Genomic DNA, 143,438 nt, shown 5'->3' with positions numbered 1-143,438 from the left:
AGCTATCGACTGAGCATTATAATTAATAGTAAGTCTCAATGTGGTTATTTAGGAACTGGCTGGTGGAATAGGAAAGTCCACCTACATTTGTTATTATGGAAACGATACAGAAGTTCCTGGAAAAAATTTAAAACTGAGTTACTTTGTGATGCAAAAAATTCCACTACTGAGTATGTAACAAAGAAAATGAAATCAGTGTCAAGAGACATCTGTGTTCCCATATTGATTGCAGCACTATTCATAATAATCAGGAAGAAGAAACAATCTATTGGCTGAAGAACAAATAAGAAAGGGTAGTCCATTTATGACAGAACACTATTTGGTCATAAAACAATGATGCCCTCTCGTGTGCAGCGACACGCATGATCCTGGAGACTGTTTTCCTACGTGAGATGAGTCAGGCACAAAAAGACAAATGTCACATGATCTCACTCTTGGGCGCTACCCAAAACCATCTCATAGATATTGAAAGCAGAATGATAGTGGCCAGAAGACTGGGGTTACAAGGAGACAGGCAGCTGAAGAAAGATGCTATGGGAGCACAAAGTCCTGAGGTGCTGTTGGGAAGAGGGCAAATGAAGATGGCAGCCAAGAACTTCACGTTTCAAAAAGATGGACAGCTTTGGAGGGTTTTTACCATAATGAAGTGAGTGTTTGAGGAGATGGATGCTTCCAATTATTATTATTGTTACTATTATTATTAATTATCCAGCATTTCTCAATGTTTAGGAACATGGCATGGTACCCTGTTATAACAGACAACTTTATACTTTTATGTGTTAAAATTAAATTTAAAAATAGTTATGATATAAAAACTAATTTCAGAAATAATATGTATAATTTCTTCTCATTTATAAAAAGTTTACATTTCAATTAAGCCTGGAAAACTACATATACAAACTGTTTCTGCTTCTTTTTGAGACACCATCTCTCAATGAAGCCCTTAGGGCTGACTTTGGACTTCTATGTGGTCCAGGATGGTTTCAAAGTCATAAACCCCCTGCCTCTTCCTTCCAATTATTGGATCAGATTAACACACCAGGCAAATATACTGAATTTTGTTGTTGTTTTTTTTTTGTTGCTTTTTTGTTTGGGGGATTTGTTTGTTTGTTTGTTTGTTTGTTTGGTTGGTTGGTTGGTTGGTTGGTTGGTTGGTTTCTCGAGACAGGGTTTCTCTGCATAACAGCCCTGGCTGTTGTGAACTTGTTTTGTAGACCATGCTGGTCTTGAACTCACAGAGATCTGCCTCCTGCCTTGTGAGTTCTGGGATTAAAGGTGTGCACTACCACTGCCCAGCTATCTTTAAACATTTTTTATATTTATTTTATGTGTGGGTGTTTTGCCTCCATGTATGTCTGTGCACCACACGTGTACTTGGTATCTGAGGAGGTCAGAAGAGGGTGTCACATCCATGAAACTAGACATATGGATGGCTGTAAGCCATATGTTCATGCTGGGAACTGAGCTTAGGTCTTCCACAAGAGCATCCAGTGCTCTTAACCTCTGAGACATCTCTTTAGCCCCAACAGCTGTTATCTTTGTGGGAGGATGGAACAAGTATGATTTTTTTTTTTACTAAAATATAAGCATTCCTAAACTGCTTGAAATATACATATTACTTTGATAATAATAAAACATAGTAAAGCTGTTTCCATTTTAGAAAAAGCAACGCCTCTCCTCTGTGATGCTCGGGCCCTGGTAGCTGTGTTTGGACACCGCCAAGAATGCTGCGGTGGCTTTAAAAGGAAGGGGATATTGCCATCTGCCTCCAATGCAGCCCCCAAGCTCCATGGCTAATAAAAAGTTGACAAATTAGAATTAAATCAATCAGTTTTTTGAGCCCCTTTTCTATGTCCAACAGTACATTTTAATCTATAAAATGTACATGACTGTCAAGGTTCTAACATAAAGCAAAAATAGTTCAAGAGATTGGCTTTAAAGAAGCCTAGTGTCATAAGTACTTAAAGTGAGTGAGAAGGTGAATGAGGGAATGAATGAATGAATGAATGAATGGACGGATAAATGAATCAATGAATACAATCTCTCCTATAGTCAGACCAGATTCTTTTGGTGGGAAATAGCTGTTCTTTTAAAACTTTCGTTATCCAATGTAAAGATTTTTTCTTACAAGTGAGATAAAGGGTAACAACTGGATTAAACATATTAGTGACTATGAGAACCATAGAACTATATTTTCTGTAACAGTTTCTGTGCTCACCACCATAACACATGTTAAGCCATCATATCTAGTTTCAGCAAACTGACAGACACAGTCACGGCCGCTGAAACATGGCCACCGTCAATCCGCATAGCCAGAGGTCAGGAGTCCATGAGAACTTCAAGAGCACACTGAAAGACCAGTTCATGAAGGCGTAGACTCTGGGGCATGCAAGAATGCACGCACTTGCAAGTTTAATGCAGCCAGGAAGCTGGGACACACCCATGTAGAAGCGCTTGGAAAATAAAAATCCTGGGTGTCCAAGGGACATGGAGATTGGAGGGGCATGTGGGGAGGGGTTGAAGGGAGCCGCAGGAAAGGGCATTCTCTGAATGTTCTATTTGTGTTTTCCAGAGCTACAGAACCTACACCATCAGTGCAGAGGAAAGAGACAGCTGCCATTTGAACATTGGCTGGAAAATGGCATAGGCCATGTTTAAACAAATACCCCAAATGCCAGCCCTACACAGTCATGTTCTAATAGTACACGTGCAGAGCTGCATCCTCTCTCAAGGGACACTTTAGCCACAGGGGGTTTCAAGGTGCACCGCCCACGTTCTCACCACTGCTTCAGCATTCTGCTGTCTCTAAGAAGCCTCGGAATCTGGTCCATTCAGGTCACAGGGGCACGTGTGTTTCCAGCAGCACATGTTGAGCAGATTTACACGCACACAAACATACTTGATACATAGATTGCAAACCCCAATCCAATTCCACAAGGCTTTTCCTTGCCTCTCTCTTCTCACTTCTGCATATTCCTCTCCCCCAGGGAAACCTTGGTTCTGAGATGCCAGCACATCTACTCATTCTCACCCTGAAATACACAGGGAATAGCTTCAGGATCCTGGCATCAGTAATACTCCACAAAACAAACCTACCAAAGATGTTCAAGTTAGACTCTCTTGGTTCCCTCAAACCAGGGCGGTGGGAAGAGTAGGATAGTGGTTTTGGGGTTTTGTTGTTGTCGTTTTGAAGTTATACTCAAAATCTATTTGAGGAAACTTCTGGAGACACAGAGTAGACATACTCATTCCCTGCTTTCTAAGCAGAAGCTCTGCTATCTCAGGTACCTGGGTGATAGAAATTTCCTTTTACAACTTTAGCTTAATTAAAAACACCGACCTGGAAATATGCGACAAACACAGAGATACTGAAAAAGAGAAGGTAGAACAGTCAGGACCTCAAGACCTGAGAAGAGTTCACTCCTGAATTCCCATTCCTTGTTTGTTGTTACTGCTGTTGGGTTTTGTGCCTCAGATGTCCCAGGGTTAACAACTGACCAATCCAGCCATGGCAACACAACGGACACAACGATGACAGCCATCATGCTTTCTAACCCAACAGGGCAGGAGAGAAGCATATGGACAATAACCACTTTCTCTCAGTCAGACACCGCAGGGATAGATGAGCTCCAACAGACGTATGTCTGCAAAAGCCAAGGAAGGAGCCAAGGTTTTTACCTCTGCCAGACTATAAGAAGCCATCCCAACCCCTTCTCAACCATAGCTTCATGGGAAATCTCAATTAGCTCAAAGTAAAAATGATAACTTAAAAGCAAAAACAGGGCTGGAGAGATAGCTTAGTGGGTAAACTTGCTGTACAAGGGTGAGAACTGGAGTTTGGGTGCCCAGCTCCCATGTAAAAGGGAAGGAGAGAACGGTGGCCCACTCATAACCTCAACATTCAGGAGACGGAGACGGGATACCCCTAGGGCAAACTGGGCAGCTATACTGGTTGAATTGGCAACCACTGGGTTCAGCCTGGGTGCGTAAAGTGGAAGGCTGTCAGGAAAGACAGACAGCGTCTGCCAATCCCTTAGCTATGCACATGTGTGTCCACGTACATGCAAACATGTGCACATGTGTGAGAGTGCATGTACACACACACACACACACACACACACACACACACACACACACACACACACACACCATAACTCCAGTACTAGGAAAGGCAATATAGCAGTCTTGCTGTGAACTTGTAACTGTGGTCACACCCCCTAGGACATGGCCTCAGGCAGATGGAAGCAGAAATAGGAAGCTTGAGACTTGACTTTCCTTTGCTCCTTCTTTTCTGGTGGGTCAGCCGATCCGGTAGGAAGGGTAGAGAAGCGCTCTCGCTGTTCCTTGTATTTTTCTGTGTAATTGTTCCCCAAATGAACACCCATTTATCATTTATCTTGGGTCTAGCAAAATAATTACAACCTCGCCTTCAAGGCAGGGCAGGAGGAACAAGTTTCAGGCCAGCCTAACCTGCATATCGAGACCCTGACTCAAAACATTAAAACCAAAACAATGGTATTACCTGTATTTTTTTGTCTTCCTTACTTGGAAATTTAATTGCGGTTCATTTGTTTATGTTTATGTTTAGTATTAGTTTTTATCGGCCCATACTAGAGGATTTGGTTTTGAGGTTTGAATGTGTGCAGCATTAATCTGCTCTCGAAGCGGAAACATGACACTGACAGACACTCAGTGACCCAGCTGCCTTTCCCTGCTCCTTCCTCCTGATCACACCCTGAGTACCCATCCCTAGACACACAGTGTTCCTTGTCACTAACCTGTTTTTCCGCTTTCTGTTTTACCTTGCCATGATTCCTTTTAGGAGGGCATGCCCCTACCCAGAAACCTGCACTCTTAAGGATAACTACAGTGGGGACAGAAACTTCCCTTTGCAGTTTCTTTTCATTCAGCGATGCAGCCTAAAATCTCGACATCTCACTTTAAGAGCAGCTTCTTTCAGCTTTAGAGTAGCAGAGGGTTCCATGGTGTTAATGGTCCAAGTTGTTTTTTTCAACTAATTTTCAATACTGGAAATGTAGGTAACATTATTTATACAATGACAAATAATAGTGGAAAGAATTAATTCCAAGTATCTTTTTTTTTTTTCTGAGGAATACTTTCAGGATAAATTTCTAGAAATTTGACTGCTCATGTCCTCCTGAGGGAGCAGAAAGGTTGAGTCAGGGGAAGAATAGAAAAAAACAAGAAAGGAGATACCATAATAGAGGGAGGCATTTTAGGTTTAAAGAGAAACCAGGCACTAGGGAAATGTCTGGAGATCTACAAAGATGACACCAACTAACAATCTAAGCAACAGAGGAGAGGCTACCTTAAATGCCCTCCCCTGACAATGAGATTGATGACTGACTTATATGCCATCCTATAGCCTTCATCCAGCAGCTGGTGGAAGTAAAAGCAGACACCCACAGCCAATCACTGAACTGAACTGGAATCCAGTTGCAGAGGAGGAGGAGTGATGAGCAAAGGTGTCCAGACCAGGCTGGTGAAACCCACAGAAACAGCTGACCTGGGAGCTCTTGGTCCCCAGACTGACAGCTGGGAAACCAGCCTGGGACTAATCCAGACCACAGGAACTCGGGTGTCAGTGGGGAGACCTCAGAAATTTATGGGGCCTCTTGTAGTAGATCAGTACTTATCCCTAGCATAGGTGTGGACTTTGGGAGCCCATTCCACATAGAGGAATACTCCCTGAGCCAAGACACATGGGGGAGGGCCTAGGTCCTATCCCAAAGGATATGACAGACTCTGATGACTCCCCCCCCCATGGAAGGCCTCACCCTCCCTGGGGAGCAGAATAGGTAGGGTTTTAGTTGGAGGGGGATGGTAGGGGAAGAGGGGAGGGAGAGGGAACTGGGATTGACATGTAAAACAATCTTGTTTCTAATTCAAATAAGAAAAAGGAAAAAAATAAAAAAGAGAAAAATTGAAAACAAATTAATTAGAAAAATAAACATTTAAAAGTATATATATAAATATATATAAACATATATATAAACATATATATATATATATATATTATATAAAGAAATTTGATTGCTACCTACATATGAAATCCTGTTAGACACTGCCAGGTTCTCTACCATAGTGTTACACTTTGCATTCTTCCCAGCAGCCAATAAGAGAATGTATCCATTTCTCAACAACATAAGATTGTGAGTTTTTGCTAAGTATATGGAAGGGAAATATTACAGTGCATTTCTCTTAATATAATTTAAACTCAAAATATGTTAATTCATTTGAACACATTTGTGAATGGTCTGTATTTTCTCCCATCTTACCAACTAAAATATCTTTCTCTTTCATTTTAAAGATTTAAATATATATATATTGTTTGTGGCAGTTTTCTCCCAATTCAACCTTGATATTTTTGCAATGCAAAAGTTGTTTCACTTTTATGTACAAATATAATCAATATTTTTATTGCATTTACATTTTTAATCATAGTCATAAAGTCTCCTTCTAAATCACGTGCTAGAGAAAGTCCTTGGCATCTATTATATGTGAAGTTTTAGTTTTTATGGTTAGAACTCTGATACATATTCATTTTATTCTTGCAGTGAGAGAACTTGATCTAATGCTACCCTTTCTGGGCACTGTCTGTGTGGTGAGTTCAGATGTTGTCCTTACTGTGTACTAAATCTCCAGCTTTGCTGAGGCTATTTCTAGTCTTTCCTGGTACCCTATTTTTATATTTGTCTACGAGCTCAAGATAAAAATCTTTCATCATAAAACCAGGGTTTACTCTCTGGTAGAGATAATCCTATACCCTGCTTTCTCCTTTGAACTTGGTAATGTCTTATCTAGTCTTTAATTTTATTGTGGGAGTTCAACAATGCAACTAGAAAGACTATCGAGAGGCTCTGAGGTCACCCAGAGACAGAAAGCGGTCCAGCTCAACCCAGCCTCTCTTTGTGGCCGCAAGGCCACGGGACATGTGAGGGAAGCGGTCATCCTGAAAGGGTGTCCTCTTCTGTAGCCACCCCTGTTGATTTTCGTGTAAATAGTGTGGGTAAGCATTGGACAGCTCAACGGAGCTAATTCCAAAGTCCTCGCCCGTAAAATTGTGTGTAAGTTATAAGCAACAGAGGAGCTGTAAGTTATAAGCTGCATTGAAACCTCTCAGGAAGAGGGAAATCTCTGTTCTCTGCAACTCTGTAAAGGACAGCTTTCTAGAAAATCTGGGCTTGAAGAATGCATGGTCGGGCAGTTTACAGGCCCAGGGTGAACTTACTATCACTTTGCTAAATGGACAGAGTGTAAAATTGTGTGTAAGTTATAAGCAACAGAGCAGCTGTAAGTTATAAGCTGCATTGAAACCTCTCAGGAAGAGGGAAATCTCTGTTCTCTGCAACTCTGTAAAGGACAGCTTTCTAGAAAATCTGGGCTTGAAGAATGCATGGTCGGGCAGTTTACAGGCCCAGGGTGAACTTACTATCACTTTGCTAAATGGACAGAGTGTAAAATCAATACCTCTCTCCCCAGATTAGTGGAGCTCTCTGACTTCATCAGAGAGCAGTGGTTGGTTAGCACAGAAAATCAAAATCGGTCCAAGTGCAGAAACGACTATCAGTGGAGTGCCCACCCACAAATGGGACATCTGTATCACCCCCTCTCCTCAAGGCTCAGGGACCAGCACACAAAAGGGGATGGAGCCAGAGGGCAGGGAGGACTAGACAACACAATTCACTGGTGAACTCACAGCAGCTATGGCGGCCTGAACATGACCCACACAAGATCACGCCAGTCAAGATGCTAGTAGATGGGGAAAGGGTTCATGGGCCCCGCCCCTAACTGAGGAGCTATGGACAGTTGATGACTTCTAGGGGAGGCAGAGTCAACTTTCTTTAAGGGAGGCAGGTCTACCAGAGCTTAGGGTAACTTGACATCCAGAAGGACGGGGACAGCCCATCTGGGAGCTGACAAGATCCGGGAGAAGCTAAAGGGGAGAATGGGAGTGATGGATATGATCAAAATACCTCATATGGAGTTCTCAGTCTTGACTTGGGCACAGTAGGTCATATATGTACAGAAAAATGTCTCCATGAGACATGTCATTCTGTCAGGTTAATATAGGTAAATTTATTTATTTATTTATAAGCTCTTTTTAAATTTGTACATACTTTTGCATGCATGAGTTTACATGCACTGCATGTGCAAGTGCCCACAAAGACCAGAAGAGGGTGTTGGGTTGCCTGGTACTGGAATTTCAAATGGCTTTGAGCTGCCTGATGTGGGCGCTGGGAACTGAATCCAGTCCCCTGCAAGAGCAGTAATTGCTCTTAACTTCTGAGCCATGTGTCCAGCCTCTGTAAGGTGAAAAGGAAAATCTGACCTTACATTTCCTTTCCCCAATTTACTTGCAAACGAAGCTCCATTCCTTTGGTTGTCATTGTCATTTTAAAGAATTCTGATAGAAGCCAAAATTTTAAACTTTATAACTAATCTTTCTTCCTGGTGGCCCTGAAAAAACTTTGTCCTTAAAGATTAACAGTTTCCATTTTTATATTTGCTGTTTTTCTTTCTTAATTTTTTTCATCTGGATATTGGGAAGGTATCTGTTTTGCTCTTGTTGTTTGAAAGTGCCTTAATTTTTTTCTTTCAATTTTACATTTTACTCTCTGGTCCATAGTTTATGAATTACATCCTTTGGCTCACACAGTTTCTTGAACAACTAACAGTTATCTTTTTACTCTCCTTCTCCAATATTTAATTTACTCCTGATACCCCATAAGTCTATATAACCTTCTCATGCTCTTCTTTTAGTCCAGGACCATAATTAAATTTCTTAAGTGTTCCATGTCAGTATTTTACTTGAATTATCTCCCTTCTGTGTTCTTCCTCCTACTATCATACTTTTGGAGGGCACCATGCCTTGTCAAGCATTCTCTCTCCCAGAAGTGGGCTCTAACTCTGGTCTCACTAGCTTCAAGCCCTTCCTCAAGAACATGCTATGAAGCACCAACTCTCAGACCTTTGTCTGATACATTAGCTCTTGCTCGATTGCAGTTCCTGGATATGATGTCATCTGTGCTCAGCATTTGCTGTCTTAGCCTCTCTCATCCATCTTGCAGCCTCAGACGCCTTCTTCCTCTTACGCTCCACAAGCTCCAAACTGTGGCAGGGTACCAGGTCAAATCTGGGGCTGCTTTATGTTAAGAGCAATTGGAATCCATGGTCTGTTCCCTCTGCTAGCAATCCACAAAACATAGGATGTAATATGATGATATTTTTATTTTATAAGGTTTGTTGCTGTTGTTTGGGAAGGATGCATGGAGATACCACAATCTACAGTGTCTGTTTCCATATAGACCTGTCATCTTGCTTTTTTTGAGGTCATTTCTCATCCCAGAGAATATAAATAGCTTATTGCCATCCATAAAATGACTTTAGGAATATAAGTCTTTACTACTGCCATAATGTTAAATATTTGGGAAATTAGGTAAAACAGAACAATTAACATTTAATAAAGGGAGTGTTAAAATAATGGTAACAATAGGAAAATTGCTTTTCTCTAAAGATTTAACTGTGTTAGTAAATTACACTAAATCAGTGCATAAACACAGTGTGTTCTGTCCTGAGTAAAGTCGTAAGTGTTGTACCCTATGCCAAAGACAGGAAAGGCACCTCTTTCTCGTTTTGTTTGTTTTCATTTTACTTAACCACAGAAAGTCTGGCCCTACTACTCCCCCAGTGTTTTCCTGAGAGGAGGAAAACACTGTTTTCTGGACAGAATCTCAGGATGCTAGAGGAACTAGATGTATGGTATGCCTCTGGTGGTCTTTACCTACTGCCCAAATCATGGACCCAGGCACAGCCCATCTGTGGGGTGCTGTCCAGCTTGGGTGATAGGGAGGGGTGGGGCAGTTTAAGTCTGACTGCCCTCTCATTTTCAATGAGCTTTGAATTTATTCTGAGGTCCAAGCTAGTGTCTCAGGCTCATTGGGCAGCTTTGGGGTTTTTAGAATTCTCATAGGCGAGGAGCTGCTAGCTGATTCTTCCATTGGAGGGAAATGGACTAGAGCTCCTGACCCAGCATCTTCTTTACCCTACACTTTCTTAGTCTGTCTACTGGAAAAGCCTATAATTCTACCTTTTCTTTTGATTTCTCCATTCTCAGTTCACCTGTGGTCTTTCTGATAATTTGACAGCAGCTTGCTACATTCCTGCACTAATATCTGTTACTTCCTTCTGTCCTGTACACATGTCATTTAACAGTGGAGATGGCGAAACAATCCCCAAATAGTCCTGAGCTTTTGCCTAGAGTCTTTCGATTACTTCACAATAATTTGCCTAGAAGTTTTTGAGTTTAAAAAAATTCTTTTGTTGGCTGTAGCAGTATTTCTTGTAATCCTGGTACTCAGAAGGCTGCTGCCGATGCAGGAGGATTGTGAGTTCAAGGTCACCCTGGCATATAAAAGGAAAATTTGTCTCAAAAGAAAAATAACAATCATAAAATATTACTTTATTTACTCAGTTACTTATTCAGAAAGACACTTGATGATACACTTGATTTTTGGAATTGTGAATCGATTCATAATTCATAGTGTATCCTTTATCCATAAGAAATTAGCTATTACCATTTAGATGTATCTAAATCTCAATTTTACAATCTATTATGAATAAACACGTCAGTAAAATTGATTGGCTTTGTTTCTTTAAATTTTTTCTTTGCATTATTCATTCTCTTTGTTTCTGTGGTGTGTGCATGTGTGTGTCTGTGCAGGCGTGCATCTCTACTTGTGTACAGTGTGTGTGTGTGTGTGTATGTGTGTGCATGTCTGGGGCATGATGTTCCAGGCCTCCTGTCTTGACAAATTACCTTTGCCTAATGTGGGCACCTCTCCATATCTACTGGTGGGCTCAGAAATCTGTAACGTTCTCCCACAGTAACAGAATTGCTAATGCAGTGTGAATAATTTAGTATTTATCTGAACCTTCTAAAAATCATGATGACATAATTGAACGACACCTACATCATAGTAAATAAATAAAATTTTATTAAACTTTTAATTTAAAATAAGTTAATCTAACAGGTTTAAGTTAGACAAAATTATTTATAAAAATTATTTTTAAAGTCCTGACAATGAATACCAAACCAAAAACTTTAGATCGTTAGACAATGCACTCAGTGGTGAGAGCACCAAGAATACATAGGATGGGAAGGAAGGGAAGAGAAGGGAAGAGAAAGGGGGAGGGGAGTGGAGAAGAGGGAAGGGAAAATACAGAACAGGGAGGGGAAAGGCAAAGAGAAAGATAAAGGCCAAGAGGAGGGAAAGAAAATGAGGAAATTATAAGTGTAGGAAAGTATTGGAGTCTAGACAAAAATTCTTTTTTCTTTTTAACAGGGAGATGCTTAGAATTAATAACAATTCTCCAGCTACTTATAATTTCTAGGATGTAGTACATTAAAAGCCAACATGTGTCTTATACAAAATATATTTTATCGGAACTTGCTTCTCAAAGTATTTCAGGACTCCTGACACAACTTTAGAAATCTATCCTATGCCTCAAAATTTTCACCATACAGGGAATAGAGTTTGGTGTAATGGCTTCATCTACAATGGCCCTCACTGTGCACCTGTGAGTTGGAAGATTGGCAGGATTTCTAGCCATACTAAGGGATGTCAAGGGAACCCAATGGACGGGTGAGATTGTAAATAGGCATGAAAGACAGTAACCGAGACAGTAACAGCCATGCTTCTCCAGGGCAGTCAGATGAGAAGTACCCAACTAGCCAAGCCAGGTACCAAGCAGGACAATATGGCAGTGGCAGTTGCTTTCTTGACTGTGGCTAGACTGTGATGGGCGACGCCTGTGTCCTGCCTGTGTCGTGGTGACTGAGCAAACTTGAGATGATTAGTTCAAAACCCTGAGTCTACTTGGCAGAAGGGCTTGAGCATGTTGCTCATGGACTGCTGCCATCTAACCCAGGTGTCACAGGGCTTGACATATCCTTAAGAGGTCATGCTGTGTCACTTAGATGGTACCCAGAAGGGTGGAGGACTGCAGTCACATCCTTTTCATTCATGATACTGTGACTCTGCTAGTGGGATTAAGCCTGGAGTCTGGAGAGTTCCTCCATTGGTGGACAACTGTCAAGTTCCCCAAAGAGCAGCCGCGCCGTAGCCTCCTTTTGCTTCCTGGCATCATGGTGCCAACGAACTTCTAAGTGAGACACTCCTCTACACATTGGAACTGGAGACGTATCATGTGGCACTCAATGCTTCCAGACCTTTGTCCTCATCAGAGCTTGTCCACTTCCTGAGAGGAGGGACAAACTCAAGAATAATTTTGGCAGATTTTGCCCAATGGCTGCCTCCACAGCAGAAGCACACAAAAGTGCATGCAGAAGGCAGTGAGTATATAATGAAGAACAAAACCCTCCAGGTCCACTGTGGAGCAGTCTGTGGGGCAGCACCAAGGTTCCTGACCACAGCTGACTACCAGTCACTCTCGTTCATTAAAGTCCCAAATTCCATTTTCTCACTGGTTTCCAGGTCTAATCATTGGCCAGCTTGCCAAAGGCCAACTTCTCTCCTTTGGACCAATAATCAAAGATCACTCTTCATTAGCGATTCATTCTGGAAGTGCTGTATAAGATGGCTAGGGACCGCATGCTGGTGGCATGGCCACATTCCTAAGCTGACACAGGCTAGGAAATCTCAGTCCACAGAACATTCTTGGAGTTTGATGGATAATTCTCTTCCTCGCGTCTATATTCAGTCATACCCCTTACCAGGTGTTTCTCTCATAAGCCAAATAGAACTTCTTGTACAGTTTAGCTCTTTCCCACAGTTCATAACTATGCCTGTGCTGCGGTAGCCCTGTCTCCTGGATGTCCCCAGGCCAGGTTGCAACAGACTGCTAAGGGACAGTGTCAGTCCTCCAAAATGCTTGGCTACATACTATGCCCTTCATTAATCTTTTTAGCCATACTGCACACCACTCTTATGTGTACAATACTTGTGAAAAGGTTATTTTTTTAAAAAAACTAAACAGCATTTATGAAGTCTTTATCCCATGTGTTCATGGACCTACTCTAATTTCCCTGATTTCTTAACCAAAAAAAAAAAAAAAATTCTTTTGATCAAATGAATCCACTGACCCTTCTCTTTCAAAACCTTAAAATGCCCTTTTAGGACACTGTCTTTCCATCCATTTATGTGGTTCATTACTGTGCTGGCTAGTTTTCTGTCAACTTGACACCAGCTAGCATCATCAGAGAGAAAGGAGCCTGGATTCAGAAAATGCCTCTGTAAGACTGAACTGTAGGCCAGACTGCAGGACATTTTCTTAGTTAGTGATTGTGTGGAATGCTTATGCACCATCCCTGGGCTGGTGTCCCTGGGTTCTGTAAGAAAGCAGGCTAAACAAACCATGGGGAGCAAGCCAATAAGCAGCACCCCTCCACGGCCTCTGTGTCAGCTCCTGCCTCCAGGTTCCTGCCCTATTTGAGTTCCTGTCCCGACTTCCTTCAATGATGAACTGTGATGTGGAAGCATAAGTCAAATAAATCCCTTTCTCCCCAAGTTGCCTTGCTGATGGTGTTCCATTACAGCAATGGAAACCCTGACTAAGACAGCTACATTTATTGACTTGCGTCTGTTGAACTACCCCTGCATCTCTAGGATAAAGCCAACTCAGTCATGGCGGATAGTCTTTTTGATGAATGTCTGATTTCACTGAGTATTTTTGAGTCTATGCTCACAGGGCTACTGGCCTCCTTTTCTTTATCGCTCACTTGATTTCTTGCTAGCTTTCTTACCTCCAAGCTTCTTTCTTTTGTTGTCTTTACCGGCTTTGGTGTTAGCATGAAACTGGCCGTATAAAAGGAGTTTGAGAGTGCTCCTCCTGATTGCTTATTTTTTGTTTATTTCTTGACTTCTTTTTTGACCCATTCATCATGAAGTAATAAATGAGCTGTTTAATCTCTGGCCCATGTGAACCCGATGCCCACTTCTGTCCTCTGAGGGCAATGGGCACACATGAGGTCTCCAGACATACGTCCAGGGAAAATACCAACCCTCATAAAAATGAAAAAAAAATAAATAAAGGAGCAAACCACTGTGCCTGAACAACAACAAAGAAACATCAAAGGCCTCCCCTCTAGCCAGAGAATAAAAATACAAGGAGGCAGAGACAGCTGAGCTCAGAGTCCTTTGGCGGCTGTGCCTCTCTGTGCCTTCAAAGAGAGGTTTTAGAAGATGAAGAATGGAAAGCTAAGGAAGACAGTGAAAAGAAACGAAGGAGATTGTTCTTAAATTAACACATCATGAGACCCATACAGTCTATCAACTGTGTTAAAAACACAACCACTATTCTACAGAAATATTGTGTTTGTTCTGATCCTCTTTTTGTACTTAGTTTGACGAATGTCTGACTTCAAAGGATGAGAAAGAAAAAACTAACTGTGAACACAAAATCCATTAGGATCTCACATTCACTCACCAGGCAGCAGCGGCAAATGCCCACAGCAAACCTTCTGAAGCACTTGGAACATCCAGGGCTGCCAGCCTTAGCTGGTTATACTAGTATTTCTTCACTGCTCAAAATGCACTTTTTTAAATGCCAAGTTTACCTAGTGTAAGTATTTTCCTGTTGACGTATTCTACGAACTAAATTGCCCTAAAATCATTATAAGCTTATTAAATAGCACTCAAAAATATTTGTATAGATGTCTTTTCGTGTAATAAAAATCAAGGTCATTTGTTGTTCTAGCTGAGATGTTTCTCACTAAATTAAAAAAATACTGCAAAAAATCATTTGTGATTCTCACACACTATATGAAGGTCTGTCCAAAAGTCATCCAACAGAGGGTCTTCTACAGCCTTAGATCCCTCTCTTTTTCGCTTACATTCATCTCACCTGCAAAACCTCAGCAATAATATTCTGGTCTACAGCCATCGCTTTTAAAATTCCCCTCAGAGTCCACGCTTGCCCGAGGGCACAACCACAGTTTCTCTGCGTCTTCTTTGTGCCTCCGCGTCCACAGCTCTCCTATACTTTGTGATCTGGGCGACAGGGTCTCAAACTGGATATAGGTCTCTTTTGCCAAATCATCTTCCCACAAAGGGTCTGATGTACATTGCAGTTTGCAGACTTTATATAATAAAAAACAAATTAAGGGCACGACTATAACACAGACCGTGCTGGTCACCACGATAAGGAATGACCACTGTGAGTCACGTTCTTCCTCTCTGTTGGTAGCAAAGATGATACACTGGTCCTTGCGGGGAGCCACTCCTTTTGGACAGACGCATGCCACATACTGAGTGCCGGGCTCCAGGCCATCTATGGTTGCCTGGTTCTTGCCGTGGTCTGCGTTCAGTAGCCGCAGGTCCTTCTCTCCGTACTTAGAATACAACACAGTCACAGCAGACCCCTGTGTGGTGCTGCTGATGTTCCACGTCAAAGTCACACTCGCTCCAGTTTCACTGGCCACCCTGAGATTGTGTATAGTGACATTTGTTTCCATCGGCAGCGCCTGATCCAACAGTGCCAAGTCCTCTTTCTTACTCGCGCTGACGGGAGGAAACTTACTTCCGCTCTTCTCCAGCTCTGCATGGCTTTTTCCACCGAAGTGGAGCACGAGTGGCCCGTGGCTCGACCTGACGGTGCTTTCTGAGCCTCTGGATTTTACAGTTGTGGTTGCAGAAGCAACAGAGAAGGCAGGAGGCAAAGAGAAGGAAGCAGGAGGCGATGGTGGGGATGGTGGGGATGTAGTTGAGGGCGTGGAATAGGAAGACGAGGAAGAGAGGCCTGGTGACAGCCCTGACTTAGGTAGAGGCGTTGATCCTCCTGCTGCTGCAGGCGGGGACTCCTGCTCAGGGTGCTTTCCAGCGCTTTTTTCTGAAGTGTCTGGTAATAGGGTGGTCGTAACGGCGCCAACAACGGTCAAAGAAACCACAGCTTCTGACGTCCCAGCTAGATTTTTGGCTTTACATCTGTAATCTCCAGCATCCTTGTAGGAGATGCCTGTCAAGCTTATGATGGACCATCTGGCTCCTTCTCCTGGAGACTCCTGAATTACTAGAAGAAAACAAATGAGCACTCTATGAGGAAAAAAGGACACCTTGGAACAATCACAGTAACTAGGAAGGAAAGAGATTCTGTATGCATCCTTGTCAGGAGATGGGGGAGCGGTGGGAGGGGCGAGGACTTTGTATGCTCTTACTGGCCAATGATAATGTCAAAAATTGTTCACATGAAGTCTAGGACCTGCTAAGTGCTGTAGGGTCTGTCTGTTTGGGAAATGATCACTTAAAAATGGTGGTGGTGGTGTGGGGCGGCAGGGGTGTGGGGTGTGGGGGGTGTGGGGGGGAATTAGGAGATTCAGGTCATAGTAGATTTTTGTCTCCTAAGCAATACACAGTTATATACAAGGAAACAGGTATGTACAGACCAGTGTCTCTGCGTTTTGTGAAACAACATGATTAGAAAAACTAGTCTTAAAAGCTCCCTCCCAATTTTGATTGTGAATCTATAAAAATGATTATCATGAAATTTTACTTGGGGCTACACAGAAAAAGAAACAAAACCAAACCCAAAACAACAACAAGAAGACATAACTATTGCTCAAGACTTTTCTCTCATTGTACTATAATGCATCTATGCGCATTCCTAGTAGGCACCAAAGGTCATTTTTATTCTAAACATTCATCCCTTTTTTGCTTGTTTTGTTTTTTCAGATAGGGTTTTCTCCATGTAGCCCTGGATGTCCTGGAACTCACTCTGTAGACCAGGCTGGCCTCAAACTCAGACATCTGCCTCCCAAGTATTGGATTTAAAGGCACATGTTACCACTGCCCAGATGTCATTCATACCATATTAAACTCAAATAAACTAGAGAATTATAAGTTCACTTGTTTGCAGAGTAATATATAGAAATATGCAGCCAATTGCAGTATTTGTTAGTTAAACACTAAAATTTTATCTGAAACCAGGACAGAAGCTTCCTGAAGGATAGTATTACATAAAGCAGGGTACCAATAGCCGGGATGTGAACTCAGTTTAAACTGTGGGCCGTCTGCCAGCAATCTATAGGAATGCCAGACCTTAATTTCTTTATGCCATCAAGTTTTATTTTTTTTAATTTCAATGTAATTGTATTTTGAAGAGTCCCAAGACTAATCCTATCTTTGCTTAAGTAGGCTGAAGCCTGGACCTGATCATCACATGGTTTGAAAAAGTCTATATAATTAATATTTCTAAAAGTTATATTTCTGCCCCATAGTGGGCTCTCTGTGTAATTTAGAATTTAAATAGAGTTGTTCAAAATTTGTATGAAAGTCTTTTTAAAAATGTTTCCAAGGTTTTGCACTTTAAAGTGTGTGTATCCAAGGTAACAGAAAAGACAAAAGTCTTTGTAGCAATCAATTATTTACTTTTACATGCAAATTCTACACAAGGCAAGAAAATAACTCTATGGTCTAATTATTTTCTAAGTATTTACATGAAGTGAGAAAATATTGATCAGTAAAATGTACTCTTGAAATCCCTTGTGTCCAGAGAACTAAGAATTATAGTACAGAAAGCCCTGGGTTTGATTCTAAGCATTGAAACAAAATTTCTAGGCTAAAGGTATAACTTTGCTGGCAGAGCACTTGCCTAGAATGCCTTGGGCTCAGTTCCCATCACTGAAAACAAAACAACATTATAAGTCTTGATGTCATAAGAATTAACCAGCAATTTGAAAAAAAGCTGGGTTTGGAGGCGCATGCCTTTAATCCCAGCACTCCAAGGCAGGGGCAGGCCAAGGCAGGGGCAGGCGGATCTCTGAGTTCAAGGCCAGCCTGGTCTACAGAGCTAGTAGCCAGAGCTACACAGAGAAACCCTGCCTTGAAAAATAATAACAAAATAAAATTTGCACAAAACACATGAGATGAAATTCATACTAATCATACCTGTATAGTTAACTGGTGAGCCGTCGGATCTGGTCCACATGAGCTGCGGGGTGGGGTAGCCAGTGGCATCACACCTCAGGAGAACATTACTGCCTAGAGCGGATGTGATTTTGGTAGCTGAGGTCATCACTGATGGCTTCAGACACTGTTCCAACTCTGCCCTCTGGAACAAGATTCCTTCCAAGCGCTCAGGTTCACTGCAGACCATCAGAGGGTCAACAAGTACAACAGCATGGTCAGCAACTTTTGACAACTCAATCACTTTGGAAATGTGACAGTCACAGAACCAAGGGTTGTCCTGTAAACCTAAAATGCAGAGAGAAAAGGAACAGGAAGGGTTATCCTGATGGACTACATTTTCAGCACAGCTTGTCTTGTGACAGATGTTGCCACACTATCTCCCTAACAAATGAAGATCTAGGAGGGACAAAGTACAGTCACCTGCACGTCAACTTTGCCCTGGAAGCCAGCAACCTCAGTGAGATTATCCTCTTCTACTTGTATTTCCCAACCTCCACTCCAAACACTAACCTTTACTCTCTCATTTAATCCCAACAATCCTGTGAGGAAGTCAGTATTATTATTGTTATTACTATTATTATTTCCATCTTAGAAGTGAAGAAACTGAGACACAGAGGAGCTAAAATCTTGACTAACATCACATAGCTAATCAGGATTGGAGCCAAGATTTGAACCCAGGTACCACAGATAGAGACATAGTTGTGGAGAGCTCAGAGAGTACCCTCTAGTGCATCACATGGTGCTAAGAGTTGCTAGCTCAGCCTGGAATGTGCCGTGGGTCTGTGTAACTTGAAGATATATTGGGGTAAAATGAGGCCAGTGGAGCAGAACCAGCAGGAGGAGAAGACCAGAAAGTGACATTGCATAGATGTCACACATGGTGGCCACCAAGGTGAGGTGCCCAAAGTCTTAGTGCAAGACCAGCTGCAAGGGACATAAATGCTGAAGGTTTCCAGCCGTGAGCTCATTCCTGTCTACCTCAGCCTTAGGAACTGTGAGCTGACATCAGCTGGCCCTCAAGGAGCCTGCCATTGAGAGCTTAAAAGAAGGCTGGTCTACAGTTATCAGAAAGGAGAAGAAAGATCCTTGTTTCAGAATGGCAGAAAGGTCAGTGGCATGGTCAGGAGTAAGTGTGAAGAGGAGAAAGCATGTTTATGTAGCAGCATGTTCTCTACTTAAGGAAATGCCCAGGCAGAACATTGAAGGTGACACTGGAGAGGGAGCTCCTTGCTCGTAGGAAAGGAGGCCATTCAATATAAAAGAATCAAAGTCATTGGGCTAATTCCCAGCCTCTCCAAAATTACCACATTAAGAAAGGCATTCAAAACAAAGCAATCCATAGTGCTTTGGAAAGTCTATGCAGACTTTCCAAAGCACTATGGATTTGGAAAGTCCATGGAAAGTCTCATGGAGACCCAAGGTGGTTCTTTAGAACACACCCTTGGGCAAATGTCTCTAAAGATGCTCTTCTGCAGCCAGTGCAGTGGCCTTGCCACCAGCTTGAGAAGCAGGCTGGCCTTGGAGACTTGTATTTGTGGCTTTTACTGCTAGCATGGCATCTGAGCAGAGAAGCAAACAGAACTGTGATTTAAGGAAGTTCAGCAGTGCTGCACACTGAACTGCCTGTTTGTAGGGCTACGTTTTCACTTCAGCTTAGTGGTACTGTGACAGCAGGCCATGAGGGCTCCATCTTCTGCCAGGACTGGTTACTTTTTAATCTCCTGTTTGAGAAGTTTGTTTTTCTCCTATGGGTGAATAACCTTGAGTTCTTCCCTCTCACATTAAATCCTGTGAATCTGTGACTAGTCTGCTAATTAATATTAATTTGCCCTCTTTTTCTTTTTATATTGGCTCTTTCACCTGGTTGGATGCCGGAAGCAGACTTCTTAGTTTCTTTTTTATACTGAATAACTGAGAGTGGCTTTGAAACCTAATATCTCGCTGAAATTGTAATTCTAGAAAGCTCTACAACATTATGCACTATGCAATAACTTCTCCCCAAATGTATACAATGGCAGCTATTCTGCCACAGATTTTCACAGGAGAGAATACACTGAATTAGAAGAAAGGAGATTTAGGAAAAATTAAACATTATGATTTGTTAGATCATAAAGCCTCTAAAATGATCTTTCTGCATCAGCTTGTACAAAATCCATTCCAAAACAGACCAAAGACCTTCAATATAAGGCCTGAAACTAAGAAGCTATTAGAGGAAACATGTCAAGATATAGGCAGAAACAATGAATTTCTGAATAGGATTCCAATACCCAAGGAAGTAATAGCAAGAACCAACAGATGGCATTGTATCAAATTAACAGGTTCTGCACAGTACAGGAAATAATTAACAGCAAAGAGACAGCAACTGATAGAATGAGAGAAAATTCTAAACAGTCAGTCACTCATCCAACATGGGAGTAGTAACCAGAATTCATGAAGAACTCAAAGAACTAAGAGCATAAGCTCAAATAATCTGATAAAGAAATTGGCAAATGACCTGAACACTTTCCAAGCAAAGAAGTATAAATGTGAAAAATATTTACTATCCTTAGTCATCATGGGAATGAGAAATTGAAACTGAGAGTCCGTCTCACACCAACCAGTCAGGACGACTGACATTAAGAAGGCAAAGGATGTAAGATATAGCCTGGCGATGGAAGCCTTGCCTAGCTTGCCTGCCATGCTTGCCACACTAAGTTCAACTCCCAATATGAGGGAGATTAGAAGGGAAGAAGGGAGGGAGAGAAAAAGGGAGGGAGAGGAAAAGGAGGAGAGGAGAGGGAGACAAGACAATATCAATTCTGGGAGAATGCAGGAGAAGAAAGCCCCTTATATTCTGTTAGTGGGAATATAAACTAGCCCAGTTACTATAAAAATCAGTATGTAGTTTCCTCAAAAAAATAGTATGGGGGTTGGAGAGATGGCTCAGAGGTTAAGAGCACTGGCTGTTCTTCCAGAGGTCCTGAGTTCAATTCCCAGCAACCACATTGGAGGCTCACAACCATCTGTAATGAGATCTGATGCCCTCTTCTGGTCTGTAGGATTACATGCAGGCAGAACACTGTATACATAATAAATAAATAAATAAATCTTAAAAAAAAAGAAAGAAATGGCTGCAACCATTCCAAATTGTGAGTAATCCTAAATGTATATAAAACAAACAAACAAAAACAGTATGGTAGCACACATCTGTCGTGCCAGCACTAAGGCACATGAATTATAAGTTCCAGGACAGCTGAAGTTACGTAGAGACTCTGCCTCAGAAGAAAATGGAAAACTGAACAAACATATACTACCTCTGAATATATATACCCAGAAAAATCAAAGCCAGCTTGCTATAGATATCTGCATCTCCTATTTGTCATGCTACCATTCACACAGAGACAAGTTAAGAAATCAGCTGAGGTGCCAAGAGATGAATGGATACGGAAGCTGTGGTATATACATACAATGGGGTTTTATTCAGCATGCTATCTAGTTCTACGTCAACTTGGCACAAGTTTGAGTTGCCTAGAAAGATGGGACCCTGAGAAAATTCCTCCTTAGAAAATGCCTGTAGGCAAGTCTGTAGGATATTTTCTTGATCGATGATGGATGTGGGAGGGTACAGCCCACTGTGGGCAGTGCCATCCCTGGGCTGGTGGTGTACTTATACTAGATGGTATAAGGGACCAGGCTGAACATGCAAGCCAGGAGAAGCAAGCCAGTAAGCAGCATTCTTTCATGGCCTCTGCTTCGATTCCTGCCTCCAGGTTCCTACCCTTCTTGAACAAACAAGCCAGGAGGAGCAAGCCAATAAGCAGCATTCTTCCTCTGCATCAGTTCCTGCCTCCAGGTTCTTGCTTTTCTTGAGTTCCTCCCAAGGACTTACCTGGAAGTGTAAAACCTCCCCAGGTTGCTTTTGGTTATGCTGTTTTATCACACTTCTGAAATTTGCCAATTTCAGAAGAATGGATGAAAGTGGAGCTCATCCATTCATCCAAAAAGCCAGATTCAGAAAAACAAACATCATGCTGTCTTGTAGAAGGAAGGAAAAAGACATGAAAGTAAAAGGAAGACTGCTGAGGATATGGAAGGAGATATAAGGGGGTGGTACATAAGAGATGGTCATAAGGGGGATGAATTTGATTCAAATGCATTGTATGTATGTTTGAAAATGTCACAACTAATATATGATCACTGAAAAAAGAACTAGCCTGGAGATGTGGCTTGGTGGTAGAACTCTTGCTTAGGTTCAAGGCCCTGGGTTCAATCCCCAGTACCCCTCCCATTATTTTTATTTTATTTTATTTGTTAAAAATAATATTTGGGTCTTTTCCACTCTGACCTACACAAATGAACAAATTGATTGGATTCATTGGTATACGCAGTGCCAGAAACTTGTACAAATCACAAAAGGTTAGAAGTCAACTGAAATTCCAGAAGCATGGGCTGTAATTAGTAATAAACCAGTGAAACAAAAGTATGACTCTCCCCTCTCAACTGGTCAGCTCTCACAGAGAACATCCAGTCATGGACTTGCTCACCAATCTAAGAGCTGGGACACTAGTGAGAAGAAGGACAAGAGGAAGGCAGGATGCAACAGGTAAAGTGCTTCCCATTGCATATATGTTGTCACCGTGTCAAAGACTGTGAGAAGGAACATGTGAAATCCAGAGATTCAGAATGGCACGTGGACACACCCACCTTAGTGTAGTGAAAAGATGAAGATGTACTATAAAAGCTATTCACATGGAAATAAGATATGAAGAGCTTTATGTTTTAGATCTATTAATTTTGATGAACATTCAATGTTTAAAACTCTATGCTCATCACAGTCAGTATATAAATATATATGCATATATACATACATATATATATATATATATATATTTAACCTATGAATGTGTGCCTTGTGAGTTCATGTGCATCATATGTGTGCAGGTGTGCATAGAGGCCAGAGGGCATCAGATCACCTGGAACTGGAGTTACCAGTGGTTGTGAGCTGCCCAATACGGGATCTGGGAAATGGATTCGGATCCTCTGCAAGCGCTTTTAACTGCTGAGCTATCTCTCTAGCCCCCGCTATGCCATTATTTGACTTTGAAACGGATGTTTAACTCGCCCAACAGTTCAAAGTCACCATTTCCTGTAACAGCTAAGGTGTGAAAAGTACTTTTGTTTAAAAACGCCTTGGCTGGCGATGCTGGCCAGTTTCCTTCACTAATATTCTCCCACATGTCAAATATTGCACTTGGCAAGCAATCACGGTAAAGGCACCAAGATTTTACTCCAACTCAGTATGAGTGCCCATCCCAGTTTTCCCAGGATTTTACTGATTTTCACACTGAGAACCACACCCTGAGAAACCCCTTAGTCCTGGAAAGCCAGCCTGTGTTATGGAACTTTGACCAGAGTCTAAAGTCTGATAATCCCAGCTGTGGAAGGATAATTACCTTTGTTTCACTGGCCATGAGCATGCCTGCCTTTTGCTCTGGGAGGATTCTTATCTCTACCTTGCAACAATTTTTCTTCACACAGAGAGCACAGACTAGAAGGGAGCACAGGTTCTTTTACCTGTGCTCACAGACATGCGGGAAGCAGCATACAACAAACTGTCCAATGAGGTCACTAACCAGCCTTAGTTCTCATGCAGCACGGCCCTCCTAATGAAAAGCAAACGAACGAGGCCTCAGGAAGGAGAGGAAGCCTGTCTAAGGTTACTCGACTGGACAGGAAGGATTTGAACTCATGTCCAGATCTTAAAGTGCCTAGAATGCTAGTTTGCTGTGACTCACACCACGCTCAGCTCTTTGCCACCTCAGGTAGATGTTATGCTTCTGATCCCATGCCAGAAGAGACTAAAGCACAAGGAGATTACTACTTTGACTTCTTAGGTCACACAGAGTCCTGACTAGCCCCACATTTCTTTAACCTCCTAATCTAATAAGCCATCTACCATAATTCAACTCTGTCAACCAAAACCATCTACATCTGTGGGTGGTGGCTCCAAGTGTTACTATCTGTAAGCAAAACATGAATGCAGCAACTTCTATCTGGAGTACACATGTCTATACAGGGAAATATTCAAGAGTTCGAACATCACCAGTTTCATTTATCCTTTAAAACTATTAAAATATGTCAGCTATGAAAAATTAAAAATCAGTTTTCCTAGTTACATATAAAAGCTATATAAACAAGAGAACAGATTTTTTAAATTCCTCAAAAATATGAAACCTATTTGTTCCAGTTTTTAATCATCTAAGGTCAAAGTACAATTTTTAAGACGTGAATAAAAATAGTTTTGTAAGAACCAACCACATTCATTCATCCACCTGGTGTTTTTCCTCACGGGGACAAAGGTACAAGGAGTCACCAAGGTTAAACTATTACTCGAATTCTTTGAAGGAAACACTCCAATCACAATCACAGTGATCTGCATTCATTAATTTCATGACTGTTCTTGGATGGGGCTCTGAATGCTGCTTCATGCCTTCTGAAAGAGAATTCAATATTTTTCATACATCAGAACAGTTGGGTTAATTAGGCTCTTTGTGCGTGCGTGCGTGCGTGCGTGCGTGCGTGCGTGCTTGCGTGCGTGCGTGCGTGTGTGTGTGTGTGTGTGTGTGTGTGTGTGTGTGTGTGGTGAGGGGGATCAGAAACAGATTCTTGAACAAAGCTTATGCTGCAAACCCTAACCCTTCAAAGCCTACCTGAGGCCGTGTTTAGCTTTGTAGAAACTGTGCTGTGCAGCCGTGCAATGGGAAAGAAAGCCTCTTTGACAAGGGACACTTTTAGAACAACCAGACCTCTAGTAAAAGCACAACTCCTGCTTTGTGCCATATACGAGACTGTTTTGAGGTAGACAATAATCATAAGCATAAAATATGCTGACATAATGTTAAAAACCCAGTTTAAGGGTTCTGCCTATAAAGAAAGAAGAGTCCCTCTGTGATCTTGTGGTGGGTGGATATTTCTTAAACGGTTCTCAGAAAACACTAAGGGTAAAATAATAACAAATCACATGCTACCAATATTTAAATATTTCTTACCCCAAACACTATGTAAAAAATGAGGAGGTAAGCCGGAGTTAAAGAAAGCATTTATAATTCACAGAAATGATTAAAGATATACATTCAATAGTAAAGAAAAATGGAAAATGATCATTTAAAATAGGCAAAAAGACCTGAACAGATCGTTCATGGAGAATTATGTACAACTGGCTGGGGAGAAATTGGAAACCTAGTTGACATCATTAGTCACTAAGATAAAGCAAAATGATTCAGCTCTCTGATTGGTCTGTTGCCTCCCCAGAAGAGCTGAAATGAAAAGGCTCAGCATCATGAAGTATTGGGGTGGATACGGAATAACCAGGCTGTCACACAGGGCTAGGGACAGTGCATTGTGCTATATACCCCCTTTGGGAAATGAACAACAGTCTCTTTAAAACTCACATGATCAGCCATCCTTTAGCACAGCAATGTTGATCTTAGGAACGTATTCAAGAGAAAGAAAAAATATACACCAGAAAAAAAAACCCTTTGTATGAAAGTATTAAATAGATCAAACTCATCAAACTCATAAAAGCCCAAACTGGAGAGAGTAAATGTGTCCAACAACCAGGGACAGGCTGAATAACTGCTTCATACAGTGACTTCTGCAATAAGGAATTGCTGGCTGGGTGAAACGACACGAGACAGCCTTGAAACATGCTGCTGAGTTGAAGAAGCCAGGCACAAGCATGCTTGTTACAGGACGACATGCCTGCAGCATGCTAGAGCAGGTGATGGAAATCAACATAAGGGCTACACAACATGAGAGCGTCACTGGGAAGTGGCACATGAGATCAAACAGTGCCCATTTTAGGTGATGGAATATTCTCCATCTTGAGGAAGGGATTGTTTTCAAGGATATGCATTTGTAAGAATTTACCAAATTGTGTACATCAGATCTTGCATCACAATGTACAAAGCCTATCTCAGTCCCTCAGTTTAAAAAGAAGCTTATAAAAGTCAAATGATGTCTTTGGAGATGAACTATAAGTTTGAGACTTGATCATGTCTCCCTCCGGACTATGAAAAAAAATTGGTGATAATTATAAACCTACCTCCGAGGCTGTTGTGGCCTGGCAAGAAGGCAGGGTGTACCCACAGACTTTGGAAAACAGGAACTAAATTAATGCCTTTGGGGAAATCTGTGGAAACATTCAGGCTGCCCCCGACCTTGAGGCAAATTCCATTAACTATGTTTACCAGTGAGCAAATTTGGGTACCAATGAAAAAACACTGAATGAAACATTTGGTGCCCTTTGGACTGTGAGTTTTTCCCTCTAAGGTAAGCAGTGGGTGTCTTTACATATGTGCTTGTGGAAATGTTTGCTGTTTGGAAATTTATCTGTTTTAAACTTGAATTCCATAGTTAATTTAAATGTTTACCCACATGACTTTAGTTTGGGGTTTTATTGATACATTAAAATGTTCTAAGTTGGTGTTTTTACTCACGTAGATGAGAGAGAGAGAGCAACTGAAAGTTTGTTGTTAACTTTTTTCTTTTGCTAAATAAGCACATAATCTAAAAAGGTCAGCCAAACAAGCATACATTCTGTACCACACCACAGAGCAATGGGAAGAGGCATGGGCCCTGGGCCCACAGGAGTTAAACTCCCCGCCCCCAGCTTCCCCACTGTGTGGTGAGTGAACCAGGCAAGTGGCTTGACTGTGCCTTGTGCCATCATCTGTTATATATTATAAAATGGTCCTTACAAGTTTAGACCCAAGACCGGAAAAATGGGCATATGCAGAGCTGCCAACTATTAACAGCAGCAATTTCAGCCATAGGAGTTTGATGTTCAATATCTACCCTCCCAGGCTTTGGTCTTGCTTTGACCCTATATGTCTTTCTTTACTATGTCTTTATTTCTCTAGTGGAATAAGAATGTTTACTCCATAAAGCTAGCTATTAGAAGCATATAATTTGTTTGTATTTTATGTTTAACATGTGGGCACATAATTAAGAGATTGCCTTAAGTCTCAGAAGAGTCTGTGGATTTTAGAACAGTGTTGGGACTGTTAAAGACTTCGGGGACTTTTGAAGATGAACTAAATGCATTTGCATTATGAGAAGAAAATGAAGGGTGGAATGCTATGGTTGAATCAATCATTCATTCATTTAGAAGTATTTTTTGTCTTTATTTGGGGAGTGGCTGCATATATGGGCCACAGCTCAATACCCAGCTTCTAAGACTCCTGACCAAGTCATCTGGGCTCCAACAGCGCCGGGCAGTCCTGCAAACCAGGGCCTGTGAAGCACACCGTCACATTTATCAAAGCAACAAGTCTACCCTCGGTACTGGTCTTCTACATTGGTTCCTTTTTCATTGCAATGTCGAAGCAACTTAAGAAAAGAAAGATTTTCCTGGGCTCACAGTTTGAGGGTACAGTCTATCATGATGGAAAACTCATGGCAGCGGGAGTGTCAGGCAGATAGTCACAGTGCATCCAGTCAGGAGGCAAAGAGACATAAATGAGATGGATGCTGGTGCTTGCCCCCTCCTTTCTATCCCTTCTGGTGCCTCAAGCCGCTCGATAGTGTCACCACATTCAGGGCAGGTCTTCCCTCCTCAGCTAAACTTGCCGGAAACACCTCCCAGACACACTCAGGGTTAGTTTCCGCAGTGATTCTAAACCATTTGAAAATACAGATTAACTACCACACAGATAAAGCTATTTGCTGAATGTTCTACAGATATTGGCATTTCAAAACCCTGTTGGATCCCTGAGTGCCCAGCCAGATTTAAGACACAAGTGAAAAATGCTAATATTCTACTATTTGCTTCTTCATAGTAAGTAACTAACATGAATAGCAATTTAGTAATTGTATTTTATTTTTGTCTCCATATCATAATAAATAATTCTGCCACAGCCAAAATGTATTTTTCAAGAAACTTTCAAAGAAGCAAAATAAAATCTCATTCAAATTTTAGCAATTAACCCGTCTTACAAGGATCAAGTTGGTGGCTGAAGTACATAACCCCACACGGTGAATAGGTAGCTACTAATGTACATAACAGGGGACTCTCAAATATCTGTTAAGCCTAACTAAGGCTTGTTTCTCCAACTTACCCAACACATTTTTATACTTCAATGAAAAATATTTGACAGTTAGACAAGCAGTGAACAGAACATAAAGTAGCTGCACCAGGAACTCCCATGAGTTTCCTTTCATTGTGCCACCTGCCTCTTATTCTCGTGTGTCATTTGGACCAAGTGCTTTTTTTACCTGAACAACGTCAACGCTAGCTCCATGTCGGTCCCATCTCAGTACTTTCTCACCAAAAAATTCTCAAAAAATTTAAACATGTTTTTAATTTACAATTTAATTCAATAAATATTTAAGAATGTGTTACTGTTGGCAATGGCACGTGGCATAAATTTAACATGTGTACTGCCTCCTCCTTCCCAAAACTAATATGTCATTTCACTGGCCAAGGACATGAAAATTCTTTTCAATTTTCTGAGAATAATGACCACTTCAATGGCCAGGGGTCATAGGTTGAGGATTGACAATAGCATTTTTGATGGGTGAAAAGTATGACATTTTAGCAAGTCAAACTGATTAAACAAAGCCATGGTCTTCTGTCTCTTATAAAGATAGAAACGACACCCTGCCCACAGATACTACTGTGAGGGTCTCAGCTCAGTGTCTCAAACAAGCACTGGCCAGGGCAACATCGAGCTTCCCTGTCGTTTCTCTCTCGATTTATTGAAAGCAGTGGTGCCCAGTCCCCACTGAAGGACCCGGTGAAAAGTTAAACAGAGCAGCAGACAGAGAGTAGCAGTGTGCAGACTGCTGTGATCCCATGAGCAGGCCAGGTTGTAGATTCTCTCGGCTAGAGAGCAATCACTCAGTTTGTGAAGGGTTTTATCCCCACGTTCCCCACGCGTTCTCATGCACTTACATGCACGGCCATTGCATCTTATAGAAAAAACAGGTGGTTAGGTGTAGATGAACTGAATTCAGGCTGGGGGACGTGGCTCAGTGATATATATGCTTATATGCTTAGCAAGTACAAGGCCCTAGGTTAGATCCTTAGTTGTGGGATATTTTGATCGAACTTCTGACGCTCCTGAGACTGACAATAAAGCTTACCTTGAGTCAGAGGGTGGATTTATCTACTAACTGATCAAAATTAGCCCATAGAGGTTTGAGAAGATCCAGGACATATAGAGAGACACAGGAAATAGTAGGGAAGGGCTTAGAGAAAGGCTTGGTCCTTTTTGATCGAGAAAGAGGTCACTGGTCACTTCTGCGTTGCTTCTCTGATCAATCAGATTTTTTGCTTCAACATCTGACTCCTGGGTTTTTACTGATAAAAGAATAATTTAATAAATGCTTCATCTGGCACTCTTTTATCTTGACTCCTTAAAACTTTTCTGAAGGTATAAATATTCTCTCTCTCTCTCTCTCTCTCTCTCTCTCCCTCCGTCCCTCCCTCCCTCCCTCCCTCTCTCTCTCTCTCTCTCTCTCTATATATATATATATATATTATATATATATATATATATATATATATATATGTTTAAACTTTCTGTCATGATTAATGGTCATATAGAATACTAATTCTAGAAATAGGCTTCATTTAGCTTCCTGTACATGATTTCCAGCTTGAGTCTGAAGCAGGTAATTAGGAATTAACCTGTGTACCCCAGGTGGATTTAATAGATTGTGGTCCTTTAACCTCCCTGAGATCTGCTACTTACGACATTTAAAATGTTTGTTTTCTACAGTGACCTGTGTTCATTCCTGACACAGTGACCTTTGAGGTCTCTAAGAAGATGATGGGGCCTACAACAATGAATCCACTTGGATTGTGGTAATGCCACTAAGCTGACAAAGCAAAGATCTGCTTTGGACTACAAACTGCTCAGGACAATTTCAAGGTGATTAGCCAAGATGGTCCATGCTCATAGACTACTAGGTCAGGACTTCAGATAAGCCTTGCATTTCCCCATCATATTGCGACTGGGCAACAGCTAGTTCTCCCAGGACTTAATCATTACCTCAGTTTTCTCAGTGTCCCCTACAGATGCCTTCACTCCCAGACAACAGGAAGTAATTTTAAGAATACAACTCCCCCATTCCCGAGAGGTGGGATGGGTGATTTTTGGTCATTCGATGGATTATGGATGCTTACCATTGTTTAAGGGGATTGGTTACAAATTGTTGTTGGTCATGGACAGGGTTAAAGCTGATAAAAAAGAGATTAGATTCAGGGATCTCATTCAGAAAAGAAAAAAAGGGGATATAGAAATATTAGGATAAAAGAATAGATGATAGAATCTATGTAGGGAGTAACCCTGGTCATAGGTACTGCTGACCACGCCCAAGCCTTTCAAACTAAAAGAGCAACTACGTGTCTTAAATATTTTATGTTGGTATAGATTTTATATATTGATACGAATTTAAGGTTATTTTTGTTATACTGTATATATGTTTCTACTCTTGTTTAAGGTATTGTACCTATGCAGCACATTTAACAATGTAATATATATTTCTAGTTCTTGAAAGCTAATATTATAAACTATTTAAGATAATTAAGAAATGCATGTTAGGGGCTGGAGAGATGGCTCAGCGGTTAAGACCACTAGCTGCTCTTCCAAAGGTCCTAAGTTCAATTCTCAGCAACCCTATGGTGGCTTATAACAATCAATAGTGGGATCTGATGCGCTCTTCTGGCCCAAAGTCGATAGAGCACTGATATAAATAAAATAAATAAATCTTAAAAAAAAAATGCCGGGCGTTGGTGGCCCACGCCTTTAATCCCAGCACTCGGGAGGTAGAAGCAGGCGGATCTCTGTGAGTTCAAGGCCAGCCTGGTCTCTAGAGTAAGTGCCAGGATAGGCTCCAAAGCTACACAGAGAAACCCTGTCTCAAAACACCAAAAACCAAACAAACAAAACACAAAAAAAAAAAACAAAAAAAGAGACAAACAACCAAAAAAAAATGCATGTTAGTAGTTAGTCATCTAACAATCAAATTTATGGCACGTTATGTATATTTTCAAGGTCAGACAGATATATTTCAGATAGATAAATGGTCTTCAAACACTTCAGAGAGCTACAGAATATGGAATTTAAGATGTTTGAATAACATAAGGCTTTTCCTGACAGTGAGACACATCTGTTCCTGGCAGCACCAATCTACTTCAGAAAAGATGATGGACATTGAAGATCCTCCATATGGAGTTTGCTTTCATTGTGGCAAAGCTAACCATTTGAACAAGAAACTTTCCTTTCCTTGACTGTTGACAGTATGCTGCCCAAATTGGACAAGCAGGACACAAAAGAAGGAAATGGTCACTTTACAAAGATAAAGTAGGGCAGTTCTTCAAAATTCCTGCTTTACAAAAAGTCTGTCAGATATTCTAGGCCTGCAGGCCAAAGGTGGATACCCCAATATTATAGAGGAATCTTGGGTAACTGTTCACACAGCCAGTTGTTTCTGTCATTTCTATAGTTTTGGAAGTTGTTTGCTCTGCATTTTCTGTTTACTCAGGTAATATTATATCCTTCTCAGGTCTCTGATGGGGGTTGAAGACTAGATAGTTATACCATTTTCTTTGTTACCAAATTCATTAAAGAAATGTACAAAAGAGATGTGGTGTTTATAAGGTTAAGAGGCAAAAAACTTAAGTTGTTTATCTAAGATGATATTTTAAGGCCTAAAAATATATTTTTAGGATGGTAATACAAGTTATGGTGGAAAGTGGTTTAGGTATAAAACTTTAGACTAACTAAGATAGGGGAGATAATTTGCCTTATTTGCCGAATACATATGGATGGGACATTGTGAATGTAATTCTTACCTGATAATTGTCATTATCGTATATAGTTTTAGTATCTTAAAGTTAAAGCCTTTCCTTTTTATTTAAACAATACTTGATAATTGTTCTTATTATATATAGTTTAACTGGGTTAGAGCTAAATCCTTCCCTTTTTACTTAGAAAAAAAGGGGGGGAAATGTTGTGAAATGTTTGTGTACACTGTAAAGATGTGTCTGCCAATGGCACCTTCTAATTAGTATAATAACTGAATGGCCAATATCTAGGCAGGAGATGATAGGCAGGATTTCTGGGGAGAGAGAGGAAGAGAAAGGAAAGAGGAATCTAGGCATGGGGAATTACACCAGCCAGGCTCCAGTGAGACTCTCAAGTAGTCAGACATATGGTACAGAACAGAGGCACATTGCAGAATGTAGGTTAATAGAACCAGGTTAATTTGAGTTATAAGAACTTGCTGGGGACAAGCCTAAGCTAAAGACCAAACTTTCATAATTAATAATAGGTTCCTATGCTGTTATTTGCTGGTTAGAAGCCCCAATGAGCAAGTATTGCTACAATCCTCAGTTTTACACACACACACACACACACACACACACACACACACACACACACACACCCCTAAAAGCATGCATAACAAGATACCTACACATAAGATGCCCAGAAGCTTGTGAGCTTACCAAGAATAATTCTTCTTGGTGGAAGATCCAGATTTCTAGAAGGTGTCGCAGCTAAGTGGGACCAGCTGTCCAGGAAATCTGGTGGCAGTGTGGCTAGTCTGTTGCTTGATAAATCCAAGTAGGTAAGGTTCTTCAGATATCTGACAACCTCATTTGGCACATGGGTTATCCTGTTATTGTGCAGGTCCAGTGTCCTCAGGTGGGGCATGTCCAGCAGAGATGCCCAGGGGAAAGCAGTCAGAGAATTGCCATCCAAACGCAGCTCATGCAGCTGCTTTAGGTTATAAAAGCTGCCGGGTTCTATGCTGGCCACTGAATTGTAAGTCAACCAGAGGTACTGCAATTCCACCAGGTAGTAGAAGGCCTCTGTGGGGATCCTTCGGACCACAGTCTTCTCTATTCGAAGCTTCACAGTGTCCACGGGGAAGTTTGTGGGGACTTCATTCATATCCAGGTCGTTACACAACACCGACCTAGTGTCACAAGAGTAATGCAAGAAGATCTACTCCCAAGACTCACTTTAAAATAACGCCTTATCTGAAACATGTATTAGTTTTCCATTCCCTACTAGCTGTTTACAAAACATTTGTTTAGTCTGGAGAACTATTTATCAATAATGCCATGTCATCATCATCACCAACATCATCATCTCCATCCTCACCATTATCGTAATATGGTAACCATTAAATTGAACCATACAAAATGGATATTTTTCACAATAAAGTTGATCAAATATGAGTAATTTCATGGTGTTCAATGGATATTTATGAAGGTCTTTCATTCTAGGCCTTTGAAACACAGACCACACCCATTTCTTTATTAACCATCATGCATGTACAAAGAGGCAGACACTGGGAGACAGAATAAAGCTGGGCTCAGTCATAAAGTGTTTGCCTAGCATGCACCGGTCCCTGAGTTAGAGCCCCAGCACACAATAAACCAGGCATGGCACACACCTATAGTTACAGCAGTCAGAGGTAGGAGGATCAGGCATTCAAGGTATCCTGAGGTATAGAGACTTCCAAGCTAGCCAGGGATATATGTCTTTTAAAACATATCATAATTGATCCTTTTATGAGAGAACCATTTATAGGGGGGTAGAATCAAATGTCTGTGCATCACTTTCTGCCTAAGGAATGGACAAGAAACAAAATGTGCTCCTGATGGCAGTGACTAACTGAAGAGTCCTCAAACAAACCATGCTGTGAACTTGTTTGTTAGCATGAATAAAAAAAAAATACTGTCCTAAGTGTGGGAAGAATCTCAAATCTTAGATTTGGTCCAGTCTGAAGAACTACTTACCCTCCACACCCATCTGAATTGCTCAAAGTGAATAAGCACTTTTGAAAAGAAAATGGCGTTCAAAATTGGGATACATGGCATTAAAATGACCATCAGGGAAACATCTCAGCAAGCCTGTGAATTAAAAAAAAACTAGCTCATAATGGGAACAGGGGAAAGCACTGTAGAGCCTCGAGGCCTTGGCAGCGGCTCCTCCTTTTGGTTACTTTAGAAAACCACAGGGAACCATGAATGGTATCCGGGGTACTTTTTAGGTTCACCTCTATTTCACAAATTTTGGAGTTGCTTTGCACAAGATCATAGCAGTTTCCAGTCCTTATCATAGGAAGACGATGGTCATCTTTTACTTCTCAGGGAACGTCTCAAAGGGTATCAAGGGTGGGCTAAGTAAAATTATTCACAAATAAACTTTATGGTACCAACATTATCATCATCACCATCATCATCACGGTCACCATCATCATCATAAGCATTGCTGTGCTGGGTATCAGACTCTTGTCCTTAGACATGCCAGGCAAGTGCTGTATCACTGAGCTATAATTATTATTCGATTAAAGTTGTTTTTATTCTTCTGTTAAACTTTGTTTCAGAAACTCATTGTTTATTTCAACTATCAAACTATCAAAGTCCCAAGAATCCTTTTTTTTTTTTTTTTTTTTTTTTTGTGAATACTCTTAAAAACCAGAGTCTCCTGTGCCTGGCTAACAAGAGTCTGTTTCTATTGGCCTACTGGTAAAGGATTCATATTTCTCATAAACAAATTATAATTCTTACTAGGTTAAAGCAATGCAAAGGCTTAATAGCTTCTGTGAGTTCCTATAATATCTGCAACAGGTGGTATTCTCCAAACATCTTTACTTTTGTGAATTCCATTCAGATAAAAAAACTAATTATTAACTTACCAACTTCACTCTTGTCCTTCCTCCTACCAAGTTGTTAGTGTAAGATATCCCCACATGGACTGGGAAACTCAGACAGCAGATAACATGGATAAGCTTGCAGTTCCTACCCAGCCTCGCTCTCTTGGACTTTCTGTAACAAGCCCGCCTCCCAGCCCCATCCTACCCCCACACTGAGCATTGATCTCCAAGGGGTGGTTTGTGCATATGAGTGTAATAAGTATTTTTTTGCAAGACAGAAAGTGCTTTTGGAATTTCCGAGACCCTTTTGAGGCTTCTGGGAGGCAAACTGTTGGTTATAATAAAAATAATAGGGCAGTGGGCAAACAGCTAATAAAAACTGAACCAAATCTCATGGAATTTAAACTTCCCCTGATTTTAATAAATGATTTGCTTTCATAAGAACAGGCTGGTTGGTTTGGGTCCTTTTTACCAGGACAATCAGAATACTCAGTAGCAAAGAGAGGGACATACCTTGATCCTGAGCCGTCATTTCTGCCCTGATGATCACAGGTGCACTGAGAGGGACAGGTGCAGCTCACTCGTCCCAGAAAACCAAGCACAAGGCACAGGCATGCAAAGGGCCACATAGCTCCAGAGTGGCTGGCTGAACAAAAGGTAAGTGGTAAATCAGGAGCATGTAGAAGCTGGTGCCCCGGGATGCCAGCCGACATTTAACATCAGCAGCTTAGCCAGATTAGCGGAGATCCGCAGTTACTTAACCTTCAAGTGTCTTGCAGGGGATCAGTCCACCCAGCCTTTGAATATGGGCTCGGCCGGTAACACACTTGCTTCAAAAGTGAAATCAAACCCAGCAGGACAATTTCAGTAACAGCGCATGTCTAGATTTTCAAGGAAGCCCTTATCAGGCACGTTTCCTATAGATGGAACTGTCACTACAGCTTAAAAACATATCCAGTGTTAAGAAGAACTCAGTAAGTTGGCCTAAGCTAACATTTTCAGTAGTTTACTTATACATTCACTGTCCCTTTTACTTTTTGCCTCTTCATCAGCAAATGTGACTTTCCTTCAAATTTACTTCGGATAGAGTTACCAGTCTTGTCCCGTTCTGCTCATCTCCCAAAGCCAAGAAAGCTAGACCCATGCCACTGCCATTATATGAAGACTCTTCAATCCACTCCTGATATGCCAGGGCTATGACTCCAGTAAGAGTCTGTCCTCAGTCTCTCCAAGATCATCCCAGTATGTGCATGATCTCCCCAAGCATGCTCATTTCTATGAAGGTAATTATTTCTATTCAAAAGACAAATCGTATTGTAAGTTTGGAGCACCAAAGGATGAGCCAAGGACTGGGATGCAGCTCAGCTCGAAGAGTGCTTGCCTGGTGTGAGCAAAACACTGGGGCCAGACTCCTGCACCACATAAAACTGGCTAAGGGGCTGTGCCTATAGTCTCAGCATTTGAGAGGTGAAGGCAGGAGGATCAGATGTTCAAAGTCACCCTCAGTACACAACAAATTGGATGCCAGTCTGATACATGGACACCACCTCAAAAAGAATCACAGAAGGTCAATTAGCATTGTTTTAGCAATCTTTAGCAACAAAATAATTTTTGAGATACTGTCTCACTATGTAGACCAGGCTGGCTTTGAATTCATAGAGATCCTTCTGTCTCTGCTGGGATTAAAAGCTTGCACTACCATGCCCAGCTGCAGGGAATAAAATTTTAATTTAACTTAAAATCTACCTCCACACACAAAATAAATGAAACTCGTGAGGATAATAAAAAGATTTTTATCATAGTATGTGATTCTATCCATCGTGTTTAAACATGAGAAGAGAGGATTCATTCTGAAAAAACAAGAATATTACATGACATGTAATCAAATACTAAGATAATTCACATATAACTAATAGAGTCTGGAAAACATCACTCAATCTAAAAAAAAATCATATTGCAGCTGTTTAGAGACTACAAATTCACTTGTTCACCAAATATTTACTGAGTACTTGCCAACCTCCAAACCAGCTACTAAAGGTACAAAGATAAGCAACACATGGTCACTGAGCAATACATAAGGAACCTGAATGATAGAGGCATAGGTCAATAAGGAAACAAGTGAACACCGTGTTCAGCCTGTGTAATCAGGCAAAGCTTTCCTGATGGGTGACCCCTGAGCTCCCAAGCAAGCGGAGGGAAGCAGGAAAGAGTGGCGTGTGTGTGTGTGTGTGTGTGTGTGTGTGTGTGTGTGTGTGTGTGTGTGTGTGTGTGTGTGTGTGTGTGTGTGTGTGTAAGGCTTCAAGAGAACCTCAGGGAAACACAAGCATTTTCCGTTGCTCAGGGCTAAGTGTCTGAGGCTGAGGTTACAGAGGAATGGCCTTAGATGCCCTGTTAAAGAGCCACACTCAACCTCTAGGCAGCAAAAACATAAAAGTTAAGCTGTGAGTGGCCCATCAGATCAACAGATTACATGGAATTTCCTGGTAACTGTGTGGAAGGGTTTAGAGCAGTGGTTCTCAACCTTCCTAATGCTGTGGTCCTTTAATACAGTTCCTTGTGTTGTGGTGACCCCCAACCATAAAATTATTTTTGTTGCTAGTTCATAACTGTTATTTTGCTACTGTTATGAATCTGGTATGCAGGATATCTGACATGGGACCCCTGTGAAAGGGTTGTTCAACAAACACCCTGTCCCCACGGGGTCATAACCCACAGGTTGAGAGCCACTGGTTTGGAACAGGCAGGAGAGGAGTTGGAGGCTTTAAGTAGACACCACTGGCTATGGTTGGTGCAAGTGAACAGCCATGAGCTGAAACCTCGGTGTGCTGGTAAGAGTGTGGATAATATGGTTTGGAGAAACTCAGAGGTGGAAGAGTTGACTAGGTGTGGGGATGAAGACTGGATTTACGAAGCAATCCCAAGGTTTCCTAGTGCTCAGGACACAGTGATGGGTGGTGACTGTGTTACCAAGCATAAGAGGAAGAGAATAGGTTGGTGGCAGAACTCTGCTCACTAAGTGACCAAATGGTCTTTGCACTGTCAGGTTGATGGATGTTTCGTGGCCAATTGGGTATAGAAAGGCTGTTCAGTGACAAAGCATCAAGTTAGTAAGCCCAGTGCTATAGGGAACCATATTCACGGCTCATAGTCAGTCTTGTTGTATAAATTAGTTGACTGATACAGTGTTAAAATAGTAGTGCACCACTCATGTCCTTTATAGTGATATGAAGGTATCCTTTGTTTGTTGTTAGAAATGAATTCAAAGTTTTGTTCTCTAGACCATATAGCAAATACTGCCTTGGCCCCATAACTGCTGTGACTAATGTCTCTCCCATCTAATTGCTCTCATGACCCTTGCTTGCCACGTTTTCTCTGTTAAGCAGCTTAACTGGGGGAACTGAATGAGCCAACAGCTCCTGGTACAAAGTGCTCAGAGCCCTCCAGGAGCACAACACATTTTAATGTTTCCACAGGAGAATTACCAAAAGCTGAGAAGTCTCTCAGGGCCATGCTGAGAGGAAGGAGGTCTCTCTGGGATTGTGCTGAGGAAGGTCTCTCTGGGGCCATGCTGAGGAGGCCTTGGCCTTGCACCTAAGGGATCCAGTCTTCCTTCACCAGCGTAATGGTAAACGTGACAGGATGTAGAATGGTCTAGGAGACAACACTCTGAGCATGGGTGTGAGGGACTTTCTAGATTGGGACACCTGGGGTGAAAAGTGTCACCCTAAGTGTAGGCACCACAAGCCCATGAGCTGCAGTCCTGGACTGAAAAGGAGACAGCTAGTGAACACCGGAACTGATGTCACTCTTGCTTTCTGTCTGTCGGTAGCATGTGACCAGCTGCCTCACCTGTCCTGCATGCTGAACTCAATTCTGAGTAAACGTTGCCTCCCTTAATTTGATTTAGTCACAGGGACAAAAAAAAGTTACTAATACAGCAGGCTGCTGAAAGTTTGGTTTGAAATATCTGAAGGACTGGAAGCACATTTGCATTTTTAAAAAGTTGGCTATGGAGTTAATATATGATTGCAGTAGGTGAAGGCAGAGGATGGAAAGCTAAACTGGGGAGTTGTGGAATTGAGCATTAGCCACACAGAGAGGATGGTCTCACTGAAACTAGCTGGCAGGATTTAATATGCTGACAAAGGTGTTAAGGAGGCAATTTACAATGGTGGGGCAATAAAGAAAATACATGGTCTAAAAAGCATTAAAAGAGACGGGAAATAAGATAAATTCATACTACAGTATAAAATACATAGTTTTGAAACATTATAGAGCAATATTTTAAGGAGTATTAAGTGAAAGTGTATACATGGCCAGTGTGATGCATGTATCACAACCATCTCACGGAGAAAGCTATTAATAATAATTCTTTTGTATTCTATCTAATAACCTTAGCCTGGATAAAGACTCAGGTAGAAAACTGATACCCACCCCTACAAAGATATATGTATTAACATGTTCCCAATTTTGTGTCTATGAAAGTAAAAACAACTGAGCCAGGCATGGTGGTACAGATTTGTAATCCGAGACGCTGAGCTGATCACTGCCAGTTTGAGGCCAGGCTAGGCTAAGGAGACTTTGTCTCATAAGAAAAAGTTAAGTAGACAATTGAAACAGTTTAGTTGTCTACTTTTTAAATAATGGTATATTGTACTGTTTAATAGTCAGACATTAAAAGTGACAAACTGAGCTGAGTGGTGGTGGCACCTGGAAAAGTAGAGGCAGGTGGATCTCTGAGTCTAAGGTCAGTTTGGTCTACAAATCGAGTTCCAAGACAGTCAGAGCTATACAGAGAAACCCTGTCTTGGAAAACAAACAAACAAACAAACAAACAAAGACAACAAACTGTGAATGTACCTACTATGTGCCAGACAGAATAAGTCATGTGCTAAGGATACAGCAGAGGGTAAAAATGCAAAAAGCCCTACTCTATTTGAACCTAATTCTAGTGGCAGACATAGGAAATAATATTTCCAGAAAAATTGTAATTTAGGGGGTGGAGAGATGAGATGGTTCAGTGGTTAAGAACTCCTGATACTCTTCCAGAGGACCCGAATTCAGTTCCCAGCACCCTCAGTTGACACAATTGCCTGTAACTTCAGTTCCAGGATATCTGATGCCCTCTTCTGGCCTCTGAAGGAAGGCAGGCACACACGTACATGTGCAAGCATGCACTGGCAAGCACTAGCGAGTACACACACACACACACACACACACACACACACACACACACAAATTAAAACATTTTAAAGAATACAAATTTAGAATATGTAACAAAATATACAGCTGGGTGGTGGTGGCACGGGACTTTAATCCCAGCACTTGGGAGGTAGAAGCAGGTGGATCTCTATGAGTTCAAAGCTAGCTTGGTCTACAGAGTGAGTACCAGGACAGCCAGAGTGGTTACACTGAGAAACCCTGTCCTGAAAAATCAAAAAAACAAAAATAATAGCAAAATACACAGATGTCAATCTGCTATAACCTGTATATGTGCACTAGATTTGCATGATAGAAAGCAGTTGTGTTTAATGTTTGAATAAGATGAATTAATAATTGATTCTAAATTCAAATTTTTGAGATGCTAAAAATATGTTTTCAGAGCTGGAAACATCAAACAACTCATTTCAGCAATTAATTATTCAGGATTATAATTTTGATTAGTTTATTATTAACTTTCCTAATATTAAAATATTCTAATATTCTAGTGGTCATTTCTTGTCTAATGGACAACTCAGTCAAGTTACAGGTCATCAGTACACTGTAATGTGCTGTAATGTGTGCCTTCTAAAGAGAAAGAAGAGAGACTGCAGTTTTGTGTGCCTGGGTTCATCAAAGGATCTTTAGCTACTCATTTATCCTGGAGGATACAGTGAAGGCCCTACAGCAACTATTGCACAGACGGAGCTGTGTTGGCTGTGTGGGAGGGACCTGCAGTCCAATAAGGCAACAGTCTTTGTCTGCACTTGATCTAAATGGATCCATATTTAAAATAAAATTAATGTATTGCCAAAAACCCCGCAAAACACATAAAATGTTTGCTGGTAGATTCTTTCTCGCATTTCAGATTCTTCCAGAAGTCAATGGGCTTTGAGGCATATCCAACTGGTACAGAACTTGTCTCAGGCCTTGCTATGGCTTTGAGGCATATTCATTGGTACAGAACTTGTCTCAAGCATTGCTTGGTGATGCTGGCATTTAAACATGGCAAACATGGCCTTCCGAAACCTGCCATAAGCAAAAGAAAAAAAATGTTACCCTATGATGGAACTTTTAAGGCATTTTCAATGTGTCTAACGAGCCACGACTGTAGATGAGCATCTCTAAATAAGCCACTGCACCCAACTCCAACATCTCCAATTGAAAACCTTTACAAATATATAGGACAGATGGCATAGTTAAAGACCAATTTTGCAAGCTGGGTGTTGGTGGTGCATGCCTTTAATCCCAGCACTCGGGAGGCAGAGGCAGGCGGATCTCTGTGAGTTCGAGACCAGCCTGGTCTACAAGAGCTAGTTGCAGGATAGGCTCCAAAGATACACAGAGAAACCCTGTCTCGAAAAACAAAAAACAAAAAAACAAAAACAAACAAACAAACAAAAAGACCAATTTTGCACCACTGAAGACAAACATGGTGGACATCTGATAAACTCAATAACTATATATGTTTAAAATGACACATCAACTTCCAAGTGCAATAAGTTACTTGTTTGAATTAAGGATTCATTTTTCACAGATCTGGTCCCCTGTGCAAAGTCCAGTTGGATCCGATGGGGCTTGAGAACGGCTGGTCTTTCCCAGAGAACTTCCAGGAGATTCTGACCTCAAAATATGCCCTTGGTCTCCTGTGTGCTCTACCTCATCCTAGAGTCTGTCTGTTCTTTCATGTATCTACAGCCAAAATGTCCTCTCAAATCTGTGCGTAGGCATACACATTTAAACAGTGGCATTCTATGACTTACCAGGGTTCAGCACAACAAATTGGCTCATCATCCCACAGCAATAGAAAATGAAATACTCTAAACTTTACCCAGGAGTTAGGTGAAGGAACAAGAGCTTCTCTATTATACTACACGATTGACCACTCCTGTAAGTGTACAGCTACACCACCCACTGAGGGCCCAAGGTCTTGTCTGGGCTTGCTGCCTGCCTACTCTTTCCTTTGAAAAACCCTATTACATATACCTGGGTGGGTTAAGCACTCAAACCTAGCTGACCAGTGACCAGCTAGGAACTTTTCTGCCATGTGGTCATTTGAGATGAAGGCTATCTTTGGATGCTGAGCTGGTAGAATTTGGGTCGGGGTTACCCAAGGATATTTCTGCCACCATGCAGGAAGAATCTGCCACAAGAATAGAGCTCTAAATATGTAAGATCTTGGCTGTTTTCAACAGTTATTTGTATAAGCCAAATAACCTTAAACTAGGTGGTTGTGCTGGCTGGTTTGATGTCAGCTTGACACTGGCTAAAGTCATTTGGAAAAAGAGAACCAGGATTGAGAAAATGCCCCCATCAGATTGAGCCGTGGACAAGCCTATGGTTCATTTTCTTGACTGATTACTGATATGTGGGGGGCAATCCACTGTGGGCAGTGCCATCCGTCAGCAGGTGGCCCTGCATGCTATGAGGAAGCAGGCTGAGCAGGCCTGTAAGCAGCACTACTGCACTACTGCACGGCCTCTGTATCAGCTCCTGCCTCCAGGCTTCTGCCCCAAGCCCCTTCCCTGACTTCCTCAGTAACAGACTACAACGTAAGCTGAAAGAAACTCTGTCCTCCACAAGCTGCTTTTGACCATGGTGCTTTGTCACAGGGTTAGAAACCCTAACTATGATAGCTGTCACAGGTTTCTGTCACTTAACTCTCAAAGTCTTAGAACACTAGTCACTGATTCAGAAACACTATAAACACTACTTACCTCTTATTAGCAGCAACATAAATACAGGGGTTGTAGAATGTAGAGGATTTGGCAAACAGTGGAGCTATGATGGCCATTGAAGGAGGAATCTTTTTGGGGTCTCCAAAACAAGCCCATAAGCACACAATGGAATAAGGGGACCATGCCAGCAGAAACATCAATATCATTATCACAGACATCTGCAAAGAGATAATCACCAAGACGAGCATCTAAATGTTTACATGGCCAATACATCTACAGTAGCATGAGAATGTAGGTTCGAATTGTGTTGGTAACATAAAGAAGCCAGGGCTCTGCCTTCACTAGTCTTTGTTCTGGCTCCTGAAGTCATCTATGACAGCAATTGCAAATGGCTGTGTTTAGCAACATGTGACATTGCTGCTAAGAGTGTTACATACTGTAAAGAACACCCTTTCATATCACGTGCCCGGGAGAGCACACAATGCTAGCTGCAAGCAAATATGCATGCAAACCTCTCCAACCCACTTGTAGTGTTACTGACAACTGCCCACCCCGTTATTATGTGCTACTCTCAACTAAGCAAACTTTCCTAACTCAACCTGGAAACACAGTCCTATCTTAAGCTCAGTGAGCTCTATCAGTAGCCATTTGGCGGCATGTTTTATATACAGTAAATACAAGTAATGTGTAGAGGAATCCTTTGCACCTTGCTTATATGATGAAGGGAAAGTCTCTGCTTACAGAATGGCCTGACCAGGGAAAATCAAGGCACTCAAGGGTATAGGAAGGATTAGTTCCAAGAGGAAGACAATATGAACCTTGTGTCTGGGATGTCTGAACATATCAAAGGAAGAGAAAGCTTTTGAATCTAACCAAATACTGCTACCATATTTCAGGATGAAAGAGAAGGGGGGTGGGGGAAGGACCAGGCTTGTAAGGATAACTGCAGTTGCAGCATTGCCACATAGCATCGTGTAAGGATAACTCTTTCTGCCAGCCTCCTGAGCCCTGCTGCCACGTGGGCACCCAAATAACACACAGATTAATATTAGGTACAATGCTGCTGGCCAATGACTAAGATTTCTTATATGCTAGCTCAGTCCTAATTATCAACCATAACTACTAATCTATATATTTTATAAGGACTTATCTTATAGAGGATGCCAGCCGTAGCATCCTATCTTCCTGGGATCACATGGTGACTGCCTACTACATTTCCCAGAATCCTCCTTCTCTCCTAGTCCTGCCTAACTTGCTTCCCTATTGGCCAACAGTGCTTTACTTATCAACCAATAAGACAAACATATACACAGAAGGACCTCCCCTATCACAGGCTGGATACAGGAATCCTCACAGTCTATAGGAGGATGTCAGGGATCAGAACGCAAAGAGACATCTGAGGAACAGATAGGCATAGTATTCAACAACACAAGGACAAACACCAGCAGAAAGAGCAGGGTAGTAAAAATGGCAGTAAAGGAAAGGAGCCTGGGGGAGGCTCTGGAACTTTCCAGCTATGTATATTTAAAGCTTTATTACCAACAACATTTCAAAGATTTCAACTTATGTAAGAAGTTGTTACCTTTGTTACATCTGCCTGGTCGGCCCAGTCTCTGTTAAGATATGCAGTGCAGTTCCTGGCAGCATGAAGTCTCATAGACTGAGTGACATGGTAATAACAGTAAAACATTACCGTCAAAGGCACAATGAAATTCACCACAATAACCATCATGATGTAAGACACAAAAGATCTGGAAATAAGAAAAAACTATCATGACAACTTGTTGAATGCCCTAAACCAGAAGAGGAAATAACTGCTAGAAATAATAGTAATGGTCATTTTATTGTTAAAAAGCTTAGGAAGCATGTTTGACTTATATTTCATAGTTCACTTAAACCATTAAGCTATGGCTTATGGGCTCGTTCCTGCCAGCCAACTATCTTTATAAAGTTTTATTAAAACACAGCCATGTACATTCATTTACAGTCTGATGATGGCTACTTTGACAGTATAATGGCCAAGCTGAAGCACTGTCTTAAGTTTAACTCTTTACAGAAAAATATTTTAGAAGATCTTGTTTTTGTTTTGTTTTTGAGGCATCATTCATTTCCCTTAATGAACTAAATAATCCTCACTTCCATGGAAAACCTAGAGGAGTGTCATTAACTTGTGGAAAATCCTTGCAGGGACTCTTGAACCCCAGACCATCCAGAAAAGAGAATACGGAGGTGGCCTAGGTTTGGGTTAGAGCTGCCCACTCTCTAGCTTCACTAGCCCTCTTCCCACTTGTGATCCCAGCTCCAAGATGAGTGACAAGAGGGAGGATGTCCCCATTGCTGCCTGAGCAAAGGACACGGGAAGGAAGAAAGGATCAAAGAAAGGGATAAAGGGAGCCAGATAACTTTGACTTGCAAGCAAGCATAAGCCACTCTTTCGTTTGTTTCCATGTGTATCACAACAAGCAAGTCTTTGCCACAGTCTTTGCAATAACACTGATGGGAGGAAGGAAGAGAGCATCTGACTAGAAGATGCAAACACATATCTTACATATCATTTTTCCGCCAGTTTATGGTACAGGTGGCCCCAGTAGGATCTGGGGCATAACTAGCCCACCCAATGATGGGCATCAAAGCCCAAAACAGGCCATTGGTCCAGGCGCCCAGGATCATGCTGACGTAAGTGCTGGTGGTCATTCTTCTTCCTGTTGTGAAGCACATGAAGCATTAGTGTTGTTCACAAAGGCAGGACTCACTTTGGTTCCACTGATGACTCAAAACAGTAATCAAGTACATTCTCCACAGAACACCTTAGAACACACAAAGTCACATTCTGACAAAAATGGCAATCCAAAATCTGAATGGTAAAAGTATAGAGGATAAACAGGAACAATAGCCTTAAAGGCCAAGGAAAACAACACAAACAAAAGTCCCAAAGGTGAAAGTGCCTGGTCAGTACCCCAAAGTGACAGTGACCCTGGATGAAGCCAGAAAGGCAACCAGTGCCAATCCTGTGAGGCCTTGCAGGGTGCCTAATGAAATCCAGACTGTATTCTAAGTTTTGTCAAAACTTCTGAACAAGGGTTTCTAGAGAACTAAACTGAGCCCGATTATAAATCTTTATGTTTGTACTTTTAAATGAATACATGTTGAGTGACTGTTACACAATAATGTTTTCATTGAGGACAATAAACATGCCATTACCTATATCAGGACAGCAGATGGTCAGGTACCGGTCCATAGCCACAACTGTGAGTAAGCCAATGCTCACCATTCCAAAAAAGATATTCAATCCAGCATAAATCTGAAAAACAAGCAGTTAACAGTCTGCCATTCCAACACCCTCCCATGTAATATTTATAGTATTCTCCATTACTCTTACTTTACCCTCTATTATTTTAAGGCTTAGAATAGCAGAAGATTAAAACTATTAAAATATGACCACAAATTGTATTTGCCCACTATCCCAATGTAAATTAATATCAATATATTTCCTTGTAAGAAGAAATAACAGTAAATAGTTATTAACATTTCTCACAAAAGACCTTCTACAGTAAAAGATTAACTGTGGTAACATGAATACATTTCTTAGTGAATATGATGGCCACTAAATATTTTGTTTGAAGTGAAAGAATATACATTTTAATATGCACATTTTATTGAAATATATGGATTATTTTTTCTGTGGTCGAACACCAGTTGTTTGGCTCCTTGATTCCTTTTCTTGGGGTCCAGAGAATCTTATATGATTAGTAAGTAATCTTACATCTCTCCTTAAAGAATGGATTCTTGGGCCTGGGAATATGGCTCAGCAGTTAAAAGCACTGGTTGCTCTTCCAGAGAACTGAAAGTTCAATTCCAAGCACCCACATGGCCTCTCACAACTAACTTTCTGTAACTCAACTTCTAGGGGGTCTACCACCTTCCACCAGCATTGCACATATGTAGTACAAGCAAAACACCCTACTCATAAAATACAAAAATAAAGTACTAAAAAATAAACGCATCCTCAATCATTGCTGAAGCTATTTTCTGCAAAAGCAATGAATATCCTACAATATCTTGTTTTAAATTACTGGATTTTTGTTGTTGTTTTGTATGTGTGATGTATACGTGCAAAATTATACACACCCATGTGTGAGCATTTGGACACCAGAGGTTGACATGCGTGTCTTCTCTATGCTCTCCAATTTTTGGTTTTATTTATTTATTCATTTATTCATTTATTCATTTATTCATTTATTCATTTATTTATTTATTTATTTATTTATTTATTTATTTTTGAGTAGGGTCTCTCCCTCAATAGTGTTTGACTAAACCAGCCTTTGCTTCCCTCAAGCTGGAATTTAAGGTGTGTGCTGCCACACTTGGCTTTTCCATCGCATAGGGGTTGGCATCCTAAACCCAGGTCACCTTGCTCCCACAGCCAGCACTTTACCTGCTGACCCCCCCCCCACCTCCCCAGCCCTTGGGATTTTTAAAAAGACATTTAAATTTGCATCTGTTTTCTTTACTTTATTTCTTTTTCATTCCAAAGTTCTCCAATACCTGGCAGCCTGAATATCCAAATTTCCAACTTCCATGCAGATCTGAAGCCGCAGACATGGGATAGCCAATGCTACTGACCCCTATGTCAGTGAGAGCCAGGTTCACAATCACCGCATTGGTGGGTGTCCGCAGCTCCTTGTACTTGATGAAGATGCCCAGAACTATTATGTTGCTGAGAATGCTTATTATACCTGAGGACACACACAGGAGGATCATGTCTGCTGTCCAACTTTCATACTTATAATAGCACAAAAATTAAATATTTAAGTTACTTCAAAAAAGATAGCAATCCAGCTTAGTCCCTCTGAAGAGGTCTGACTCTTCTTAAAACTAACATCTTCTTCTGGGGCTGGAAAGATGGCTCAGAGGTTAAGAGCACTGGCTGCTCTACCAGAGGTCCTGAGTTCAATTCCCAGCAACCACATGGTGGCTCACACCCATCTGTAATGAGATCCGGGGCCTTCTTCTGGCCTTCGGGGATAGATTCAGGCAGAACACTGTATATATAATAAATCTTAAGAACACTGTAGACATAACAAATAAATAAATTTAAAAAACAAACATCTTCTGTAAAATGGAAATGAAGTTAAAACACAAAGAATCTATTTATTGCAGAAGCCAGCACTGGCAGCCGGCTTACATGTCACCACCATGGGCCATCTGTCCCTAAATTCCCTCTGTGGCTTTCATGCCTCCAGTGTTGGGGTTTTTATGATAGAGGAATGACCAGCCACCCTGTGGCAGACTAAACCCCCTTCTTTCCGCCAGGGTCCCTTTCTCAAATCTCAATCAGCATTCTAGCCTAACAGCACTTCTTTCACATCTCATGTTTTATTTCTTTCATTATCATTAAGCACGTTAAACATGCTGTAAGGTCACGTGACTCTCCCAATATTTCTTAAAGTTCAACATGTCAAAATTGCAATTCTTCATTCAATGCGTGCGCGCGCGCACACACACACACACACACACACACACACACACACACACACACACACACACGAATGCATACTGCAATATTTGACCATCCAGACAACAGGCCAAGACAAATTTCTGGTTCATTGGAACATTAGCGGTGACAGCACCACAGCTATCCAATTCTCAGCCTTGGAATCAAGAAACTCAGCATTTCCAGTGTCCCACAGCTGGACAGGCCCAGACAGCTTTTCAGCTTGAGGACTAAAGTTACTAGCCAGCATGCTGGTGTGGCCACTGACAGTAAGAACCATTATTGAGTACCCTGGGTGCAAATGTTAGCTGGCTCAGCATCCCCTACATGCTGAAAGGCTGTTTATGTTTTATATAAGGCAGATGTATGCCATCCTCAGGTTCCAGTGGTGGAGGCTGCTGCAAAATCAATTTTGATGGAGAGGCTACAACCATTACTGGGCTTCTCTCTAGAAACCTATGCAACAAACAGAAGAAAACTGTTTCCCAGGAAAGTACTTGATGAGTAATTCCTAGCTACTGTCCAAACCAGTGGGAGCAATCTCAAACAGCAACACAGAAGGACCAGTTGGGAACTTTCATCAAAACTTCCTCATTAGCAGCCGGGTGTTGGTGGCACACACCTTTAATCCCAGCACTTGGGAGGCAGAGGCAGGCGGATCTCTGTGAGTTCAAGGCCAGCCTAGTCTCCAGAACGAGTGCCAGGATAGGCTCCAAAGCTACACAGAGAAACCCTGTCTCAAAAAACAAACAAACAAACAAACAAAAAAACTTGCTCATTAGCATTCTTTTACACCAATCTCTCCTCTCCATGGCTGGTATGCTTCCTTCATCATATAATAAGCAATAACTCTACTGGATGCTTCCAGTTCCCCCAGTACTTGAAGAATGAAAAGCCCAGTGCCCTGATTGTATGGGCTCTTTGCCCTAATCTGTTGTTACCCTCTTCCCATACATATGAACTAAGCTCACTGTTCAACAGTTTTGCAAATACACCAAGCTACAAATCTTGACTTCGTATTTTTCCCACTTAGAAGACCCTGTGCTTTTCCTCTGTATGTTCAAATGCTAGCCTCCCTTTAAAGTTCAGGCCAAGCCCAATTTAGCTCTGAAGCAGCCTCCTATCCATGGGATTCTATATTCTTCTCCATACATTCTGATGGTGCTTGTTTATATTATCTCATTCTGGAGTGATGCTAAGTCATGCAGCTCTTATACCTTACACACCCCAGCATCCTAATGAATGTATCTTGAGTATATGTCACAAAGCAGGTTTTGATGAATGGAATGCCACTAAAATGTCAGTAAGCCCAATTTCTATTATTCCTTCAAATACAATATCAAATTTGACAATCCTTTGGCTTTTTAGCAAACAAACAAGGACTATTGTGGAGGTTGAAAGACCGAAAAAGAGAGAGAGAGAGAGAGGGAGAGAGAGAGAGAGAGAGAGAGAGAGAGAGAGAGACAAAGGAAGGAAGAAAGATCTTATAACTTGGATTCAAAAAGGATTAAACCCAGCACATAAATTGCCACCTAGCAAGTACATAGCCAGAAGAAAGTAACTACATTTTGGGGGAGTCTCCAATAAAACGTTGGTACTACAAAAATAATTTACCCCCTTTTTCTATTCTCTCTAGCTATCTTACACACTACATTATTTCCCTGGTTGTAGGTACTTTCCAATGAGTAAGCAGTAGGTCACTCAGTCTAAATTCCAAGTAGCCCTACTCTCCCACCTTTTGAAATCACCTCCCCACCCCCGCCATTCCTGTAACTCCCCTTCCATCTCTTCTTGCTCTACCTGAGTCTTTTAATATTCTGAGTGGTTTCATTGCATCTGAGTTTGGCATTGTAAAACTCAAGGCCATGTGCAGCTGAACTCGAAGCCCCCCCCCCCCACACACACACACACACTTGTTCTTCTCTGGGTATGCTCCTATCTCAGTGAACTGTACCATCAATCGGTAACATTCCCCACCCCAATCCCACTAAAAGTCGTATTCAATGCTCCCTCTTCTTTCCTGGCCCCACATCAAACCATCAATTCGACCTTCTAGCTCTTCAATGAGTCTACTTCTTTCTGCCTCCACTAAGTCCCCATTGCTCCAACTTCAGGTCAGTGCAGTACTGATGGGTCTAATGGTCTCTTAGCTACCATCACAGCAAGTATCTAAAATGCAAATCAGATACTGTCTCTATTTAACCTTTCAGTGACTTGCTGTAGCCTTACAGGTTATATAGTCCATTATTGTCTGGTACTCAGTCATCTCCACAATTTTACAGTTCACCCAGGATGAATTACTTCAAATCCATACACTTATCATACTCTCAATTCTCAGCTTTAATTGATGGAAGAGAGAGTACTCAAGCATACTAAATTAACAAAAATGTCTGTAGTAATAGAGCTCAAATCCAAATGAAAGATTAAAATAAAAACTAAATCTAGGGGGCTGTAGAGATGGCTCAGTGGCTAAGACCACTTGTTGCTCTTCTAGACAGATGACCTGAATTCTGTTCCCAGCACCTGTGTGGAGCAGCACAGAACCACCATAACTGTGGATCCATGGGAACTGACTCTTTTGGCCTCTGTAGACATACATGTGGCAATCATTCACAAAAGACACACAAAGATGCATAAGTAAAAATAAATTAATACAAGTAGGCCAGACACAATGACAACACACTGTAATCCCAACACTGAGAAGGCAGAAGCAGATGATCATGAGTTCAAGGCCAACCCAACCTTTAGCTACATAGATAGTTCTAGGCTAGTACAGACAATACGGCAAGCTCCTGGCTCCAAAAAATTAATTCAATACATACACACAATAAATAGACTCTACAGTAAAAACATTTACATAGCCCATGGGAAAAAATAACAAATGGAATGATACTTAAGGGCATGCACCCTTTTCCTCAGTCATCATTCTTATCTGGGAGCTCAAGTAGTTTTTTGTTAAAGGTGGAAAATGAGGGGATGGGAAGAACAAGAGATATTTAGTTGATACACAGAACAAAAGCCCAGAGGTAAGATGTGTTTCCTTCAGTTCCCCTCCAAAAACATAAGCAAAGATTGCATGCTCTGATGTTTCCTAATGAAAGTGACCTATGTAGTTACGTAAGTAAGAGGGCTAACAAAAAGACCTCTGCTCAAAGCCAAGTAGCCACAAGTGTGTGCTGGGAAAATTTCTCAAGTTCTTTACCAGTATGAATTAGGGAGACAAAACTAAAAAGGAGCTACAAGATTTTCTTAGGAAATTTCCTTCACACTCTTATCTTGTGAACAGATTTTTTCCCTCTTTGAGACAGTCTCACTATGTAGCCCTTGACTCTGAAATCTTCAAAAATTCTGCTTCAGCCTCCAAAATACCAGACAAATTTTGGATTTTCCCTGTTAACAACAATTAGATGAACCAAAACTTGTACATAGTGTTTCTATGGGATTCCAGAAGTGTGGGCCCACTTTTTGACTCTTACCACACAGAAGTATTCAGATAAATTAGTCACTATACCACCAAAATGAAAAGGAAATTGTTATTTGGAGCCCAGTCAACTATGAGGTAAAAACTAGACAGCTGTATAAAGTAGATACACAGAGATATGTATCTTTCAGTCTGTTTTAGAAACGTGATTGAAACTTTTCATAAAAGCCAATCCAAAAAGCAATGAGCACAATATAACAATTACTAAAACTCACCACTGCCTGAGATTAAGTGACTGATGATTTTAAAAGCCACACCACTGATAGAATTTGTCGTTTCCCTCACACTCTTTTCTACAAACAAGCCTTTATCTTAATCTTTGTATCAACAAGCGTGTATTTACCCAACATCTGTCTTAGGTGCCTTGATAACACTTAATATATACTCTTTATAACAATCATGACAGAACCTTTATTGTCTTCATTTACAAATGAGAAGATGGGAGAGTAAGAAGATGAAATATCTTGTACTTTCAAAGAGATGAGAAGACTACCTCCTAGAGCCCCCACTTGACTGCCCACTGGAAGAACTGAATTCACATACTTTATCTGCACCCCCTTTCCTTTTCAAACTTCTAAAGTGCCTCTCAATCTTGAGTTAAGAGTCTACCAAGAAGAAAACAATACAAATTATGCATGAGGATGGTAACTGACATAAAGCATGCTTCTACCATGGTGCACACTCGGCTCATGCTTACAGTTAATGTAAGAACCAAATATATAGACAAATTTTATTCTAAAACTTCATCTTATAGGGCTTTTCTTGCCCCTCTTTGCTCTCATTTATCAGAATCCTCTATGTCAGGAAGCAGCATTACATTGCTTCCATTTATTCTTCCCATTTTCTCTGATTGTTACAGTCCTGTTTACCAGCTAGCCCAAACTACATTCTTGTACCAAACACTTTTCTCCCATCTGAGACGCAAGTAACTGAATAAACACCCATACCTGCCATAATCAAGTAAGCTGCAATGATGCTGTGTTCGGTCTTTGAAAAGACAGAACTGTCTTCATTCCTAGAGCCTGAAGTGTTTACATCTAAAATGTTGCTCAGCATTCTGGAGAGTCCAGACCACCTTTGGAACAGCCTTCGAGCGGTGGCAATCAGCTTCACCAGCCTGTCAGGAAAGTTCTTTCAGGACAAATCATTTCCACTTCTAGACCTCAAAGAAAGGCTTTTTCACAAGAGCCCCTCCATTAACACACTTAATTGGGCTGAAGAGGAAAAGATTTTAATTCCTAGAACAAGGGGAAAGCTTCTTAAAGTGAAATCCCAACCACACACATCTTAAGTAATTAAGACTCCTGTCTTATATTTACAGCAGATTACCAGGCAAACCACCCTATTTAAACAAACAAAAACAGAAACAAACAAACCCAATTTAGAAAAGCAGTTGGGAGCCGACTTAACTTGTTCCAACTAAAATTAAGCAGTACCCTCATCTTCGTTAGCTATTCAGAAAGGACTAAATTTTTGTACTAAATTTTGAACTGCTACAGGGCCAGCTGAGTTTCTTCACCTCAGGTCCCTTTGTGTTTACTTTTCCTAAAAATTTGAATATATTACTGACTCCCAGACTTCCCAATCTCTCCATGAAAGGTATCAATATTGCCTGGTGCGATCCTCATGCCTTTTTGTTTATATATCTAGTCATATAAAATTATATCCTTAGAATTAGGTTTGTCTGACTTTTTCCTTTCAAACAAAAATGAGATCTACTATGAGTAATCAGTATGTCTTTATGTACTGCACAAACACATATAAAAACCTTGTATGAACACGCATTCCTAGGGCAAAGGGGTATCTCCATTACTTTTTAACATTAAAATAGAATTTTCCATCAGTCACACTTCAAAGCAAGGCTCAAATGTCACCAAACTTCAGTGTAACATAACAGAACCACTAGGGGGCTGTACTTGCTCATCACCATTTCATTAGAGGGCCTTTCTGGTTCTGTCTAGGGAACAGGTTGGGCTAGTGACCCACTATTGAATTTTTTTTAAATGTGATTTAAAAGTGCTTATTTTTAATAACTGAATGGTGTGCCAGGACTGTGAATCCATCATGTAAATCTCCTCAGTATTCAAAAGTTCAGGAAGTGAGGTCAATTTGAATTTGACTTGAACTGGAATATTCCAACAAAAACCCAGAACATAGGCATAACAAGAGTGAGATAGAGAAATGGATGTTTAACGACTAAATTGTGTACATAAGGTAAAAAGAGAAATTACACTGAGCAGGGTAGTGCACTCTATATTCCCTGCACTTAAGGCCAGCCTTGGATATACAGCATTTGAGGTCAGTCAAGGATATGAATTATGTCTCAAATAAACTAGCTTTTAAAAAGTGTGTAATCTCCGGGTTTGTCTACCAGTCTCTACAATCCCTTGCCATTTAACAACTCGTGTTAATGTTGCACTCATCCTTTGGTGCTAATGCCCTTCACAAACTGAAGAAGTGGACAAGAATGGCTCCTTTACGCTCATGTTTGAATGCTTGGTCCCCAGTAGTGGAACTATTGGGGAAAGACTAGGAGGTGTGCCAGGATGGGGGTGTGCCCCTGGGGACCAGCTTCCAGGTTTCAAAGGTGTATGTGCACTCTCACTTCCAGATCACGATGTGAGCCCTCACCTGCTTCTGATACCATGCCTTTGGCCTATGTGTTAACAGCACAGTGTTTCCATTAACAAGAAGGGTAGAACTCAGACACAGGCACAATTACATGCTACTGAAACAAGCACCCAAGAATAAGTAACTATGCTCAAACAGAATCGAAACGTAACCAGTGAGGGGGAAACAGGACCCACAGAGGGCACACGGTTCCATACTGAGGCAGCCTCGCTTGCTGGCGTGCTTATTTTTTGGCTGCACACTAGCAATGGTGACCAAAACCAATTTCATTTATAGCGTCCCTACCCAGGATTGAAACATGTAATAGGTAGTCAAATACTTACTTAAAATGAAGATAAGATGGCTCAGTGGTTAAGAGCATTGGCTGCTCTTCCAGAGGACTGGGTTTCAATTCCCAGCACCCACATGGCAGCTCACAACTGTCTGTAACTTGACTGCCAGGGCATCTAACACCCTCACACCAATGCATATAAAATAAATTAAAAAAAAAAATGAAGATAAGTAACTCATGTAAAAACACGAACAGAGCTACTCAAATCTTAATAGACTCAAAATAATAATTTAAAAATAATTATAAACTATAGTTCCTAAAACGGCTTTATTCTGTGTATTATAAAACACAAAAGTGAAATACAGCAAACATTGCTGTTCTGTCCCTATTCAAAGGGCATTCTGAATGAGGAGTTCATTTCGAAATAATTTTAAAGTACTGTTCCAAGACAGTCTGGTTTGTTGGGGATAGAGGAGGGTTGTTCATTTGCTTATATATGGTACCCCACTTTTTCTATCTGTAATCCAATGAGTTTAAGCTTTGCTTGTTCCTCCAAATTTCAAAAAACAGGTTTGGTTCAATAAACAGTAAGTTAAAGAAATAAAAAATTTTATTTAAAAAAAGCCAAGTGTGCTTCAAATGAAAAGTCCCGTTGTTCTTTAAGCACCCACAGAGTGCCAGGTACTGTACAAAGCAGGGTTCTTCATGCTCTTTCTGAGCAACATTGCCTGTTCAGCCCCACTTGTTTCTACCCAATGCTGACGATTCAGCTCCACTGACACAGCAGCATCCTCCAGGTTGCTCCAGACACAGACTTCAATCCCAGCAGAAGCAGATCACGAAGCAAAAACACAAGTGGTGAGGTCTTGGAACTGCCACATCTAATGTCCTCTTCCTGATCAAAGGAAAAATCAAGGCTTGTAACAGAGCTAGTACCCAAATCTCAGGTTTAACATCAACAGGATCCTGTAATGTTTGATACATTTACATTACCAAACACAATTGCTATTCATAATATTCATTTTTTTTTGTTTTTCACAGTATTAATACAAAGTAATTTGGTGAAATATTAAGAGAAATCAATAAAGAATGTTAGAGAATGGAGCCATAAAGTAAGTTAAAGCCCCAAACACCCCAATGTCTGCCATATTTGTAGGGAGGGAAATAAAACATGAAAGGAATCAACAGTACCGATCTACAAATGCAGTTATTTAAATCCTCCTACTCACCTCGGAATCCACCACCTCCTCTTCCTCCTCTGAAGCCCCCACCTCCACCTCTTCCACCTCTAAAGCCACCTTAAAAAGGAAATACGAGTTAAATAATGACAGCCTCTCATTTTCTGATAAGCTGTAAAAATTGTGCAATTCCTATAATTATAAAAACTATAAGTTCATCTATTGTATTTTACAGAAACTTTTAAAAGATGAAGAACTAGCAGGTTCCCAAGTGAAGCAGTAGAGTAAACTCAAGATGACTACTTTTTCTGTTTTTCACATTTACTTTTTGTATGTGTTACCACGGCACACACATGGAGGCCGTTGGGAGAAATTAAAAGAATAATCAAAATACTCGCTGATAACTAAGAAACCGCAATTAAGTTAAATTCTTACACAGTCATATAGTACATAATAATGTTTCATGCATAACACATCAGTCTCCTAAAATTAAAATGGACCTGGAAAACTACTGTCTCATATTGTAGATCAAGCCATCACTTGCACGCTCACAGCACTATTGGAATACATAAGCCTAGGCATCTAAGAGTACAGCATATATAGTTGTGTACAGCACCCAATGCCTGACAATAGTTAAAAACAACTGTTTCCAGTTTGTGTCTTTACTTCCCTTTCTATAGTCAGTACAACCTTTCACAAGGCTGATCAGAAAGCAGCCTGCCCCATCTCACCAGCATCAGCCTCCATCTTACCACTCTCCACCACACTAAGAAGCCATGCTGAGTAATCAAGCTCTACAAGAGGATCTATGTCAATGTACACGACAAAAATGTCCAACACTGCATTTCTCAGAATGTATCTGCCATTTAGCAATGGGTGACTGCCTCTATTAATATCTCCATTAAAACACAAATAACCCAAGGCTCTGAAATCTTGCAAAGGTAAAGTTAATTTTTTCTCCTACTTAAGCTGTGGAAACAAAGCACTTCTATGGATATGGACAATATGTAAAAGAAATAAGGGTAAGGGAAGTCTGGTTACATGCAAAACTAAACTGCACTGTATAAATCACACATGGCTACAAAACCTTATTAGAAACCCAAAATAACTTACCACCTCTTCCACCACCTCGGCCACCACCTCCTCTTCCTCCTCCTCGACCTCCCCTGCCACCGCCACCACCGCCTCTGGGAGGTCCTTTCTCACCGGGAGGACGAGGCAGAAACCTCTGCAGTGGTAGCAGCTTAAATGGATCTATATAAAACTGAAAGTTGAACAGTAGCAGTTAGTGGGCTAACTTGAAGGGCAGTATGTTCAGCCCAAACTACTTAGGTTCAAATCCCACACTACCATTTATACCACACATCACTCAGCAAGGACTTTTTCCCTTCCCTCTAATTACCTAGGTTTCTTATCTATAAAAATGTAGACAAAAGTACCTATCACACAGTTCCATGAATATCATAAGATGCATAAATATATGCATTACATTGTATACATACACAAAAAACTAAGGTCAATTCAATGTCATTTTTTTTTTTTTTTAGAAATACACGTCTCCAAAAATCTACATCTTCATTTAAAGAAAGTTGCCAAGAGAAAAATTATCAGAAATGTAGCACTAAAATTCAAAATTTTGACAAAGTAGCTATTTCAAGAAAGGATTCCATTAGTATTTCTTGAAAATGATATTAAAAACTAAACACAGCCTGTATTTAGGGTTAAACAGGACATTGTATAGGCATTGAAATGTAAGGAGGTATACAGTTTTTTAGATCTTCTATACAAAACCCAAATGAGGAAGGGCTTCAAAACGGAAATAAGTATGTTACTAAGAAGCCATTTCTATCACCATCTACAGAACCCCTCGTTAGCTCTCACACTGTATCAACTAAGAAGCACTGTGTGAATCTGCACTGCCCAGTCTACTCACAATACAGACCTATTTAAGTTTAAAACAGTATCAGGCATGGGATAAAACTGAAGGTCATGACACATGTCAGGGCATTCCCTGTGTCCAGGGCTGTGTGAGACTAACTGCTACTGTACTGGTCAAGGAATTTCGTCATCATGGAAAGCACAATTAGGCCAAAATGCTATCTTTAGACTTTGTAACAGCCTAAGCTGGGTAAAAAGGACCTGAATTCAAAGACAGCAGTGGTCTGGAAACCAAAATAGAAGATGAGGGATGGAGGTTGGGGAGGATATATCACTAAATAAATCCTCAAATAACCCTGCAGTAAGAAAGGCAGGGATCAGAATGGCTTCAAGGGCTTCTAAAAGGTAACTTTCTTTCTTCAAGTCACACCCCATGAGAAACTCTCCTCGGCACTGTTTCTCTAGGCTCTTCAGCTCCAAGCACACCTTTTCAGAGTCACCTACAAGCAGTGGCCACTTGCTATCAGCAAGTTAATGTCTCCATCTAATTTCCTGTTCTGATCTGGCTCCTGGAACCTCCACTCCACCAGCTCTTAAGACACCTGCCATCCCTGTTCCTGAATCCACTGAATACTGCCTGCACCCCACCCCCTTGAACACCATTCTACTTTCATGTTTCTGTTTGTATAGCATACTTGTACCCCCCCCACCAAGTTCACTGGCAATTGTGTCAGCCTGCACTAAGACATTTAAATTTAAGATGGGGCCAGAAGCTCTCACAAGAGCTCTACTGCTTCTATGCTTCCTAACCTATGTCTGTACACCAACAACTTCCCAGTTTTGTCTCTAGCCTATAGCCCCCACCACTTCCATGAAGTCCTCATCTTTTGATTATCAAGTATCATAATTTATTGTATCCGAAATGAAATTCACTATCCTCCCTTAACCTATGTTCTCCAATGGGCCCAAGTGGGATCATAATCCCCAAAGATGTTGAAATCAAACTTCTAAAAAATGGTTGGCTGAGTTAATTACCAAGCTCTTCTGATTCCTCTTTCTGTATGTTCACAACCCCACCTCCTTGTCTCCATTTCCATGGAACCCTGCCTGCCCCACAGCATCCATGGCTTTGTACAGCCTACATGGCTGATCTTTTCCAAGTGTGCTGACCCTTTCCCAATGGGGTTTCTATTTCTCCAGTGTTCTTTGAAAGCACAAATGTAAAGATCAAGCTCACCCTACTATATTAGAAACAATGTTAACACTAAAACCTAATTTCTTTCTCATGACTTAGGAAGCTCCTTCCTACCACACCAGTCCTTTAATTCAGAACCTTCCCTGTCCTAAACGCTTCTGCAGGCTGCCATCCTGATACTTCAGTTTTCTCTATGAACACACTCCCTGCTCTCTGGCTAGCCCAATGCTTAAATACTGCCTAACTACATCAAAATTTTCCAGCCTTCTTTCCTGAAACTGCATTGAAGGTGCTACTACTTAAGAGTAACTGAGCTGGGTATTGATGGTACACGCCTTTAATCCCAGCACTTGGGAGGCAGAGGCAGGCGGATCTCTGTGAGTTCCAGGCCAACCTGGTCTCCAGAGAGAGTGCCAGGATAGGCTCCAAAGCTACACAGAGAAACCCTGTCTCGAAAAACAAAAAGAGTCAAATTTGTAAGGGGACCCAAAAGGATGTCACCTTAAGAGCTATCCTCAGGTATCTGTGATGTAAGACTCTTTCCTGGTTAACTTTTAGCTTTCAGTTTCAAAAGCAGCACTTCAAAGAAGGCTAGGATGAAATTTGGTCCCACTCTAGTTTCAGGTCAACCTTTTACTGTTTTAAACAGATTATACCATGTTAACACAATACCTGTGAAATCCTTTAGTGTCTTATCTACAGCTGTGAATTATCTGTTTTTGAGACAGATTTATTAGTATTTATCTCAGGATGGCCTGGAATTCAATTTGTGGCATAAGTTAGACTCAAAGCAGCTATCCTCCTGCCTCTCTGCCTCCAAGTGCTGGGACTATTGGCTTACATCACCAACTCTTGCCAAAAACATTACTTTTCAAGACTCTTATGCTTAGACTGAGTGTGACAGCACATACCTGTAATCCCAGCACCCAGGAAACAGGCAAGTTAAAAGACAACCAAGTCTCAACAAGTGAGTTCCAGTTCACCTGGGGCTACAGCACTGAGACACCTGGAGAAAGGAAACTCAATGCTTGTCTGTGAACTACACGTCAGCTTCAGAACTTTGCTACAACACAGTGGAGGGGCAGTAAGGGCCTCAAGTAAGACTATCTGTAAGACACAACATTCTCTTCTGAGTCTAAGAACTTTAATTGTAATTTTGACTCACCTTTTGAAGCTTTTTAAAGGAAGATGCCTTCATGTTTTCTGACAACTTAACTGAAAAATACTATTAATTACATTAAGGAACAAGTGAGAAAGATGTAAAAAGGTATTAAACTTTTGAGTTTAAGCATTTTAAAAAGAATGCCTGGCTATAAAAGTAAGAAATTTCCAAGAGGAGATTATATTTTCTTTAGAAAAACACAATCTGTATCCCCCAAGTCTACCAGGATATTCCAGTAAAGCAACAGCAGAGCCAATACAATCCTGTGGCATGTATACAAATGGCCACCATTCCCAGAACTTTCCAAAAGGACAGTGATCTCCCCTTGGTTCATCACTTCTAAATGTGCATGAATGCATTCTCTCCTACAGATTCTCTTTATGGCCTGTCTGGAGCATTGCTATCTACTAAATGAAGCAGTAAGTTTGCTTCACCTGATATTTAAATGGCTGGGGAGGGGAGGGAAAATAATTCTTCAATGAGATCACTGGCTCATCCCATTAGAAAGGATACAAAATCTCTCAGTTGTCCAAATATCTCATCTACTTTCCCGATCTGTTCTTTGTTTTCTAAATAAACAGGAGCGTTGAAGTAAGGCACCTTATTCTCCTCTGTGGTACATTTACAAACGATGTCATCTTCACAGGGATGCATGAACTCTCCTAATACTGAAACAGCACAAGAAAATAGACATGGAATCATTAAGATACTGATCAACTGTGCTGGAAGCATTCTTGACCACTTGGTCGTTCCCACTATCTGATTTCCAAGGTAGAGCTTAGTTATCAACACTGTGGTACTACGTTAGCACGCCATTACTGTGGAACCTAGAAGAGACCTCCCTTCTCTCTATACCCTGTACATGAAGCTAGTCACATGTAACTGCAGCCATACCTAATACATGCGTAACCAGACAGACCAAGTAATTAGAACAGTGCCTGGCGCCAGTTACCCTGCTATGACTTTTTACAATTTCATTAAACATTATATTTCCCTGACTAGTCTTCCTTTTCCCCAGCCTATAAACTTGAATCAGTCTGTTTTTTGATCATTTCCTACAGACTCCACTCCCACTGCAAAGGAGACTAAGCTCTGAAGGCCACTTACAGACGACACGTTCCGGAGGCCCTTGATCTTGGAATTTATTAAAACCTCCACGTCCGCCCCCTCGTCCAAATCCTCCTCGGCCGCCGCCCCTGAAATTGCCGCCGCCGCCGCCGCCTCCCCCTCGGAAGTGGTTATTGCTGCCGCCGCCACGGTTGAAGCCGCCGCCGCCGCCGCCGCCGCGACTGAAGCCTCCGCGGCCTCCGCCTCGGAAAGACATGTTGTGTGCGGCCTGGTGAAAAAGAAGGCCCGCTCCTGGTCACTGCGGCCTCGGAGCATCCATCCGTCCCCTGGGGCTCACCCAGGCCACCGAAGGGAGGGCAGCACTGCCGCTGCCCTGCCGCTCGCCACACAGCCAGCGAGGGGCGCCGAGACCCGGCTGTCCGCGGCCCAGCGCCGCCGCCGCCACATCCCGGCCGCCGCCTCCCCACACCCTCGGCCCGCGCCGCACTCACCGCGCCACGTGCGTCTCTAGCCCAGCGAGCCGCGAGCGCCCGCCAACACTTCCGGCGCGCTCAGACCTCCTCGGCCACCGTACCGGCACAGGCTTACCCGACCAGAAACGCGGAGGGCTGGCCGGCGGGAAGAGCCTGTCACTGGCCGACGCAGCGGCCCTGATGCTTTCCCTAACACGGGGTAGAGCACCGGAAGAGAAACAATCCCGTCCAGCGTAATCCTGCCCAGAACCGCACAGGCCGGGGTAGCGGAAGTGACGCAAAATAGCAGTGCCCTCCGTACGCGACGTTTCCGGAAGTGTGGTAGCGCGTTGCCCTTGGAGACAGCGGGAGTCTGGATCCTTCCGTCCTAATAGCTGGTGAGGCTTTCTGACCCCCAGACGTGCTGGCTTGGCTGCGAGAAGGTCCCGACCTGACTCAGCTCCACAGATCTGGGGTGGCCGCCTCTCAGGTAGAACCTGGGACCGCCAACTGTGTGTCCTTTGCAGTTTCTTGCCCCTCCCCCAAAACTATGTAACTCTGTATGCTATATTGTTTTTTGTCATGTTATTATTAAAATAAGGAGAAAGGGAAGGAGGGAGGGAGAGAGAGAGACAGACAGAGAGAGAGGGGGGGAGGGAGAGAGAGAGAGAGAGAGAGAGAGAGAGAGAGAGAGAGAGAGAGAGAGAGAGAGAGAGAGAGAGAGAACCATCTTTTAATATTTAGTCCCAGGTAACACGTTTGGAACACCGACAGACTGGGTACCAGCCTATAGACGCACCTCACCTTCCGTCTTCTTGACCCTCTTATTAAGACTCTGATATCGGTTTCCCCACATCACGAAAACATAATAAAGGAAGTGAACTCTAGCTATTAAATTTGACTGACTTATCTTATATCCAAATTGCCTGGAACATCTCTTGACAATACCACCTTTGCTGTGAAATTTCGAAGGCAAAGGTTGATCCCCATAGCAAAGAGTTATTGTGAATAAAATTTTGAAAGATCTTTGATAGAAACATTAGGAATTCAAGTATGTCATTTACCCTGAACTATAAACTTCTTGAAGTACATACTAGCCCCACATATAAAAAGAATTTGGCAAATGTATTTTAAATGCAGCTGGATATTATGTATGTATGTGTATGTATGTATGTATGTATGTATGTAGGTACATCATGGGAGGCTAGAGTTATTTGTATCTTTCATTTTGACATTGTCATCTAACATTAAGTTCAATGTTTGTATCTGCATTTGATGTCCCACTGTTGTCTCCAACTCAATATGACAAAACCATTTAACTTGTACAAGACCTTCAGGAACACCTGGCAGCTGACCATTTTATATATAAGTAAGGAACTGACAGCCAGAAGAGAGAAGAAACTTCCCTAGCTTGTGAAGGGGGAAACTAAAACCTCAATTTCTCACGAGTCCATTCTTTTCCCTCTCCCTTCTTTTTTTAATAATTTATTTTTATTTTATGTGCATTGGTGTTTTGCCTGCATGTATGTCTGTGTGAGGGTGTCAGGTCCCCTAGAATTGGAGTTACAGACAGTTGTGAGGTACCATATGGATGCTGGGAATTGAACCTAGGGGCTCTGGAAAAGTAGTCAATGCTCTTAACCACTGAGCCCCCTCTCTCCCTTCTTTCTCCCAAACTGTAGACCTTTCCAATACCCCTATTTGTCCTCCCAGTAGCGTCAGACTCTTGGTTTTCAAGACTAGAGCCCAGACCATTAAGCACACTCTGCTGTTCTCATCAGCACCATCCCTCCCATATCCTAGGCTTGTTGTCTCTTACCAAACATGATGGGCTTCTGTTGATCCCTTGGGAAGTAGCTTTGTATTGTCTTCAGCTTCAGAGTACAAGCCTTTTGACACAGTCACTTGTTTTATTCCCATCCCAAATCACTCAATATAAGAATTCAAATGCCCAAACAAACGTCACAACAGGCAACACCTCACATTCTGAGCATGCTTGTCACCCCAGACTAAATGAATACTTGCAGACTTAACGCCTTCCATCTGAGCTGCATTTGATGATATTGGGAACTTAGTAAAATAGCTGTCTGGTAGTCCCATTCCCAGCCCCCACCCCCACCCCATAGCTCTGCACTTTCTCTGAGCAGTACTGAGCAGTATGTCTAGAGCCTTTTACTGAAGCCTACTATATGACTTCTAATCAGTATTTGCACGCATCATCCCTCTGACCCATCAGGCCAGATTTACTGCCTTTGCCATTGTCTGCCTTTGTCAAAACACTGCCTCTTTCCTGAAGAAGCTCCATTTTCAATCTTCTAGAACAACCCTATATTTTGACCATGGGAGAATGTGCTGAATAATTTTGCCATTTCCAGGGCCTCTTCATAAGTTACATGCACACACATGCATGTGTGAATGCAGGAGATAGCACAGTGAACAATATATGACCCAATAATTGTCAATGCTTTTTAAACTGTGGCAAAATATACATAATGTAAATGTCACCATTGTCGTTGTTCTTAAATTGTTGCTCGGCATTAAGTTCATTCACACAGCTGTGTAATACAGTGAATGATCTTTTAAATAGAAAGTGACATTACACTGTGTATTTGTGAGGCTATGGAGACATCTCAGTGGGTAAGACTGCTTGCTGACAAGCTAGAAGACTAATAAAACAAATAAACAAATAAAACTTGAGCCTTGCCCTGGGTGCCTGTAGTACCAGCTTTGAGTACGGGAGACAGGTGAGGCCCAGGAGCTCTTTGGCCAGTCAGATTCATCAAAAGAGTGAGCTTCAGTTTCAGCAAGAGGCACTGTTTCAAAAAAAAAAAAATCCTGTGGAAAGTGATAGAGGAAGACATGTGAAACCTCTGGCCTCAACATGCACATCCATGGGTGCATATACCCATACACCCATACATGAGCACACACACTCAGAGAGAGAAACACACACAAAGGAGAGAGAGAATTTGAAACTTTTGTTCAACTTGTTATCTACTCTAGGTAGGCTTTAAGAATGTTCATTAACCATAACTAATGCAAAAAGTAGAAGAGAAAAAATTTCCTTTTAATTTAGCAAAGATTGCAATTTGATTTTAAGGAATAGTAATTGCTTCTTACATGTCAAGATGTATACATAAAAGTAATATTCTAAAACTTAAAAAACTTAAAAAGGTACCCATTTAGTGTGAGATATTTGCATATTATTTGCTGTGTATTGCTCAACTGCCAGTTGGACATGAACTTGGCACACAGATTTCACTTTCTGTTGAAATGACCTGCTATCTCCCTTTGCTCCTCATGCTTGTCCAGCTATGACAGGAGCAAAGGCTTGCTTGCACAAACAAGACATTGAAAAGCACAGTAAAATGTCTATTCTGTTCCTCTGAGTGGCAGAATGATTTTTCTCTTATGGAAATCCAGAACTTAGAAACGAGCAAGCCAGGACAACATATCACCTGCTTGCTAAGTAACAAGCCAGGACAGCACATCACTTGCTGAGTCACAAGTCAGGACAGCACACCATTTGCTCTCCCAGTGCTTCCACTTCTCTCAAGTCAGGTGCTCAGGCTGAGAAAGTGTTGGGAAAGCGGCTTTCATCCAGTTACATGGATGTCTTGTCAGGAAAAGAAAAACGCTGGTCCATGTATGCTACAATTTCCCCCAAGTGGATTTCAATAAGGCACGAGTTCTCCTTGCTTTCAAATCTAAGCAGAGTTAAAGTGTTTTTAAATTACCTTGTGCAATATGACTTTTTTCAAACCCAGATATTTTCCCAGAGGTTTGGAGTTACTTGCTGAACTGATTCACGTGGTGAAAACTGCTGCTATGGATGCTTATTTCTACAGCCATCTTTCATCTGCAAGTCACATGGGAATCCCTGGCCAGCTGTTTTCTAAGAGTATTCCCACACTTGGCTTTTCAACTGAGAAATGCTTCTAAGAACCAAAACCTAATGTTTATCTTACAGAGTAATAAATTACATGGACGTTTAGTGGCCTCTCAGAAATCAGCCGTAAGATTTGTGCAAGAAGCAAGAGATTTTTATGGATTTGACTAGATTTTCAGTTTTTCTTTTAAAAGTTCTTGAGTGAACTGGCTGGTGTTTGATAAATATAATGTTTTAATTTTGAACTGTTCCATACAGGTTCGTGTATTGAATGCTTGAACACAGCTGATAGCACAGCTCTGGGAGGTGAAGCCTGAATGAAGGAAGAGAGGGGGTTGTTCAGTCCCTTCCTCCTCTTTTGCTTCTTTTGCTTCCTCGCTTCCTGGTGGCCTCGCCATGCTCAGCCATGCACTCCCCACATTAATAGACTGGCACTCTGAAACCATGGTCTATCATCGGTCTTCCAATCCTTAAGTGCTTTCTGCCAGGTATTTGGTCACAGTGATGAGGCAGCCTCATGCTGTAATTCTAATTGACATCCTTGGAACACCACACAACACTAGGTTTTTTATTTCAGCACTAAAACTTCCTGACATCAGCATTTCTCAGGAGGCGGGCGGGGAGCGGTGTGTTGTGAATCCATTAGGATGTGTCTTTCTGACATGGAGTGGAAACCACTAGGGAGCCCAACCTTGACAGGCACCACGGGTACCGCTTGTACAGTGGAATTTCTTTTCTTTTTTTTAAATAAAGATTTTATTTATTTATTATGTCTTCTGCCTGCATGCCAGCAGAGGGCACCAGATCTCATTCAAGGTGGTTGTGAGCCACCATGTGGTTGCTGGGAATTGAACTCAGGACCTCTGGAAGAGCAGTCAGTGCTCTTAACTGCTGAGCCATCTCTCAGCCCCCAGTGGAATTTCTTTTTACAAATGAGGACTCAGTAAGAGAACTCAGTAAGTAGAATTGAGGTGATAGGATAGGGCCAGTCCACCAAAAACAGAGAACCATGCACATTTTGAGAAGCAGCTTGTACTTTCCTGGTTCCAATAAATGTGGGATAAGCCAAGGACACTATGTTATCATGTGTCTAGAACTGCATGTCAGAAAATTGAAGGGAGGCTTACATACAAAACTAAACCAGGAAACTAAAACATTAGTTCAAGCAAGCCTAAAGAAAATGTCACCTCCACAAAAGAGCCAAAGGTCACAAGCAAGGCACATACATGAGCAGGTACTCAGACATGCTAGGGATGCATCCAAACAGTTGACCCACCACTCTGTCTCATCGTCTATGACTATGGGAATGTGTTCTGAACAGCTGAAAGATGAGGGATTGTTTTCAGATGGACCATGGAGTGTGTAGGTATGGATCAAAACCAGAGAGCATCTCATTACATCCAACTGTAGGCATGGCTCTGAAAGATAGTGGTCAGGCCATGCTCGAAGGTGTCACTGAGGATCCCAGCACTTCAGAGATGGAGGCATGAGGATTGTGGGCTCTGACCAGTCTGAGTCCTGGGGGACTGTGAGATTCTGCCTTAGAATAAAAGCCATCCCATATAAACAGAGCCTCAAATGTTGTCAATCCTGGGTCTGGAGAGAGACTTAGACTATTTTACATACAGGATTATTTACACTGCTTCCCTAACCATCTTTTTTTTCCTAGGCTAAAACATACTTAAAGATCAGTAATGAAAGAAACCTGGGGGAGAAGCACATGGGTGCATATAGGCCAATGGGATGAAGTTTTCAAGTCTGGCAGCATCTACCTGAAAGCACTCCAAGAGAAAAGACACTAGTATTCTTTTTTTTTTTTTAACCACTTTTTAAAATTTAAATTAGAAACAAGTCTGCTTCTCATGTCAATCCCAGCTCCCTCTCCCTCCCCTCCTCCCCTGTCCCCCACCACCCCCCTACCCCTTCCCGGGTCCACGCCCCCTGGAGGGTGAGGCCCTCAATGGGGGATCCCCAAAGTCTGTCATCTCATCCAGGGCAGGGCCTAGGCCCTCCCTCATGAAGACATTAATATTCTTATGACAGTTTGATATTATCTATACCCAGCTGTTAGCCTAATGCCAGCATTCTGAGCACAAGACAGATGCAGCCTTGGAAGCAGAGATGGTGGTTAACCATGAGATATTAAGCCACTATTTAGCCATTGCTATCAACAAGTGCTCAATCCAGTAGCTACAGATCTAACACCGTGCCCACAAGGTGGCACACTTTATCAAGGAGACCAAGTGCCAAGTCAGCAACTAACTGACTACATCTGGATCCCTTCAGTCCTAGAAACTAGAGTCATATATTAACACCATGGTAGATGTATTTGAGTCAAGGGTGTGCCTTTTGGGCCTGCAGGCCTAGATAGTACCACAAGCCAAAGGATCTCAGAGTATTCATGCCTTCCAGCAGGAGAGTCCACACAACAATCTGCCTAACGAGGGCACTCTCATGACAGTAAAAGAGCTCCACAAGTTGGCCTATGCCCATGCATTCCACTGATTATATCACATACCACACCCGCAATAGACAGTATAGCATTGGAGGGTCTGCTGAGTGCAGAGCCAAGGTCCCAGGCATGCTGAGAGGACTGGTACTGTCTTCTAGGAATCAATATGTGTGTTTAACCACGGCCTTTTAACATTGTGTCTCTACTAGGAAGAATACATGTGTCTGGAGACATCCAAGGGATGTGGGCAGGAATGACCACAGTTACCACCACTCAGTGGTCAGCTGGGTGTTCAATGCTTCCTGTTCTTATGACAGTGGAGTTTGACAGAGGTCTTGGTCCCCACACTTCCACCAGGGGTACAGTCAGGATACTCTTGAACCAGGAGTGGTAGCATACACCTTTAATCCTAGCACTCAGGACACAGAGCAAAGAGGACCCTTCTAAGTTTGAGGTCATCTTGGTCTGCATAGCTAGGGCCAGGCCAGCCAAGGCTACACTGGGAGACTGACAGGCCACCTCAAAATAACAAATACAATGAAATAACAAATAACAAATGAAAATGAAATACAAAATAACAAAAACAAATGAAAACAAAGGCTGTTTCCTGGTGCACACTGGGCTCTTTGTGTCTAGAGACCAGGAAGAAAAAAGGGAGTCTTGGTCTTGATGGGATAATTGGCCTTAATGACTCAGGGGAAGCAGATTTCGGGTTTTCAAAGGAGGGGGTGAAGGGGGTGGAAGAAGTATGTGTCACGTGACTGCTGGAGTGCCTGTTTTGAGAGTAAAGGAATAGAAACTCAGACAGCAACTTTGAGCTGAGAAAGGAAGCCAGGACTTCAGACGAAGCCTGGAAGAGGCTGCAGATTGTACCATCAGGTGAGCGGCTGAAACCACAGAGGTCAGGCTCAGAGGGAAAAGGGTAGGGAATCAATGAAGAAGAGACATCGAAGAAGTATTAGCTGTGGCCTCAACACCAACTGTGATGTCTGAGTCAGTGGAGTTTTCCCAATAACTCCCTCTTGTGAGGTCTCTCTCAGGAGGAAGAGGCCCGTGGCAATTTTGGAAGAACGGCTTTTGGAGTACAATATGGAAGTTCAAAGGGAACAGAAGACACAGGTGAGTTCCCAGACATGTCCTTCAGGGAAGGACCATCCAGCTGTCTGTGGGGAGTGCCAGAAAATACCCAAGGACAAGAACTTGTCAGATCCTTCAGTGTCTGCATTGGCTAAAGAGAACTGCTTTACCAAAGGGCATTGCATCCCTGAGCAGCGCCTGTGACTGAACAAGGTGGGGTATAATGGTCCAGTCTGTCTCTGAGTCAGGGAACCGGCCAATCACCCCATAGGCAGGACAAGTCTTTGCTGAATCCACACAGATGTCCCAAACCCTGCTCTGCCTTGCTTCTCTCTCCCAGGGATACTGACACCTGATGGGAATCTCGTCTTATATCTGCCTGTAGAGATCAAAGACCCATAGCATTTCAGCTGCCACAGGACTCCCTTCCGCAATCTTAAAGCAAAGAGTGTAGTTTTATTTGCCAAATGACATAAAAGAAAAAAATAGTTGCTTCCATGGTACTTTCTGTGTTCCCTGGAAAATGGAATCAGGACATTGTCAGAGCCAAGATGGAGCAATCGGGCCTGCCTGGTCCAAACACTTCCTATTGATCTCCTGCTCAGAGCCTTTTTTTTTTGTTTCGGTTACGGTAAAACTCTGGATGTTAGCCAAATCCTCCAAGAGTTCAAAAGTACAATGCTTTGTAAGAGGCTTTTCCTTTTTAAATATTTTTTCAGAGGTTAAAAATTAAATTTCAGGGGAGTATCTGGAATGGACAAAAGTCTTTCGTGGAGACGGCCCCACATACCTCCAGCATGAAGCTCACTCAGTTTCTGTTATTTTTGTACCTCCACTTGAGTTCTTGCAAGGTGAGTGATGCAACTGTTATAGAAATTCTTTTAAGGGGACATTTAAAGATTATGAAAATCCTTTAAATATGTGATTTAGACTTAAATATTACTTTAGGTTTTTAAGAATGCAAATGTACAGTAGCAGTATCTTGATAAGAGATTAATTAAGAAAATAGTTTTTATATGCTTGAACATGCTCATTAACATTGAGCCAAATGAGAGCTTCATTGATTGACTGCTATAAGCTATTGTCCTATTAAATGGATAAACATTCCCTATGCTTCTGCATGTATGGTATGGTGATAAGAAAGTGAAACTGATTCTTCAAAGGGAAAATCAGCAAGACTTAAATTACATTTGAAAATGCAAAATGGGAATATTACAAGATCATAAAGATATTCTTTACTCAAAATATTGAACCCATCATATATTGAAAGTATTGTTAAGTGGGAATTGTATTGAACATAACTGAACTTCACAGTGTAGCCTAATTTAATCATGCTCAGAGCACACTATCCTCTAGTTGGACAAAATCACCCAATAAAAGCCCATTTTCAAGCACTAATTATCTAATGCAGTTTGTTGAGGGCAGTTCTGAATACTGGTCATTTTTGTATACATATCAGGGTGTCAAAACACAGTATCTAGGATATATTAGCAGGACAATATTGCTCATCTGATGATCGTGTGTCAGATGGGGAGCTGTGGCCTGGCCTTTCATCAGGATTTCACCACTATCACTAGTCCAAGAAAGAGAAAATTTCGTAGAATAGTTTTCTCCTAAATATGTATGGTTCTCATCCTATTGTAAAGAAAAGGGTTGTAAAGTATCTCTATACTCCTAATTGACAAAACGGTAAAAAAAAATACCAGTTGGTAAATAACTTTTAATGAGAGGACAAATCACCCAAAGCTCAGAGTCAGGAAGAGACTATGGGACAAGAGGGATTCATGCTGGACCACTGGTATGTAACTCCAGCTCCAGAGGGTCAGATGCCCTCTTCTGTCCTCTACAGGCATCTGCATTCATGTACATATACATGATTAAAAAATAAAATAAAATAGTTTTTGAAGAGTTCTATGTAGTTGGGGCGTCCCCTTTTCTTATTCTTTAATAGTCCTTGTGCTTGCTAAATGTGCACTGGATTGGCTTCACAGTTGGGTGCTCTACACACTGGGGATGAGACAAGGGCTTCCAATCTTAGGTCTAGTTATTTCTTGTGGCAAGTCACTGAATGGCCCTTGAATCCATGCACCTGCTAATTTCATCTTTTTGAAGCTCCTTTCCTTCTTAGACCTGGTCCTTGCTACTGAAAATGTGACAGGCAATTTTGACCAGTTGAGACACTGGCATCCCTAGGGCTTCATCTACCTCCTAGGGCTCAAAGTAATAAGTAATAATCCTACTTATTTTATCTTGGGGGGGGCGGATACTATGGCAAATTCATGATAGTTCACCTTGGTTGCCAATGTGACACTGGGAAGAGGAACCCCCATTGAAGAATTTCCTCCATCAAATTGGTCTGTGGAGCATTGTCTTGATTGGTGATTGATGGGGAAGGGCTCAGAGCATTGTGGGAGGTGCCATCCGTTGGGCATGTGGGGCAAGGCTGTAAAAGAAAGATAGCTGAGCAAGCCAGTAAGAAGTGTTCGCCATGGTCTTTGGCTCAGTCCTCTATGTTCCTGGCTTGGCTTCCTTAGGTGATAGACTGCAATCTGTAAGCCAAAGTTGTTTGGGATCTATATTTTATCACAGTAACAGAAACCAATGAAAGTCAGCTATGCAATTTCTGTTGTCTCTGCATCATTATCTGTGTATGATCTATTTGCTTCAAAAATTGTAACAATTCTAATTGTTTAATCTATTTTGCCTTGATACTTGTATTAGTTACTTTTCTGGTGCTGTAATAAAATACTATAACCATCGGGTGACATGTTGTACACCTTTAATCCTAGCACTTAGAAGGCAGACACAAGTGGATCTCTGTGAGTTGAGGCTAGCTTCATCTACATAGTGAGTTACAGGGCTGTTGTTTCATCTTTGCCATGGTAGCTGCACCTTAATTTACTGCTATTTCAGCCAGAAATTGAGACCCCCACAGTTACTAGCCTGCTTCTCTTGCAGTGGCCTGGCTGCTAGGGCTGCAACTTAGTGGGAATTCTGTTCCCAGAGGAAGCAGCTGTGTCGCTGCCACTAAAGGTAGCTTTAGCTAAATCTCTACTGTTTTATTTTAAAATAAGACTCAAGATTCAAAGGCTGGTGTGAAAACTTGCTAGTTGAGAGAGGTTGAGTAGCAAAAACTGGACCTTCCATTCCGTTAAAACAAAAGAAACATGAGTCCCTCAGAGTCCCTCCCTACTCCTTCCTTTGTCTCTCTATCTCCACCAGATGCCCTCTGATGCTCTATGATCACTTTCTGTTAACTAGTTGCTAACTCAGCTTCCTGATCCAAGGTTAATTTTATTTAATTACCATAGATGGATACTCGTGGTTTACAGTGTGACACAATATCCCCCAACACAAGACAGCCAGAACTACATAATGAAATCCTGTCTCCATAAATAGATAAACAAACAAACACACCATGACCAAAGGCAATTTATAAAAGAAGGGGTTTATTTGGGCTTACAGATCCCAAGGAAAAGAAGTCCATGATGGCATAGTGAGGCATGGAAATAGGAGTTTAGGCAGCAGGCATGGCAGCAGAAACAGAAAGCTAAGAGGTTTTCACCTCTAGAGAAAAATTGAGTAATACCTTCCAGTATTAAAGTTGTTTATTCTTTAGATTCAGTCATTTCAATTCCAGGTAAATGTCTGACAGATATAAGTAGCATGGGAGATGTGCATTAATAAAGAAATTTATTTGTAGTATTATTTACAATGTTGAGACATGGGAACTAACTAAATTGCCTTTTGGAGTGTAGCTATGGGGCCATTAGATGCAAATTACAATGTTCAGAGGAACTGGAGAGTAAATTATGACCTCACATATGCACTACTGACCTCTGGAAAACCACAAGAACTAGGCCAATGATTTTTTTTTTTATCCCTAAAGCAAAATAATAGAGTTGATTTCAAAACACTATTTCCAATTTCTTTGGAGCAATTAGAGATAAGTATTCAGGACCTACTTTTTCTGCAGCCATCTTCTCATAAGTTCCAGTTGCATTCTGATTCTGAGAAAAGAGGTACATTCACCTTAAGAAATAATAAGAAAAATATCCCAACCAAAACAGTGAAGACTATATTGAATTTCCAATGTAAGTTTAAGCAATTAAAAAAAAAGAAATATGTCAAATATGTTTTTCCCCAACTTTCACATCAAAACATCTTTTAAACCAAAAATAATTCTTATCATTTTGCTAGCTTCGCCAAATACCAAGCCAGGTACACCCCGTTTTTACAAAGCTAAAAGGTGATTGACATGGGCACACATTCTCAAGAACAACAATATCATTCAAAACTTAACAAAGCACATTTACAGAAATAGGGTGATCTGCCTTGGATCCTGTCAGCACTGAATCAGAACAGCTCCCAGGGTCTGGAGTGACAGCTGTCATCCCCAGACAACAAACCTGAGAATCATCAATTCCCCAAGAATTTTAGGGGAAAATATTTGAGAAAAAATGGGGTTTCCAGGAATGAACACATCTGTCCCATCCGTGGCTGATAAAGTGACACTAAAAACCTCCAAGGGAATCACCAACATTATGAAAGAGAAGACAGCATGCAGGCCGCATGGTTCCAGCAGTATTCTGCACTGCCCTGACATCCACTGGTCCTTGCCAAGTGAGACTATCTCCACGGGCTTTGCCTTGTGGAGACCCATTGGAAAACCACTCACAAAGTGATCCAAAACTAAGCAAAGCTGTGTTGTAGCCAACAGCAGGGTGAGACTGGGGAATCTTTGAACTTCTCGGGAAGAAAGCCTACCTAGCCCATGCTCATAGGTTATCCAGCCTCAGAAGGAGTTCCTCTGGGGCTGGGGACTTAGCTAGGGAGGACTAAATTGGAAACAACCAGGTTAGTCTGACCCAGACCTCCCTGCCCACCTGTCTACCTATTTAATCATTAATTAGCGATCTCCTGTCTTCCCCCATTTGATCCTACACTACTGAGAACATTATTTTTATTAACCAAAAACAGGATGAGAAGGGAAAAGCTACTTACCAAAGATCACATATCTAACCAGCAGCAGAAGGGAACTCATTGACAAAGGACAAAGTGAGCACTTGCAACCCCAGCTACTTGAAAACTAAGGCAATGGGATTAGAAGTTCAAGGCCAGTCTGGGCCACACAGATTCCATTTCAAAAGAAGATTGAGAGATGAGTGTTGGCCTTTGTCTCGATTTGTTCGGAGTTGATTATCAATCACTTTTCCCTTGTTTATAGACTAAACATGAAAAGCAGACAAAAGGCAAAGTGACAAAGAAACCTGAGATAAGCCTGTGTCTCTGTGTGATACAGCCAAGAGGACATTGGTTTATTTCTTGCTTGTTTTCTAATGACTATTTTAAAAGGGTTCCATACTTTAAAAATAAAGTTCACAAAAAATTGCTATATCATATAAATATTAAGAAAAGGATGAAGAAAGAAGGGGAAAACCACACAGGCAGAGAAGCAGCAGTAATTAAAGGAGATGGAATCTTTTAGTTGACAAACTGTTGTGTAGCAATTTGTTCCAAGAGACAACCCTCCATCTTGGAAGGAAGCTCTTTAAAGTGTAGGATGTCCTAAGAGGAGGTGAGATGCTCGTCCTGTGCTGAATCTCCTTCAACTCAGGAAGTAAGCAACTCGGATGTTTCAGGAAGTCCCTGAAACCAACCAAATTCACCAGGCTTCTCCCTCACATGCATATATAAGCCGTAAGGGCTGTAAGAACACACACTCTCTCAGAACAGCAGAGCTGCCTGGCAAAGATGCTCTCCACCCTGTCAAGCTGCCAGCAGGCTGTGCAGTGTGTCCAGCTCCCATGACTTGTCACCCATGTTGGGGGGGCTTCTGCTGATGCAGCTCTCTTGGAGTTATTTCCATTCCAGTAAGTGATGCCTCACCCATACTCCTGTAAATAACCTCCTGTAAAAGCATTGGTTCACTGAACTGGACTTTGGTGCTATGCTAATGTTGTCTGTTCTTGGTTTCGTGTCTGGGTGAGTAGATGCTTGTGCACATCTTTCCAGGAATAATGTCACACAGCACAAAGTTATATTAATAACTGCTTAAAATGTTTGAGAGTGTGCTCCAAGATACACGCATTTATTTATTCATAGATAATAAATCATACCGCTATACAAATAAACATCTTGGGTTAAAAATTTAATCATGTACATATTTTAATAATTCAAAAATTATTTAGTGATATCACTCATCACTTTATTTTTGGAAATTATTTTATTTTAATGGCATATCAATAAAAAGATACATCACACAAAAATATGGAGAATAAATTCATAGAGAGAGACTGGTCCTTAATGGAATTAGATACATGTATTCCAAATGGAATTAGATACATGTATTTCAAATGGTAATTGGTAGTGCTGACTGGAGATAAAAAGCATCCTTCATTCTCTCCCCATGAAACCCACCTTCCACTCCCACGTGGATTAACTTGTTTCACCTTGCCCATTGCTTCTCTAAGCCGGTACCATGCTGTACTCTGGCTGCCTGTTTCCCCAGGTTCGTTACAAATGACCACCCATCTGCAACACTCAGTGATACACACCCCAGAGTCAGGTCTACTTGATTTACCAAGTATATATTGTATAATGTTCCTTCTTCTAGCACCAGCCCACAGGCAGCTATGCCTGTTCATGCTTGCCTTGCTCAAGGGCTTCTACTTCTAAGAGACCTAGGAAGACATATTCCCACCCTGTTCTCCCAAACCACCATGTTGTATTTGTAGCTCATTTACTCCACCCACCCTCTGCCTTCTGTCATGCTAATCTCTGTGCCCTTATCTCATTATCATCAAATAATCAAGCCCTTAAAAGACAAAGATGGTCACATTCATTTTAGTATGATTTACATGTGGTTCATTACATGGTTTTGCATTTAATAACAACTAATAAATGCCAAGCTTCAAAATTCATCCTAGGAGACTGTATTCAGCATCAAGTTTGTTACTCCATACCATGGCACTGAGATTCCTTGATCTCTTCCAAGGCTCACTTTTATGTGGGCCTTCTAATAGCTCAATTAATTGTATTCCTGGAACTGACTACTGGAACCATTACTGATGTGGCTTCTAACCCTTCAAATGAAACTGATAAAAGCATGAGATATTCTCACTGTACAGATAAGAACATTCACTTTTCATGAGGGTAACTTGCCCAAAGTATCCAAAACTGGGGCTGAGTCAGGTTTGCCTGATTCATAAAACCACCAGCCCATAGTCTCGTCTACGCTGCTGGCTGGGCTGTCCTGTGCCAGCCCACAGTCTTGTCTATGCTATTGGCTGGGTCTGTTGTTTGCTTCTCCTTCACATCTTCACATTCTGAGACCACAAACAAACTGTCATTTGTTATTCCCTGTTCACAGTGCATTTCAGTATCGGGTTTACCTCAAGAGGATCTGGTGGACCAGAAGTGCTTACTAAACAAATACACACACCGCTCCTGTAATAAAGTCTTCTGCCAGCCATGGCAGAAATGTGTTGAAGGAAGCTGTGTCTGCAAACTCCCTTACCAGTGTCCAAAGACTGGAACCCCAGTGTGCACCACTAATGGAAGGAAATACCCCACTTATTGTCACCAGAAGAGTTTTGAATGTCTGCAACCAGAAACAAAGTTTTCAAATAATGGAACATGCACAGCTGAAGGTAGGAAAGATGTGTGTAACCAAGTTATTCTAATGAGAGGGCAATGATAGGCCATCCTTTCTGTCACAAAATGCTTTTGCTATGAAATATTTTAATGGCAACTTAAACTTCTTTAGACCAGGATGATGGCTGCTGCTGCTGCTGCTGCTGCTGCTCCTCCTCCTCCTCCTCCTCCTCCTCCTCCTCCTCCTCTTCCTCCTTTCCCCGAGACAGGGTTTCTCTGTGTAGCTTTGTGTCCTTCAACTCACAGAGATCCACCTGCCTCTGCCTTCTGAGTGCTGGGATTGAAGATGTGTGCCACCCAGATGTGTGTAATGCCCAGCATTACATAAGTTACTCTTGCCCTAATATTTGACATCACAGGACATAATCTTCAGTGTTTTTCAGAGTTGATTAATATTTTGATTTTGGAGACCCTCAATGCTGAGAATCTTACTTAATATACAGACATAGTACGACCATTTCAGAAATTGTTGGAAATTCTGTACTGATCTCAAGCCAATATTCATTTAATAAACAAATAAAAAATACTACTGAAGTCAGCAACTCAAATGGCAGTGTTTAAAAATCAAACATTCTGATCCAATCCAAAGACACACACGAATCTGAGGTGTGTGTGCTGAGAAGTGATGGTAGAAAGGTATTAGAAGTCTGTTTTCTGTAGTTAAATCATTATGTTTCTGTATGAGGAAAGGGCTTTGTATGTACAGTAAAACATGTTCCAGTAGCCTTGCACTGAGCCAAGGTTTTTCTGGAAGTGTTCATCCGCACTGCACAACATGGTGTATGCTAGTGAAAAGTGAGTGTGTTGTTCTGTGTTCAGAAACATGGCTGCAGGGAAGTCACGTGAAGCAACAAGGTCATGCACTGCCAGGGACACCTCCAATCATTACATATTTGATGATCTCCTCTCCTCTCCTCTCCTCTCCTCTCCTCTCCTCTCCTCTCCTCTCCTCTCCTCTCCTCTCCTCTCCTCTCCTCTCTTCTCTCCCCCCCCTTCTCTGAGCCAGGGTTCCTCTGTGTCTGAGGCACTGCTCTGTGCTGCTCAGCCCTTCAGAAGCTCCCCACTCTCACTTCTACTTGGTTAAAGGGATTATTCACCAGGCCACCCAGTTGTTTCAGAATTCAGTGAAAAGGTCTTGCTATGGTGTGGGGTGGGGGCTGGAGGGGTGGTTCAGCAGTTAAGCGAGCTTCAGCTTCTTGTTTTCCAGAGCACCAGAATTCAGAATCCAGCACCCTTGTCAAGTGGTTTACAATTGCCTGTAACTCCAGCTGCAGGAGATCCAAAGCCCTCTTCTGGCCTTTGCTGGCACTCCCTAAACACACACACACACACACACACACACACACACACACACACACACACACACCCCATAATCATATACATAAATAAACAATAAATCCTAAAAATATCTTAGTATGACATAGGTACTGATATAGCCTGCTCTGCCTCAGTTCACCCATCAGAAATCTAACCTCAGTAATGTCTCCTAATATCTGTCCCTCGACACTGTCCTCTACCTTACTCATGTCCAACCCCATTGACACTGATGATCCAAGGTTAGTTTGAGACACTGCTGACCTGGAATGAATGCAGCACTTTAGGCAGGAGCTTGTCTACACTCAGTTCAGGGGCCTGATGGAACTAGGAAGCTAGGATCCTGACATGCAGATTAGGAATCTATAAAATTTAAAAGATTAGTGAGCTCACTGCCAGTTAAGTTTAATTTCAAGTTCCTGTAAGCTTACCCAGCTGTTAAGTGACAAGCTTAGTGATCTCTCTGGGCCTCAGTTCCATTACCTGTAAAGAATGAATAGTAGGAGTCTGTAAGTCGTAAGACCCTTGTGGGAACTTAATATAAGGAAGCACATAGGCTTTTTGCAAGTCTGCATAGGCAAAGACTTGTTACGATAAAAGCCGCCAGAGCCCTACCGCCGCATGGGTGGTCTCCACCAGCCGCCCGAGTTCTGCCCGCCGCATGGATGGACAAAGTAATACACAGACTTATATTAGGAACAAAAGCTGCTTGGCCAATGACTAGGATTCTCATCTATTAGCTCAGTCTTAATTACCATAAATCTGTATATTTTATAAGACTTACCTTATCGGACACCTTCCATTGGCGTCCTCCCTTGCTGGTGGATCACATCGAGCCACTGGAGGAGGCGAAGGGGGAAAAGGGACACTTCCTGTTTGTCCTTGCTTAAATGAATCTCCTTGCTATGTCACTTCCTGCCTGGATCACCACTTCTCTACTACATTTCCCAGAATCCTCTTTGACTCCTAGTCCAGTCTAACTTGTTACCTCATTGGCCAAACAGTATTTTATTTAACAATCAATAAGATGAACATACACAGTACATTCCCCATTAAAGACTCCTTACAGTTTAGCTGTCCTGGTAAAACCTGGGGTCTGTCCTCGGATACAAAGTTATTGCACACACTGTGTATTGGGACAGGAATGGTTAAGACACTCCTCTTAAAGGCACTGTGAGCCAGGTCTGCTCACGGAACCTTAGTAATTACGTGGTGCTAGCAGAAAGTGGGAAAGTGGTGAGTTACTGTGCAGAAGAGGAATGAGGACTTAGTTAAAGAGAACAGCAAAGAGTGAGGACAGAGAATAAAGAAACAAGAGCATTGACAAGGTTAGTCAAAATAAGGTCAGTCAAATGCATTTCTGCATTGGGTACATCTCCTACCTGCAGCAGGGCAAGAAGGCAGCGGTTGACATGCTCAGCATTGCTTTTCTTCTCCTGAATCTCTGAATTCTTCACATCTGTGAGACTGCAGAAACCTTTCATATGCTTTCTTTAATTGTTTGCCTTACTTCTTTCTAAGCGTGTGGGTGTTGGAGTAGGTTAGTGAAAAGTAGTGTCTTAGTTACTTTTCTGTTGCTGTGAAGATCCACCACAAACAAGGCAACTTATACAAGAAAGCATTTAGTTGGAGACTTCAGAGGCTGAGTCCATGACCATCATGGCAGGGAACATGGCAGCAGGCAGGAAGACATGGTGCTGAAGCAATAGTTGAGAACTTATATCTTATCTACAAATTGGAGGCAGAGAGACAGACACACAGAGAGAAATACACAGAGAAATGAGAGAGAGAGAGAGAGAGAGAGAGAGAGAGAGAGAGAGAGAGAGAGAGAGAGAGAGAGAGAGACTGGGCTTGGCATGGATTTTTGAACCCTCAACTCCCACCCAGTGGCACACTTCCTCCAACAGGGCCACACCATCTTTCCAAACAGTTCCACCAATAAGAACTCACCATTCATACATATGAGCTCTGGGGCCATTCTCATTCAAACCACCACAGTTTGTAAAGCAAATTCCAATCTTCAGCTTCATGTCTTCAATTGAAGGTGAATATAACTTTATCTTTAAGAGTTGGTATGAGAATATAGTGGTTTTGCCAATGAACAGCATGGCTACTAACAGGATTAGGACTCACAAAATAATAGCTTATTGTTTAAGACATTACAATATTCACAGTTAACTTGAAATTAGGTATTTTAATACAGACAAGTTAAAAGGGGGAGAAAATAAATACTGAAATATTGTCTTCCATTCTTTTTTTATTTAGGGAATTTTAACGTTTCCTTACATTATGGAAATACATATGCAGAGGGAATTGTTCGAGTCAGACTTGTGGACCAAGATGAGAAAATGTTCATATGTAAAAAAAGCTGGAGCATGACAGAAGCCAATGTGGCCTGTGTTCACCTTGGATTTCAACAGTGAGTGCTTGTCTCAAAGGATTTGGACACAATTAATTTCATTGTTCCAGCTGTTTACTTCCTGGCTGGTTAACTTCCCTATGCTGCAATGTCCTTATATATAATCCAAGAATGTTAATGACCCACCTGACAGCACTGTGGCCAGGACTGTGTCTAAGTTTGCCCAGCAGTTAAGAGCCCTGTGAGCAGAGAGCCCCTGTCAGTCCATTTTTCTGGACAGAATCCCTCAAATACACTTCCTACTGTTCATTTTTATGCATCTAGAATGACGTCCACTTTTCCAGATCTCATATTGTTTATTTATGGCTTTTTTCTTTTCTCCTCTGTTGGACTTGCAGAAATGCATTTGACTGACCTTATTTTTGTACTTGTAATTGCTCTTGTTTCTTTATTTCTCTATCCTCGCTCTTTGCTGTTATCTTTAACTAAGTCATTTCCATATTGAATTTCCCTCTTTGATTATTATATGTTTTTATTCAGGGGACAGTGCCAGGGACTGAGCCCAGGGCCCATGCCCATGACTCAGTACAGCCCCAGCCCACCCTTCTGATTTGTTTTCTAACCCCTTGGGTTGAATGCTTAACTTTAACCATTTACAGTTGCTTTTTCTTCACAGATAGATGAACTGAAGATACAATTTTCCTCTGGGAATGCTTCATCAATACTCTCTAAGTTTCCATAAGTCACATTTTATTTTATTGTTATTACTAACATAAAATTTATGTTTGTTTCTATAAATAATGTTCTATTTATGTTATTCATAACATATCCTAATTTTCCAGTATAATTTTTGATGCAGTTTTGAAATTTCTTTTGTGCTTTCCAAATGAATACATTCGTTTGCTTTTAATTAACTATTTATTATTGATTTCCTAGTTAATTATAGTGTCATAGGATGTCCCTCTATGGTTATTATTTTTAAGTATTTGCTGAAATTTGATTTTTAAAATTTTTTAAATACTTATATTCAGAGGTCTATAAAATAGATATCCAGTACCATAAGCAAGCTGTTAACTGTTTTTCTCAAATCTTTCCATTTCTTTTTTTCTGTCTTTATCCTCTTTAGATTTAATATACTACCTTATTCTTTGATGACGTCATACATGTCTGCAATATATTTTGGTCACATCCATACTATCCCTGCATCATCTGCTCCCTCAACATTTCCTTCTTCCCAGTGCCATATATTTTTCTTTTTCTTTCTCCCATTTTTTATAACTCCCTCAGTCCTTTTAATGCTGCCAATATGTTCATGGGTGGAGAGCCACTACAGCATGAACAACTTACTAGTGGTCACCACCTCCAAAGAAAAATGACCCCCTCTCCCCCAGTAGCTATCAATTGCCAATAGCAAGTCCCTCCTGCACCCATGCTGGATTTCATCCTGGCTTGACCTGTGTAGATCTTGAGCAGGTAACCAAAGCTTCTGGGAGTTCATGCATGGGACTTTATTGTTTGACAGCCACAGCATACTTCTGATTTTTCATAGTTGTGGCTTGCAACCTACCTTTTCTACCTAGTCTTTACCGACATGGTAACTGTCTTTTGCCATATGCCTAGGTTCATGGACAGACTTTTCTGATTTCTGCCAGTGAAGATTGTTGATATCTAATATATCTTCTTTGCTTTGTTTTTAAGGCAGGGTCTCATGTAGCCCAGGCTGGCCTCAAACTCACCTTCAACTTTTGTTCCTCCTGCTTGCACTTCCAAAATGCTAGGATTATAGGATTATAGGGCTGTGCCACCACCCAGTTAATATAGTGTTGGAAATGAAATCCAACTAGGCAAGTACATAACCAATTAAACTACACCCCAGGGCTATTTACCATATTTTTATAATAACTTTAGATGTGAGGTTTTTCATATTTACTTCTCAAATTTTTGCCCCCAATGGCTATTTTTTGTATGATTATTCTGTATCTTCCTTATGGAATCAAAGAAACTAGGAATACTTTCTTTGTTCTCTTTTTGCCTTTCATTCTTGTTAATCTATTACTTATATTGCAATTAGTACTTTATTTCTATTTTCATTTCTGATGTATCTTTGCTCTACTTTTAATTTTAATCTATTTTCCTCTATAAAGAGAAACAGGAAGCAATTGAATATCCTAGAATAACAGTTCACCATGAGTCATCTCCAGGCTGTTGGGTAATTGAGAATGTTTCTTTTCACATATTTTAAACAAACTAAGAAGTCAAATAATAGCATTATATTAATTAGTTTTTGCATTGCATTGACCAAAAAATGTGTAAGAGAAAAGCTAACAACAGAAATGATGTATTTTGGCTTTTGGTTTCAGATTATTCACTCTGTCATGACCAGTTCCATTGTTTCTAGGTCTGCAGTGAGGCAGATTATCGGGGGTAGAAATGTATACCAAAGGGTACTCGTGGTGGACAGGAAATAAGGAGTTAGAGACAGGAGACAAGATGTGGCCCCTAAGCATATGCCCCTGCTGACCTGCTTCCTCTAAAGAGACTCCACCCTTTGGCCACCCAAAATAAGGCTGTCGTAATATGAACCCAGCAAGGGATTAAATCATTCATTAGGTCAGAATCTTCATGAACTAGTTCTCTCTGGAAATGTTCCTTCTCACGGACATAGCTAGCAGTATGCTTTCCAAAAAAGAATGCTAAAATTGACAACCCAAATGCATCTTCAAAGAGATGCCAGAATACCGCCTCAGTACTATTAAGGCTCATACAAAGAGGTAGTTAATTCTAAATGGCAAACAAAACTGTTAGAGTTCAAACAAGTTGACCTCCCGCATACTAAGCCATAGTGAGATCAACCAGGTAAGGCTCCCTCCCTGTGGGGGAGGGAGGTGAGAAGACTCCTCAAAAGAAAAGACAGGAAGTCTGTGCTGACATTTTCTGGCATAACTTCCAGAATCCTCAGGTCAAAGCAATTCACTCTCTTTTGTCAAGAAAAAAAATAATAACATGACAAGGAGAAGTCAGGATGACTGTCCAGTGGGGAGGAAACATCAAATGGAAAGGAAGCATTCCTCCTTAATAAAACCTGAAAAACAATACTGGCTGAATGTTTGCCATGTTTTCAACTCTGATTGGTGGTTGAAATTGATTATTTTAGTTCATCTTTACAAAACCCAAATTATGGCTCAAGTGAAGGTTTTAAGGCAAATGATCTGTAAATTATTTTGGGGGAAAATTGCTGTAGCACCTCACTTCCTATGATGAGGTTATAAACACAAAGTTGAATTGCTCTTCCCTCAGATCTGACTCATTCTGTTCGCAGGGGTGCGCTTGTTGCACGAAAAAGGTTTAATGTACCTGGAGATCTCCTTATAAACTCCACTGAATGCCTGCATGTACGTTGCCGGGGAATAGAGACCAGTTTGGCGGAGTGCACCTTTACCAGGAGAAGAACTAGCGGTTACCAGGGCTTGGCTGATGTAGTGTGTTACACACGGGATGCAGGTTGGCGAGGATTTCTATCAAGATTGTTTATTTCATAAACGCCTATACTAAGTCAACAATGGTGGGTGTGCAGTTGTCGGCCAAGGAGACACTGACACCTCTATTAAGTTCAGGGGTTAAGAACTGTCTTACGGTTTCCATTGGTGTGAAGAGACATCATGACCATAACAACTTTTATAAAGAAAAACATTTAATTGGGTGGCTCACAGTTTCAGTGGTTTAGTCCATTCTCATCGTGGCAGAACATGGTGGCATGCAGACAGGCATGGTGCTGGAGAAGAAACTGAGAGTTAATACATCTGATCTGCAGACAACAGGAAGTTGTCTGAGACACTGGGCATGGCTTGAACATATAAGACATCTCAACGCCCAACTCCACAGTGACACACTTCCTCCAACAAGGCCATACCTATTCCAACAAAGACACATATCCTAATAGTACCACTCCCTATGAGCTTACGGGGACCATCACATTCAACAACCACAAGAATGAATATTTGTGACCTCCATTGTTCTTTCTTTGCCACCTGAAACCTTCGGCTCAGGTTCCTGTGTGGAAGCAAAATTATCTCTCTCCTCTTTGCTTCCTTGAATATGTGGACTCAAATAACTATAGTAAATAAGTTGATTAAATGCAAAGAGACATTTTGTACCACTTTTGAGCATTAAATCCTATGTACATTATGTATATTTCTTTAAAATGCTTAAATGATCACTTGTTGCCTCAGTTTCCCCAGAAACCACAACCATATTGCTCCTCTCTTAGAAATATTTTGGCATATGTATGGGCCAAGGACCAGAATCATATCCTTTACAGTGTTTATAAACAAAGTACTGGAACATGTAAATGTTTGGCCCATGTGTGTCTAAAAAGTGGAGGCTTGGGTAGTGCCAGACCAAAAATATAAGGGTGAACAGTAGTTCCCCATGTCAGGTGATGCTCTAGGCCCCTGTATCCTCTGTCCTAGTAACCAAAACATTTAATGGTTTGTTTTATTTTTAGATTGTTTTGGTTTTTAGTTCTAATAACCATACAGATAGATATACAATATGTTGTGATTAAATTACCCCCTAGTAATCTCTCTTATTCTCCCTTCCCTGTGAGCTCTTTCTTCTTGCCTACAAGTTTCCCTTTTGCTTTCATTTTTTTTTTTTGAGAGGGGAGGGGTCCTATCATGTATCCCTGGCTGTCCTGGAACTCCCTTTGTAGCCCAGGCTGGCCTTGAACACATAGAGATCTGCCTGCCTTTGCCTCCATGTGCTAGGGTTAAAGATATGCCCAGCACTCTTCCTCCACTCCCCACCCCCCAGTGAGTTTAGTTTGGCTGCTTGTATTAGCATAAGTAAGCAGCTATTTTTTGGAGCATGAGCAACTCACAAGTGCCTACAATACTAAAGAAAGCCACATAAACACATGCATTCACCACACACACACACACACACACACACACACACACACACACACACACACGTAGACACCTCCACTGACCATGATGAAATGTTGAAGGATTGTCTTGTTCAGGCCTTGTGCACATGTGCACAGCTGCTGTGTTATGCAGACGGCAGTGTTTCACGGCACTCTTCTTGCAGCTCCTAACATTCTTTCTGCCCCCTCATCTACTACGGTCCCTGGGCCTTAGGGTGACATAGATATGTTCTATTTACGGCTGAAACTCAGTCATCACTTTTGATCTCAGACAGCTGACCAGACCTGAGTGTCTGCGTCAACTTTCATCCACAGCAAAAAGGAGCATCTCGACCCCAAGGCAGAGTCACACTAGTCCATGGATATTAACAAATATTTTGAAGGCATTTGGACAATATGACCATTTAGCAAATGGCAGTAGCAATGTCTTGGTCACTGGTTTTATTGCTGTGAAGAGATATCATGACCAAGTAAACTTTTATAAAAATAAAGCATTTAATTGGGGCCTTGCTTATAGTTTAGTTTTAGTCCATTATCATCATGGCAGGGAACATGTGGCAGCAGGTAGGCACACATGGTACTGGAGAAATAACAGAGAGAAAGAGAGAGAGAGAGAGAGAGAGAGAGAGAGAGAGAGAGAGAGAGAGAGAGAGAGAGACAGAGACACAGAGACAGAGACAGACAGAGACAGACAGAGAGACAGAGAGGGACAGTCTGAGAGCAGCATTATCCACCTATGTAGGATATCTTTGTTGCAACTTCTTTTTAAGATTATTCTATTTTAACTAGCTTATAAAGTTGGCCTCTATCCTTCCCCATCCTCGTATCTCCCCACCCTCCCATGCCCAAGGCTGTTCTAACCTGCTTGTTGCCTGCAGCCCCTCCTCACTTTCATGTCCCATTCATTTACTGTATTTTTCTCTGATTGCCCCCACTCACCCCGAGGCTCCTTCCTTGATTCCTGATCCCCACTGACACGTACCAACCTACACACAGAAATATAGAAATTCAAAACTAGAGTCTACATTTGAGAGACAAAATACAGTATTTGTCTTTCTGGGCCTAGATCACCTCATTTTAAGGTATAAACATTTTCAGTTCCATTAATTTATTTTTTATGACTGAACAAAATTCCATTGTGCATGTGTATCGTATTATTCATTCATCAGTTGATGGACAACTAAGCTCATTTCATTTCCTAACTATTGTGAACAGACCAGTAAAGAACATAAACGTGAGAGTCTTTGTCATAAGGCATACAGGTTTTTAGATATATGTGTGGGAGTGATCTAGCTGAGTCACATAAAAATTCTAATTTTAGCTTTTTTTAAAGGAACCTCCACAATATTGATTTCCATGGTTTCTGCACCAATTTGTATTCCCACCAGTAGTGAACAAGGGTTCCCTTTTCTCATATCCTCACCAACATTTGTTGTCATCTGACTTTGTTCTAATAGCCATTCTGCTGCAGGGAGATGGAATCTCAAAGTTGTTTTAGTTTGAATTTTTCTATGGCTAATGATTGTTTAACCCTTCTTAAGGTGATTATTAGACATTTGAACTTCCTTTTTTGAGAACTCTCTGTTCAATTCCATAGCCCATTTTCTTATCATGTTGTTTTCTTGATTTTCAAAACTTTCTTGTATATTCTATATATTAATCTTTTGTATTAATATTAGTATACTCTTTTGTATTAAAATTAATCATATATATATATGTATATATATATATAACTGGAAAATATTTTTCCATTCTGTAGGCTGCTTCTTCATTTTATTGATTCAGTTTTAATTAATGCATTAACTTATTTTTGTTTTATGAATGGGATCTTTCTATTTAATTCAGGTTTACCTCAGGTTTACAGTGATTTCTCTGTCTCAGCCTCCAAGGTGCTGGGATCAGAGAAATGTGCCATCACACATATTTGTATCCCATAATGTGTTAAGGAGTTAAGGATGTTATACCACAAATCCATAAATAAATTTCACAGAGACAATCCTGGCTTTACAGATTCTCCATCAAATCAGTCCTTCCAGTGTGTGAATGGGAAGCACATCCCTCAGGAGAGAGTCTGCAATGGAGTTAATGAATGTGGAGATCAAAGTGATGAGCTGTGTTGCAAAGGTAGGGATGAATCCGCCTTTCAAATCCCCGTATTCATTATTCCTACTAAAACTGTCAAAACAGCTTCAATGATAAATATAAGATCTCATTTCATATGCATGCATGCATGTGGTGTGTGTGTGTGTGTGTGTGTGTGTGTGTGTGTGTGTGTGTGTGTGTGTATACATGCATGTTTGCACACACAAGTGTGTGTGTGCTGGGGATTGAACCCAGGGCCTTTCACGTGCTAGGCATGCTACCACTGAGCTCCTGACTCAGTCCCTACATCTCTCAATGGAAAATAGTGGAAATAACTTCTGTGTGTTTTTACACAGCTTGCCAAGGTAACGCTTTCCTTTGTAAGTCGGGTGTTTGCATCCCAAACGAATATAAGTGCAATGGTGAGGTGGACTGCATTACAGGAGAAGATGAGAGTGGCTGCAAAGGTAATCCAAAAACTCTGTAGCACTTTATTCCATTATTGAACCCTCAAGTATGAAACTTCTCGAGGTAAATCACAGCCTTAAGTGGCCATTATCAGTAAGAATATCAGTAGGACTGTAGCTGAGACATTTGAATAACAGTGTTCTGACCCTCTCTTTCTACCTACTTGTTATTGAAGCACTGTTCATTACAAATGATCATATGTAAAAAAAGATACACTATTAGCATGAGTCCCTGGAAACCGTCTTCCAACTGTGACAGCTACTGCTATTTGCTAGCCATGCTCATTCTGTCTGCACTGCAAAGCTCCACCACAGTCATTCACCTATAGATTTAGCAGACTTCAAACTATTGTCTACATCCATTGTTTCAGCAAGAAGCTATGAAATGTTTGTTTCTAATTGTATCATTATTTCTGTATTTATAGACTGAAATGAGTCAGTTGTTTTAAGTGCCTGGTCCTGAACTGTATACCAGGGTCACAACAGGCATGTAAAACAACAAATACTCACTTAGGAAAGAATGAATGCAATACTGTTATTTTTCCTTTAAAACTCATAGACCAGTATAAAAGTCAGTATGTGTGGAACAGAACAGGTACATGATAACTACTTTTTAATCATTTGGAGTTGTCCAGAGCACTGACCCATTGAGACTTGGTGGATAGCAAGAAAGTATTACACACTATTATATATTTCTACTATGAGTTATATGCTATGGAAACGAAACAGTGAAAGAAAGTTTACTCCTAGATAATTTCAGTCAATAAATACAGAAATAATGATACAATTAGAAACATATGTGAATGGATTGACATAATGTTTGGACAGTATTTGATGTTCCAGTATTAGACTTACTGAACTTCTAATTTTCTGTTAATATCAGTGTGACAGTTTTATTGTCAACATGATACGGTCTAGAATCACCTGGGAAAAGAATCTCAATGAGGAATTGTCTAGATGGGGGTGGTGTGGACATGTCTGTGTGGGGCTATCTTGATCACAGTGAAAGGAGAAAACCTGCCCACTGTAGGTGGCAGCATTCCTTAGGCAGACAGTTCTGAACTGTGTAAGAGGGGACAGAGAAAGCTGAGTACAGGCAAGCATACACTGGTTCCTCTCCGTTCCTGATTATAGAACTGATATGGACAGTTCCTTCCCTGCTATGATGGACTGTAACCTGCACTTGTGAACTAAAATAAACCCTTTCAGCTCCAACCTGCTTGTCAGGGAAATCATGGCAGCAACCTGGAAGGAAACTGAGACAACCAGTTCTTAAGCATGTCCTCGTCCTCTCTCTCTCTCTCTCTCTCTCTCTCTCTCTCTCTCTCTCTCTCTCTCTCTCTCTCTCTGTGTGTGTGTGTGTGTGTGTGTGTGTGTGTGTGTGTGTATGTGTATGTGTATGTGTATGTGTATGTGTATGTGAGTTTATTCTGGTTTGTGTGCTTTCCTGCTTTTTTCTAAGGAAAAGAGAGAGAAAATGGCATGGAGGAGTTAGGTGGGTGAGAAGGATCTTGGAAAGTTTGGGGAGGGGAACCATGTTCAGAATATGGCAAATGAAAAACATGGATTTTTTTGAGACAGAGTTTCTCTGTGTAGTCCTGGCTGTCCCAGAACTTACTCTGTAGACCAGGCTGGACCTCTCCTCCCCTATTTAAAACAATAAGGATTAAGGTCAAGGCATACATACAATTTGTTAGTTTTCATGGAAAAAAATCTTCAATAGAATAACTACATAAAACACAAAGCTTATTTTCCTCCAAAAATTTAAATATATACATCATATACTTAGTAAAATATCATTGTTAGTTCAATTTCCCAACTCTGGGATGAGTACCACCTTTAGCTTCCAGAAATGGTTCTGTTTTCCTTTAAAAGAAAGTGAAAGTGAGAGCAGAGACACATAATTAATTTGCTCACTGACTATTAAGTGGCCAGATCAAAATCACTAAATCAAAGCAAGTTTGTATCATCTCTGGATTGCCTTTACCTCTTGGAAGTTCCCTGTCATAGTTGGGGTTTCCATTGCTTTAATAAAGCACCATGACTAAAAACAATGTGGGAAAGAAAAGGTTATTCCCCCACCCTATAAATGCTCACACTGAGGAAAGTCAAGGCAGAGACCCAAAGGCAGGAACTGAAGAATCCCTGGAAGAATGCTGCTCCATGGCTTGCTTCATGGACTTCTCTTTCTCAGCCTGTTTTCTTAGAGCCCAGGACCTGCCCAGGGTGGCACTGCTTCCAGTGGACTGGTCTTCCCATATCAACTGTTAATCAAGAAAAAAACCCACAGACATGTCTACAGGTCAATCTCCCAGAGGCATTTTCTCTATTAGGATTCCCTCCTCCCAGATAATCTTGGTTTGGGTCAAGTTGACAAAAACCAAGCAGGATACCTCCTCTTTGTTAGTGCAAGTTAAAAAATATAACTTCATAGAATTGTATACTGTTTCCTTTTGAGTATGTGTGCAGATGTATCTAAAATACTATTCTCTTTTTAAACTTAAAATAATTCTCTTGCTGGAGTGAACTTGTTATGTTTAAATGCAAAATAAAAATCTTATTAGAGTTAGCATTAAGATAAAATGGCATGCTATTTGGCTTCATTTTTTCAATCTTTTTTTTAAGTTGTTACATTGTTTTTGAAATATTAATGATTTGCATGTTTTTTCCTTAAATAATCTCTTTATACTAATGCTTTGTTTTTAGAAACCAGACATCCTCAAATTCATGACAGTAAGTCCACTTTTTAATAGAAAATTTATAACTCTAGTTTGCGACATGGTGTGGGTTTATTTTTCCCCCAGTTAAAAGTTATTCTTCACTGTGGTAAAACTCTGCCTTTGTGTTTTGTCTTTTTTCAGACCTTGCACGGTCCGATCAAGATCAAGGTAAGCATTTATTAAAGTCTTGGGATATTGCAAAAATAGATATTTGTCTTTCTGTATTTTATAGGAGCAGAGTATGATATGAGCGTGTACAAGCAAGACCCCAGTTTTCCCATTAGTTTAGCTAGCAGAGGCCTTTGTTCACTGTGCCCAGCTTTCAGACACGCCAATGGCAAACACCACACACTGTGGGGGCTTCCCCGCACATGCCACCTTTGATCAATACCTTTCTTGTCTCCTTTCCCCTCAAAACCAAGCTTTTAAAGAAAGTGCCACCAGAAGAAAAATAAAGCATTTCATATTTTGATACTTATTTTATAAGCCAGGTATCCCCAAATCCTTGAGCTCTTTGGATCCACGTTTTTAAAAAGCATGCAAAGTATTAGCTATCATTATGACATTTTCAAACACAGTGTGATTTAATAGATTCTCCAGCCTATTCTTCCACCAGCTACTCTTTGCTTAGTTATTCGTATCAAATGACTCAAGTCCCCAACCACATAATGCCAAAAGTTGATGGTTTTCCTTAGAATTTCTTAGGATTCCTGGGGATGAGCCATCTCAGACTTGACCCTTGTCCCAAATGTCAATTCTCAATTAATGCCTTGTGCTCCATCTCATTTGTCATTCCCCCTCCCCTCTGGAGCTGCTGTTTGCCCATCACTTATTCCTCTTCTCCTTTTTTTCCTTCTTCCATCTCTATCTTCAGACACCAGTAACATGGGTGGGGGTGAATTAATGATACTTCTCAGGTCTTTTTATGTGATCATGACTAGTTCTTTCTAGGCCCGTCTTGCTTATCTCTAACCCCTTCTTCCCATTTTCTTGCCAACCATTCTAGTGCGGCTGAATGTACATGTCATTTTGCTTGTGTGATTTCTTCTCTGGTGCACACTGCAATCTGGTGATCACACATCTTTCATTGGGTTGTAGATATTATGTTCCTTACCTTTCTTTTTCAAAGCACTGCATTTGACGTCTGTCTATGTTGCCCTGTGCTTATCTACTCTGCTGCTTCTAGCTGTTACAGAAAATGCATGCTCACTTTCCAATTTACTCAATCTTTTGAGCAAGGGACTATCAGCCCATCACTGCACTGTGATAAACATCTTCTTCAGAATGTATGGATTCCTTTGAAACATCTACCTAGCAAGGGCTTAAGTCTTGTGGTAAGCAACTCCTTAATTGACAAGTAGCACATGAATGTTCTTTGCCAGCGCCACTAAGTACCAGTTCTCACATCCAGCTATACTGTCTGAACTTTCTCTTCACCCACCAACATATAACACTCTCCATCTTCACATTGAGCTAGTTATCAAATGCCAAGTGATGGCATTGTTAATTATTACCCTGGGCTCTGGCAATAGCCAATAGCTCAGGTCAAATTCACACAGGTCTAGTGGTTTTCTGAGAGCTTTTCCTCCTACCTTTTCTTTTCTTTCTCAAATTCACATCTCACCAGCTCATATTCTTTTCTTAATTTTAGGTTTCTTTCACTGCAATCTTCTCTCGTACTGATTTGAAGGAATCCCCTTTACAGTCTGGATATTAACCCTTTGCCAGCTTTAAACACCTCAAATATCATCTTCATTCTGCCATCCATCTGTTTATTAGCTCCATCCAGGATGACACCTGTTGAAAAGAAATTCTTAGTTTTGGGTCAGAAAGATGGATTCTCAGATAAAAAGCAGTTGCCATCACACCTGACTACTTGAGTACAACCCCCAGGAACTTAGTGGAAGAAGTGACTCTTTTAAATTGTCCTGACTTCCACACATGTGCTACACACACACACACACACACACACACACACACACACACACACACACACACACGTAAAAAATGAAATCCTTAGTTTTTTTTATATCACCAAAGGCATCAATCATTTTCCCCATGGCTTGTGCTTTTGCAGCTTCATGCTATTCTAATGCCCAGAACTCTTCAGCTGCACTGGACTTTCCCTACTTACCTTTGCTGAACACTTAATGCTAATATTTGGGTCTTCTCTGATTCATACATGCACTCATGTGAATATCTCTGAGAAGAACCCTTCATGCCCTGGGACACAGCCCCTCTATGTCTGTTCTAAAGAGAACTTGGGAAATCCAGGAACAAAATCCAAGACCACAGTGTCAAAGCAAAGTTCCTTTAGTGCACTGTTCTGTCCCCAGCTTTATCCTCATCCCAACAGAGCAACATGTGGGTAGAAATTTGTCTCAGGATCTCCAGGCCATAGGGATTATGGGCTGGTCCACCGAGTTGTCCTGGGATGGCAGGGTGGAAAGATCCATATAAAAGCCTAAGGAAGCAGGGCACCCTTTTCTTTGATTTTTTGCGCCCCAGATCATAATGCTAGCTAGCCATTCCTACAAGAAAGTCATTAAGATATCTCTAGGTGCATGGCGCCTGAGGGAGGCACCTAGTGATATGCAATGTTGGGCAGCCCTTTTAATGCCCATGTGGACTCCCTGGTCAGGACAATGGCTGTTCTCTTCCTCAAGTAAAGAGCTGGAATGAGAGAGAAGAAGGGAAGTTCTCTTTCCTGATTCGAGTATTTTGTCTTGCCACTCAGTTGCAGCAACAAACACTCCATCAGCATCAAGGACGTCTATAGGGTTCACCTGCATCTTTCCAGATGACATGCTTGGGGAGTCTGTCTATAAAAAGAAGAGAGCAGTATTTAAATTCATTGGAGTTAAGTCACTTTAAGAATTGAATTTTCTCTAAAGACATAACATTAACTACTTGGATTTTCTCTTGCTTTATCACAGAAGGAGAAACTGAAGAAACAGAAATTTTGACTGCTGATATGGACATAGGTGAATTAACTTTTTTTGATGGTTTCAGCTAGCACTTTAGTACCAAGTATGTATATATCATGTGTACAATATACCAACATACTATGTAATATGTATTCATGTATTAAATGTACAATGAATTCAAGCAAAAATTAACTTTGTTATAGTTTAAGAGAAAAAATGTAACTTTCTACTTCCCCATTGCTGTTAAGAAAAGCAGACTCATGTTATTCTTGACAATTGCTCTTAAAGCCAGGTTAGTTCACATGACCTACGTCAAATACTACAGTGAAGAGCTTTGTTAGTTTAGTTTTTTCAAAATTAACTTGATTTCAAGCATGACATACAATCCATCTTCTGAAATGGAAGATAAGGGAAGACTGAAGACATTAGAAGACTGAACCTGTCCTTTCCCCATGTTATAAATCATGGTGACAGGAAGCCTCTGACACCCTGTACCAAGAGCCAAACTGAGTTAGACAGAAGTTCGTGAGATGGCAGTGGTTTATTCAAGTCAGCAAGACTGACTTTCCATCTTGACTCCATTGTTTTTAATAACTATTTAATTTTATCACCTTTTTCCACCTTAGATTATCTACCAATTGGTTTGGAGAGATTTTAAAATGAAATTCATGTGATATTAACATCTACTTTCCAGGGTCTCAAATTAGTAAACAATTTTCTAAATAAACCAAGTACAGTATATCTGCAACTTAGAGATGCCACGTAAGAGAGATTTCACACACACACACACACACACCTTTGTCTACTGAAGACATCTGTTTTCAGATTCCATCTATCCTGCTTTCACAGGCTGTAGTGAGTAAGAGTCTAAACAAAACCTTCAGATCATCACACTCTTCCCTCAACCCAGTTGGTAGGATAGGTGAGAGCTTTTACCAAAGTAAATCTTTCCATATTCATTCTCAACTTCTCTTCCTTGGGACCCTACCTCCTGTTGATATGCCCCAAATAATTACCATTAATATGGAGTATCCTTTCTCATTTGAAGAAATGAATTTCTTAACCTTTCCTGGCATGGCAAATACAAGAAGGAACAAAGAAGACATCTTTACACTTCCATTTTCTTCATTTCTTGTGCTTTCTCTTGAAACTTCATGCTTTGAGCCTTGCTCTCCATGATTTGTTTCTTGGTGACAAATACATCACACACACGCTCACCTGGGAGGGAAGCAAATGTAAGATGAGGCCTGCTGACCCAATCACCCAAGGTTCCTGGCATATGGCTCCCTGGATTAATATACTGTGATAAATTATTAATTATACTAATAATGAGACAAAATATATATGGGCTGTTCATATGGGCCCATACACAAAGTACTTGCTATCATAATGCTAGCATTAATATTACTGAAAAGAGATTTTCTTTCGGAAAGTGAAAATCACAACAGTGAAAGATACATTGCTCTATATCATAAACTCATTCTGATGAGTTCAAAGTGTGACACACACCCCACCGTGAGTTCTCATTGTAGTAATTCCTGGGCATGTGACATCTCTCATCCATCAGAGGTTGGTACACGTTTATCCTCTCAACCAGCTTTCCATCCCAAGTCCACTTTTAGAAAGAACTTCAGAGAACCAAGTCAACTTTAATGTTGAGCCAGAATTTCCCAATAAGGTAAACAGTACAGTATAATCTCCAAAGCTTACTAATAAACATGGCCTGCTTTGACACATAATATAATATATATATATATATATATATATTAAAACATATGTAATCTATTCATGAGTAGGAGGGCTTGAATTCAGATCCCAGCACCCGTGTATAAGGCCTGGTAGTGGGGCATGTCTGTAATGGTAAGGGAGAGGGGCAGATCACCAGAGCTCACTGGCCAGCCTGCCCAGCCAATGAGTGAATTCCAGGTTTGTCGAGAGACTGTCTCAGACAATGAGGTAGAAAGTGACTGAGGAAGGCATCTGATGGTTGACCTCTGGTCTCAAGTAGACATGTGTGTATGCACCTGTATAAACATCACACACACACACACACACACACACACACACACACACACACACACAACACTCACACTCTGGTCTCAAGTAGACATGTGTGTATGCACCTGTATAAACATATCACACACACACACACACACACACACACACACACACACACACACTGAGAGAAAGAGATAGATAGAGATAGATAGACAGACAGACAGTAGATGGATAGAACTAAGAAGTGCCTATCCACAAGATAATGGTTTCCAGAAAATAACGATACAATCTCTTCCTTCTTGAAGAAAGACAACGGATAAAGTCCTTGTTACCTAAACTATCCTGTGGAGTCAAAAGAAACACACACATTCGAAGGAAAAGAGTGATTGGGGGGAAGCCAGCAGAGGTGGTAAGTCTGCATGAAAATCACAAATCCCTCCATGGATCAGCCTGAGTAAGACAAAAGGGAGGGGATGGTGTGCTCACAGGAGACTGAGACCATATGTTGACAAGTCCTAGCATTGTCTGTTTGTGACACTATCCAGTAGAAGGGCAGTAACCACAAAATGTCTCTTTCACAGGGAGACTACCCATGGCAGGTGGCAATTAAGGATGGCGAAAGAATCACCTGTGGGGGAATTTATATTGGTGGCTGTTGGGTTCTGACTGCTGCACATTGTGTCAGGTAAAAATGTCTTCAGTATGTTTTAGATTTCTTGAAACATGAGAAATAAATAATAGAGATGGTTATAAGTAATAGATACAAGCTTATATAAGAAAATGAGTTCTACTCTGTTATCAGAGGTTATTTTTCTGGTATTCATGACCTGCACTGTAAGGACCAGTCCCTCAGAATCTCTACTGTGTTCTGGTGAGGGTGGAGCTTAGATACTGTATGACCTTGTTTGTCTCATTGTACTAGGCCAAAACTGTCCGGAAGAGTTTATGACTGAGCATTTATGAAGCAGTGATACTAACCTGTCATCCCCTCTGGTCTTTCCATAACAAGGACATTAAAGAACTAGTTTTCCTCCACAAACACAGATGACTTTTTCAAATTCACATACCCTGAAATGAATTTAATATCTTCTAGGTAATCAAGGACATGTCCAAAGCTCAATGCTATTTATCTGATATAATGACCCATCATTGGCTGGCTCACTCTTTGAGTCTGGCTAAATTATTTGCACATGTCCATAACTTGAAGCTGCTTTGAAGGCAAGGCATTGTACCAGGTAGGGGTAGCACCTGTATTGCTAGTGGGAAGATTCCCGAAGTGCAGCAGGTTATTTCTGACAGACTTGCAATCATTAAGAGCAGCTGACAGGGAGTCAGAGGAAACCCACCTACTAAAGACCAGTCACACCTGGACCCCTTTGACAGATTTCCCAGCTCAGAGAAACAGGGGAAGCATAATGTGGACTCAGCTTTGGCAGCTGATAAGTGAGAAATACAAGGCTGGCACAGGTCCTACAAGGAGCATTGTAAGTGGCTGATTAGTTTGCTGACAAACACCACATGGCAGTTGGCTTTAAAAGGACAGACCTAATTTCTCACCATTCTGGAGGCTGGAAGGCCAAGACCAATGTGCATCACTGGCTGTGCCTGGGTCTCTCTTGGCTGGCATGTGCCCCCTTCTCACTGTGCCCTCAGTGCTCTTTACACTATGTACATGGAGCTCTGAGACTTCTCTTTTCTCCCATGAAGAACCCCGTCTTACTGGGTTAAAACCCAACCCTTACAGCCTCATTAAACCTTAATTACCTGATTAAAAACACCTTGTCCAAATACAGTCTCACTGGGGCTCAAAACATCCACGATGCATCAGATAAAACTCAGCCCATAGTAGTGACGGGATTGCAATCCTCAGAAGGAACTGACTGGTTGAACTCATGATTCCTGCCTCAGTCTGGACTTTAGAGTGAATGCAGAGGCGTTTGGTGAACGCTGCTTACAGACCCGGTCCTAGGTCAGGCACGTTTTACAGGTTACCCCTTAGTTCTCCCAGCAGTCGTCAAGAGTGACGAGGATTCCTCCCTTTCTGTAGATAAGCTTCCTAAAAGAGAAGCTAAGCAATGCCTTAGCTGACACCATATAAGCAGTCAGTCAGTAGAGCCAGGACATCATCCAACATTTGATTGCTATCAAGATGACTTCCTCCTTAGCGAATTCTCGGGTGGCCTAACTTTCTGAGAAATGGCATTTACACTGAGTGATGAAGTGTTGAATGATACCTGGGAAAATCCTCACGGATTGGAACAGCAGGCACCCTCGTTTGTTTTTCTCCACAGAGAAGCTTCTCTCTTCGTTTCTGTGGCACAGCGCTCCCCTGCTCTCTTCCTGCCCCTCCTGCTGTGCCTCCTCAGTTGCCCTACCAGGTTTCTTCTGTGCTTGCATCACAGCACCACCGAACAGCTGGAGTCCAATGGTCAGCCTGGCTTCCTCTTTCTTCCTAGTTAGCTGTGGTTCAAAATCCCACTCTAAGTTGAATAAATGGTAGCCACAGTATAGCCTTTCCTCCAACCACTGGCATACAGTCAGCATTACATTGAGAGCTGGAGAGAGGGTGCGGTCGGTTGATTAATGGCTATAAAGCATGGAGTCCTCAGTATGAGGTGCAGAACCCATGTTACAGACTTTTTAAGCTGGTGTAGTGGCATGCAGTGTTTGTAATACCAGCACTGGGGAGGGAGCTCTTTGGGGGCTTGCTAGCCAGCCTTGCCTACTTGGTGAGTTCCAGACCAATGAGAAATCTCACCACAAAAACAAGGTGGCAGTGCCTGAAGAACAATACCCAAGATTGACCTGTTCTGCACATGCATACACACACGAGCACCTGCAAACACACTTGCCTCCTCCACACGTGAACATGAGCACGTGAGCAAACACACACACACACACACACACACACACACAGAGAGAGAGAGAGAGAGAGAGAGAGAGACAGAGAGAGACAGAGAGAGACAGAGACAGAGACAGAGACAGAGACAGAGAACATTGAATTCCAAATGTGCAAGGCCTAGTTTATATGGCACTTCTCTTAATATTGTCCTGTTCCAGTGTTTTCTGTCTTAAGAAACACCATTTATGTGGTTAACACAGCTAGAAATCTAAGAACCATCATATTTCACAATCTCAACCTTCACAGGCATTCTTTTTTTTTTTTTTTCTTTTGAGACATGGTTTCTCTGTGTAGCTTTGTAGACCAGATTGGTCTCGAACTCACGGAGATCCACCTGCCTCTCAAGTGCTGGAACTAAAGGTGTGTGCACCACCACTGCCCAGCTCCATGGGCATTCTTTTTTTTTTTTTTTAAAGATTTTATTTATTTATTATGTATACAGCATTCTGCTTCCATGTATATCTGCACACCAGAAGAGGGCACCAGGCCTCATAACGGATGGTTGTGACCCACCATGTGGTTGCTGTGAATTGAACTCAGGACCTCTGGAAGAGCAGTCAGTGCTCTTAACCTCTGAGCCATCTCTCCAGCCCCAACCATGACCATTCTTAATGTTAATTTTTCTCCATTCACTTCTCAAACTTTATCTCCTTCACTATCACCCTGCTTCTACTTGCCATCTGGATTCCATGGCTTGCCTCCAATTGCCTTACTTACAGGCACCTGTCTCCCCACTGGCCCGCCTGTCTGCTCTCCACTGAGACCACGTCAACTAGAGGGCTTTGCAGTCCTCTCCAAATCAGCATCTAAACAAATGTCAACACATATACATCATCAAAGGCCTCCTCTCCTTCACCAGTCTCATCCCTCTGCACACACAGGACCACCCCTGCCCATTCATTGATCCACCCTCTCTGGGCTGCTTCAGATGCTGAAAAGCAATTGTTCCCTCTGTGAAGGGACCTTCATGTATTCTTTCCATGATTTGACCTCTGACCTGGTTAACAGGGCTCTTGACTCAGATCTCAAGTCAACCCTTTATCTCCTTATGGAATCGTCCCTGAAGGCTCTCAATCAAAACCCTCCTGGTAAATAATTAAAAGCCACTACTCTCACTTCTCACACACTATATCTTGTCATTGCTGTGATCACCCATTTGGTGATGCCTGCTTCCTAGATGCTTTCTGGTTTTGCAACCTTCTGCACCTCAGTGCCCGGTATAGCGACTTGTCTATATGCAGTTGGTAAGCCACTATATATGTGCCCAGTAAGCCATATAAACAAAGCTAACCTTCAAGAAACATTTATGATCCCTGAGACTATGATACAACCCAAAATAACAAGGGTGACAGCATTCTTGGAACACTTATGCATAAATAAAAGCGTCCAAACATCACACTGTCCCCTAGGACACTGTTGTTGATCTGTACTGTGATTGTCTGAGTCATTATTATTAGAAGACAAATTCTGTTCAGTTTATGTTATTTGATGAGAAAACAGAAGATTATAGATGATTTTCAAAAGATATACATATGATATAATTTAGGAAGATGTAAATGTTCAAATTTTTTGCTTATGGACAATCCATTTTGTGACATACTTCATTATTTGGAGAGGTTAGATAATGAGATCATAGGAACAGTTGGGAAATCATCACCCTCTCCATTTGCCACTCAGTTAATCCTGCCCTAACTAAATTTTATAGCTTTGTATCAACAAGGATAAAACCATTCAGAAATTGGAAGTTATCCTTTAAAGGGAAGAATATAAAGATGAAGCGTCAAAATTCATATCTTTTTGACATATTTCATTTCCCTTTGCTTTCTCTTACAGACCCAGTAGATACCGCCATTACCAAGTATGGACAGCATTATTAGACTGGCTAAATCCCAACTCTCAGTTGAGAGTTCAAACAGTGAACAGAGTTATTGTTCATGAAAAATATGATGGAACCACCTACCAGAATGACATAGCTTTGATTGAAATGAAAAAGTCTTCGGGCAAGAAAGAATGTGAGCTCTCTAATTCTGTCCCAGCCTGTGTCCCATGGTCCCCATATCTATTCCAACCAAATGATAAATGCATCATCTCCGGATGGGGTCGAGAGAAAGGTATATGTTTTACTTCTGGGGGTGGGAAGTGGATTAGAAATGTATGGAAACCACTCTAGTACTTAGAGAAATACCATGTACAGAAGAGTAAGTGCCCGTCCAGGAAGGGTTCCCTGCCTGGGCTCACAATCGGAGTAGCTGCCAAGAACCCCAACGACAGAAGGACCACACGAAACTGGAGTTGTCACTTAATTATAGAGCACATCTCTAGCAGGTGCAAGTTTCTGGGTTTGAACCCCAGTACTGAAAATAAACAAACAAACACGTGTGTTCTTGTGACAGTGCACACCTATAACCCCAGAAGCAGAGGCAGGAGGATCAGGAGTTTAAGATCATCCTTGAGGGCAATAAGATTTACTTCATTTTTGACCTAGAGAGGTCAAGCAATTTTGAATTAGAGAGGTGTCAAATGGATCTCCAGAGAGAGTAGGGGGGTCACAGTTCCATATGCTGTGTTGCTCAGCACAGTGCTAAGATGCAGGCAGGAGAGTAATTGGGCATCAGACACGTGTAAGATGTCTGTAATTAAATTACTGCGATTTTATGCAGTCACTAATTACATTAAGTATTTATTAAGCAACTACTTTGTGTAAGAAGATTCTGGATGTTGGTGAGGAATGAGGCAGGCCTAATCCCTGAGCTCTTGGAACTCTGGGTAGTGAGTAAGTCGACACTGAATGGAAAACTGCATAATAGAATTGCTGTGAGCTGGAAAACAGAAGCGGGGAGATGGGACAAAGTCTCGATCCCTACCCCGTCCATCTTCCCTGTGTGCTATGCTTCTCTTCTCCTGTGGCCCCTCTTTCCACAGGCAGAAGATGATCCAGTCCACAAACTCTCACTATAATGTGACGGAACTTCCCTGTCCATTGCTTCAGATCACTTAAACAGGCGCTTCCCCAGGCACAAAGACATGCACACACTGACAGCTTCAACTTCCAACTTCTTCAAGGCTGTTTCTCCCTGATAGTGATTTCAAGGGACTTACTAGCTGTAAGAAAAGATACCAAAGATGTGCACATGAGATAGCCCCATCACTGCCTTCTAGCCATTCCCCAACTGAACCCAGGATTAGGACAGGGTTGTGCCTCAGTCGTAAGGATCAGCTCTGTACTGAATGATTGTGATTTCAGGCCAAGTGTTCAATAACCTTCCTTCACTGTTCATTTAAACTGAGAAAGATACTTCCAGAGACTAGGGCTATGAAGAGAATATGAGGTAAATATGCTGCGGGAGAATCCTCAATAATATATATATTAATTAATAATATATAGTAATCCATCTTCCTAGTGGTTTACTAAATTATGACCACCTTTATTTAGATTTCTCATTTGTGGCTTCTAAATGTCTCTTTTCTCACTTTGTGTAGATAACCAAAAAGTCTACTCACTTAGGTGGGGCGAAGTTAAACTGATAGGCAACTGCTCTCAATTTTACCCAAATCGCTACTATGAAAAAGAAATGCAATGCGCAGGTAAGTGCCAAGTGGTTAACCTGGGATATGCATTGTATTAGTCTGCTTTTGACACTTCCATTTATTGTTGCATCTCCTTACACAGTGCTGTGAAGTAAAAAACGCCAAGCAGGAGGACTATGCTAACTTAGGGAAACAGACACAAGGTTTACGAATTATTTCCAATGCTGCATCCCAATCTGCAGTCCTAAGAGGGACCTAGGGCAGTCTGTTATTTCTTGTCAGGAATTTTTTTTTAAGTACAAGTCTTTCAATGCATCAGTGTGCAAGGCAGGAAATAGACACCATGGCCCTGACAAATGGAAGGAAATGTGATTTTTCTCTCTTAGGTACTGATGATGGGTCCATCGATGCCTGCAAAGGAGACTCTGGAGGTCCCCTGGTCTGCAAGGATGTCAACAATGTGACTTACATTTGGGGCATTGTGAGTTGGGGTGAAAACTGTGGAAAACCAGAATTCCCAGGTGTTTACACCAGAGTGGCTAATTATTTCGAGTGGATTAGCTATCACGTGGGAAGACCCCTTATTTCTCAACATAATGTCTGAAGCTATGACCTCCTTTTTTCTACATTTATGAATCCAGGAGTCATGTTTTAATTAAAATGAAACTATGTAATTAGCTCCAAGAGCTGGCAAGAGCAAGTCTTCCTGGCCAGTTCTAAAGGTTTCTTCAAAGTTTATTGCCATTTTAGAATTCTGCTGTATAATTTTCAAATAAATATTCTGCTTAAGCATAAATTTTGTTTTGCTTGTTTGTTTGTTCTTCAGTGTTAGCATCACTCAGCTCTACCATTGACCTACAAATCTGATTTACAGAAAGTTTGGACTAGATTAGCTCTTCAGGCAGCAATGATATTTTGACTACAGTTAAGGCTGAGATAGTTCTGTGACATTGAAAACACACAAGACTGGTTCAAGCTACAAATTTGCCACCTACTACACTAGACCTTGGGTGATTTTTTATTTTCTTTGTGTCTTGTTTTTCTTCTGGTTTTTTTTTTTGTGTGTGATTTTTCCCTGGGGAGACATGAACAAGTATCTATTCATCCCAGATGGGACACCAACTGAAGACCAAGGAATTCCACCCAAAACTAGCTTGGCGAACCAGTGAATATATTGGGATTCTTTACAGGAACAGAGGAGCATGGGTCCCCAACTGAAGGCAGCTGGGACACCAACAAGCTCACCCAAACGTGGGTGACAACTCACAGAAGTTGCATATCTGGGGCTCCACACAATTTGTAGGCAGTTCCATGAAAGAAGTCTCCTCTCACAGGCAGTGTTTACTGCTAATACTACTTTGGAGAAGGACCGAGTGAATTGTGTACCTTTCTGAGCTTCCTGAGTCTGGTGAGTCTCTTCAGTTTCCTGACCTTTATGAACATCTCTGCTTTCTTAGGAAGGAGGAAATGACACAGGACGGTCAACAAGAAACTGTGAATACGACCCCCTGTGCTTATGTTAAAACCCTGGCACAGAATCTGCTACAGGGCAATGACACCTCCAAGCTCTTGTCCCATCCTCTGCTTCTTTAAGCACTAAACTGTTTTCCTCAAATTTGTCTTTGCCCTTCCAGTCACAAGCTCCCTGTATCCTTTCTGGCAACCCCTCCACAGCCCCCTGTCCGCAGCAGCAGACTGTCTCTCCGGTTCCTCGTTAGCCACCCTGCTTGCCAGCCACATCCTTCTGGTTGCTGCTTTTATTTGTCCTTTCCATGGGTTCTGCATCTTGCCTCAGCTTTCGGTTCTACCCACAGTCCAATGACTCATGAATCCATGTGTCTGGCCTTCACATTTCCTCGAAGAGCAGACTAAATGTGCCACCAAGTAGTATAGCCATTTCAGAAGTAATGCTCTCCTCCCCTTCCAGCTCCTGCACATGACACAGCCATCCTCTCAGGGCTATAGCAAGTGCTCCGTCTCCATCACACTGTCCTACTTTAATCTTAGACCAGCATCTATCATTCTCCTAGAATTGTTTTTATTGGTTTACTACCTCTTTTCCAACAGTCACCCAAAGTACATTTTAAGACAGATGGGAGTCCTATCTGTCCTCTTCTTGGCTGCACCCTCTTGCTCTTAATTCAGAGGTGTTCAGTGACTCAGCATTCTCTGACTGTAGGATTTATTTTAAAATCAATGCTGTCATTATGAAGCAGTCGGTGGAGACATATGTCTCCAACTGGGTTCTTGTCCCATCCTCTTCCAAGCACTGCCTTAGTCAGACAATGAGGAGTACAAAAAGGAGGTACTTTATTGTCTGTTCCCTGTTAACAACTTTAAACAATTTGCCATGGACTCACAGTAGCAACCAGATGCTAGCGGAGAGGTGCTACAGCTCCGGGACGTGTGTGTGGAAGACTCCTGTGCGTGGGAATGTACGCAGTAGAGGCTGCAGGCTCAGAACTTCTTCTGCAGAGACTTGAAACCTGCAAAAAACAAACTAGAAACCAAACAAGAAACCCAGAACGGGCTAGGGTCAGGTTCTTTGAAGGGCCATGAGTCAGCTCTCCAAAGGGAGAACACACACACAGAGCATATGGATCCTCCATTGTGCGGCTCATCACAGCTCACAGAACTAATCTCATGACAATCTCAGCTTTTGTCTAGTCTCTGCCACAGCCCTATAAAAACCTCTAAACAGTGAAGTTCCCTGACTTTTTCCCTCTTCAGAATCCTTCCCACTCTTGAGAGGTCTTTTACTTTTCCTCAATTTCTATTTTTTTCCTGTAATTCTTAAGAAAGCATACCCCGAAACTGTCCATGTCTTTAATCTTCACTGGCATGACAGAATAAACTCGGAACCACTGTTGCAGGTCAACCTGATAACCATGTCTGGCACCCCTGGGTCCTATATAACTGGGCTGTGAACAGTCTACCATAATTAAGATTCTTAGGTCATTCATATGCGGCTAACTAGAAAATAAAATACAAAGTTGTTCTTTGCAGGAGCAATGAATAAGAAAACTCAGTGCAGATCAGCGTGGGGTGTCAAAGAGGGCTTCCCCAGAGGTGAGCTTAACCTGACTGATGAGATGTGATGATTATTGTTAACTGCCAGAATATTGTTAACTTGCCAGAATCTAGAATAATTTAGATGGGCCTCTGGACATGTCTGTGCAGAATTATCTTGAGTACGTTAATTGATGTGAGAAGACCTATCTCAATAGTAGGCAGGACTGTTTTCCAGGCAAGGGACCCTAGACTATATTAATTGAAGAAAGTGATTCACTTGCTTTCCAATTGTGGTGGGACCAGCTGCTTCAAGCTCCAGCCACTTTGTCCTACTCACTATGATCAGCTGGACCCTGGAACTGAGCCAGAAAAACAAAGAAGCTTGGGGAGCCAGCCACACACAGGTTGGAGAACAGTTCAGTATCCCTGGCACCCAGGGAGCATCAGAAAAGGACAAGGTGGGTGTGTCCTTGTGCCCAAGAGTTGAAACCACTGAAGAATTCTAGAAAACCCAAGCAGGTAGCCCAGAGGAAGATGTGTGGTGGAGGGGGGAGGGTTGAAATGAGACATGGAAGACAGGAGAAGCCTGAGAAGACAGGGGCCAAGGCAGGGATGAAAAGACTGGCAGTGACTCTAAATGGGTCGAGGAAGGAAAAGACAGCATCTGGGGACAAAGCATAGTACCAGGGAGAGGCATTTGAGTATGTCAATTCTGAGACTTTTCTCTTAATTATGAGGTGATTGGGATGGTCATGGATAACAGATTAAAAAAGAGAGAGAGAGAGGGAGAGAGAGAGAGAGAGACTGCAGAACTGAAGTGGGTTTAACCAGTTGGGTGACTTTGAATTTGTGACGTCATATGGGAGCTTGGTGGAACTGTGCAATAGAAGAGACACGGTTACAAGGAATCTGGCATTTTGAGAATGTAATCCCTAGAGAGAGACAGCAAACTTGAGTCCTCAGAGCACAAGCTGTCATTAATGTAAAAGACATTAGCACACCAAGATGTAAATGTGTAAGACATAGAAAACAGGCTTGGAGTCAAGATCCTAGCACTCAAGAGACCTATGTAGGAGGACGGTGTGTTTAAGGCAATTTAGTGGGCAGCTTGGGCTATAAGCCAAAATCCTGTCCCAGAAAAATGAACAAGAAGGGCCTTGGGTTTTAACTGTGGGCTGGTTCCACACAATCTTAATGCATTCTGTCCCATTTGGGAAGACACATTCCTGGACCACGACAAGAATTAAATGATCAAGCCTTGCTTTAAAATTCTGGTGGTAAAGCTGGTTGGGACCTCAAAGATCCGCTGGCCCAGTGATTCTCAACGTCAACCTGTTAAAATCACTGTATTCTAGAGCCACATCCAATGACCTCTGCTTCCTCTCCACCTATCTACGGTTACCCTTGCACTACAGTATTTAGAATTTTAAGGAGCGGTGACCATGAATTTCCCCTTCCTTAAAATTAGAGGCACTAGAGCAGTGCTCTATAGCTCGCGGTTCTCAATCTGTGGGTGGGACCCTTGAATTGAAAGGGATCGAATATCACGTATCGTGCATATCAGACATTTACATTACGATTCGTAACGGTAGTAATTTACAGTTATGAAGTAGCAGTGAAAACAATAGTGTGACTGGGGGGTCACCACAACTTGAGGGACTGTACTTAAGGGTCACAGCGACAGGAAGGTTGAGAACCACTGCTCTAATTGAGAAGGGTCCATCGTCAACGACCCTGAGACAGACAAGCTATTTACAGTGTAAAGATTGCCGCAGGTCATGAGGTCCCCGCGAGGACCCAAGTTCTGTGGAATTCGTGGCAGTCACGTGCTCAAACAAGCCCCCGTACTGGACCCCCGGCCAAGCTCAGAAAAGGCCAAGACGGCAGAGCCCCACGGGTCAGGCTGTGCCACTGTGGCTTCACTGTGGCTCGACACGAGGAGAGCTTAAAGAACAAACGAACAAACCTCACTACGGTGCTGAACCAAAGCAACGCACACGTGTAGGGCACGGTCGTTTTTATGACTCCACAGAGGTAGGACGGAAAGCCACCGCAGCGTCCCAGAGACCACGTGGGCGAGGAAGTCGCCTGCTCACCCTCGGGCTCCCACGCTCCTGCGCAGGCGCACTGTGCCTGACGCGGCAGCCCCGGTGAAGAGCGCGCGCGCGCCCCGGCCCGCCCCGCCCCTTTCCGCGCAGCTCGGCGACGGGGCGCGACCCCGCGAGCGCGGAGGAGGCCGCGACCTGAGCCGGGCGAGCGAGCGCGCGCCGCTGCCCAGCCCGGCCGCCCGGCCGTGCCGATGGGGGGCCCACGGCCCTCGCCCATCCGGGGGCCCGCGCTCCTGCTGCTGCCGCTACTCCTGTTGGCCAGCGCGCGAGGCCAGGAGCAGGACCAGACCACCGACTGGAGGGCCACCCTCAAGACCATCCGCAACGGCATCCACAAGATCGACACGTATCTCAACGCCGCGCTCGACCTGCTGGGCGGCGAGGACGGGCTCTGCCAGTACAAGTGCAGCGACGGTGCGCGGCCGGGGCGCGGGGCGCGGGGCGTTACAAGTGCCGTGCGGGGGGACGGGAGGCAGGTGCGGGGCGGGGGATGGAGGGGCAAGTGTAGGACCCGGTGATGGGGAAACAGGTGCCAGGCAGACCTTGACGGCGTCCCCGGGTGTGGAAAGAATGAGCCGCGCTTGGAGCGTGCTGTCCTTGGGATTGAGCAATCTGGGAACAAATCTGAGAGGTCGCCGGAGTGCGCGCTCTGCTCTCCATTGCTTATGATTTTTTTTTTTCTCCGCGCTCCCTCCCCATTTTCTTTCCTGGCGATTGCACGGAGTTGCCTAAGAACTTACTGATGTATGAACCCTGGAGCGCGGGGACACACACACACACACACTGATGAACCCTGGAGTGCGGACACACACACACACACACACACACACACACACACACACACACACACACACGTCTTGCAATTGAGTCAGCTGAGCGTATAAAGTCAAACGCTAACTTCTAGAAAACTATATCAAAACTTGAAGTGTTTTGCTTTGGTTTTTGAGAATCTCAGATAGCCTACACTGGCATCGAACTTCGTGTAGCTAAGGCTGGCATTGAACTCATGATCCCCCTGCCTCAGCATCTCAGCTGCTTGGATGACAGACACCCACCTAGTCCATTTTGTATCTTTCTTTCCTTGGATACCAGTGGCTCCTCTTCCTTATTCTCTCTCAGTATTGTAGTTTTTCGCTTACTCCTTTCATGGTTTTAGACTTTCTATTTGAACTTGCTTTATGGCAGTGTGGTTGATAATACAGTCAGCACTCAAGGCAGTGATGGGGGGGGGGGTTGTTGTTGTTTGAGTGAGGGTTTTTGCATTTGAATTTTTTGAAAGTGTGGCGCTTCTGTTTGGCAATTCAAAATGTTAGGATAGAACTTGAGAAATCAAATTTCATATGGGATTAGCCAAGGCTACCAGATGGAAATAATAGGGAAATCCAGACTTTAGTGAGAAAGTCTGATTTCAGAGTTGGTGATTTTAATAAAAACCTCTATCCTGTAAAGCTGTGATGCCACCTGTATGCAGCCTGTGAGGCTCCGGATAAACTCCACCTAACGATCTTCCTTTGCTTCTAAAGTTTATGCCTAAAGATTTCTACCAGTGAACACTAAATATATTAGGGAACTTTGTAAAATGTATTAGGAGACTTCGTGGGTAACAATGATTAAATGATAACTTTGCTAAGGCAAAAGTTCTGACTTAATTCCTGACCATTGTGCAAATATTAATCTTGACCCCTTGTCGGTGGTTGATAGATTGGGGATTCAGCAGTTACAGGTGAAATCCTTGTTCCTGGAGTTTATGCTCTGTGTTGGGAGAAGCAGGCAGTGAATCAAAGAACTGTGTGCTGTGAGCCAGTGTCTTGAAGCAATAAATGGGAGACTGCTACAGTAGTCCTGGGAAATATTAGGAGCTGTTTGCCCTTTAGATAGGATGTTCCCGGACAGAAGAACATCTCAGGACTGCAGAGTAGCAAGACTGCTCTGTGATAATCAGGGAAAGATCCTCCCAGGCCGAGGGAACAGTGAGTACACAGTTCCAGAGGACAGGACCATAGGACCTCAGTGTGACTCTGAGGGTTCTGCCTGTGGCAATGAAAAGATGCAGCTGTTATTTACAGAGACAAGGATGGCTTCAAAGTTACATTCTTTATAAACAGCAGTGAGTCCTGGGCTCTAGAATTGTTTACATTAAGACCATCTCAAAATGATACCAGTCCTCTGAACAGTTGCTTTAAACTTTCCTTTTACTTGTTTTCATTTTCTTCAAGTCTCACAAAATTTGCCACCAAGCTCTTAGGTAATGCAACCAAAGTGCGTGCTTCTGTATAACTTCCCTCTCCCTGAGAGTTGAGTATTATGGATACTTCTTCTCTTTTGGTCATCTTCCCTTGGATGGGGAAAGGCCTTAGTAAGTTATGTGAGGATTTTATGGGAACAATTTTGTGTTTGCTATTTTTCCTTAACTCTTGTGTGCATGTCCATGTGTGTGTCTGTGTGTGCGAGCATGCATGCTTGTGTGTGGTGCATACATGTGGGTGTTTGGGTGTAGCGCACATGTAGAGGCCAAGAGAGAGTGTTGACTATTTCTGTTACTCTCCACCTTACACCCTTAAGATCGTATCTTTCTCTGAAAGTGAAGCACACTGATATGCGTGGGTTAGCTGGCCAGTGAGCTCCAGATATCTGCCCATCTCTGCCCCCAACATTGGAGTTACACACTCCTCTGTGCAACCATTTACCTGGGTGCTAAGGACTTGAACTCAGCTCTGGCTCAATGCGGCATAACAACCACCCTTACCCACTTGAGCCTGCTTCCCAGCACCTAATGTTTTTTCTCCCTGACATCAAAGGCAATTAAGGGACAAAGTTTCCATTTCTGTTGAAAAAAATGGAGGAAACATAGTTTCTAACGTGTTTTTAGAATTTTGAGTAAGTCATTCATTCCTCTAGTGATATGTATGGAGCCTCTAAGTGCTGTACTGGGGATTAAGCCAGAATGGGGCTAAACTGCTGTGTGCAAGGGTCTGGAGAAAAGGTGGCAGTGATTTTGTGTTAAGTTGGGAGGAGCTGGAGTAATGAGAGAGGGTTGAATCTCGGGTATAATTTGAAGGAAGAACCTAAGGAATTTGCTGTTGACAATAACTGTGACTAAGGCAGAAATGATCACGGAGGTGATGGAGGAGAGAGTGGAGGGGGAATACTGGAGCCGTGTCCTTGCGTGTGAAAAGGGTAGTTTTTAGAGTTGGAAGGGAGAGGCTGGCGGGAGCAGGCAGCACACCCCTGTGCATAGGTGGAAGTCGAATGTGGGCACACACATTAGGTTCTGATTGCCTAGTTTTCAGTGAAGAAGGGATGAAGCCACCAGCTTCTAGAAGTCCTAAGAATGAAGACGTTGGGAGACCCGAGGGCGATAGGAAATGAATCACCTGGGCCGGGTGGGTTACTCTCAGGGCCACATGGAGATGACTGGTTTAGCAGGTTGGGAGTCACCACTGTACGTCCTGCATACGAAGTGGTAGGATCTTGGTGTGACCAATTAACCAACCTCTAAGATTCCCACCTGCTTCGTTTTCTTCCAGGTAAAATGAGTGAGTCGGTTTGAGAGTATTTATTTCAAACTTGGAAAAAAAAATGCATCGGGGGGAGAATAAGTTCTCAGTTCCTGTAAATACTTAGGTTTTGGACGCCTGGTGACATGAGAAAACATTAAGAAGCCCAGCACTTCATGTCAGTGATTCTTGACCTTCCTAAGCTGTGACCCTTTAATACAGTTCCTCAAGTTGTGGTGACCCCAACTGTAAAATTATTTTGTGTTGCTTCATAGCTGTAATTTTGCTACTGTTATGAATTGTAATGTAAATTCTGATATGCAGGATGTTCTTAGGTGACCCTGTAAAAGGGTCATTTGACCTTCAGAGGCGTCTCCGTCCACAGGTTGAGAACCACTGACTTATATCAAAAGGTACAAGTAATGAATGGCCTTGCTGTGCAGTTATACTCTTGGGTTTAGTTCTTCTTCCCATCTCTTTCTTTTCTTAGGTTTTCATGTCTGCTTATGAAATCCGGGGAACTGTGGCTATAATGTTGTGGTTTGTCTAACTGTGGTCCTTCCGTTAATGAGCTTTGTAAAAGCCGGTAACAGTAAACATGTTGGAAATTTCAGTGATCAGCATCTCTTAACAGTACTTATAACAATATTATACATAGTATTAGTACATAATTTGGCACCTGACTAGGCCCAATTTTTATTTTTTTTATGTGTGTGAATGTTTTGCCTGTGTGTATGTATGCTTATCACACGCATGTGGTACCTTCAGAGACCAGACGAGGGCATCAACCCTGGAGCTGGAGTTACAGCCTGTTGTGAGCCTCTGTATGGATGCTAGGAACCGAATCTGTGTCCTCTGCAAGAGAAGCAAGTGTACTTGACTGCTGAGCCAGCTCTCCAGGCCTCGTGAATCAATTCAGTTTTTTAAAAAGTAGCTTTCTATTTAATTTGTTCTAAATAATTATCTTTTAAATTTTACTTTATTTATTGAGTAAATGTAATTCTATTGGGGGTGGCAGAGAGAGAGAGGGAGAGAGAGAGGAGAGAGGAGAGAACACATGAACATGTCATGGTGTACGTGTGAAGGTCAGAGGACAGTGTTTGAGAAATGGCTCTCTCCTGTCACTGGGATCTAGGGATCAAACTCAGATCATCAGGTTTGTAGGGGAAGGAGCTCTTGCTTGCTGACCCATCTTTCAAACCTTGAAATAATATTTTAATATACAGGTGAATTTAGAACTTCAAAACACTGAGCTGTTTCAGCAAAATAGTTACCTCTAATATTTGTGGTAAGTTTATTTGTCTATCTATTGAAAAACTAAGAAGTTTAAATTTTGGCAGAGCATTTCCCATTTTTCTCAGCTAGTAATTGCGCTCATTACATGCAATGCATCTCCTAGGAAAGGAGGACAAAGCTGTTCTCATGGAAACTGTTGTGCTAATTTGGCTCAGACACATTAGAAAGCAAAACAAGCAGCCTTGGTGTGCACACCGATACAGAAGCGAAGATGCTATTGTTAGAGGTGAGCTGGGAAGGCTGTTTGAGATAAGTGACATCAGTTCGTTGTTCTAAAGAAACCCCAAACTAACCAAGCACACATGCACATGCCCCTTGCAGTGAGACTATTAGGGAGTCGTTCCCAGTGTCTCTCCAGTGTCTCATACAGGAGGTATGGCCCTTTCCTACTCAGCACTCGGATGTTTGAGATGCACTGTATACCATCACTTTCTCATTGCCCCTGGAGTTTCTCTACCGTCTCTGCCGCCTGCTCTTCTGCATCTCCAGAGTGGGCGTGTTTACTGGGATTTTTCCTAACTTAATTTGCTTCTGATCATCCTCTTGTTCAACAGCAATTATCTCTTAAGAAGAAAGTGTGTACATGTATTAGTGGAATACTTCCATGTCAGGAAGCATTTCTATAGATGAGGAACGGAGAAAAATGAGATAAGGTACAAAAAGAAGCATTGTTGTATCAACGGGAAATGAAATACACTCCTAGTTCTTAAAAAAAACAAACAAACAAGTAGACAGTTATGAGGATATGAGAAGCCTTCAATTACCTTCCCTTTTTTTTGCTTTGTATCAGCAGTCTGAGGGTGGGAATGTTTGTACATGAGCGGCGCCCGGTCTGTAGACTTGTAGGTGTACATGGCATCCGAGCAAGTAGAAACAGAACAAGCCGTCATTTTCAAATGCTAAGCCCAGCCTGCTTTCCTTCAGCTTCCTGACAGTTTTTTTAGGTGATGTGCTTCTGAATTTAAAACAATTGTTAACCTGGAAAAACTATATATAGTCAATGCCCTCTTTTATGATTTTAACACACTATAGTGTATCTGTAGTGCTTTTAAAAAAGTTATTAATAATGTGGCTCGTTGACTAATGTATATATCTGGAGCAGTGGTTCTCAACCATTTTAATACACTTCCTCATGTTGTGGTGACCCCCAGCCATGAAATTAACTTCATTCCTCTTCAGAACTGTAAATGTGCTCCTGTTATGAATCATAATGTAGGTATCTGATATGCAGGCTATCTGATATGGACCCCTGTGAAAGGGTTGTTAATCACAAGGGGGTTGTGGCCCATAGCTTGAGAACCCCTGCTCTAGAGGTGTGACAGCATTTGAAATCACTCAATGTTAAAACCCAATCAAGAAAAAGCTTTCTACTAATGTTTAAGGAACTGGAGTGTTTTTCCCAAGAACACTTTGCCAATTTAGCCATTCTTCCTACTATGGCTTGAGTATGGCTTGTCCCTTCCAAAACTGAAATTTCCATCTCCATTAAATGGTACAGTGATGCTGGGTGTTGGTGGTGCAGGCCTTTAATCCCAACACTTGGGAGGCTGAGGCAGGTGGATCTCTGTGAGTTCGAGGCCAGCCTGGTCTGCATATCGAGTTCCAGGACATTCTCCAAAACAATATAGAGAAACCCTGTCTTGAAAAACCAAAAGAAAAAAAAAAAGTGCAGTACTAAGAGATGAAAAGTTCCGAGATGCATTGGACTATGTCCTCATAAATTGATCAGATCAGTCTGTGTCTGCTTCATGGATCGATTGGGTTGTCTTGTGACAGTTTGCAGTAAAAGCCTGTTTGGCTGGTTCTCCCACATTGGTCTCTAGTCATGTGATACTCTGCCCTTTCAGAGGATTAAGCCAGCAAGAAAGCCATAGCTAGTAGCTAGCTGGCTGCAACTCCTGAACTCTGGACCCCAGGTATGAGCCAAAATAAACCTCCTTTTAAAAAAATTACCTTGGCTATTTTGATATTAGCAGCAGGATATAGCCTGGGCTGGAGGTGTAGCCCAGTCTAGAACACTGGCCTCATATTCTCAAGGCCCTGAGTTCAGTCAGTACCCAGCACCAAAAAGAAAAAGAAATGAACTGAGGCATCTGCCTTCTAAGCGGGGCTTTAAACCATAGGTAAAAATGTATAGTTTCTCATGATAGCCATGGCAACAGTAGACTAGCAAACACTTGACTCAGGCAAAGTCACGACTGGCTGAGTGGTGTCCCCATAGTTTGGATTAATAACATGATAACTGCTGCTAGAGAGGATTCATTCATCTATAGCAAGATGCTGCTTGCCTCAGTCCAGATTAATATCTATGGCTCAAGTTCATGACCCTTGGCAGTACTAAGCAAATAGCTCTAGATATAAAGTTCACTAAACAACGGTGGATGAAACAATGGTGGATGACTAAGTAAAGTCAACAAAATAGAATTCAAAAATTCTGTAACTGGTCTAGAAAATTAATTACAGAAATGCTTGAAATTCTAGAAGTAGGGTAGGTATTATGGTTTGGTTTTTGTTTTTTCTTTTGTTTTTTTGTTTTGTTTTGTTTTTTTGAGACAGGGTCTCTCTATGTAGTCCTGGCTGTCCTGGAACTTGGAGAAATCCTCCAGCCTCTGCCTCCTGAGTGCTGAGATTAAAGGCATGCATCACCACACCCAGCTAGGAGTAGATATTTTTAAAGCTCAATTTTCTAAAGGACTTTTTTTTTTTATTGCTACCATTTGATAGGTTAACCCAGATAATAGCTTCCATAAGCTGTGTTAAAATGAATATTCTATTGCCTCAAAAAGGGTCTGTCATATAAAATGACGTTAAGTTTGGGGTGCCACATTTTGCAGTTTAGATTTATTTATTTGTGTGTGTGTGATGTGTGTGCATTGGTGTATGTGTTCCACAGTGTGCATGTGGAGGTCAGGAGGACCACTCCTGGTAATCTGTTCTCTTTCCCTTCTGGGTTGTGGGGGGATTGAACTCCAGTAGTTGAGCTGGGTAACATATTTTACCAGCTAAACTATCTTGATGGCCCCTGGGGGCTCCATTGTAAATAGATGTAACAAGCTAGCTGTAGTCAGTCTTTGGAGGTCAGTGCATGAAGTCCCAGGAAACTTAAAAGACTGAAGAGTAAACAGCAATAGTGCCTATAATTCATAATGAATATTACAGTTGCCACCAGGATTAGTCTCTAAGTCTACCCAGTGCTCATTTGTTTGGCCATTTGTCAACAAGTGTCCATTGCGAATGTAACTACATAGAAACTATGCCAGGCCCAGGCTTGTACAATAGGAAAAGTCCCGCCTCAGGGTTACCTTTCTGTATGAAGAAGCGAACAGGAAATGAAGTAAGTAGGCAGACTAATGACATGGTGTGTTAGAAATCATACAGGTCAGACGCATCACCAAGAAGAGCCACGCTGAAGTGTGGATGGTAGTCCGCGTGGGCTGCCGCAGCAGCACGCCATAGACTGTCCGCGTGGGCTACCGCAGCAGCACGCCATAGAGCAGCACGCCATAGACTGTCCGCGTGGGCTGCCGCAGCAGCACGCCATAGACTGTCCGCGTGGGCTGCCGCAGCAGCACGCCCATAGACTGTCCGCGTGGGCTGCCGCAGCAGCACGCCATAGACTGTCCGCGTGGGCTGCCGCAGCAGCACGCCATAGACTGTCCGCGTGGGCTACCGCAGCAGCACGCCATAGACTGTCCGCGTGGGCTGCCGCAGCAGCACGCCATAGACTGGGCAGTTATGGGCAGAGTTTCATTAGCTGCATCTGTGAAACAGTTGGCTGTGGAAAATGGAGGCAGAATGTATGTTCCTTTAATGTCCTCTGGCATGCTAAAAGGATTAGATGATCATTGCATAGCCTCTTCTTTCTTAGATTAGGCTCTGGCCAATCGCCTGGTAGTTGGTTATTAAGCGTTTTGGGGCAGTGGAAGATTTGCTGGAGGTTAGGACGATACAGTGCATGCCTTACAGACTTTTACCTGCGAGGCTCAAGCGTTAGAGGTGTCGGAGGACAGGCTGTGTTGATCTTTCACACACGTGATGTCGTATCGTGTGCCCCTTTGAGATCTCTAGCGGTCCAGGGTACGTTATTGCATGTTTTGACGATGTATGTTTATGAATAACAATTACCTTCATGAGCGCTGCGTATTTGTGTATGTGTGTGAACATTTGCATATGTTCTGCATTCTTCACAAGAACTTGTTCCATAATTAGTCATCCTGGTATTCATCAAAATAAATACATTATTGCTTATGTTATGTCCAACTAAACATTAAACATCTCCAAGGCTAGCCAAGCACATTGTATACCTTTACAAATATGCATCTTATTTCTTCCTCATTTTAAGCTAAATATGATACCCTTTGTATTTTACATAGGATCGAAGCCTTTTCCACGCTACGGATATAAACCGTCACCACCAAATGGGTGTGGCTCTCCATTGTTCGGTGTTCATGTAAGTCCTTCTTTTTCCTTTGATAAGTTTTGTGACTGTTAGTCTGTTATTTTTAGTAATGCAAGACTTAAGTGTGTCCTCAGGCTCTCAAATATTTTTGCTTACTATAATGATTGTGTTTGTTATTGTTTTCTGATAAAACACATTTAACAACTAGACAATACAACTAGACATATTTTTATCTTGTATAGATATCACATAAATAGTATTTTCTAAGTATCACAGATATAACTTGAAATTTTAAAGTGCAAAGTACTACCACTTAGGAAAAGAATAGATCAGGCATGCTTTCTATGTTAAAAAAAAAAAAAAAAGGCTAATAGGGGTAGCAGTATAGTTCTGATAGCAGTTTTTACTGGGGAGACTAGACGAGCCAGTAGCCACCGGTAGAGGGTGTGTTTATGAAAGCAACTCCTACCCATGAGGGTTGTATAAGTGAATTGAAATAACTAAATATAAATTATAGACTTATGGTAATGGTATCTCTAGAAAATGGAAAGCTAAAAAACAACCACCATTTGAATTGTAGGCAGTTAAGAATTTTCTGTAGCACTTCACAGAAAGTACATCTCTGAGGCAGAGGGGGACATACAAAATGCATTGGAATATCCTAAGATCCTAATTGTTTAGGCCCCAGAGAGTCTTTTTTTTTTTTTAATGCTCTTAGGCATATTTGTTATTTAAGCTATGCCTCATGGGGTTAGGGAGATGGCTCTGTGGGTAAGAGTGCTCCTTGCAGAATGAGTACCTGAGTTCGAATCCCCCACACCAACATACAAGCCAGGCATGGCCACGTGTGCTTGTGACCCTAGTGCTGAGGGATGGAGGCAGGCAGATCCTGGGAGCTCTCTAGGTAATCAATAGTCAAAACAGTGGTCTTCAGGTTCAGTGAGAGACTGCCTCAGGGTAATGAGGCAAACAGCAATAGAGGAAGACATTCCGCATCCTCCTCTGGCTGCACTCCTGGGGCCACTGTTCCTCACACACAGACTCCCCACACAAATAAATAAAGTTACTTGTGTGTTGTGTTTTGGACAGTTAAAAGTTGTGAAAGTTACTGAAATTAACTCTAACATTGCAAAATGAAGAGAGTGTCGTATGGCTGACACAGTCACATGGCTAAGAATGAGTAAGAGCAATCGGGAGATTATAACACAGAAAGCGTTTATAGGTAGACATGGGTCTGGGATTGTCTACAGCAGTTGACATTTCTTTCTATGAAGTCCATTTGAATGCATTGCCAGTGCTGGCGGTTTGCATCTCACTCACAAATCCATCAAAATGCTTCTCACAGCTGAACATTGGCATCCCTTCCCTGACAAAGTGCTGCAACCAACACGACAGGTGCTATGAGACCTGTGGTAAAAGCAAGAATGACTGTGATGAGGAATTCCAGTACTGCCTCTCCAAGATCTGCCGGGACGTGCAGAAGACTCTAGGACTTTCTCAGAACGTTCAGGGTAAGGATGGGCCTGCTGGCTGGGATCTGGATGTTTTTAATATTTCAGTGAATACATGCTCAGTATAAAAGCATACCAAAGGAGCTTTTTCACATTCATTCGCTGTTATGATACAGCCTCTTCAGTTGCCTGGAGTGAGGAGCTGGCCGATCATTTTGTAATCTAAAATTATATACAGTTATAAAAGCAGTGTTCAGAAAACTTGGAGGAGTGTCTGAGACAGAGAAGGGAAGAATTCACCTACCTTGGGCCCTGGAATATATACCTAATCATTTGAAAACTAAACATTGAAGCCTTGAAGCAAGTTGTCATAGGGGTGCTGTAATAAAATGTAATAGATTGAAGTTGGTTATAGGCAAGAGAAATTTATTTCTCATAGTTCAGGAGGCTGGGGAGTCCAAGTTGAAGGCATCAGTAGTCATTATCTAGCAAGGTTTCTTTTCTGGGCTCATAGACCACACCCTCCAGTTGTATCGTGGCATGGGGGAAGGGACCAGGCAGCTCCCTGGGATCCTGTTTTGTTTGCCTGCATTTGTTTGCACAGTCCTGGGATTACCCTGAGGATCTTGCATATGAATTAGGAATTCTGTCCTAAAGGAATACCTTTTTATGTGACTAATCCCATTTATAAGTATACTATGACCTGCTCACTTCCCATTACTTCCCAAAGTCCTTACTGTCTTAATTCCTTTACCTTGGATGTTAAGACTTCAACAAACAATTCTTAGAGGAACATAGACTGAAACATTTGCTTATAATGTTCTATAATTAAATATTATTGCTTATATTGTTCTATTATTAAATAAAACTAAGGAGTCAGATATTAAAACCTGATTGAGCAGAGACGTGACCAGTGACCTCCTCCTCTCTCTCTCTCTCTTTCTCTCTCTCTCTCTCTTTCTCTCTCTCTCTCTCTCTCTCTCTCTCTCTCTTTTTCTCTCTCTCTCCCCCCAACACCTTCCCTGATCCAAAAAGGCCCTTGAATCTTTTTAAGCCCCTTCCTACTACTTCGTACATCTCTTTGTTTCCTGGGTCCTCTAAAACCTCGATGGCCAATTCTGGTCACCTAGTTGCTAACTCCACCAGCTGATTCAAGGTAAACTTTATTGTCAGTATTTGAGTGTCAGTGTGAACAAATATCCTGCAACAATAGACATCTGTAGCACCAGTGAATTTAAGAGTGCAGTACAGCTGCTAGACTGATGACTCATGCCCATGATGCCAGAACTCAGGAGGCTGCATGTTGCACGGCTTTTCCTGAGGATGTGTAGAGAAACATCTGTTCATACTAGATAGGGCACCAGTAACAGGACCAAGGAAACAATTCCATCAAAGTCCAACTTGGTAAACTGGCAATTTAACAAAACAGTAGTAACACTCTTCACAGCACAGCCTGCGATTTCCCCAGGGTTTTGCCTTGGCTTTACTTGCCAGACATGAGTTTTCTGTGTGCAGCAGGCCTTCAGTCCGATCAGAAAGTAGTTGGTTGTACCCATAACAAGTGTCCCATAGTGCACTGATGGGCACATCTTGCATGGTTTGTTGATGTCATTAGCATAGAGGGCCACACCAAAGCAGAACAGTTTTTACTGACACTACCCTAACAAGCTGTCATGTTCCAGCCTACAAATGCTAGCCACCAGGGAAGGAGCTTCCAGATTGCTCCCAACCCGATTTCGTCATGTCCTGTAACCCCAGCAATAGGGTTTACTATCCAGTTATGGTATGTGGCAAAAACAGTGGCAGTAGGAATGATTCCATCCAAGTCTGACTTGGTGAACCAGTAAATGTATTGGTGTAACTTACAGCGGCCTGGGTGTCTAAAGCACGCATGCTACCTCACAAAAGCTGTGACGCCGGAGTCCCAACCTCCAGTCAACCTTGTCATAGCCAAACTGAAATGTCTGTGGGAATACAAATCACTGTTCAAATAAGAACATTTAGAAGGCTTATACACTAAAGTCAGAAGTGGCAAAGACAAGGCAGGAAAGAAAACTAACATTTTTATTCATTTTCCTTAAATTATTGTGGTAGATGTTTTCTTTTGATGCTCACGAAAACCCCCTAGTGCTAGACAGGATGCCTCTATCTCTGAGGGAAGGAGAGCGAAGCCAGGATCTCGTCCCGAGTAGGCCTTAACTGTCGATTCTGGAGCCCATGCTCTGTCTACTGACTGTTCTAGACAGTCACATGCGGTAGTTCTGATTCTGACATCCCTGGAAGACTATCCAGGAGTTCTCTGCCGCAGATGAAGCCTGAATTCACTCTCCCACCCTCTAGCCTGCTTCTGTTTCTGTAACAAACTGAAGAGCAAGTGGAGGGATTTCTTGTTTTCTTACCTCCAAAAGACAGAGAAGGGGAGCCACGTGATTTTCTCTCAATGCCTGCGGTGCAGTCTGTGTTTCTCTGGTTGATGTGCTCTGGACTGGCACAGTCTTTTGGAGGACTTCAAAAAGGTTGAGTTTTAGAGTAAGATTCATCCTTCATGTGAATATTTGAACAGGATGCAGCAATGCTCTGTGAATGTAGCATGCCTGCGGTTTCTTAGAACAGGAAAGGTAAACCTAGCTTTTTTTATAGTCTTTGTTTAAATCCCAGGAGAAACTACTTTGGATTCTTGTGAGCATCCACCCTGAAGCCAAACTTTAGAATTGGTCATACCATTTAGTATGAGCATCTTCAATAAATGCGATCAGTCTTAGAAGCCACTGGCCATAGTGATGCCTTGAGGTTTCTGAGATTTTTTTTATTTGCTTGGTTTAAATTGTTTTTATTAAATCTGTGTATGTATGTGCGCACACATAGACCACAGCACATGTGTGGAGGTCGGAGGACACAGCTTGTGGGGTCGGTTTTCTGCTAGTGCCTTTGCCCAGAGTTGTGTCCTTAGCCCCGAGGGTTCTCTTTAACACTTCTTTCTAAGACTGAGGGTACAGCATGCGCTTAACATGTCAGAGCCCCAGCCTCTCTGGCCTCCAGTAGCAGCAGCAGCCACAGACCCTCCCTGGCCATGTAAACTCTGCAGTTGTCAGACATCTTCATTGTGATTACATGTCTCTGCTAAAAGGAAAACGAACACTGCTGACCCAGTTTGTGTTCCATAAAGGTTATTACTTGTCTACAAAAAAATCGATCTGAACAATTGAAACCAAGCATTTGTGCATGTGCATGCAGGCGTGGGTGCGTGCTTTCGTGTGTGTGTGTGTGTGTGTGTGTGTGTGTGTGTGTGTGTGTGTGTAAAGAGACTGAAATGGAATCTGGGGGTGTGCTGCTGGTGTGAGGGACTCGGATGACTTTGGCCTCCTACATGTTTGAGTCCCCACTGAGGGGCGTGGCCCTGTGCCACAGCAGGTATAGAGGTGGGAACAGAGCGATGCTTGACACTGGCCCAGCAGTGATGACATGTTGTAGTGATATGTTATTTATGATTTATTAAAGCTTGACTGAGGATCCAGAAAGCAAAGTCAGCCTCAAGCTACAGAGATCAGGCAGTGGTGGCACACGCCTTTAATCCTGTGACTGAGGGTTAAGAGATAGATGGATCTCTGAGTCCAAGGCCACCCAGATCCACACAAGATTGAATCACTCTAAAAGAGAATTATAGCTCACACCTTTAATCCCAGGACTCATGAGAGGTATTTAAGACATGAACAGGGCTCAGTAGGAGGCATTCATTTTCATTCAAGCTTCCAGCTTGAAGTTTGAACCCTAATATCAGTCTCTGAGTCTTATTATTCATGTTACATGTCTTTTCTCTGCAGCATGTGAAACAACTGTGGAGCTCCTGTTTGACAGTGTCATACATTTGGGCTGCAAGCCTTACCTGGACAGCCAGCGAGCCGCATGCTGGTGCCGTTATGAGGAAAAAACAGATCTGTAAGGAAGCCCCTGAAGCTGGCGAGCAGACGAGAACTGATGCTTTCATAGCCTGAAGCTGCCTTAATTTTTGTGATGGGTCATTTGAAGACCTAGACTGTGTTGTGATTTTCAACCTCGCAGTGAAAAGGAGTGGAGCTTGGGAAGAAGAAGAAGAGCGTGCTCAGGACCAGGAGTAGAGAGGGGAGCACGCCTGCCTTCATGGATGGGCCTCGCTGTCTCAGTGGATCCCCAAATTGGGAAGAAAAGCTTGAAGACTGTGTGACTTGGTTTTCATAGCTGTACTTAACAATAAAAATGAGAGCAGATGTAAAATTCATTGTAAGGGCTTTTCAACATTATTTTGAAATTTAGGACAAACTTCCGTTAGAAGTATTATTTACTTTGAAATTTCAAATATGCACTTACACTGAGAGGAAGTAACTACTATTTCTCTAGAGACTCTGAGATTGGATGTATTGTGTTGGTCATAGTAACAAGGCCTCCAAGTGTACATTATTTGTACAGTTGGAACCACCAGCCGGTGTGTCTCTTCAGGGACAACCCAGTACATCTAAGTATTGTGATATAAACAATATTCAGAAACAGCACTCCTGTTTCACAAGCCAGTTCTAACAAATGTCATCTTTTGCTATGAATTCTAGAAAAGATGGATTTATGAGGCAAATCAGAGTACTATATGCTGTTGGGTTTGATGTTTATTCCCTAATACTTGTCCCTCATCTTAGATGCTGGAGTATTTTTAAAAGGTTGACCTTTTACTAATGGAGGTCTTAATAAACCTTATTCTTGATAATGTTTTCTTCCTGATTATTTAAGTGTTTTCAAGTCTTTAATTGTGGAATCAAAGTGGATGGGAAAGGCAAAGTAGAAAGAACTGTCTGTTGTGGACCTCTTACTTCCACTGACAATTAACAGGTGTGCAAGCAGACCCCAGAAAACCTTGGCTGTCTCTTAAAATGTCTATGAATACTGGGAATGTCTTAGTGGCCTCAGAATGTTCAGCCCTCCTGGCCATTGACTGCTGACTTTCCCATCCCAGACACCAGACCATGTTTATCTTTTAAGTAACATTTAACTCGAACTGGAAGGTAAGCTGCTTGGAAGGTCAGAAAAGAACACAATGCTAAGTGGTTCTTTGTAAGTCATTACATGAGGCATTGGGCAGAAGGTAAGGCTTTCTGAAGAAAGGGCTGCATTCCTGCTGCTCTGATGGAGTCTCTTCTCTCAAAGGTGAGATGATGGCAGCCACCCTTGTAAGAGGTGTGTCTATTAGACAAAACAAGGGTGTGCTAAGTGAAACCAGGCTCCAGTAAAAATGCATGGGACCCTTAACTGGTACTTTTAGGAGGGGAACAAAACAGGCAAAGATCTTTCTGCACACACACTTATTGCATTGTTCAGAAGTCACAGAAATTAACTGCAGTATATATATTGAGATGGTACATAGTGAGGAGTGAAGTAATTCTTGTAGTTGCTGTTTTTCTACACTTTCATCCTGCAAACCCAGCCAGGCGCCTAGGTAACAATAAATTAGTATAATCAATGTATATAAAAATAGTAGGTTCTTTTTAAATATCTGCTTTTATAGTTTATTGTATAACTTATATACTATATTACTTTGATAGTATTACCAATATATATAAAAGAGTAGATACTTTTTTAAAAGGCAGCAGTTAAAAGCACTCATAGATCTTACAGAGGACACAGGTTCAGTTCCCAGCACTCACATGGCAGCCCACAACCATCTGCAACTCCAGTCCAGGGGACCTACCTCTTGGGACTTGTGTAGGCACTAGGCATGCAAGTGGCACACATAAAATCAATCTAAAAATTTGCTTTAAATAAAAATTTAAAAGTAATAGATGCTAACAGTAAAACTGCATCAGTGAATGAAAGGAAAAAAATAAAAACCAAAGACACGACTGCTCCTAGATACGGTGGAGATTTCTTGCAAATAAGAGAGAGCATAGCCAGAGACAGGGACATCTGGGAGAGTCCAGAGTGAACATGACCCTGAGCCTGACCATGTGAGGAGAGTAGAGGAAAGGGCCAGGTAACCAGAATGACTGGATTATATAGGGAAAGGCAGCTGGAAGAAGGGAAGCCCAGCCCAGTAGCTGGGCTGGAGAAGTTTAGGGTGGAGGTAGGGAATACCAGCCATGCTCTGAAACAGGTAGGGACTGAGGGATGCTGGGAGAGCCTGGTGGCAGGGTCTGCTTTGCTTTGTTAAATAGACTTTTAACAAAGTCTATTTAACAAAGTCTTTTAACAAAGTCTATTTAACCGGCCACTCAGGTGGCCGGTTGTCTCCAGTTTGAGACCTAACAGTCAGTAGTCTCACTTCTGTGTGCTAGCTATAGTGATATTTTTCTTTCTGATTCTGGATTACTTCGTTTTTCTTTCTTAAATTTTATTTATGTGGATGGGTATTTTGTGTCCATGGATGACTGTGTACCACGTGCATACCTGGCATCTGCAGAGGCCAGAAGAGGGTTGGCAGTTCTGTGGAACTGGAGTTACAGGCCATGGTAAGTTACCATGTGGGTGCTGGGAATCGAACCCAGGGTCCTCTGGAAAATCATCTAGTGCTCTTAACCACTGAACCTTGAAAGATGCTACTGATAAGAAATAAATAATCCAGAGGCTGGAGAGATGGCTCCATGGTTAAGAACATCTTCCTTTGTTTTCTGTCAACTCTGTCACAGAGAGGATTTCTGTCCCAGGTCACTGCTTCTGGGTCCGATGAGAGTATGAAAGTAGAGACTTGTGGTGGAGCAAAGCGGTTCCCTTCGTAGTTCACAGAGGCAGGGATAGGAAGGGGCTGAGGACAAGGACAAGCCGCACCTTTTGAGGGTCTTGTCTGATTTCTGAGGGGGAAGCTCCACCTTCTACAGTTTCCATCAAATTCCAATAGTCCGCTCAGCTGTGACCTGACCTGTGTGCAGGGCCACTGGTACAGGCAGCATCCTTAAGGTCCCACAGCACTTCTTAGCAGTACTAGCCAGTGGGAGACAAGCTCTCAGTACACCAGACTTCAGAGGACATTCTGGACCTAACTGTCACAGATATTTCCTAAGTAGATGAGTCAGAATCCTAGCAGTTTGGTATTTGTGTGATTTCTATAAGGGAAACAACTGAGAAAGTTGATAGCATTAGCACTGAAAACTGACCAAAATTTGACTCTCAAATGATTTAGAATATGTTCCCTGTGTTTCATTCCTAGGGTAGGTAACAAGCTAAGATTTTGGTATAATAATTCTATAACAGTGAATTGTCTTCAAGTATGGGACAGTCCATCCTGCCAATTAACTTTTGGTCTTTGTTGTGGCTGGCTTACCTTACTAAACAGTTTGGTTTTTAATCTTCTTCCTTCCATCAACAGAGAAGAGAACTTGCTAAGGTTCTATCTAGTGATTATCTAGTGGGACTATTCATCAGACTCGCTGAAGTGGACATCAGCCGCTATTGTGGATAGTGCTTGCTTTAAAATTCTAAAATGATGTATCTATAATTTTTAAATAAGTTGTTATAGTTTGGATAGAAACACTGGCCAGTGTGTTTGAACACTTGGTTGCCAGCTAGTGGTGCTGTCTGGGGGACTGGAATCTTTAGAAGGTCGGGCTATAACTGGAGGAAGGGAGTCTGAGTTGCACTGGCTGAGCCTTTAGCACTGTACCTCAAGCCTGCTTCTGGCTCAGTCTCTACTTCCTGACACTAGAGCTGTAGCCAGCTACCTCCGGCTCATACCACTACCATCAGGAATTGCTTCTGCTTCACAGCCTTTCCTCTGAGGATGCAGGGCATCACCTTCACTAGAGTCACCATAAACCCATCCTCCACTTTATAAACCCATTACCTTGCTTCTTTTGGGTGCTTTTATCACAGTGATTAGGAAAGTGGCTAACTCCTGATACTTTGTGTCTTTAATGATTTGGGAATCTGTAATGTCCTCAAAGGTCACGGTGTTGAAGGCTCAGTCGTCCCCAGCCCAGTGCATTATCGGGGTTGTGGTCTTGAAGAGGGCTGCTCTCCCCACCCTGTGTGCTTCTTGGCTGCTATCAGGTGAGCAGCCTTCTCTGCCATATACTGCTAGCATGCTGTCCCCATTGGTTTTAGCCCCCAGAGCAATGGGCTACCCAGCTGAATGGAAGTCCCTAAAGCTGAGTTTTATTTGTAAACATTTTTTTCTTTTAAGTTGGTTCACCTCAGGTATTTGTTATAGTATTAGGCTGCTAATGCAAAATTTATTAAATGTCAAGTTAGATGAAATCTTACTTCAAATTAAGTAATTACAACTAGATGTGAGTTGTATGCTTATATCTCCAGCACTCTGGAGGCTAAGGCGGGATAACAGGTTTTAGGCCAGACTGGGCTACACATAGGGAGAGCCTATCTATACATGCATACATACATACATGCATACATACATACACACACACACAAAAAAAACTATGAAACAACAAGATCCTCTCAATTACAGACTATAAAGATAATAGAACTCAGAAGAAATGACTCAGAAGTTAAGTGTGCTTGCTGTTCTTTCAAAGGGCTTGACCAGGCAGCTCACAACCACCTCTAACCCCTGCTCTGGGAGATCCCACACCCTCTTAAGGATTCTGTGGCCACCTGTACACATGAGCACATATACCTGCACAGGCACACATACACACACACACACACACACACACACACACACACACACACACACCTAAGTAAAACCATAGTATGGCAGGTGTGATTGTGCTTCTCTGTAAACCTAGTACTTGGAAGGCTGAGGCAGGATAACCACAAGTTCAAGGCTGGCCTGAGTTATATGGGAAGATTATGTGTCCAAAGGTGGAAAAAAACCAATATTTTGAGATAATAAGGTACTTAGCAAGAAAAACAATCCCCGTTATCTGTTCCTTTCAAATAAGCCGAAGGTCAGCCAGTGGGTTTGTTCTGCTCCTGTATGGTGAGATAAAGATACATTGTCAGTACTCAAAAATGTGATGAAAGCCTTACCCAAAGTGAAGGCAGTCCTGGGAGGCAGGCAGGCTATTCAAACCAGTAAGTCACAAATACAAATGTTGGAACCCTGAAGCTTACTCTGTGCTAGGCATAGGCAGCTGGGTTGGGGAATGAGACACCTAAATAAATTAAAAAAAAAAAAAAGAAAAAAGTAAAAATAGGTCACATCTGCTTTCTCCAAACAAGGTAAGGTGACAGTACAACTCTAAACCCATTTTTTTTCTGAGCTTTCCCCTTGAAAAACAGGGTTCTGAGTACTTTGCAGGTTTGACTGTTGTCACAACCACTACTGGAGAAAGAGAGTGATAGGCCACGTCTTAATGACAGAGGACAGTATTAGAACAAGTGAATATTACTAAGCCCAAGCCTCTTCACTTGCCACTCAGAGGGGGCCCAGTGAATTGGGGACAGGTTTTTAGGACAAGGAAGAAGGTCTCCTTAGTAAGCTAGCAAGACTGAAGATGCAGTAGACAGCCATCCTGGAAGGCTTTTGCTTTTTGTTTTAATGGAAATGGTGACTTTAAGACTAGTGGAGGGCAGAGGCTGTGAAAAGATGCCCAAAGCCAGCTGTAGGAATAAGGCTGTAGGCATGCATTAGCATGTCGTGAACTTTAAAGAACCCCCTCACCCCGCACAGTGCTCATATGCACACATACTCCCCACCCCCACTCCCTACATGACATGTACACATGATTAAATAGTATAAATAAATAAAAGAACCCTCAGTCAACTGGCAACACCTTAACGTATTTTTATTATCTTTACAGTTGGTTACTTTTCAAAGGACAAGGTGGGCACACAGAACATTCAGTGGGTGAGGACAGGAAAAGCTGTCACCATCACTGACAGAGACTTATCGTTCCTTCTTAGAATTTGCTACACTTTGCCAAATTACTTCTGCTTTTGCAAGCCAGACCTAAACATCGGGAATTGGTAGTTGCTTGACTTGTATGCAAGAAGCCTGGATGTGCCGGCACAAGACAGTACAACACTGAGTGTGGAGGCTGGAGGATCAAGTTCAGAATCGGGCAAGGGGGGGGGGGGAGAAGGCCCAGGAGTTGCCTTCAGTTATTGCAAGCCCTCTAAAGTAACTGGCTGTAGAGAAAGCTCTCTCCACTAAACCGGAGCACTAAATGGAGTGGCGAAGCGCCAAAGGCAATGTTGAGTTCACCACCCGGACGTGAAGTTGCCTGCCTTGCTCCCCTGGCAAGTGGTGGACAGGGGTGTCCTGTCCCCACCACCATCACCACACGTGCACACAGCGGCGGCTTCCGCTATGGAGGGAGGCGCGGTGGCGTCCTGGCGTTGCCGGGTGATAGAGGGCCGGGGCTGAGTGCTCCTCTGGGGGAGGCGGAGGCGGCCCCTGGGGCGGGAGGCGGGGCGCAAGGCGGGGTGGGGCTGGCAGGAAGCGGTGCCTGCGGAGCGGGCGGTTGTTTGGAGGGCTAGGACACCCGGAGCTCGCAGGCAGGTAAGTGTAGGCACCGGTGCGAGCGTGGGGCGCGGGGCGAGCGGCGGTCTCCCGGGACTGGCGGGACTGGCAGAAGTTGCGGGAGTGCCGCGCTGCGCGGCTACGGACGCTGCAGGGTTTGCCCAGGCTGATTCTGCCGAGAGCGCCTTTGTCCTCCAGTTCCGCAGCGTCCGGGCTGTTTAAACTTTAAAGGGCGGCGCTTGCGCTGTGCGGCAGAGAACTTGGCTTTACAGGTTGAGTCTTGTTTTGATGCTCGCTTCTGCCTGAAAAGTGGAGGGAAATGGCTGTCCAGGGATCGGGGCACAGGCCTGCGGGAGCGAGGCTCAACCCCCGGCAAGGGCCAGACCTGGGCGGGCACCGCCGTCCCAGTGGTTCCTGCAGTTAGCAAACCTGTTGCTGCCAAGCAGTGTTTTAGCCCCCAAACAACTTTTCTCCAGAGTGATAAATGCTAGTGCTCACTTCAGAACAGGCTTCCTGTAACCTATCAAAACCCGAATTAGTTAAAGTTAGAAACTGCAAGTTTGATTGATCCTTAAGGTCAGAGGTGGCCTTTATTTCAGAGCTCTGACCTTACTGCAGGGGTAAGCTGTGGAAGTCCCCATGGTCTGGCAGACAGTGACCCTGCTGAACATACAGGGTCTAGGGCCATCTTCAGCTTAGGAATGAGTGGTGAGAGGTGGGAAACCAGGTTGGCGGGGGGTGGGGGTGATGGGGGGGTGGCACGTGTACCGATTCTTTCCCCTTTTTATTCGATTCCTTTTTTTCTCCCTGCTCCCTTCCTTCTCTGGAGGAGGTGAGTTGCTTCTTGTGGGTTATTACATGATTGACGGGGAATATGGGTAGATTTCTTGAGATAGCTAGTTTGGAAAGTGGCCTCCGGTTGGAGGACCTGGTGAGAGGTTGTACAGGCTTTGGAATCCACCAGTGGACCTAGCTGTCAGTTCCTTCAGAGCTGGCCTGAGGCAAGTCTGGCCCAGGTTCTGTATTCCTAAGCTCTGGAGGAAGTCCACAGTGCCAGGCAGTCAACACACAGTGACTGATAGCATTATCTGGAAATAGCCATAAAGAGAAAGAAAACAAAAGGGAGTGAGTGTTTTTGCACAAATTAAACTAAGGAACCGGAAGGCACTGTTTACATTAGAGTGGAACAGAAAAGAGAAAGTGGAAGGCCAAGAGTCAGGTTTCATGAAATACACATTTAAAATTCTTTTTCATTTATTCTTTCTTCTCTCATACAACACGTCCCATCCACAGCTTCCCCTCCCTCTACTCCTCCAACCCCCTCACCTCCTCTGTCCCCCAGATTCACTACCCGACACTTCTCCCCAGAAAAGAGCAGGCTTCCCAGGGACATCAACCAAACATGCACAAGATACAGTAAGACTGGGCACACATCAAGGCTGGACAAGGCAAGAGGTGACCACAGATCCCTACGTCTCGTAATCCCAGCTCCCAAAGAGGCTGAGGAAGGAGAATCTCAGGTTTGAGGCCAGCCTAGAAATGTATAATACATCTTGGAAAAAGAAGAAAATGCCGGGCCCGGTCATGCTGTGCTATAACTCAGTACTCAGAGGGCTGAGGCAGAGGAATGTGAAGTTGAGGCCAGCCTGGGATCGCTGCTTTAAAACTCTTGGCTGAGACGAGATTCCCTTGAAGCCTGCACCTTGTGCTGGGTAGTTTTATGTCAACTTGACACAAACTAAAGTCGTCTGAGGAGGCACCACAATGTCTCTAAAACTATGGTTCTCCACTATGGTCATGACTCCTTGAAGTTGAGTCTCAGATATCTACATTACGATTCATAACAGTAGCAAAAATTACAGTTACGAAGTAGCAATAAAAAATAATTTTATGCTTGGGGGGGTCACTAAACATGAGAAACTGTATTACAGGGTTGCAGCATTAGGAAGGTTGAGAACCACTGCATTGTAGACCAAGCTATAGACAAACCTGTAGGGCATTTTCTTAATTAGTTATCAATGTGGGAGGGCCCAGTCCATTGTGGGTGATGTCACCCTTGGGTCCTGGATTCTATAAGAAAGCAGACTGAGCAAGCCACCAGGAGCAAGCCAGTAAGCAGCACTCTTCCATGGCCTCTGCATCAGTTCCTGCCTCCAGGTTCCTGCTCTGTTTTAGTTCTTGTCCTGACTTCCTTCAGTGATGAACAGCAATGTGGAAGTGTGAGCCAAATAAACCCTCTCCTTTCCAACTTGCTTTTTGGTCATGGTGTTTCATGGCAGCAATAGAAACCTTGACTAGAACACATGTCTTGGGTATCTGTTAAAATTTTCCTAAGCATTCCTCCTCTCTCCCCTAATGCTTATGCTTAAGTCTATATTGAAATTGTCTGAGGCTGACAAGATGGCTTAGCAGGTAAAGGCACTTGCCACCAAGCTTGAGGACCTGGGACCATACTATGGAAGGAGGAAGCCTGGCCTGCAAGTTCTCATCTAACCCCCACAGTGCCATGGCATGTGCCTGCCAGCCTCCATGCAAACACAAAATAAGTATGTGTTAAAACTAAACTTTACTAATAGATCCCTCCTTTACACTACACAAGCTCTTACTGAGGTTGTGAATCTGACAGCCTTGAAACTGAATGTCCATTTTAATAGATTTTCTTGAGCAACTTAAAATTAAGTCTGTAGTTCTTGAGCACACTGAGGGACGTATGAGAGACAACCCAAACTGAAGCTTCTCCTTGAATAGGAAGAGCAGAGTTGCTGTCCAGGCCTTTCACCCTTAGGGACATGTCAGGTTGTGACTGCATTTTATCACAGCAACCCTCCGGTACACTTTGAACTGCCTTAGGCTGTAGGGAGAAATCCTGATTAGAGGTACCGCTGACCCAAGAGGGCATGGTCAGCGGTACCTCTAATCAGGATTTCTCCCTACAATTCCCCTTTTAATCTAAAGAGGATTTAAACTTAACAGTATAAGTTATCTATAATTAACAATCATATAGGTGAATAGCAAGGATATAATAATGTACTTATGTCACATCCTAACTCTGTCTTTTCCATCTAAACCCTAAAGTCACCTGAAAGAGATGTCCAAGCCTGAACACCTCCTTCCAAACCCAACCCTAAACATAGGAAACTAGCCCTAACTAGGTGGAATTCATTCAGTGGAGGTAAATCTAAAGGAGGGGATGACCAGCAAATCTGCCACCACCTTTTCCGAGACCAGCTACCTCCCACCCAGGCTAGAGAGCCTTGAGGTGGGGCCAGTCGTCGATTTTCTGGCATGGTTTTGTTTCATTGGAATTTAATTCAGTTTCTCTATAGTAACATTGGCTAAAAGATGAGGAGAGGCTACCTACAGCTCTGGTGTGGCAGGAGTGAAGCCCCTATGCTGTCATTTCAGAGCAGCTGGTGGCCTAGGAATTACCCTGGTTCTGGTGATAGCACAGGCCCAAGGACAGATACCCTGAAGGAGACCTTGGGAGAATGGACACCGAGGTAAACGGACCTCTGTAGATTCTTAAACTTCAGTATAAAATTTACCTTGTTACAAAGGCAGACTGCCAGTCCCTTCCCAGATTCTCAGTTAGGACCGGGAGTCGGCATGCTAGCACTCACACCTGGAATTCTGAGGCACATTGAGGAAACCCACTTAGCCCTTACCTATTGGATAAGGAAATGCCCTACTGGACTCTTCATTGAGAAATAGTGTGGCCTGGGCAAACTCCAAGAGGGATAGGCCAAAAGGGACACGAGCCACTTCCCCACTCCCTCACACTCACTGCGGGGATGGTAGTGGTTTTGTTTTAGGGACATGAGGTTGGGACAGTCAGACACTAGGGAGATTGTCTAAGGACAGAGTGGAAATCATCCATTCTGCCTCAAGGACTCTGCCAAAAGATGTCTCCTGTTCGGTTTCCTCTTTGTTCTTAACTCTTGCCTCCCTTTAATCTGTTAATTAATCAGATGATAACAAGCTATTGATCTTTCAGAACAGAGGCCATTGCCTCATTTAATTTCATTGAAAGCTGGGCCAGGTGGCCTGCACTTCCAGCTGAGCCAGGAGGAACAATGCATTGAGCCCCTGAGTGTGAGGCCTTCCTGAACAACAAAGTGAGACCCCGTCTCATTAAAAATAAATGAAGGTTGAGCTCCTGTTGTACTTGCTACGTACGTCTCCAGTGCTCAGTAGCCAGCAGTGACCAGTGACCAACCCATGACATGGCATACATTGAACGTTGGCTCAGCACAGAAAGTTCTGTCACACAGAAGGGTCCTTCTGAGGGTGGTGGTGACATGTGATTTGTAGTGAGTATAGGGGTACCTTAGCAGTGTTTTCAGTGGAGATATGTCATTCAGGAGACCAAAATGTAAGCCTTTTCAAGCTTTGCTCTCTTCTAGTTAAGTGTATTCCATGTACTAGTGACATTAACCACACACTAGATTTAGTTCTATATGACTTAGCTCCTCTCTGCAAAAGCATTTTTGTGTACAACAAAGCAACTGTGCATTTCCTTTGAACTCTGTAACCACAGAATTGTTTAACTCAAGGCAGATGTGTTTGGGTGTTTTCTCCATTTTGGCTTATGATTTGTTATTTTGCAGGCAAGAACAGCATTGTGTTGCTGTCACTGATTCACTGATCAGATGGCTTCCCTACATTTCCAGGAGTCTTAGATTGGAGGTCAGAGGGCCTGAGGATACCACTGTATTCTAGTTAAAAGTAAAATTAACAAGCAAGGCATGGTGGTGCACATCTTTAATCCCAGGCCCCAGGCAAAGGCAGGTGATCTGTGAGGCCAGCCAGGTTTACATAGAGAGTTCCAGGCCTGCCAGGGTTATGCAATGTAATCTTGTCTCAATAAAATAAAATTAACCAACATCAAATTTGTTTTCTTGATAGGTGAAGAAAAACATGACAGAAACAGATGGCTTCTACAAAAGGTAAGAATGTGTTCTTGTCTAATGAAAGCCCTTTCGTTTCTTGGTCCCAGCCATCTTTTAGAAATGAAAGTAAGAGTATTGTTACATTCAGTGTTCTTTAGCATCTGGGGAGATGATGTGTAGGCATGGTTAGAACTGTAGTCCTAACAGCCCCTTTAGGGGTCAAATGACACTTTCACAGGGGTCCCCTAAGAATATCAGAAAAACACAGATACTTACATTATGATTCATAACAGTAGCATATATAGTTATGAAGTAGCAATGAAAATAACTTTATGATTGGAGTGTCACTACAACATGAAGAACTGTATTAAAAGGGTAGCAACGTTAGCAAGGTTGAGAACCAATGGCCTAGAAGGTACATCTTGTCGTCAGAGGACCTGGAGTGATGTTCAAATGATACCATCTTTAGTAGGATGTGGGTTTACTCCTAAAACATGGCCCTGGGCCTGGCTGTTGTCCTGTGTCGCTGGATCCTGGAAAACAGGAGGAAACATCAGAGCCGAGGGCCTGGGATGGAGGGCTGAAGATGGGACGCAATGTTGTTAACCAACAATTAGTTTTCTTCACTGATAGAGTCATCCAGTGCCCAGCCCTGTAGAAGCAGCAAGCTCCCATCTACACATTGACTTTGGGCTAGTGGGCTCATTATTTAACACGAGTTGTTTGTTTTGTGCTTTATTAGCAGGGAAGTGTTTGATCCAGCAGAACAGTACAAGATGGACCACAAGAGGAGAGGAATCGCCCTCATCTTCAATCATGAGAGGTTCTTCTGGCACTTGACACTCCCAGAGAGGCGGGGCACCAATGCAGACAGGGACAACCTGATTCGAAGGTAGTTTTCTCTGTCAAGATGATACACTTAAGTGACAGCTAATCATAATTTAGCACTGATGACAGATTAAGAGCCTTACTTAGACTCAGCATGTGCTTAGCATTCATGAGGCCCCTGATCCAATCCCTGGTACACAAACAGGAACCTCCCCCTGCCCCCCAAATTAAACTGAGAATCCCTTGAGAACTTGGCTGAGCTGTCTTCCTCCCCTGTTGTGTTGTCACTAGGTTTTTTCCTTGTCACTAACAGATGTGTAGTTGGTAATAGCCCATCATTGAATGGGCTCTTAATATATATATTATATATATATATATATATATATATATATATATATATATATATATATATAATAAAAATAGTCATTGAATTCCTCACAAAGGGAGGATATTGAATGGCCTGAAAATGCCCGCGAGCTAATTCCGAGTTTGTTGTGTCACCAGGTTTTCAGATCTAGGATTTGAAGTGAAATGCTTTAACGATCTCAAAGCACAAGAACTCCTGCTCAAAATTCATGAGGGTATGTGTGGTCTTGCAATTTAAGATCTCTGATGGGGTTGAGTAGCTTATGTTAACTCCCATACAAGTAATTCACTGTGCAGCAAAAAAAAACTGATACTAGTTTTAGCAGTTTGGCGATGTTGGTCCTGCCTCTGTGTTTACACTCCCCATGGGACCTAGAGATCTGGCAAAGTATGCCTTCAAAGAGTATATCAGCATGCTTCCAGTTATGTATTTATGTATTGTTAGTATTACTCCCGAGTTGAAGGAAATGACTTGTTTGATGGTGAACATCTAAAATGCAAATCCTTGAGGTGCTGGGTCTTTCCGAGTAGGCTTGCTTCCTTAGTCTTGCCCTAGCTGTTCATTGCTTCATGGTGCTGATTTCCTTGTGTCTTTAAACTATGTAGTATGCATTCTAATTATAATGCAACTTAGAATCAATCCCTACTTCATTTTCTGAACTTTCAAAGCAGTTGCTAATGGGCTATTACTGCTATTTGCATAATCACTTTCTCCAGCACTTTCCTGTAATTAAACAATTATCATTGAAACTGGCTGCTAATTAGGTTCTCTACTTTGCTCATAAGCTTTGGGGGACCCTGGGTCTTAATGCTCCTGGAAGCTCTGAGAGTTAGGCATGGCTGTCAGAGGTGCAGCCCCAGGGGTAGCTGTGGAGTTGCAGTTTCTGGGTCTTTTCAGTCTACTGCAGGAAAGTTTGCTCATTCAAAGAAACTTTGAATGTCTTGTCGAAGCCACGCGTGTCTTTTAAAAAGAATTAGTTAAATTACCACTTAGTCACTGTATGAAGCAGGTGTCATGGTGACATTCATACTCCATTTTTGGAACATGCGTTTTGACCATGTTCACTCGTTACCGTCTGTGCCCTCATCTCCCATCCTTCTAGTCCCATTCTGCTTTCCAAGTGAGTATGACAAGCGAGACAAGTGAAGCCGAAGACTGCACTTTCAGGATCACTGGAGAGACTGTGAATCCTCTCTTTCTGGGTCTGCCCTGCTTTGCTTAGTGGTGATGGTCTCCCGTTCAGTGAATTTTCCTGCAAATGACATATTTTGATTTTCTTTATGGTTGAATACAACTCCATGGTGTGTGTGAACCACATTTTCTCTGTTAAGAGCTGAAGGACAACTAACCTGATGCTGTAGTTTGTCTACTTGAGTAGTGCTGCAGCAAGCACGGCTGAGCAGGCATCTCTGTCACGGGTCGTCCTGGGTTCCCTTGTGTATGTTCCCAGGAGTGCTACTGCTGGTAGCTGTGTTTTGTTTTCTGAGGAAGCTCCATATTGATTTCCATGGTGGCTGCACTCGCTTGCACTCTGACCAGCAGGTACAAGGGCTCCTTCCTCCCCAGTCTGCTTCCCGTCCTCACCAGATTGGTTTGGTTTTGTTTTAATGAGAGCCATTCTGACTGAGGTAATGATCTCTAGGCATTTTTGATTTGTATTTCTCAGATGGCTGAGGTTGATGAGAATTCTATCATCCATCTACTGGCAACTGGTACTTCCTATTTGGAGAAGCATCTCTGTTTCATTTATCAGTTTCTGATTGGATTATTTGGTTTTCTGGTAGATTTTTTTCTTCATAGTTTATGTAATCTAGATACTAACCTAATCCTTTCAGATGTGTAGCCAACAAAGATTTCCTCTCATTCTGTAGGCTGTATCCTCACTCTGGTAATTATTTCTTTTGCTGTAAAGTTCACTTAATTTCATGTGACCCCATTTGTTAATTCTTGGAAGTATTTCCTGTGCTGCTGAAGTCCTTTTCAGAAAGTCTTTGCCTATGCCCATATCTTCTTTTTCACTCATTTGTTATTGTGTTTGTGTGTGTGTGTGTGTGTGAGCGTGAGCGTGTGGATGTCAGAGGATAGCTTTGGGGATGGGGTTTTCTTCTATCATGTGGATTCTGGGATTTCCTCGGGCTTGGGCACCAGTACCTTTACCTGTGAACATCTCATTATTCTACTTAGTCCTGTATCCTATATTGAGATGTTTATAGTAGTTTCAGGTCTTAAAGTTACTTCTATTTGTGGGTGTCCAGTTTTCCCAGCACAGTTTGTCAAAGAGATTGTCTTTTGTCTTTTCTCTCATGTATGTTTTGATACCTTTGTCAAAAACGTGGTCTCTGGAGCTGTGTAGGTTTATTTCTGGGTCCTCTGTCCAGTTGGTCAATGTGCTGGCATCATACTGGTTTGTTACTAACTTCTGCAGTATAACTTGAAATCAAGTGTAGCAATAGCCCAGCTTTGTTCTATTTTCTCAGTGTTACTTGGCTAGTTCAGGCCCCTCTTGCTTCAGTATTCAACTCGGGATGCTTTCTAATTCTGTGAAGAATTATCATGAGAACCTGTAGATAGCTTTTGTATTATAGACCTTTTCTTAATATTGTCAAGCCGTGAGCATAGAAACCTGTCTTTCACCTCCTTAGTTTATTCTTATTTCCTTTTTTTATGCTATCATGAATGGGATTATATTCCTCCTTTCTTTCTCAATATATAGCATAGAAGGAAGCCTCTGGCCGGGCGTTGGTGGCGTATGCCTTTAATCCCAGCACTGGGGAGGCAGAGGCAGGCGGATCTCTGTGAGTTCGAGGCCAGCCTGGTCTCCAGAGCGAGTGCCAGGATAGGCTCCAAAGCTACACAGAGAAACCCTGTCTCAAAAAAACAAAAAAAAAAACAAAAAAAAAAACAAAAAGAAAAAGAAAAAAGAAAAGAAGGGTGCCTCTGATTGTTGTATCCTGTTGTTTTGTTGAATATCTTTATAAGATCTAAACTTTCTGGTGGAGTATTTAATGTTTATTTGATTTTAAAAATTTCATGTGTATAAATGTTGTGCCCACATGTATGTAAGCGTGCTACATTTGTGTGTAAGGAGCCACATTTGTGTTGTGTCTGCATGTGTGTAAGGTGTCACATTTGTGTTGTGTCTGCATGTATGTAAGGAGTCACATTTGTGTTGTGTCTGCATGTGTGTAAGGTGTCACATTTGTGTTGTGTCTGCATGTGTGTAAGGTGTCACGTTTGTGTTGTGTCTGCATGTGTGTAAGGAGTCACATTTGTGTTGTGTCTGCATGTGTGTAAGGTGTCACATTTGTGTTGTGTCTGCATGTGTGTAAGGTGTCACATTTGTGTTGTGTCTGCATGTGTGTAAGTGTTCCACATTTGTGCCTGGTGCCTTCAGAGGCCAGAAGAGAGCATCAGAGTCCCTGGAGCTGGAGTGACAGATGGTTGTGAGCTGCCATGTACTTGCTGGGAACTGAACAGAGAGCAGCCCGTGCTCCTATCTGCTGAGCCATCTCTCCAGCCATTTAGTGTCTTTTAAATACAGCATCTTGGGCTGGAGAGATGGCTCGGTGATTAAGAGCACTGGCTGCTCTTCCAGAGGACCCAGGTTCAATTCCCAGGACCCACATGGCAGCTCACAACTGTCTGTAACAACAGTTCCTTAGAATCTGACATTCCCCCCTTTCTCTCTCTGTCAAAACACCAATTCACATAAAATAAAAATAAACCTTGTATAAATAAATAAAAATATAAAAATAAATCTTTAAATACAAGATCGCACCATCTAAAAATAGGGATAATTTACTTCTGTCTTTCCCATGTTCTTTTTCTTTTTTTCTTTTTTCTTTTACCTTACTGCTCTGCTTAAAACTTAAAAACACCCTATTGAGTAAAAGTTGGAGGAGCATGTGTTCTGTTGTCCTTTGAGGAAATGCTTTGCTTTTCCTATAGTGTGGTGTTGCTATTAGGTCTGTCACTAGTAGCCTGAGTGGTGTTGCATTCTGCTTCTGGTTTCTTCAAGGCTTCCATCAGGAGAGGAGGTTAGACTTGGTCAACATCTTTTTCTTCATTTCTCAAAGCAATGATGTACTTTGTCTTTGAGTCAATTTGCATATGATGAACCATCATTATAATCCTGCAGTTAAGCTAACTTGGTCATGGTATGTGTTTCTTTTCATCTGTTGTTGAATTCATCTTACAAGCATTTTACTGAGAATCTCTGTATCCATGGTCCTTCGGGATGTTGGTCTGTGATGTTTTTGTTGTATCATTAAGTAACTTGGATCTTAAAGGAGCCTCCCCATTTTTTCCTAAATCATTTTTCTGTACTTGATATTAACTTTTCAAGACAGGGTTTCTTTATGTAACAGCCCTAGCTGTCCTGGAACTCACTTTGTAGACAAGGCTGACCTCAAATCCACAGAGGTCCACCTGCCTTTGCCTCCCGAGTGCTGAGATTAAAGGCCTTCACCACCATGACTGGCTGAAGAGCTAATATCTTTAGTGAAATTGCTTCAAACTTTAATAATTAGTTTTTAAGCCAGCCATGGTAGGACACACACCTGTAATCCCAGCACCAGGAGTCTGGGGGTGGAGGATTACTGGATATTTAGGGCCAGCCTTCTTAGGCAAGAGTGTCTCAAACAACCAAGATTTAGAAAGAAAGTTTAGGGCCAGCCTGGCTATAGAATGAGGCCCAATCTTAAGAAAAAATAAGAAGAAAGGATAAAGATGTATTTTATTACAGGATGTTTGTATTTATTTTAAAAAGTACACCCTTTTCCTGCTATTTTGTAAGTGTATTTTTTTTAATGCCCATAACTTGAAGTTCTACATGTGGATAACATACTCTTATTTTCACCTCTGCATGCATTTTGCGGGGCATCTGTAGTGTCGACCTCAAGCCATATAGATGCTGATTGCTTCCTGTGTGTCTTCCTGAGCCACGGCGAAGGCAACCACATTTATGCATATGACGCCAAAATTGAAATTCAGACATTGACTGGCTTGTTCAAAGGAGACAAGTGTCAGAGCCTGGTTGGAAAACCCAAGATATTTATCATTCAGGTAAGACTGATCATATCATTATTTTAATTATAAAATTCAGTTGACTATAATGGTTAAAAAGTCAATCTCTAAGTTTCTCCAATAATTGGAAAGGTCCCTTTTGAATCCTGGTCTAATAGAGTTGTGTTTTCAGCTGTTAACATTTATTATAAGAGTATTTTGAGCCAGGAGGTATTGGCACACACCTTTAGTCCCAGTACTCGGGAGGCAGAGGCAGCTGGATCTCTGAATTTGTGGCCAGTCTGGTCTACAGAGTGAGTTCCAGGGCAGCCAGAGCTACACAGAGAAACCCTGTCTTGAAATACCAAAAACCAAACAAAAAAACTAAACCAAGTGATGATGGGGCACACATTTAATCCCAGCTCTCGGGAGGCAGAGGCAGGCAGATCTTTGTGAGTTCGATGCCACCCTGGTCTACAGAGCGAGTTCCAGGATAGTCAGAGCTACTACCAGTTAGACCCTGTCTAAAAGAGAAAAACAGGCAAGGCTGGGCTGGGTGTGGAGGACTTGCCACATGGAAAGGAAGACCTGATCACCCAGGACCGTGCAAAGGCAGCCTGGGCTTAGGTCTGTGGCAGCTGGAGTGCATGCAAGCCTGTGGAAGTGATACAGGGGTAAGCAGGCAACCCTCCCTTGCCTCATCCCTTTTTCACTTCCCCAAGCTCACTGCCAAGCTGCCAAATAGTTTCAGAAATAACAAGCAAACGTTTCGAGCATGAGAAAATATTTATTTGGTCCTGGAGATTTCAACAAGTAAATTTCAGGGTGGAGCAGAGTAGTTTAGCTTGTCACATTGAAGAGTGGGATTTAGCTGCATGGCAGACCACTTGCCTGGCAAACGTGAGGCTCTCAAACTAGAAAATAGGAGAATTTAATGCTAGCTTCTGACTCGAAATTAATAGTTATAAATTTAGAATTCACTTTAAAGTGGGGATAGGCAGAGAGGAGAGGGAGGGGGAGACAGACAGAGAGAGAATGCTCAGGGCTGGAGGAATGGCTCAGTTAGGATTAACTGTGTCTCCTGCTGTTCTTGCAAAGCCACTGAGTTTCCATCCCTGCTCCAGGGATCCCAGCACCCTCTTCTGAACCCTGGGGGCATCTGCACTCACTTTTGAACATTCACAAAGAAACTTAAATTAGTTCATTTGTTCATTCAAGACAGGGTTTCCCCATGCAGATATCCTGTGGCTATCCTGAACTCACTCTGGAGACCAGGCTGGCCTTGAACTCAGAGACCCACCTGCCTCTGCCTTCTGAGTGCTGGGGTTAAAGGTGAGTGCCACCACCTTAGATACTTAATTTTTAAACATCGAAAAGCATATTGTAAACAGAAGTTGAGGGCTTATGGATAGGTATCTTTTTGAGTCCGACAATGCTATTTCAACTATTGACAAATTATGACTGAAACTAGACCGAGAAAACACCCTTCAGAAATAATTACCTGATTGAATCAAAATGTTTAGGTAATCATGACAGTTTTTAAAAAGAAGGATATACTATCAGCATATCTTGGTTTACTGGGGGACAGGTTATAAACATTGTCTAAAAGGAAACGTTACCAGGGAAACAGCTGTGTTAGCTTTACATCTCTCATTGTTTTTGACTTGCTTATGTGGCTACTGTTGCTAATGGGGGGTATGCTGGATTAAAGTTGGTGGGAACTCACTGACTCTAGACCGACAGCTGTGGAGCCAGCATGGGAACAAACTAGGCCCTCTGCATGTGGAACACGGTTGTGTGGCTTGGTGTATCTGTGGGCTGGTCACCCCCCCCCCCACCTCCCTCCCGCAGCAGTGGGACCAGGATCTGTCCCTGGTGCATGAGCTAATGTTTTGGAGCACATTCCCTATGGTGGGATGGATGCTGTGCCCAGTCTTGCTGGTCGGGGAGGGGGGTGGGGGAGGTGGTTGTCCCTGCCTCAACTTAATGGGCCAGGCTTTGTTGACTGCCCATGGGAGGCCTTACCCTTTGGGAGGAGTGGAATGGGGGAGGGGTGTGCTTGGGGGGGAGGGGAACTGGAGAGAGGTGGGAGGGATAACTGTGGTTGGAATGTAAAATGAATAAAAAATAAGCAGCAACAACAACAGAAAGAATGGGAACAAAACATCAGGCAGAGAAAAGTGCTCTTCCCTCTGTTTTGTAGGCCTGTCGGGGCAACCAGCACGACGTTCCAGTGGTTCCTCTAGACGTGGTGGATCATCACACAGACTTGCAGAACAATGTAACACAGGTAGACGCTGCCTCCGTGTACACGCTGCCCGCGGGGGCGGATTTCCTCATGTGTTACTCCGTCGCCGAAGGTGAGTGAGAGCCGGATGCTGCATAGAAAAAAGCCTGTGACCTGTCTGTCACCTTTGAATTAGATTTCGTCTTTCACAATTAAATCCCCACGTTCTATGAAAAAGCCACAGACCTAGTCATGTTGAAGAAATCCTTTCTGATGAATGAAATGTAAAATACCATATGGAATAAACAACAACATTCCTGCATAATTGCATAATAATAATAACAACAACAGAGCTGTTTAATTGTATTGGGTATTAGCAGCTTGCTGCCATTTGGTGATAAAGTAACAGTGCTATTCTGATATATTTGTGGAAAGCCTTGTTGAAAAACATTTTGCTAATTTCTTTGGGTTTTTTTTGTTGTTTTGTTTTTTGTTTTTGTTTTGTTTTGTTTTGTTTTTCAAGACAGGGTTTTTCTGTGTAACTTTGAAGACCAGGCTGGCCGAGACCTTACAAAGATCCATCTGCCTCTGCCTCCCAAGTGCTGGGACTAACTGAGTGGGCCACCACTGCCCTGCAATTTGGTTTAGTTTAATCTCCAGCCATGCACTGTCACTAGCTATTATCTTATTCTAGTGTTCTTTTTTGGAGAGTGGAGGAAATTTCATTAATTCTATATATGTAAAACCATAGGATTAACATGTTTTCCTACATGAGATTAAGCAATAGATAAAACTGTAATCACACGTTGATCAGTAGACCTTAGTCTTTCCAAAGGATTTTCGAAAGCTCTCACTTCTGTAACTTCGTTAGTCATCAAGTGTCTTTCAGTCACCTTGAAGCCAAAGGAAATGAAGTACCTCCCCCATCTTCTTTTAGGGTATTACTCTCACCGGGAGACTGTGAATGGCTCATGGTACATCCAGGATTTGTGTGAGATGCTGGCCAGGTATGGCAGCTCCTTGGAGTTCACTGAGCTGCTCACACTGGTGAACAGAAAGGTCTCTCAGCGCCGCGTGGACTTCTGCAAAGACCCAGGTGCAATAGGCAAGAAGCAGGTTCCCTGCTTTGCCTCAATGCTGACTAAAAAGTTGCGTTTCGGTCCCAAATCTAGTAAGTAGGGTCGTTGGTCCTGTCTACACACATTTCCCTTTTATCCAGCTGTCAATTGGTCGAAGCCTTTTGCCCATCAGTGTAAAATGTTTCAAGGTTTAAGGTGCTGTGGGAAAGTGCTGTTTCCTATTTGTTCATTTTTAATCATGTTGGAGATGATGAAAGGGCTAAAAGAAATCCTCAGGAAATTACTATGCATAAATGTTAGCATTTATTACATCTGTAGTAAACTGCAAGATAACCCAAAATACCAGCCAGTTTGCCTTACATTTATACAAGTTTATTGTATAATGTTTTTAAAGATTTTTGAAACTCAGAATGAGATTTTTTAATTTAATAAAATTTCTAAAACTTATAGCTTATGTAATTTATAGTGACCTATTTTACTTGGTCATATATCTGTTTATTATCTTATTTACCTATAATTAAGGCAGTTTGTGTATGAATTTAATTCCCATTTTGGAAAAAAATAAATGAACCTTAAAGAATTATTTTATGGCACCCTGAGAATTAAACATAGTATACAGTGACACATAGCCACTATAAACACACACGAAGTGACAGACACTTAACCACTATAGGCTCATAATATCTAGGCGCACACACAGTAACACATAAACAATATAAGCACACATGCCTGACACCTACCTAATATAAGCACATGTTCAGTGACACCTAGCCACATGCTCAAACAAGCAGTAACACTGAGTCACTAGGCAAACACAAGTGACACCAAGTCACTGCAAGCACACAAACAATGACTCTTAGCCACTGTGCCTACAAAGTAGTGACACTTGGCCACTCTGGCATACATGCAGGAACTCCTAGCCACTATAGGCAAAACATCTGCTGAAATGTGATTCTGCAGTAACTTAAAATGGAAGCCCCTGACATTTTTAGCAGACTCATTAAAAATATAATTAATTTTACTTGTAAGGTTCAATTCTTATGACATAACATTTTGAATAATAATACTTCATCAATAACCTGCTGGTTAAGGTGGTTAGTTATATTTGGGGCTTTGGGAACAGAAACACATTAAGTTGCTGGTATAAAAGCAATGCTTCACTCACAGAAACTGAACTGACCACCAGGGAGCCTGCATGGGATCGACCTAGGCCCTCTGCATGTATGTTATAGTTGTGTAACTTGCTCTTCTTGTGAGACTCCTAACAGTGAGAACAGGGGCTGTTTCTGACTCTGTTGCCTGCATTTGGGACCCTTT

The 143,438-nt window shown here is 42.2% G+C and overlaps 6 protein-coding genes and 1 long non-coding RNA gene across 14 annotated transcripts; 3 read left to right on the top strand and 4 right to left on the bottom strand.

Moving 5' to 3' along the window:
• Nucleotides 1-13,491: 13,491 nt before the first annotated feature.
• On the bottom strand, nt 13,492-36,306 carry Lrit3 (leucine rich repeat, Ig-like and transmembrane domains 3). Its single transcript, XM_027395696.2, has 4 exons — nt 35,115-36,306; nt 32,440-32,912; nt 17,925-18,230; nt 13,492-16,050 (listed from the first exon to the last, which is right to left on the bottom strand). Exons 1-4 carry the CDS (start codon nt 35,312-35,314, stop codon nt 14,897-14,899), a joined length of 2,133 nt encoding a protein of 710 aa, XP_027251497.1. The 5' UTR covers nt 35,315-36,306; the 3' UTR covers nt 13,492-14,896.
• A 3,946-nt stretch (nt 36,307-40,252) lies between these two features.
• Nucleotides 40,253-54,457, bottom strand: LOC100761339 (visual pigment-like receptor peropsin). Its single transcript, XM_035450773.1, has 8 exons — nt 54,408-54,457; nt 52,401-52,570; nt 47,024-47,214; nt 45,680-45,779; nt 45,027-45,180; nt 44,061-44,229; nt 42,518-42,696; nt 40,253-40,829 (listed from the first exon to the last, which is right to left on the bottom strand). Exons 1-8 carry the CDS (start codon nt 54,443-54,445, stop codon nt 40,724-40,726), a joined length of 1,107 nt encoding a protein of 368 aa, XP_035306664.1. The 5' UTR covers nt 54,446-54,457; the 3' UTR covers nt 40,253-40,723.
• A 485-nt stretch (nt 54,458-54,942) lies between these two features.
• On the bottom strand, nt 54,943-61,470 carry LOC103159924 (H/ACA ribonucleoprotein complex subunit 1). 2 transcript variants are annotated; one of them, XM_027395702.2, is made up of 7 exons: nt 61,328-61,470; nt 60,876-61,104; nt 60,282-60,436; nt 59,772-59,831; nt 56,647-56,797; nt 55,585-55,653; nt 54,943-55,250 (listed from the first exon to the last, which is right to left on the bottom strand). In XM_027395702.2, the coding sequence occupies exons 2-7, from the start codon at nt 61,090-61,092 to the stop codon at nt 55,237-55,239; spliced, it is 666 nt and encodes a 221-aa protein (XP_027251503.1). In that variant the 5' UTR covers nt 61,093-61,104; nt 61,328-61,470; the 3' UTR covers nt 54,943-55,236. The 2 variants fall into 2 exon arrangements, with proteins under 2 accessions (XP_027251503.1, XP_027251504.1); XM_027395703.2 differs by having other exon boundaries at nt 60,876-61,107; nt 61,328-61,461.
• Nucleotides 61,471-61,579: 109 nt separating this feature from the next.
• Cfi (complement factor I) lies at nt 61,580-102,376 on the top strand. Of its 2 annotated transcripts, none has more exons than XM_027395698.2 (16): nt 61,580-61,778; nt 68,670-68,748; nt 69,447-69,557; nt 76,079-76,358; nt 79,942-80,095; nt 83,355-83,536; nt 86,973-87,086; nt 87,401-87,511; nt 90,218-90,244; nt 90,373-90,399; nt 93,168-93,215; nt 95,462-95,565; nt 95,738-95,841; nt 99,892-100,169; nt 101,539-101,643; nt 101,973-102,376. In XM_027395698.2, the coding sequence occupies exons 2-16, from the start codon at nt 68,719-68,721 to the stop codon at nt 102,188-102,190; spliced, it is 1,893 nt and encodes a 630-aa protein (XP_027251499.1). In that variant the 5' UTR covers nt 61,580-61,778; nt 68,670-68,718; the 3' UTR covers nt 102,191-102,376. The 2 variants fall into 2 exon arrangements, with proteins under 2 accessions (XP_027251499.1, XP_035306663.1); XM_035450772.1 differs by having other exon boundaries at nt 69,426-69,557.
• On the bottom strand, nt 81,974-106,707 carry LOC107980396. Of its 6 annotated transcripts, XR_004771705.1 has the most exons (8): nt 106,565-106,707; nt 103,947-104,086; nt 94,175-94,376; nt 92,366-93,053; nt 91,824-92,028; nt 89,609-89,775; nt 85,902-85,948; nt 81,974-83,807 (listed from the first exon to the last, which is right to left on the bottom strand). It is a non-coding gene; the product is annotated as an uncharacterized LOC107980396 (long non-coding RNA). The 6 variants fall into 6 exon arrangements; XR_003481263.2 differs by having other exon boundaries at nt 91,824-93,053; XR_003481265.2 differs by having other exon boundaries at nt 91,824-93,053; nt 103,947-104,072.
• A 104-nt stretch (nt 106,708-106,811) lies between these two features.
• On the top strand, nt 106,812-122,081 carry Pla2g12a (phospholipase A2 group XIIA). The gene is made up of 4 exons (XM_027395704.2): nt 106,812-107,120; nt 115,873-115,949; nt 117,244-117,409; nt 121,171-122,081. Exons 1-4 carry the CDS (start codon nt 106,898-106,900, stop codon nt 121,287-121,289), a joined length of 585 nt encoding a protein of 194 aa, XP_027251505.1. The 5' UTR covers nt 106,812-106,897; the 3' UTR covers nt 121,290-122,081.
• Nucleotides 122,082-127,679: 5,598 nt separating this feature from the next.
• Casp6 (caspase 6) lies at nt 127,680-142,704 on the top strand. The gene is made up of 7 exons (XM_027395707.2): nt 127,680-127,766; nt 132,633-132,673; nt 133,359-133,508; nt 133,949-134,025; nt 138,700-138,875; nt 141,019-141,175; nt 141,980-142,704. The coding sequence occupies exons 2-7, from the start codon at nt 132,645-132,647 to the stop codon at nt 142,219-142,221; spliced, it is 831 nt and encodes a 276-aa protein (XP_027251508.1). The 5' UTR covers nt 127,680-127,766; nt 132,633-132,644; the 3' UTR covers nt 142,222-142,704.
• The last annotated feature ends 734 nt before the right edge of the window (nt 142,705-143,438 follow it).

This window comes from Cricetulus griseus (genome assembly GCF_003668045.3).
Source record: "Cricetulus griseus strain 17A/GY chromosome 1 unlocalized genomic scaffold, alternate assembly CriGri-PICRH-1.0 chr1_0, whole genome shotgun sequence".
NCBI classification, from domain to species: domain Eukaryota; kingdom Metazoa; phylum Chordata; class Mammalia; order Rodentia; family Cricetidae; genus Cricetulus; species Cricetulus griseus.
Note: the sequence above shows the minus strand (reverse complement) of the source record. Positions and strands in the feature narration are given on the sequence as shown.

Excerpts from the sequence above, each read along its gene's own strand:
- Lrit3 (XM_027395696.2), bottom strand. The coding sequence starts at position 35,314 with ATGTCGGCTGGCATCCCGGGGCACCAGCTTCTACATGCTCCTGATTTA. Across the intron at positions 18,231-32,439 it reads ACCAAGAAGAATTATTCTTG|GTTTACAGGACAACCCTTGG; the intron begins GTAAGCTCACAA and ends TCTGCATTTTAG. Across the intron at positions 16,051-17,924 it reads CTCACCAGTTAACTATACAG|TAATTCAGGAGTCTCCAGGA; the intron begins GTATGATTAGTA and ends GTTTTCTTCTAG.
- Casp6 (XM_027395707.2), top strand. The coding sequence starts at position 132,645 with ATGACAGAAACAGATGGCTTCTACAAAAG. Across the intron at positions 133,509-133,948 it reads AGGGACAACCTGATTCGAAG|GTTTTCAGATCTAGGATTTG; the intron begins GTAGTTTTCTCT and ends TTGTGTCACCAG. Across the intron at positions 141,176-141,979 it reads GTGTTACTCCGTCGCCGAAG|GGTATTACTCTCACCGGGAG; the intron begins GTGAGTGAGAGC and ends ATCTTCTTTTAG.
- LOC100761339 (XM_035450773.1), bottom strand. The coding sequence starts at position 54,445 with ATGCTCTTAACCACTGAGCCATCTTATCTTCATTTTAA. Across the intron at positions 44,230-45,026 it reads AACTGGCGGAAAAATGATAT|ATCTTTTGTGTCTTACATCA; the intron begins GTAAGATATGTG and ends TCTTATTTCCAG. Across the intron at positions 42,697-44,060 it reads ACCAGGCAGATGTAACAAAG|ATGTCTGTGATAATGATATT; the intron begins GTAACAACTTCT and ends ATCTCTTTGCAG.
- Cfi (XM_035450772.1), top strand. The coding sequence starts at position 68,719 with ATGGAAGTTCAAAGGGAACAGAAGACACAG. Across the intron at positions 90,245-90,372 it reads ACATCCTCAAATTCATGACA|ACCTTGCACGGTCCGATCAA; the intron begins GTAAGTCCACTT and ends GTCTTTTTTCAG. Across the intron at positions 100,170-101,538 it reads CGGATGGGGTCGAGAGAAAG|ATAACCAAAAAGTCTACTCA; the intron begins GTATATGTTTTA and ends CACTTTGTGTAG.
- LOC103159924 (XM_027395702.2), bottom strand. The coding sequence starts at position 61,092 with ATGTCTTTCCGAGGCGGAGGCCGCGGAGGCTTCAGTCGCGGCGGCGGC. Across the intron at positions 56,798-59,771 it reads CCTTTAAAAAGCTTCAAAAG|TTTTATATAGATCCATTTAA; the intron begins GTGAGTCAAAAT and ends TTCAACTTTCAG. Across the intron at positions 55,654-56,646 it reads CCGAGGTGGTGGAAGAGGTG|GTGGCTTTAGAGGTGGAAGA; the intron begins GTAAGTTATTTT and ends TTCCTTTTTAAG.
- Pla2g12a (XM_027395704.2), top strand. The coding sequence starts at position 106,898 with ATGGGGGGCCCACGGCCCTCGCCCATCCGGGGGCCCGCGCTCCTGCTG. Across the intron at positions 115,950-117,243 it reads CTCCATTGTTCGGTGTTCAT|CTGAACATTGGCATCCCTTC; the intron begins GTAAGTCCTTCT and ends TGCTTCTCACAG. Across the intron at positions 117,410-121,170 it reads ACTTTCTCAGAACGTTCAGG|CATGTGAAACAACTGTGGAG; the intron begins GTAAGGATGGGC and ends TTTTCTCTGCAG.